Source organism: Pelobates fuscus, chromosome 10, assembly GCF_036172605.1.
Source record: "Pelobates fuscus isolate aPelFus1 chromosome 10, aPelFus1.pri, whole genome shotgun sequence".
Lineage (NCBI taxonomy): Eukaryota > Metazoa > Chordata > Amphibia > Anura > Pelobatidae > Pelobates > Pelobates fuscus.
The window spans coordinates 88,697,609-88,841,787 of NC_086326.1; the positions used below are offsets into that span (position 1 = coordinate 88,697,609).

At 41.1% G+C, this 144,179-nt stretch overlaps 1 protein-coding gene across 1 annotated transcript; it reads left to right on the top strand.

Annotated features, from left to right (window-relative positions):
* Positions 1 to 403: 403 nt before the first annotated feature.
* MCU (mitochondrial calcium uniporter) lies at positions 404 to 100,339 on the top strand. Its single transcript, XM_063435107.1, has 8 exons — positions 404 to 550; positions 90,639 to 90,711; positions 93,198 to 93,368; positions 93,858 to 93,962; positions 94,372 to 94,532; positions 95,039 to 95,242; positions 97,034 to 97,150; positions 97,891 to 100,339. Exons 1-8 carry the CDS (start codon positions 440 to 442, stop codon positions 97,966 to 97,968), a joined length of 1,020 nt encoding a protein of 339 aa, XP_063291177.1. The 5' UTR covers positions 404 to 439; the 3' UTR covers positions 97,969 to 100,339.
* The last annotated feature ends 43,840 nt before the right edge of the window (positions 100,340 to 144,179 follow it).

The following is a 144,179-nucleotide window of genomic DNA, read 5'->3' on the forward strand; positions in this document are numbered from 1 at the left end:
CACTTTTTAATATCAACAGAGGAAATTGTTTTTACTGTCAATTAAATAATAAAATGACAGGTATGAAGACTTGTTGAATAGTCTCTAAGCTAATGTATGTATTATGGGTACATTATACATTAGTGCCCTGATACTCCTCATTCACTGCTGAGCTCTGCAGAAATTCCACCTCCAATATAAATATAGAGACTGCTTGTAATGTCTAGTATCCTACCCCCTGTGGGCGGGACCCACGGATAACTGACAGCTGTCACTCTCCGCCCATTTCACTACAGTCCCGGAAACTTAGCACAAGAAGGCGGGGCCGGTCGCATATCGCCACGCCCACTTTCCATTCCTGCGCACTCACCATTGGTCTGGAGAGTTTTGAGCGGCGTGATTTAGTCCCGCCCAGCGAGCGCCGCTGCGCGCCCGGCTCCGGAGCGCTTCCAGTTGAGAGATGGCGGCCACTGCAGGTAGATCTCCGCTGCTGCTGCTCTCTAGGAGTGGCAGGGGGCTGACAGCGGGCTTCCCCGGACTGGGCGTCAGCAGGCACCGGCCCCACAGGACGGTGAGTGACCGGGGAGGTGTACAGCGTGGCCGCAGGGAGGGGAGTGGGAAGTGTCGTGGAGTGAGCTGGCCGGGGCGGGGTGTGTGCAGCAGGGAACTCCCGAATGCTACAAGCTGAGTGTTTCCCCAACATTCTACACTTAGAACGCTGGGCTGTCACAGGGAGACACTCACTCCCAGCATTCTACACTTAGAACGCTGGGCTGTCACAGGGAAGGAGACACTCACTCCCAGCATTCTACACTTAGAACGCTGGGCTGTCACAGGGAAGGAGACACTCACTCCCAACATACTATACTTGGATTGCTCGGCTGTCATTGAGAGACACTCACTCCCAACCTTCTACTCTTAGACTGCTGGGCTGTCACAGGGAGGGTGACACTTACTCTGCAGGACAGTCACTACTCCATATTCACAGAGCACTCCATTCATAGGGATCCTACAAACCTAGAGATCCTCATCCACCGAGCTCCCCATTCTCAAAGCTCCCCATTCTCAAAGCTACTTCAAACCCTGAAACCCTCATCCACAGAGCTTCCCGAACCCGGAGGTTCCCATCGCTGTGTGCCCCCCCCCCCCCCCCTTCCCCATACCCCATACCCCAAGCTCCCCATTCACAGATCTCTCCGAACCCCGAGTTCCCCATCCTTGAGTACCCCTCTATCCTGTGTGCCCCCTTTCCCAGAACTGGCTGGCTCCCTTTCTGCAGTGTACTTGGGCAGTGTGACTCCTTGAGTTGTGCAAAACCCGCAGTGTCTCTGAGCATTCCCCACTACTAGGAATTCCGCATACACACCACTTAACCTCCCATACACAGCCAGCAGGCAGGGTGGGATTACACCTCCAGCCCTGCTCAGGGTCACCCCTCTCTGGCCAGCACCGACATGTGTCAAACTTTGGTCATTCATAGCGAGGGATTGGTGCAGTGACTGTTGCAGAACATATTAACAATATTTCCACTAGTCCCCGGGTGCCCCCTCATTCCAGCAGAGAGTACTCACTTGGCTTTGAATATAGTGGTAGGAGGAGCACCATGACATGCATCTTTGGAAGAGGGAATACACCTTTTTTTTTTTTTTTTTTTTTTCTCCCCCCATTTTTCTCCATTCTTCCTTAAAAGGGATTTTCCTGCAGTCTCCCATAGCTTCTGCAACTGGTACCTGGAATGATACCTCATTCATGAAATTCAAAGCACCTAGTTCTGGAAATTAGACAGTGTGTTATTACATTTTTTTTATTGACCTCTGGCTTGAAATCTATGAGCTGATGAATATTGGCAAATGATTTAAAACATTTTTTTTTTTTTTTTTTTTTTGTAGAATAATTATAAAGTCTGAAAATACTTCTGAATGAATTTTGCAGTATTTTACCACAAGCTAATGCACAGGGGGAAAAAGTCAGATTCTGGTTCTGATATGGTCTTTTGTAGCACACTTATGATTTGTCATGTGCAAACACAAAATTCATCAGGATAATGCAACTCGATACATGCTATTTTGGCATCTAATGTTAGAGTAGTAGGATACATGTGTTCTATGTCAGGGTAATCTTCACACATAATATTTTGTTGCAAGAATGAGGAAGTGTTTGTATGGCTGAAGACAAGGTGTAATTTCTCTAGTCACATGGAAAAAAAAGTATTTGATAATCCCATTTATATATCTTCACGAGTCATTTTCAGTTGTCTTGAAACTATTGGCAAACTACCTTTTAAAAATTGAACAGGTGGTAAAAGTAATATTCCTGTTCGTGCTGTATGAAGAAAATTGTACAGGTACTAGAATTTTGTGCTTGCAATTTTTTCCTCCTTTGGCACTGAACTGTCTGTGCTCTGCCAGACTTGCTTTTCAGTGCTATTTTTGGTAGGACGTATCTCATTAATAAAATATCACCATGTTAATATGGAATATCTTTTTGCAAACCTATGTTGCTAAATGAGCAGAATCTCCGTACCTCTAACTGATGGCAGGCTTGGAAATACAATGAATTGGGCAGAAAATCAAGATAAAGCACAGATTAAAAAGACAAACAAAGCTGTTCTTACCACTGGTCTCCGTATCGTACATAAGCCTACATGCTTTTTGTCAAAAGCTGTATTGACCCTGCTAATTTATATACACTATATTTTATGGAAACTACCTTTCTTTCTCTCCTTTTTTTTTTATCTAGTATCATTGGTGTAAATAGAGAAACATTTAAATTCTACCACTTCTGGATAGCTAACTGCCTGCGGATTGCCTCCCATCTTTTATCATATGTTCATTTAACCAGTGCTAAACATGTTCTTTGCTCACTGTGTCAAGAGGGTTGTTGACTACACCTCACTGACGGGGCCCAAAGAAGGCCGAAATGATCCTCTGGGGTTACGGTATCTCTTGTGCACAGACAACTTGTCGGCATTTCGGTTATGGACTACCCTTATGGGTGGGATTTGTCTGCTATACTTTGGAACAGGATCTCTCTGTAATAGCACAAGTGAGCAAAAACTTAGAGACCTGAGGGGCAAGCGACTGAGTTTCTCTAAGCTTTTGTCTGTACTCGGAGTTCTCATATACTTTGTTTATGTTCATTAACTGGCCTAGAACAAAGGGGGAAACCAATATAATTCCTCATGGTAGGGGTCCTTTTAAAGGGACACTCCAGGCACCCAGACCACTTCTGCTCATTGGAGTGGTCTGGGTGCCAACTCCCACTACCCTTAACCCTGCAAGTGTAATTATTGCAGTTTTTCATAAACTGCAATAATTACATTGCAGGGTTAACTCCACCTCTAGTGGCTGTCTACTACACAGCCACTAGAGGTCACTTCGTAGTTTCTAGCACAGGTTTCCTGTGCTAGAGCGTCGCTGGACGTCCTCACGCTGTGTGAGGACCTCCAGCGTCGCTCAAAACCCCATAGGAAAGCATTGGAATGATTTTTCAATGCTTTCCTATAGGGAGACGTAATGCGCATGCGCTGCATTTCCGCGCATGCGCATTAGGTCTCCTCGGCCGGTGAGCGAGATTAGTCTCGCCCACCGGCCGACGTAATCACTAGGAGGAGCGTCGCGGAGGTGGAGACAGCGGCGAGGGACATCGCCTCTGTCCCAGGTTAGTGACTGAAGGGGTTTTCACCCCTTCAGTAACCGGGGATTGGGGGGTGGGAGGGAGAGGAACCCTCCAGTGCCAGAAAAACGGATCGTTTTTCTGGCACTGGAGTTCCCTTTAAAGAAAAAGATTCTCTACCATTTTGTTCCTCTTCATTACGTTCCTCTTCATTACTTTTCTTGCTAAGATTGCTATCATGCATTGGTGATATGTATCTAGGGCAGGGGTAGGCAACCTTCGGCACTCCAGATGTTGTGGACTACATCCCCCATAATGCTGACAAAGCATCATGGGAGGTGTAGTCCAAAACATCTGGAGTGCTGAAGGTTGCCTATGCCTGATTTTGGGCATGGCTCAACCAGAAAATAGACAAACAAAAAAATAAAACTATTGCCAGTGGTAAGAGAAAACTACTGATATAGTTTCCTTGGTGGAAAGGGTTAACCGTGAAGTTTCCATTCTAAATGGTAAACATAAACCATACGGTACTGCAATAATATAAATCCCCTCCCCATCTTCCACTACAGCATTAACACTCACCGATAATGACTTCCAGATGGCTGGTTTTAGGCCTCTTTTTTTTTTTTTTTTTAATATGCCCATACTGAGAGCACCTCAAACATGCTTAGTATGCCCCTATAGGTTACTTCTGAAGTTAATATTGAAATAAGTTCAGTAACGGAGTCAAAAATAAAGACGCATAGGTTCTTAGAGCACAAGTGTGGATAGGCATGTTCTCCACCTACTAACACTGTTAAATACAGCAATACCACATACCCAGTGAGAATATTCATCCAGACTCGAGAAGCAGAATAAAAGGCCTTATTTCATCTAATGGTAAAAGTGTCAGTTTGGCAGACTTACAGTAGCCAGGGAACAGAGGGTGGTACAGAGAAAACTCCTCCTCCTATGTATCTATCTTTGTGTATTGGCCATTTTTGTTATGATGTTGTGACAATTAGATGAAATAAAGCTTTGAGCATTTACTCACCTGCTCAAGACTGGAAATCTGTTACCATTGGACATCCAGTGTTCCTGTATTCAATGTGAGATTGAAGTTTCCCATTTAAGTATTGGGGTGTCTGTGCTGGATACCTTTATGTATAATGGTTTAAAAAGTCTTACTGTCTTAAAGGAACACCATAGTGTCAGGCATACAGGCAATGTATTCCTGACCCTATAGTTTTAAAAACACAATTTAAGTAGCTTTCCCTCGCCTCTCTCGCCTTGAAAACGATGAGAAACTCTCCTTATTTCCAGTGTGTCTCATTGCAACTGGCTCCGCCCTCTAGATTTGACAAACAAATTCTTTCCCATAGAAAAGCATTGGGAAGCTATTGCACCAATCAGCATCTCCTCGTAGAGATGCATTGAATCAATAAATCTCTGAGGAACGTTCAGCGCCGCTATGCAGAACGTGAACATGATGCACGCTGTGCAGTACTGACCCAGTAAGCACCTCTAATGGCCGCCTGAGTATTTAGGTGCTCAAACTTAACTCACAACAGAGCAACTTGTCTAATGAATTCCAAAGAGAAAGGAACAATACTATCCTATTGCCTCTTCTGGCTGAGTGTTTAGGCTCAATTTTGTCCAATATTTTCCCCCATACTTTATAAAACTGTGAGGATGAGTTACTCCTGATTTAAAAAAAAAAAAAAAAAAAAAAAAAATACATTTAAAAAAAATAATCTATTTTTCCCTGGTTTAAAAACTGAACTTCGACTTCTTACTAGGTCAGCACACTGCCCTCGCCCTCCCCCCACTAGTGTCTAGCAAAAACTGATTTGGAGGCGATTTTAAAATTAGGGTGATTACAACTCTGTCCTGTTTAGCTGTTACTATTTAATTTAAGTAAGAAAGTCTCTGGATAGAATTGCAAAATAGTCTTAAAGGACACCCAGACCACTTTTTAGCTCAACGAAGCGGTCTTGGTGCAGTGTCCCTGTCCCCTTAACCCGTCAATGGTAATTCTTGCAATTTCGGAGAAAAAGCAATACTTACCTTGCAGGGTTAATACAGCAGCCACTAGAGGCACTTCAGGGTGGTTAGGTGACGTTTGGTCGCCTAACTGATGGTGGACATCGTCGCGCTCTGCATGAGGACATCCAGCGTCTGTCAATGTCCTACAGGAAAGCATTATAGCAATGCTTTCCTATGGGGAGGGCCTAATGCACTTGTGGCATAGACCGTGCATGTGAGTGCGCATTAGCGTCTTTTATTGGGTGACATCGGAGGGGGTGGAGCATATAAATGGCTTAAGCACTCTGGCAGCGCCATTAGCCTGCCTGGACTTGTCTGTGTCTGTATGGAATAGAAAGATGAGTTTATAGGGTGTTTTTTTTTTTTTTTTTTTTTTTTTTTTTTTTTAAGCGGAGGTCAGCATACTAGCAATGGTTCGCAAATGGTTGATGTAACCCTTTAAGATGGCACCAACTGACACTGAATGAGTATTCCAATAAATTAGGATCCATAAACATACAAATAATTAATGCAATAAAGTGCCTGCATCTCTGGATTGCAGAACTGCTGACATGGATCTACAGAATGTGAACAATGCTGGAACAGTGATTCTTAAAGCTTGGGTCAGAACCAAACCTGGGTACACATGCAGTTTTTATTGTGTCCATATTTTTCTGCCCCAGTCATCTATGAAAAGTGAATTTTTATGTAACAGAACTGCATCTCACAGGGGTTCTGCTGAACGTTTTTCATATAAATAACAAACAATGTTCATGTCGCTGACCTAATTTTACAAGTGAACAATGGATGCCAAGTATTTAATTTAGTTCCCTGTAAAAAAAAAAAATAAAAAAAAATTATAAAACAAAATTGCAAAGTTAATTTGTGTCAATATTACTCGGTCCCAACTCTATTTCCTTTGGTTAAACTAGCCACGTAATCCAATAGTTTATTTGTACAATTACAGAGCTCTTAACTGCCTATATCAAAATTGCCATTTCTTTCAACCTTTTTGAATTTGAAATGAATACACAATGTCAATACCATTCTTGGTGCATGATCAGACAGATCAAACACCCAGTGTTCTGTTTGCATAATGAAATATTGGTAGAAAATATGTACATTCCATTTTAATAGGCTGTTGGCAATGGGTACATAGGGATGCAATTCCAAGTTGGCTACATAAACACTGAGATAGTTGTCCATCTACCCATTTGCTATCCATAAAGACATAGCAAAGAGCAAAAATTACTTTGCCGCATTAACATATCTGAGCACCGACTGATTAGTGATTTTTTTTTTTTTTTTTTTAACTTAATGCACCACAAGTTACTTTGTACGAATTATTCAGATTGATCATAATGGAGTCCAACCCCACCTCCCCCCTCCTTTCCCTACCTACTTATATTTCCCTCTGAAAGAAAAACTTGGCACTGAGATCCAATGTCGACAGACCCCTAGTTATGTAACTGATGAAATAATAGAGTGGAATTCCCTTTGCATACCCAGTGTGCATTGAATCATGTGACCCTTGTCTGCAGCTAAATAGAATTCAGTGTGTCTGATCTCACATACAGTAATCACAGCAAGGTCTTAAAATAGTGAAGGGTTTATTCGTTAAACACTGAATTGTGAATAAACTGGTACACAGCGAAGCTAGGACTATAGCAGAGTTGCAGAAATCTTCAAAGTTAACCAAACAAAGGCCTACATTTTGACACTTTGTATTTGTTCCAGTGGGTATACTCAGCGTCTCTTATGAATGGTTACCAATTCTAGTTTTTCTGATTTTATGTAGGGAATTCTGAATAAGAACACTGTATAATACACATTCCATGATGGAATTGAACAGTTCTTTAGTGGGGTGCTTGCAGGCCAGTATCAAATCAAAGGGACACTCCTAGCACCTTTAAAATTATGCTCCATGCTTAGGTTATTGTGCAAGGAGGTCCCCCGTCATCGTGTCCTAAACAGTGTTCTGTAAAACACAGATATCTTAAAAAAAAAAAAAATAAATAGCTGCAACTTTTAACTCGTCCCCTCACAAATTATGCTTCTCTCTGCCTGTCAAAGTACTGTACAGCTTCCTCTAAAATGTCTCCTCTACAGCAATGCATACAGACAGCCTAATTTATAGCTCCGTCCACAAAACCACGAACAGAGCATTCATTTGCAGCTGCTATTGGTATGTGTGTTATGGATAAAAATTATAATCCAAAGATATGTTTAGGGGAACCCAAATTGTTAGAGCGCTCGGAGAAAGCAAAATAAGACACACGGAGATTGTATATCAAAAGAATATTCTAGCTTTAATTGGGGGCAATTCGTTTTATACAGTGGGGGATACGTGCTTACATGCGAAACGTATTTACTATTTTTTTTAAACTGTCATAGGAAAGGAGTGTAAGAAGAGACATATTTCTAAATGTCACTAGCAGTCTACAAGAAGTACTCCGGTGGGGGCTAGTTTTTACAGGGCAGGACAAAGTTCATTAAAATATAAAGCAAATCATGATCCAAGTTGGCCAATTGTATTACAGGCTGAACCGGCACCTGTAGCTTGAGCCTCGGAATCAAAGTGCATTCCTTCCAATTCACCACAACTGATGTTTCATTACCTGCTTTAACACTAAAACTCCTTATTGTTACTGTTAAAAGGTGCAGCACCTGTTGAATTCACTTATATTGACCTTCTCCTATAGAGACAATTGAAAGTCTAAGTTCATGACCATCTCACACATTGTCCTGGCCAGATATTCCGATTAGTGGAGACAGTGACCAAGCCACTTAAAGAATTTCATGCGATTCTGTACATGCTTGACTATACTTGCGTACAAACCAATCCTCTCATATGTATCTATAGGAATGCACACTTCATTTTGTTCCTCATACACTGTCTCTTTTAATCAATGGTGGCTGAAATTCAAAGTTAATTTAGTGAAAAAAATAAATACAAAAATGCATTTAGCTGTGATGTTGAACATGAGTGCTTGATTTTGTGTTAAAAGTAGTTGGTACCAGGAATTGGATGAGATATTAGAAGAGGACCAGGAATTGACAGAAAATGTGAAGTTTCCCCCCCCTCTTTGTTAGGGGAAGAAGATCCACTGCCTTATACCGGTATGAACTATGTGCAAATGCATTTTGGAGTGTCACTTTAAACCTGCTCCTTAGTTAAACTGCATTTAATTAGTGCACTGTGATTGCCAATTTTAAATTTAAAAATCATTTATATTCTGTTCGGCTCGTCCCAATTGCTCCTATTTTATCTTTCCCTAAATCACAATTACAGTTTTCCCTTTAGAGTTGAAAGAATCCGATCCATTGTCATACCTAATCAGGCCTATGGTGTTCTCCTGGTTTGCAGCCTGTGCACAGCTAAATGGTATTCCTTTCACAAACCCGCTGTGATGTGTGGGTGCGTTTTGAACTGCTATAATAATCCTAGTTGGAGATGGATATTGTATATGAATGGAAAATCAGAGCAGCGCAATTATCCACTAGTGTATTGAGTTTTGTGTGTTCGTTTAAACACAGTTGACATAATAAGCAGATTGGAAAAGGTACATTTCAGATTAAAGTTCTCTAGTTTCTGTCATTTATGTTATCTCTTGGGTTAGATTTTTTTTTTTTACTCCTGCAATGGACCTGTATGATACAAAGGTTAGAGTACACTAATAATAAAACCTAGCTTACCCAGGGGATGTCTTCAGCTTTTATATCACTGTTTATTAATGGGTCAGTCGGTTAAGTGCATAGACTGGTGCAAAGATGCTTTCTGGCCGCTGTACAGTGGCGACTCTATGAACAGTACACATGGGGGGCCAAAAGATACCACAGTCAAAACTAGGAGGGGGGGGGGGGGGGGGCACTAATAATTTCCACCACTTAATCATAGTAGTGGTCGCAGGGGGGATAGAAGCGGTAGGGGGAGGGGAGGGATAGGGCTTGTAATGGGTACAAGGGAGGGAAAGAGACTGTGGAATGAGTAGGGGATGGATGGTGGCTGTAGTGAGTGCAAGGGTGGGATTATGTTGGCTGTAGCAGGTGCAAGGGAAGAATGATGGGGGCTCTTGCAGTTTCCGAGTGGGGGATGGGAGCGGACATTGCATGTAGGAGCTGTCATGGAGCATGTAGTAAGGAAATAATATAATACATTTAAACACAAATAAATATTTATTCTTCCCTCCCTGAGCCTTTCCCAGTGATGACTGCCTGGTTATAACAATCTACAGTGCGCCAATATGGAGATACCCATTTGAGGAATAAAGAATTGTGGACTGTTACATTTTACATAGCTACATAGTTTACATTTTCACACCATGCAAATATGTATCTTAAACGTATGGAGAAGTAAACATAAAATTAAATAAACATAAGAAACCATTCCCCTCTAAATTTAATTAATCAGTTAGGTCACCATAAGTGTCATTTTATTTATTAATAATTTTTTTTAAATGTAACTTACTTGGAACAGTGGATCAAGATTTCTTGTTTTTAAATCATGGGAGTAATGCGGTGTATAATGTTTTTTAAATAGGACATATAGAATACAGTTTAACATTTAAGTGTTCTAGTAATGCCACTTTCCTAAAACCTGTATTCCTAACCCAATTGTGCCCCTGTCTCTAGTAATATGCAGGCCGTGTGCGGTAAAAATGTATATTTATTTAAAAAAGCAAAACCTTTTTCCAGAGCCTATACAACCTTGGTACTGCTCGTCTGTCTCCCTCCCATGACGTCATCGAGGAGGCATAACCTCCTCCGGTGATGGTCCGGTCCAGTGCTCCTCGTAGAGGAGCAATGAGGACTTGATGAGCTGTGTTGCTCCATATTCATATGCTTACAGCCATTGTCTGCATGTGCTGTGGGCTTACAGCCCCAAATATATTTGTTTGGTGAGTGGTGGTTTTAAAATTAACGCTTCAACGTTCCCTGCCAGGAATGCAAGCAGCACGGTGTATGTAAACACGAGATCATGACACTGTTATGTCCTGCACTTTGTCACCATGTCGATAGCTCATCTAATGACAACCCCTCCCTCGGCTTTACAGAGCGGTTTCTCCTTGTCCTTTACAACTTTTGTTTCATTTCTCTTGTAAGTAATAAAAACATCTTGGCTAGGATAATAAGACTGTGAAGCTTTGGTCAAATACACAAGGGCAGCCATTGTGTAAGTTGTAAGGGGCTTGATATGCGGGTAAAAGATGTAGTAAACGCATGTTGAGTCAGGTTTTGACAGACTGGCAGTCAAGTACCAGGGCCTTGGGAATGTCCAAGCAGTATCTGTAGCTTGTCAACAGCTGGGGAACATGCAAACTGTTAAAAATCCCTTCATTGTTTAGGGAATGCAGGCAGAGATACTTGGATGTCGTTACAGGAATCATAACTTGCTTGTCCTGGAGTCGTGTAACATAAGACTTGACTCCTACCTCATGCTACAAATTGCTGCAGTGAGGTATCCACACAAATTATTACATACCCCTGAACTTGTTGGCTGGATTGATCATCTGGAGAAGACCCCAAACATGTTGCACCTTGCCTACCCCTCATACTTTTAAATCTCTAAATTGAATGCAGTAACTTCTTAAACGATTATAAAATTCCAGTTTATACATGTTGAGAGATATGTATATGTATATGTGTGTGTGTGTGTATATATGTGTTTTTTTTTTTTTTTTAAATATTTATTTATTACAGGGTGAACTTAAAGGACTTTAAAAACTTGGCAGTGTTTAATTTGCTATAGAAAAAATAACATCTGTGTTCAAAATAATCAACGTCTCATATATATTCTTAATAATGTAGTGGGTCTAAAACGCAGGGATTTTATTATGTTTTTGGAACAATATTTTAGCTCTGGCTGTGTCTGGCGCTGGGTCATGCATGGCTTGTCGCGTGGATATTGCGAGAATGAAAACTGTTATTTTCTGCTGATTAATGACTGTCCCGTATGAATGCTGCATTTTCCGCTTCTGATTACATAACCTGATGGGTGTTCTGTAATCCAGTCACTGGCTACAATTTTCCGTTCTCATTTGGATATAGGATTTAGAATTAAGTGATCTGCCTCCCTCACAGTTTTCATTCAGCCCAGTTACTGAACGTGGAAGTTATCAATTCCCCCAAAATGTTACCAGTAATGATTATCCCTAGTGGTCTTCAATGCATGGTGTGGGTACCATGGATGGCCAAATCACTGCTGACATTGCACTATTCCAGAGCAGTGACTGTTCCAGATCCATTTAAAGTTTTATCATTATCCCTGTATGAACAGAATATGAGAATATCTAAATCCAGTCCTGGTGGTGTGCCGTGGGGACTAATCTGAACCATTATTCTCAACTAACAATTTGTGTATTAACCTGATAAACAAGTATACTTGGGTAGGTATAAACTTGTGCTCACTAATTTTTATTAAGTATGTTTGCTCTTTGCGCAATGCTTTTACCCATGGCATTTATGATGCGCCACATTAAATTGATTGCAATGTTAGTTAAATGAAATGTTTTTTACTTCTTGTTTTTATTTATTTTTTGTCCCCATAAGCAGCATTGATTAAATCTAAACTGCAATAGTTCTGTTTATAGCTTAACTGCTTTCAGTTGCATTTGATTTATAGTACTTTTTTGATTGCTTTTTATTTCAGTACTTATTATTTTATATCCCCTTTGTATAATTGCATGGTAAAGTGCTGCGGAATATTTTTGGTGCTATATAAATACTAATAATAATTAGGCAGGTCATCTGAAGTGATTGCTATTGCTTGTTTGTTTAAAGCTCTGATATTATATTTGCTATTTTTCAACTTGTTACATTTTTGTTTTTTATTTACTTATTTTAAAAAGCCAATTAAAAAAAAATATATATTTTTTTAAATAAAGCGATCATGGCTTTCCAACGGTAACCTGACTCCAGCTTCCAGTCCTAATCATTTTGTACTTGGGTCGCACCTTTGAACTAGGCTAGAGATTAGATTCTCGTTTCGCTAAGAATATGCATGTCACATTTGAAGTTAATGCAGTTTAGATTAAAGGAACACTTTAGGGTCAGGAACACGATCCTGTATTCCTGACCCTATAGTGCAAAACCCACCATTAAGGTGGCTTGCTCCCCTCCCCCTAAAAACAATTATAGCTCACCTTATTTCCATCGCCATGCAGGTCTGCTGGAGCTGGCCCCGCCCCTTGGTGACATAATCAGAATTGGTGATTGTTAACCAATCGGATTGGATAAAATCGTCAAGGAAGCAGGATGGGGGCGGACCAAACGCTGTTTTGGCCAAACAGCACTAATTTATAGAGATGCATTGAATCAATGCATCTCTATGAGGAAAATTCAGTGTCCCTGGGCAGTGCTGGCTACTGTGCAGCACTACCCCAGGAAGCACCTCCAGTAACCATCTGAGGAGTGGCCACTTGGTGTCCCTATGGGGGAATGTAAACACTGCCATTTCTCTGAAAAGGCAGTGTTTGCATGAAAATGCCTGAAGGCAGTGATTATACTCACCTGAACAACTACATTAAGCTGTAGTTGTTCTGGTGACTTTAAGCACCTATGTTAGAACATTCACATACACTGCTGATTCACAGATTTCCTTTAGAATGAAATTGCATCCATATCAGCTGATGCCAAAATACACCATGAACAAACAGGCTTTTGTGCTGCATGAAACCCACATGGATATAACAACTTAGAGGTCATATTGAGAGAGCTCTTGTTTGTGCATGCATGTGCAGTAGGGTTTTTCCATAATTGTCTTCTGGGACACATTATATCTCTATGCTGGTAGGCAACACGTTAAAGCTACTACTAGATTAGTTTACAAGACCATTCTATTGGGTTTCCTCTTAGATTCTTTCCTGCATCTACACACTGCAGGGCTGCCCTTCTCATGTGCAACCAGTATACATGTAGAAATGATATGATACTAGCATGCAAGCGAAGTGGATCAAAGATCTCTTTAAAAAAAAAAAAAAAATATATATATATATATATATATATATATATATATATATATATTAAATTTACTTTCTCACATCTCCAGGTGGTATACCTTATTTATTTATTTTTTGTGTATTATTCAATTTCTGGTCCTGTACCAGAGGCCTGGGGATCTGCAGGTTCTGCATGGTACTGCACTCTTCTGGACAGTGATCTCGGATGTCCCACCTGGAATCTGCTGATGCCACTCCCCCCAACTTTGGGGTCACAGCCCCAAGTGCTCATATCACAACTGGGAATACTACTGCCTTCACTTTCCACATCCTTTCTAGCTGTTCTTTCAGTTCTTGGTATTTGTCCTTCTTCTCATGTTCCTTCTTCCTGATGTTATAGTCACTGGGTGTTGACACATCCACCACGACTGCAGTCTACCGTTCCTTATCTACCACCACAATGTCGAGTTGGTTGACCACTACTTGCTTTTTTTTTTTTTTTGGGTCTGGGTTTGAGAGTCCCACAGGATCATAGCCCAGTCATTATCCACTACCATTAGTGGTACAGTATCTCCCATCTGGAATTGGGCATGTCCAGATGATTTTTTGTGCAGATATTTCAGTACACAATCGCAGCACCTTGGTTGTTTCTCTCAGTGTATGTTGTCCCTGTTAACACCTTGGACCCGTCCATGTGCTGGATTATTTCAGAGGCCTCTTAGCACAGTCAGCTTGGGTCCTTTCCAGGTTGGTAGATAACTGCTTCAATTGATCTGGTGCATTGTTCCTTTAATTTATTATCCTAGAAAAATCAGTTGGAAAATAATTAAATACATATTGTGTTAGTTATAATTTTTTCCATTTTGCACTGTGTATGCAGTGCCATGTCTTGTCAGCCGTGAATTAAAAGTTGGCTGCAAACCAAAGAGCCAACCGCACGGATACATTAATGAACAGAGTATCGTTCGTGTTTTCAGAAATTTGGGTCACTTGCTGTTTTGCTATTTTTCCTTTTTTAAATTTGTATTTATTTTTATTTTAGCAGTGTACCCATTATATTTAAATTGAGGGTATTTTCTAGGTGTTCTAATTGTCTGTTTAGGGACAGAACTGCTAATTCAAGTCAAGTGTTTTTTAAGGTATTTAGGAGGAAGTCCCTTAACTTAGATCAGATACCATATTAGACCCCTGCACGTCTAGAATTCTATTGGACTCTGATGGCAGAGCAGTTGTCAATTACTAAGTGTTACCATGTGACTTGCTTAAGCTACCACAACATTGCAGCTTTTTATATTGGTAATTATAGTACCAAAATGTGGCTTTAACCCCTTAAGGACACATGACATGTGTGACATGTCATGATTCCCTTTTATTCCAGAAGTTTGGTCCTTAAGGGGTTAAGCACCCAAACTGTCGGTGACACGTTCACTTTGCATTACTTCAATCCTAGTTTTATTACGTGCATCAATAAAAACATATCAAAATAATGCCTTGCAGATCATGCTAAGAATTTAGTGGTTAGTATGTTGTGGTGTTCTGCGTTTGTTTGTTTTTTTTGTCTGTTTTTTTTCTCTCCTCCGTTTTATTTCTTGAATTTGAATTGGATGTCTATCTAAAGTGTTTCCCAGTGAGTGCAATAGTAACACAATAAAATAATGCAAATTGTATTGGTGCATTAATGCTTATGTTGTAGCTAAAGGGGAAATAAGGACCTGGTTACAGATTTTTCAACTAGCCTTTAAACGACACTCTTCTCATCTGGATTGGATTGTGCTTGTTTTACCGGTGACGTTGGATCAGGCTGTATGGTGCCACCTTGCTCCATTATTTTGGAGCAGTTTTTGAATGGTTTCATATAAATAATGGTCCCCTGGTCATCTTTCACACTTGGTTCCTTGCTGTCCATATCACCATTTCGGGAGTTACTCTTCCAAATGAGCCATTTAAATGCCATGCTGTTTCAGCTGGCATGCTCAGATAGTGCTACAATTGGATAAAATTGATATTGCGGTTAGCGATATGGACAGCAATGGACTGCGCTTGGGACCCTTTCTTTCTGTTAGACCTTTCGAAAACTGTTTGATACGTAACAGGGGAATGGGGTTAAGTGAATAGTGGCTCCATAACTCCTGAAACAGACTGTTGTGGTTATGGTGCTTAGTGTCACTTTAAGCAAATAGTTTCGACGAGCCATTTCACCCCTGATGGTTAACCTTGCTGTGGAAGTTTAGGAAATAATACATTTTACTATATGACCAGCCAGTCTGAAAGCTGACTGGACATCATGAGTGAGATAACTTAAGTCCTGTGTATCTGCAGTGTCCCTGCAAACCGTAACTGGTTAGAAGATGATCTGTGTTAATTATAATTGAAAGTAGAACTCTGGAATGGAACGCCACTGTTTGAGACGCCATAACTTGCGGTCATAGTCCTTATTAACTGAATATTTATGTTTTAGTTTATGTAATGCATGCTCTCAGCAATGAGTTCTCCATACAAAAAAATATTTAGCGGTTACTCTCTGATCTAGTCCTAGAGCGTTAACAGCGAAGTTAGAGCCTGCTGATTTACTCGTTTCTTGAATGTTAACTGAACACCACACATCTCAAGATTACATGAGATTCTGTAAATCAGAGCCTTTCTGCAATGCATATGAAAGCTACGGAGTTGCTCTGGGCAATCTATTTGAAGTTTGACATACTGCTATTGTTAAATATTATGTCGGTTGGATTCATGTTGAGGTCAAGGCAGCCTGATTGTGTCTTTTTATTTTTAAGATACTTATAAATTGTTTTGGGGGCGTACATCTAAAAATGTCAATGTCTGTAATTTTATTTGGATCTTGCTACAAAAGAAAAACACACTTTTGTAAAGGATTAAAAATCCTAGCTCAAGGTATTCAATACCTTTTTTAAGGGTAACTAAACTAGCCAATCTGTGGTTTTAGCTGACTTGGAGAATGTTTTTTTTTTTCTTTCTTTTTCCAGTTAAAGGGACCCTGTAGTCACTAAAACAACTTTAGCTTAATGAAGCATTTTTTGTGTATAGATCATACCTCTCAAGTGTAACTGCTCAATTGTAAGGGTTAATGGACCACTACAGTAACCCAGACCACTTCAGCTCAATGAAGTGGTATGGGTACCGGGTCCCCCTGGTTTAACCCTGCAGCTGTAAACATAGCAGTTTCAGATAAACTGCTATGTTTATATTGCAGGGTTAATCCTGCCTCTTGTGGTGGTCTTCCTGACAGCCGCTAGAGGCGCTTCCCCGACGCTCAAAGCAAAAATCGCATTGAGCATGCAGAATGTCCATAGGAAAGCACTCTGGAGCTGACATCTGAGGGGGAGGAGAGGTCACCAGCGCTGAGGGAGCCCGGTGCTGGATAAAGGTAAGTGGCTGAAGGGGGGGACGTAAGGATTATATAGTGTCAGGAAAACGAGTTTGTTTTCCTGACACTATAGTGATCCTTTAAAATCTGGGGTCCAGATCTGTGCTGTAAAAGGTGCAGACATTCTCTGATCATATTACCACTATAATAATCTATACTGGATAGTTTCACATGTTTACGAGCAGCGGGTGGGGGGGGTTGTCAAAGTTTACTCAATGATATGGAATAGGGCGCGGACAGAACATCGCATATGTTTGCCTGCCGCGGCTAACGCGAACAAGCGATGTTCGCCAGGAACTATTCGCCAGCGAACTGTTCGGGACATCTCTAGTGCTTAGTGCAAGAAATTGATTATAACCCTATACTGGTGCTGTGAGCTCTCTACAGCAAGAATGTTTTTGCATAAAAATTGCACATTAATTGTGTACTTTCAACATTTGTATTGTTTTTGTTTGCCCTAAACTATAGATTTTTGTTTGTAAGTGTGTTTGTTTTCATACTTTTCATTGATGTACTTTCTTTAGTTTGCTTCTCCATATTTTTCTCCTAGTTATTGTGAAGGTCCACTCGGTAGGTAAGCTACAACAAATCCTGGCAATTGTTTTATCCTTTCTCCTTGTCTGTCTGTAGCTGATGCCCCACATTCATGAAGGGTTGTATATCTACTCATTTATTTTTACAGGGGTGGCCGATCACTCCAGTCACTCAGTGTATGGTTAGTAAAAACAGAGACTAATTGTACCTCTATTCCCCTTCATTTTTCCATTTTAGCTGCTCCTTATTTTCTCCATTCCTCTCAATAGGGGCACGTTAATTTTTGGCACTGGGCTTTACAAAATTGAAAATTTTGCCATTACTTACCTTTATTGTCAGCTCCCCTGCCTCAATCTTACAGACGGACGTGGGGCTTACACTTCTGAAACACCAGCCTCCGGTCTGCCCACTCTTCTCCCACAGTCTTCACTGATTTACTCTACTTGAGAACACTTCCCTAAACTTCCATGACGCCAACACACTGGTGTCACTCCATTGCTATACTTCTTTGCCAAAGCTACTTGGAAGTTACCTTAGCCATCACATGACATGCTATCTGGTTGCTGTGGAAGGTCTCTTCTGCTTTCCCATGTCAATCAGTTCTTCGACAGTCTCTGCTAAAGAATTGATTGACATGTGAGAGAAAAACCTGTTTTCATGGGTTTTTCTCCAAATTTATACATTTGCTAGAAAACTTGTTAGCACAAAGTATATGTGATATTTCATACTCTTTCCAAAGAGTGAATGTGGGTGGATTGACCGGTCCCCTTTAATGTTACCAAATCATGATGCATTCTAACCCGGACTTCATTTGAGATTCTGGATTATTGTTCAATGCATTGTCTTCCTCTTTAACAGCTGGAAAAATGACCATTTGGTGTGGCAATCTCTTGAGAGGTGTGTGTGTGTGTGTGTGTGTGTGTGCATTCTTTATCTATAATCCACTCAAAAAATTGGTTTGTTAGTAATTTGCTGTGAATACATGAAGTTCAGATGAGAATATCAAGGACGGGTAAAACGTAAAAACCTTTTTTTCTATTGTATCGCCATGTCTCCTTTTGTAGTCACGAAGGTTTCAAGTGGCTAAGAAGTATAAGAAAGAGTGTCATGATTTTTTTTATTTGTAGTGATCTACACATAGGGTGTATATTGCAAAACCGCGATTATAGACTGACTGCTGGCATTTTTTTTTTTTTTCAAATTTTTATTTTATGTCTGAGTTTGTGATAAGAAGCAGGCTTCTAACAGGGACATAACCTATTCACTTTTATCTGCTTTGATAAGTTAGTTGTATATTAAATTGAAGAAAATCCACTTTTTTTTTTCTTATTATTCCCTGTTGGTTTGGCTACATTAAAATGGAAAAAAATGTTTATCAGGAAATAATGATCTTTTTGATATGCTATTATAGGAACACTCCAGACTTAAGTTGCTCACCCTTTTTAACCTCTTAAGGACCAAACTTCTGGAATAAAAGGGAATCATGACATGTCCCCTTAAGGGGTTAAAAATGTTTTTTTTTATTTTTTTTTCCCCCTTTCTTTCAATGAATACAGTAAGAAATAAAATAAAAATGTTACTTGCCTCTGATAAATGTACTTTTTTTAAGAACTGGCCAAGAGTTATCCAATATTCTATAAATGTTTTGTTTTGTTTTTTTCTCCTTTTTTGCAACATTTTACCTGGGTTTTTGCCTAATAGTGAAATTATTATAAGTATGCAAATTTAGGTGCTTATTATGCATGTTAGACAATGAATTGTTTACAATATGCCAGATGTGGTTACAAAAATAAAATACAATTGGACAAATATTCTATAACCTGAAGAGCAGTGTAGGTATTCAGAGTTTGAAAATAATATTTAGTTCCGAGCAATTAAATAATTCATATTGCTGAGACAGCCATAGACGTGTTCAACCATTCACATGAATAAGCTTCTAATCCCAATGTGTGGGAGATAGTACACTTTCTGTGTGTAAAGCTGTTGCAGTACCTCAAAAATGATAAGATTGGCAGTTTTACGTAAACTCCATCTAATATTACCAATCTGCCACTGGGAAAAAAAATCCATTGATTGCAATCCGATGCTTTGTTTACTACTGGATATAACCCAAAGAAGATTCTTACGTGGCTTGCAAAAAATGAACACCTGATATTTATTACTGTGTACGTCTGGCCTGGCTGTAAAATGCACCTGTTGTCCTGTCTTTGCGTAAGTCAGCTGTCTGCTCTTCAGGGCTAAGCAGGATCGGATGCTTAGAGACACGCTCTAATCCGCGCAGTATAACAGATATTTAAAGAACATGTTATTCAATCGTTCACATGTTGTACTCATTGGCAGGTGATGGTCATGTGTTAAGGCCTGCACAAATCCTGAAACCTAGGACCATGTGGTCTACTGCTCTGAGCACTAAATGTCCTATAAACCCCAGCAGGGCCAATGGCTACTATCTGTTTAATATTCACAGGCCAGTTTACAGTATTGTAAAACCACTGTGTGCAGTGATCTCCAGAACCACTAACTGGCCATGTGCTTGGCTCTGGCTTTATCTACGGGAGGTGAAATTCTGTCCCAGCCGTCATTGTGAGTAAATCAATAGATGTGAATGCACTAGCATCATGCAGAGAATTGCTGCTTCCAAAGTACACCCGGGTGCAAGGTGCATCTACACCCTAATGCAGTTTCTTCCAAATGAGTCCTCAAGGCACACCTGCCAGCCCAGGATTTACAGATTGCCCAGTTGTGTAGTTTTTTCCCCTAAATACACATTGGAAACAACTGGGTAATCCCTTTAACATATAATGTAATGCGTGTTTGAAAACTTAGTTGGATAAACATGTATGTAGACATAGTCGCTTTGTGACCACGGCAGACAGGTGTGCAGTGGCAATGTTGTAGGAACACAGCTGCAGTCCTCCCTTCTGACACTTTATTCCCTGAGTCTTGGCACCTATGAAATCGAGACCTTTTTCTTTGTTTAAGCTCCTGATTACAGAGCCCAGTCTCACACAGGGGTCATTAGCTCCAGCTATGATTGCAACCCTCTTATGGTCCGCAAAGAGACTGCTTAACGCTGTGTATGGGTTAACTGAACACGTGGGCAATAATAGATCATTCACTGAGGGCCTGAGGCTCTTGATTGTCCATAGCCCTCAAAAGTCGATTGAGTTTAGGGTCCTGGCAATCTGGCATCTTGTCTAGGTTACTGGGCAACCTTATTGGTGCTCTGACTGGTTAGTGTTTATTATGCCAAACACAGGTACCTGTTTTTTTTTTTTTTTTTTTTTTTTTTTTTATGTATTTTTTTGATCTTTCATATTTTAGATGTGTACATGTGTTCTCCAATTTACAAAGTATATGTGTTTTATGTGAACAGGATAATGGCACATTTCATGTGGGAGGAAATGTGTTATTTATTTGTGAAGCAGAATAGAATGGTTTTGTAATGTTAAAATATTGTATGTGTATAGAACAAGCGTGTAGTGCTTTATCCAGTGTTTGTGTGGGTAGTGGTGAAGAAAATCGCACTGATTAGAGGGCAATCCTATTATACCAATCTGAATTGATTTCCTGATACTTTTCTCTAGGAATACTATGATGCAATATTAAAGTACAATATTCACAAAGCAGTACAATGTATTAATCTCACCATTGTAAATGTTCAATATAATTTATTATACATAAGATAATTTTGCTTGTGATGTCAATATACAGAAAGTGCCCAGGATTTGCAAGTGCCAGGCCCCTCAGGTTTTAACCCTCCACATATAAACATAACAGTTTCAGAGAAACTATGTTTACATTTGGGGTTAATCCAGCCTCTAGTGGCTGTCTTCCGGACAGCCACTACAGGGCGCATCTGCGACGCTGGAGGCGAATTTCGCATCCATCGCGCAGAGCGTCCATAGGAAAGCATTGTGAAATGCTTTCCTATGAACACTTTGCCGCGCATGCGCATTCGGCTCCAGTGACGTCGGACAGGGAGGAGAGGTCACCAGCGCCCAGGGAGCCCGGCGCTGGATTAAGGTAAGTAGATGAAGGGGTTTTAACCCCTTCAGTGCCACAGGAGGGGGGACCTGAGGGTGGGGGCACCCTCAGGGCACTATAGTGTCAGGAAAAACGTTTTGTTTTCCTGACACTATAGTGATCCTTTAAAGGAACACTATAGTCACCTAAATTACTTTAGCTATATAAAGCAGTTTTAGTGTATAGATAATTCCCCTGCAATTTCACTGCTCAATTCACTGTCATTTAGGAGTTAAATTACTTTGTTTCTGTTTATGCAGCCCTAGGCACACCTCCCCTGGCTATGATTTACAGAGCCTGCATGAAAAAAAAACTGGTTTCACATTCCAACAGATGTAATTTACCTTAAATAATTGTATCTCAATCTCTAAATTGAACTTTAATCACATACAGGAGGCTCTTGCAGGGTCTAGCAAGCTATTAACATAGCAGGGGATAAGAAAATGTTAATTAAACAGAACTTGCAATAAAGAAAGCCTAAATAGGGCTCTCTTTACAGGAAGTGTTTATGGAAGGCTGTGCAAGTCACATGCAGGGAGGTGTGACTAGGGTTCATAAACAAAGGGATTTAACTCCTAAATGGCAGAGAATAGAGCAGTGAGGCTGCAGGGGCATGTTCTATACACCGAAACTGCTTCAATAAGCTAAAGTTGTTCAGGTGACTATAGTGTCCCTTTAAGTTGGAGTGAAATGAGCAGAAATCAGTTCACGTGAGTGAATAATTGTTAGTTTGTGAAATGATTTAGAACCACTAATTCTAAAAATATAAACCTATATTGTGTTAAGGTAAATTATAAGAATTTAAATATTGCTGGCTCATTTTATTCTTAATTGGTCCAGAAGATTTTACTGCTGAAAACATTTGACGTTGAAATGCTGGTACTGTTGGAGGATGGGAGAAGTACATCGGAGCCATTAATCATAAAAAAAAAAAAAAATAATTGTACAAAGTTTTCTTTTTGAAAGCTGGCTAATATTAGCTCATAGTAGACCAATGAAACCTCATGTGGTTGCACCAGCTTCCTCATTTGCTATAAAAGAGACAGTTTAAAAAGCGTATCAGAGATACATTTGAGATTGTAAAGGTAACCTTTAGGTTGGGTCACCTTTTATCGTATGTCTGTCTCGTCGGCAATGACCAGATTCTCATTAGTGCGCTCGCAGAGCGTAGCAGAGATGTGCGGCCGTAGAAACGTGTGTTCTGCAGGAGGCTTTATCATTTATTTATTTTTTTTCTCATTCTTTCTATTGAAACAGAGGTTGTTAGAACTTTTAAGGAAAGAAATCTTCAAGAAAATAGGAAAAGTTTTAATCCATCAAATATGTACTTCATGTAGCTTTTTTAATCTCATGTAAATAAGCTGAATACATTTTAAATATAATTGTTATAATTATATATGTAACGCAGAAGCTGAAAACCTTCATTACTATGTCTGACCATGAATCTCATGGCTGGAGTGATCTGCTGTCAAGAAGATTGCTCTTTCAAATAGAAATGCTAGTTTTATTGGGACATTGATAGAGGAGATCTCCTGTGAATTACAGTGTCTCGCTGTGTGAATGGAGTGTCACCAAGTAGGATCCAGACTTAAGCTAAAAGGACATTCAACTAAAGTAGAAAACCATTTTAAGGTATGTGACATATTTCACTCTCAACCTCTTCCCGGAGTTTGGTCGTTCGGTGCCATCCGAACAGTATTAAAACCCATTGTCTGGAGGACGGCATGGAACATCCTTCAGTTTTGGTGTGAGCAGGCTTAAATCCTTGCCTTTATTTAATTATTTATTTTCTTCAGAACTTGGACAATTTCCTGACGCCTTTAATCGGTTTCATTGGGGTATACCCAGTAGTAGCTGCATTGTGGACTTAGAAATTCTGTAATTTATTTATTTATTTATTTATTTGTATTTTATTAGTTATACACACGATATACATCTGTGACATTATAAATAAGGAATAAACAATTAAAGATTATGTTGAGGCTCGGCATGGTTCGACAAGCTTGGTCGTAGTAAAAAAGACAAAGGAGAAAGGGCAACGTGCATGGACAATAGTGGTACTTGTGCTCATCCATAAGTAATGTATAATGATCTGTCACATCGTCTAGTGGCAACTGCACACAGGATTCAAAAAGTTATAAAAATGAAAACAGTGAGGAAAACGGCATACTGTCAGTTCAATGGTAACATCTATGGCATGCCAGAACTGTCCCTGGTGTCAGGCAGGTGTCGCTTGGTCAGATTGCTCCGTTGGTTCACTCTCCCTATGGCCCTTGTCTCGTGTGGTGTGTCCGCCCGGTTTGCCTCTTCTGGTATGCCCAGCTTGTTAAAGAGTGTCTCTGGATTATCTGAGGAGGATAATCCAGAGACACTCTTTAACAAGCTGGGCATACCAGAAGAGGCAAACCGGGCGGACACACGAGACAAGGGCCATAGGTAGAGTGAACCAACGGAGCAATCTGACCAAGCGACACCTGCCTGACACCAGGGACAGTTCTGGCATGCCATAGATGTTACCATTGAACTGACAGTATGCCGCTTTCCTCACTATTTTCATTTTTATAACTTTTTGAGTCCTGTGTGCAGTTGTTTCTGCACCTTGTATGACGGCCAGGGAGCCCTCCGCATTCCAGCGGTATTTCACAGACCAGTCCTGTAGCTTCCTAGCCACTGGAGCCAGCTGTCTCCTCTCTGCCAGGACGGAGAATGGGAGGTCGCTGTAGATAGAGAGGTTATGGCCCTCAAAACGCACTTGACCCATAGTTCTGGATTTATTCATGGCAGCGGTCCTCACCGCAATGTCTCTGGTTGTCACAATGAAGTCTCTCGGTGCGTCGGCTGGTGCCGCTGCAGATTTGCGTACTTGGAAAGCGTCCAGGATACATGGGGTGTCTGTGGCGCTGTGATCGCCCATTGAGGCAAACAGCTTTTGGACATATTGCAGTGTGTCGTTCCCCCCCCCCCCCCCCCCCTCAACCTGTTCAGGTAGGCCTCTCAGGCGCACATTCCGATGCCTGTGCCTGGACTCCAGTGTGAGCACCATTTTGTGTAGTTGCTTAACTTGTGAGGTGAGACCCTCCACACTTTGCGTAGTGGCCTGGAACTTAGTGTCTCGGGCTTGTTCTCTGTTCTCTACCGTTGACACCCTCTGCTGCAGGGCCTTGATGTCCGCTTGTGTTTCCTGGAGGTCTGACTTCCACATTTTTCTCAGATCTACCAGTAGTTTTTTATGTCTCCCTTTGTGGAAGGGGATGAATCCTCATCTGAGTCGGCTCGTTGGTATACTCCAGCTTAGTATACTCCTATTCAGGGGAATCTCTTGCCCACTGTATTGCTCAGCTGCCGCCCTTGCGGGTGCTGGTGTAGGTGCCCTCCCAAAGGATAGCCTTATGTCCTGTGATGCAGGCCTCTCCGTCTGGAACTGCCTTTTATGCTTGCACCCCATATCGTCTGTGGGATGGTAATGGTACCGGGATCACCCTCTTTGGCCGGGGAAGAGGGGGAAGGTCTCTGGTGGGGTCTACAGTGGACGTTGAGTCTCCAAATAGAGGGAGCGGCCGTCTCCCGTCTGCCCGCGTGTGGTAGGCCGCGGCTCGTGCTGCTGCCACAAGTGTCAGAGTCAGCGCTTCTGTTGCCGCTATAGGTACTCCCCGGGTGACTCCCCAGCCTCAGGTGGGTTGACTGGTAGCAAAACAGCTTGGTCCGAGCGATATGTACCCCGTTATTGTCTCGGTTTAGCCGGAGCTCTGGTGAGGTGCGCCCGCTCGGCTCCGTTGTCAGGCTCCGGCCCCGAAATTCTGTAATTTTAAGTGGACATTCTTACTTATGGCTGCAATACACGCTCAAGTCTCGTGCGACTAGCCAGGCCTTAAAAGACAAACAAACCTGAAGGGTCCATGGCACATTAACCTGGGGTAAATTTCTACTTGCTAGTGGAGAGGGGATTTTTTGAACCCTGTACAAGTTATTTTACAGTCCGGGAAGAGAACATGATGGACTTATAGGCACAGCATATTATCGATTTGCAAATAGTTTTGTCCTCTCCCTTCAGTAGTTATTAATTTTATTATAATTTTTTTTATATATATTTTGACAAAAGAAATACACAAGCATGCACATACACCGTACACCACTATGCTGAAGTTGTTATGGTACTTGGAGTGTTCCATTTAAACATTTCTATCAAACAATTTTGATATTTTACTACAATGCCATCTTCTTCTCAAGTGGTTAATAAAATGAACGTTATTGGTGTGGCACTTTGTGCAAATTATTATGGAGGTTGCTGGCTGCTGTAGATAGATAAGCCTTTTCCATGAGAGAGTTGTCAAGTGAGATCTGTTCATTTTCCTCTTCAGCTGTTAAAGGCTGCTTTGTACCACTAGATTCTAGATTGTCCAATAGTTAATGAACTACAGAACACATTCGGCTATATGCTGCGGAATGGTTAGAGAAAAGACACGATTATAACAAAATAGCCAAGTGTCTCTGTTTTTGCCTAAGGCCTATGGTTATTAAATTCATATTTGACCTTTAGTCCAAAAATTGGACATTAGCAACAATGTAGGAAGTGACCAATTTATCATTTTAATCTGATTGTTCAATTAACTTTAATAGAAGCAATTTTTATCTGTGCTATAACTTTGTTTGTATTCATTTTCTTCCAGTATATTCAGTGTACTTGCGCCTGCCGTGAATTAGTGCTTCTGGCACCAACACACCATTTATGTGTGTTTTATATCTTCTGGCGTTTTATATCTTGTATGCTTTTTGTTTGTTTTGCACTATCACTGTGTTTTTGCAAATGCAGTATTCTGCCTTCAAACTTGAGTTCTATCGCATTGTTCTAAAACATGTTTTCTTGTTGGCTTCTGGACCAAAGTATGTGATGTCACAAGGAGTGTTTCTCTCATAACATTGTAGTTGGTATATGTCAACTGAAAGTGCAGTACATGTTTCTGTGAACAGTAGAGAACGGACTGCTTTCATAAGTAAAAAGCGGATACCTGACTGAGGCTGTGCACAAAGAACTGTGAAATCTGCTAGGCAGCCATAGTGCAAGTAAACAGGCAGTTTAATAGATGTGTGCAGTATTTTATATGTAAAATAGTGGGTCTTACTTTGATCTATGCAATGAGAGTTTGCCCTTTTGACTGCTGCAAAACTGGGTTAAATATATCCACAGTTCAACCTCCATGTACCAGAATAAAAGGCTCCTGACTGGTCAAGCTTCATTCTGGTGTGGGTGAAGATCAAGGCTGATGATCTATCTGTGTTGTATATTAGTGATCAAATTATGATATTTATTTATTTTAAATAAAAATTTGTATTGCATCTTGACTGGAGTGTCCTGATGTATCTTTAAATGCGTTGGTAGCAAATGGTATTGTAAAATAGTAAATGGTAATAGACTATTTTGATGGAATCGCTGTGGGCACATTCTCGTTAACTGCTTTCTATTTCCTACTGAATTGCTGATGATGTATTTCATTATATTACACACTGTATGATTTCACCATTATAGTACATTGAAGGGACCTTCTCCAATTTAAGGTTGAGCAACAGAGGTCCTGTAGAAAGTAAAGCTGCATTGCCTCGAATTGATATGGCGTGTTCTTGACTGGCTCCAGGACCACCATCTTGTCCCTGAGCATAAGGAAGCGCACCAGGACGTCCCGGGAGGCCCGAGCCGGAACCTTGGTGGATTTGGCTAGGCGCAAGCATCCATCAATTTGAGTTCATTGTAGCGGAGTGTTGGGGCATCAGAGAGGCCAAGAGGCGTCGCAGGGAGTGCGGCAATTCTTGTTCGTTGATAAAATCTGCTATACCCGTTTTGTTGAGATTTGTGCATCCTTGCACATTGTCCATAGTGTCAAGTCGGACTTGCATGTCACTTTGTGCTGCTTGGAGTTGGGCTATCTGCTCCGTGTTGCTCTCTTGGTGTTGGGCCATGGTGGAGACCTTCTCCACAGTCACCCTTACATCGGTAGTGACCTCATTGAGATCTTCCTGGATGATGTCTCGGTCAGCATTAAAGAATGCGTGTATGTTCAGCATTAGGCCTTTAATATCGCCCTTGCTGGCTGGGGCCGTTAGAGCTTCTGCCTGTGGTGCGACGGATAGGCCCTCCGTCTATGGTATTTTATCCGGAGCATTGAGGATTTCATCCTCGGAGGAGGTATAAGGAGTGTCTGGCGGTGCCGCCCTTTTCGGCCTAGGCTGGGACTGCAGAAAATCGCTGATTCTCTGTGAGCAGTCACCTGCAAGGGTCTTAAGCTTTTTAGCCCTTTTCCCCATATTGTGGTGAGTTTGCTGGTTCGGTGGCTGCCAAAATCAGGGTAAGTATTCGCCTTAGGGTCGGTAATTGGCGAGTTTATAGTGGGAGCTTTGCAGACCTGCGACTGCTCCCTTCCATGTCCAAACCACTCCCCCTGCTATGTAACCAGTCTAAGTGATTTTCTACTTTTTCTTTAAGTGCTTTAAGTATTATTACCTTTAGTGGCAGCCTGATTATTAAACAAAAAAGGCTGCCACGACAAACCAATCATATGCCACGACACAATATGCTTGTCAATGTCATTGTGGCATAACAAGCCTGTATGTTACTCTTTGCACTATGAAAATAATGGGGGGGAGGGGGGGGATTGGGAAACAACAAAAAAAAAAAACACTTTTGAACAAAGTGTTGGATGTGCAGTGAATTATGGGAAATATAGTCAAATAGCAGGAGGGCCATACCTGGCCAAACAAAAAGTTAGCATTTAGTAATTATAAAAAAACCCAGAGTGAGGAAGACAGAATGACCTATAAGATTAGGCAGAAAGAGGCTAAGCAAGTTATAAGAGCTTCCAAATCACACACAGAAGAGAAAATAGCACAGTCAGTAAAAAAGGGGACAAAACTTTTTTTAGATACATAAATGAGAAAAGAAAAGTAAAACAAGGATTAGTTAGATTAAAAACAAAAGAAGGAAGGTATGTAGATGAGGATAAAGGTCTAGCTGACTGACTCAATTAATATTTTTGTTCGGTATTTACAGCTGAAAATGAAGGAAAGGGACCTCTGTTAAAAAAAAGGATAAATGAGTCATTTATTACATGTGAGTTTACAGAGGAAGAGGTTCTATTTCAACTGTCAAAAGTAAAGACAAATAAGTCAATGGGACCTGATGGAATACACCCAAAGCTATTAAAAGAGCTTAGTGGTGTACTAGCAAAACCATTAACAGATTTATTTAACCAATCATTGTTAACAGGAGTAGTCCCAGAAGATTGGAAGTTAGCGAATGTTGTGCCCATTCACAAGAAAGGTAATAAGGAGGAGTCGGGCAACTATAGGCCAGTAAGCCTTACTTCAGTAGTGGGGAAAGTGATGGAAACCATGTTAAAGGATAGGATTGTTGAACATCTAAAAACACATGGATTTCAAGATCAGAGACAACATGGGTTTACTTCAGGGAGATCATGCCAAACTAATCTTATTGATTTTTTTGATTGGGTAACTAAAATTATAGATCAGGGTGGTGCAGTAGACATTGCTTACCTAGATTTCAGTAAGGCTTTTGACACTGTTGCACATAGAAGGCTTATCAATAAACTACAATCTTTGAGTTTGGATTCCAATATTGTTGAATGGGTAAGGCAGTGGCTGAGTGACAGGCAACAGAGGGTTGTAGTCAATGGAGTATATTCAAAGCTTGGGCTTGTCACCAGTGGGGTACCTCAGGGATCTTACTTGGACCCATTCTCTTTAATATTTTTATTAGTGATATTGCAGAAGGTCTTGATGGTAAGGTGTGTCTTTTTGCGGATGATACTAAGATATGTAACAGGGTTGATGTTCCAGGAGGGATAAGCCAAATGGCTAATGATTTAGGTAAACTAGAAACATGGTCAGAGTTGTGGCAACTGACATTTAATGTGGATAAGTGCAAGATAATGCATCTTGGACGTAAAAACCCAAGGGCAGAGTACAGAATATTTGATAGAGTCCTAACCTCAACATCTGAGGAAAGGGATTTAGGGGTGATTATTTCTGAGGACTTAAAGGTAGGCAGACAATGTAATAGAGCAGCAGGAAATGCTAGCAGAATGCTTGGTTGTATAGGGAGAGGTATTAGCAGTAGAAAGAGGGAAGTGCTCATGCCATTGTACAGAACACTGGTGAGACCTCACTTGGAGTACTGTACACAGTACTGGAGACCATATCTTCAGAAGGATATTGATACCTTAGAGAGAGTTCAAAGAAGGGCTACTAAACTGGTTCATGGATTGCAGGATAAAACTTACCAGGAAAGGTTAAAGGATCTTAACATGTATAGCTTGGAGGAAAGACGAGACAGGGGGGATATGATAGAAACATTTAAATACATAAAGGGAATCAACACAGTAAAGGAGGAGACTATATTTAAAAGAAGAAAAACTACCACAACAAGAGGACATACTCTTAAATTAGAGGGACAAAGGTTTAAAAATAATATCAGGAAGTATTACTTTACTGAGAGGGTAGTGGATGCATGGAATAGCCTTCCAGCTGAAGTGGTAGAGGTTAACACAGTAAAGGAGTTTAAGCATGCGTGGGATAGGCATAAGGCTATCCTAACTATAAGATAATGCCAGGGACTAATGAAAGTATTTAGAAAACTGGGCAGACTAGATGGGCCGAATGGTTCTTATCTGCCGTCACATTCTATGTTTCTATGGACATCCAAGTGTTCAAATAAATTTGATTATGCATGTTTACATTTTCTTTTGTTGATTTCCCTTTCAGTCTGTTTACTTAGATGACTTTGCAGTGAACTCTAAAGTGATGGGAGCCTAAGGCTGCTTTAACTGGATTACTTTGATTGGCTTGTGCAGATTTAAACCATTAATCTTGTTGCATATATATATTTATTTGAATACACGGAAAGAGAGATCCTGAAAGCATTTTACGCGTTCGTTGTACTTAGCTGGCCTTTGGCAACCCTAAAGAAAAAAGCTCCAAGATTTAATGTGGTTTCTACTTCTTTCTGCTGCTGGAAACATGCGCAAGTAGGAATATCCGTTTTTTGTAATCCTTATGAAATACAGGATTAAATCAAATCAGAAGTCTACAGAAGTCTACCTTTATCCCCCATGTAATACCAAGTTGTTTTTTTTTAATGGAACAAGATATTAATACTAGAGAATCAAAGAATGCATTAAATGTAAAATGTACATTCTATACATTGTGTAAATGTTTTAAAGGGATGCTATAGTCATATGCAGCCAAAGGCACACCTCACCTGGCTGTGACTCCGCCTGCATGGAAACAAAATGGTTTTACTTTCAATCAGATAGTAACTTGCTTCAATAGTTTTTATCTCCTGCATTCTAAATTATATTTAATCTCATACAGGAGGCTCCTGAAGGGGTCTAGCAAACAATAGGAGAATTTGCAATAAAGTGTAATGTAAACATTAGATGACTCTTTACAGGAAGTGTTTAGGAAGGCTGTGTAAGTCACATGCAGGGAGGTATGACTGCATAAACAAAGTGATTTAACTTCTAAATGGCAGATCATTGAGCTGTTAGACTGCAGGGGCATTGTCTAAACACCAAAACCACTTAATTAAGCTAAAGTGATTTTGGTGACTATAGAGTCCCTTTTTTTTAATGCTGGGAAAGTTATGAGTGAAATATTTTACTGGTAGCAAAATTTTTAATACCCCTTGCCATAAACATTTAATCAGCACTACACACTTTTATCACACTTCTGATCTATATTTAATGTTTTGTTTTTTTCTTCTTCTAAAATGCTTTTACTGAAATGTCTGGTGCATATAACCATATGTGTGTGCTTTCCTTGCTCAGTTTCTTTAGATTGCATTGTCTGTGTTCAAGGGACGGAAGAATGGTAATCTCACTGATAACAATGGTCACTAATTAAAGGGTTTGGTTGCAATGGAGACAGCCCTGTACCAATGCGTGTTGAACAATTTAAGGGAATGGTGGTGATAAGAATGTCCTACCTACCCACACTTTTCCAGATGCCTTGAAGTCTACTCTTTAGACCAAGAGCTTTCAAGTGAATATGGTGTCCAGTCCTCAAGGCCACTAACAGTTCTTCTATGGTGATACAGGCAAAACCCGGATCATTGTGTGTACCTTTTATCAATGGATTGGGAACCTCTGGCCTAGACTTCAAGTATTCTTATAATACACAGTGCATGTTGCATAGCATAGCAGAGAAACTGCTATGTTTGTGAATGGGTTAAGCCTTCCCCTATTTCCTCTAGTGGCTGTCTCACTGACAGCCGCTAGAGGCGCTTGCGTGATTCTCCCTGTGAAAATCACAGTGGGAGCATGCAAGCGTCCATAGGAAAGCATTATGAATGCTTTCCTATGTGACAGGCTGAATGCGCGCGCAGCCAGCCGACGGGGAGGAGAAGAGGAGGATCGGAGGAGGAGAGCTCTCCACCCACTGCTGGAAAAAGGTAAGTTTTTACCCCTTTCCCCTTTCCAGAGCCGGGCGGGAGTGGGACCCTGAGGGTGGGGGCACCCTCAGGGCACTCTAGTGCCAGGAAAACGAGTATGTTTTCCTGGCACTAGAGTGGTCCTTTAAGCATGACATTTGTTCATTGTTTTGTCACTGAGCCCCTCATGGTTCATGTTTGGATACTGTTCTGCTTCATTACATTTTGCTAAAAAAAAAAAAAAAAAAAAAAACACACACAAAAACAGCAATAACAGCCCAATAGTGTCAATGATTTGAATTTAAATACATGCATAGTACATGGAAAAATAAATGCACTCTTTCATATATTCAGCCGGTTTTCATTTTGGGGGAAAAAAAGCACTGCTGAATCTCAAAAGGATTGATAGGGTTTAAGGGGGAATAAAACGAAGTAAATGCAATAAGAGAACAAAATTAAAGTTAAATCAAGTATGACTAGAGCCTTTGAAAAGAGGACAAGGGCTATTGACTCTGAGCTTCATAAAGGTTTTAAACTGATTTATGATGAGCAAGATGGACTTTATGTACATTCCAGAAAAGGGAGTGGCTCTTCAGTCTGTCTAGCACATTACTGAGAATAGTTCTATTTTAGATATCTCCGGAATGTTGAAGGAACCCCTCTTTTACTCAAACTGGTTGTGCTTTTACTGCATATGTTCTTTGTCTGCAACTATGTTGCATACGTAACAGGCAATCACAACCGATTTTGCGCGGATCATGTTAAAGGAACACTATGGGGTCAGGAACAGAAACATGTATTCCTGACCCTATGGTGTTTTGCCTCCCTTGGTCCCCCTGTAAAAGTTTAAAACTTGCCATATTTCCAGCTTCACACAGGTCTGCTGGTGCTGGCTTCGCCCCCTTTGTGACATCTTCAAAATGGCCGATGTTTATGAAGAATATTTTGTCCGTTCACCCTATCCTATACAGCTTGCAAATCTGGTCACGAGAGCAGAATTAATCGTAAGGTGATATTAGACAAACACCCCGGAACCATAAATTGGCTCCATTCACCATTCCTATATAAAGCAGGAAGGGAGGACCCCAAACAAATAACTTCCGTAGGACCTCATGGCGTCTTAATCCTTTTCTGCTAGTCTCCATGTAATCTAAAAAGTTCAGAGGGGAGTGTGTGTGTATGTATACACACATGATGTGAATCACAGCATAAATTACCCACATTCATATAAAAATGTAAATGCAATAATATTGTTGTTTTTTTCTAAAGTTTTGAAGAGTCAGGCTAAATACCATAACCTACATGCCGATATAGTGGTATGGTGATATTGAGTGTACTGCTCGCGGATTATTAGCAGTATCAATTTCGTCCATATCTGGATGGCATTGATTGGTTCAGAGTTTCCGCTTAGCCAATCAATGCCATTCAGATGTGGATGAAAATGATACTGCTGATGTAGAAGTAGATTTTTCCACATTGGCAATTCCAGCGAGCGAGGCCTGGTCTGCAGTTGCATTGGGGGAAACTAGAAGAGTTACTGTACTTTTGGTTTTAGTGTGTGTTTTTTGTTTTCTTTGCAGATTTTGTTTAGTTTGACCCAGTGTTTTCAATATACACTAAAATGGTTATTTGTTGAGAATTGTGAAGAACTGACCACAGAATTGCTAATCTTAATCCACTCTAGCCAAATTGAACTCATTCTCCAACTTTCCCTCTTTACAGCTACTGTGTGCTTTAATAATGATTTTGGAATTGAGGTTGGATTAGAATTATTTATAATTTTATAATTCAAAAGGTCTTTGTAACCAACATATAACATAATTTCTGGTTGTGCTTTTCAGTATGCATAGCCGCACAGGCAATATATAAATCTATCACCGAAGATCTATGCCATTTATGCAGATACACTACTTTATTTTGTCAATCTCCGATGAAGGATGCATTTTATTTATTTCTGCAATAGCACTATTCAGCAGAATTCTCGCATAATTGGCAGTCATCTGATTTAGTAAAGGAAACTTTAATAGAGGCCATAAAAACATACAGATGAGACGTTATGTTATTTTAGCTGCTGAAATAGGTTTAACTGTCCAGAATGGTCTCCAAAAAGAATTGCTGGGAATATATAAAGCGGCATGTAAAAAAACCACTACGTCACTTACCATGACCATCAGAGGGATACCTTTTTGAGTGCAAAATTATAATTTTTTGTTCAATATTCGGATACTATTTTCACATAGAAAATTCATTGAAAATATCTCCTAGTGTGTTTATATATCTGCTAGATATATATATATATATTTTTTTTTATAAACCTGCAAATTAAAGCATAATCTTACCTGGAATCCAGCACCGATGAAGCTCCATGTGCTTGTTTCACAGCTCAAGAAAAAAGGTTAGGTTAGCGCTAATAATACAGTAGAGTAAAAAATGGGTCGCAAGAGAATACTGAGAACAGGCAGCAGCTGAAATAGCCAGCCCTTCGGTTGGTCCCCGCTCAGTTCTCAAGCTGTTTTTTGCTCATCTTGTGCCATTACAGAGAGAACTTCTCTGAAACATATCAGACTGGTCCCACCCATACGGGCAGTCCAGATCCGAAATGCCAGCAAGTTCTCTCTGCACGAGAGACACAGCAACCTCAGACGATCGTTTCAGCCTTGTTAGGCATCATCAGTGAGGCATAGCTGATATCTCCCTAGGCAACGATCGTCTGGGGTTGCTGTATCTCTCGTGCAGAGAGAGCCGGCCTGTATTTTGGATATGTTCTGCCCTGTTGGGTGGAATCAGTCTAAGATGCATGGTCTGGTTTTCTTTGTAATGGCACAAGATGAGCTAAAACCAGCTTGAGAAGTGAGCGGGGATCCACCGAAGGGCAGGCTAATTGAGCTGTTGTCTGTCCTCAGCACTCTCTTGCAACTTATTTTTTGCTCTAATACAGTAGATAGGCAGCGGCATAACAGAGGGTAACCCTCTATATGAGAAATGTACAACAAGAAGAGAGGCTGCGCCAAAAGGAAATATTATATAAAAAATAAATCAATATATAAAGAAAAATTTAAAAATAGAAAAAATAAGCTCCAATAAATATCAGAAGGTGAATAGGTATAGTCACTGATTCCACTGGTGGAGTATCTTCTCTGTTTATTGTAGTTTAAATCGTCTCGTGATATTTCCTTTTGGCGCAGCCTTTTTCTTTCTTCTTGCTTGTTTCACAGCTGCCTGCCTATGTTTTTTTTTTTTTCTTTACTATCCGTGCAGTTAGGCGAGGAGGCCAAATCATGGCTGCCACTTACAGGCTCCTCTGCAAGGTAGAAGCCCATTGCAACTTTAGCCTGCGCACTGATGGCAGAAGTAGTTTTTGAACAAGATTGTTGTTGGGCTGCCCGGAATTCTGTGTAAATACCCCTGGCACTAAACTACAGATTACTCTGTGCAGAGTTTCAAGTAGAAATGGTACACATACAGACTCCTGCAACCATGACCACTTCTGAAAGCAGAAGTGGCCATGGTGGTTGGAATTACTCTTTATAGAAGTTTCTCTGCTCAGTGATTGGTTGGTCGTCATGGTGCTGTAGACAGAAAGTGGCTAACCATTTCTTCCACACTGTAACAAAATTACAAGAGCTAACCTGGATTAGTATCCAATAACTATGACAATAACTACCAAACACGAGCAAAATATGAAATTAAATGCAACCGGAATGCCCAGTTTTCTTAAATGCACACCCTATAATGTTCCTTTGCCGCCCCCAAACACCCTTTAAAACACACTCCTTATTCTAGTGCCAAAGTCCCTTCGCACTGGCTCATATCCACCTACTTCGATGTCATTGCCGTTTATTTTTTTTAATGTATTTCTTAGCGTTTGCTCTTTACTAGATATTGTATAAATTTGATTATTGAAATGTTGCCTATCTGGTGCAGTAAGTTTAGTCTTTTGATTTATTTATCCCCTCCTCCCCCCACACACACATTTTAATACTCTTTAGTACCCTCTCATTTTTTGAGTGAACTCTAAATGTTTAAAAATTATTAGATATACCCATATACCTACAATTTAGAATATATTGGTGATTTGCTTAATGTTGGTCAAAATAGAAAGGGGTGATGATATAACAATTAATCTAAACAGAATTTTGTTAGAAAAGCTTTTTTTTTTATTTATAAATTGTAAGCATTATTTTTTAATTAACTGGCCTCCCTACTATTTTTAATGTAAAGCATGTATAATTGCAATCTGTGAAGTCTGAATGTGGTATAGTGAAGTATTCTTGGAATACGTGATGATGATGATCAAAGCAATGTTCAGGGCACTTTTTTAGCAGTATAGAATGCCTTGGCTGCATAGTTGACTTTGCTGCAGTGATAGAGATACAGGACAGTTCAATGGTAACTAAAAACAATAGCTTGGCTTGCTGCAGTAGTTATTCTTTTAATTGTGCCATTGGAACAGTTCTGCAGCTGTTCTTTTAAAGACTGTGCAGACTGTTATTAAATGCCATTGTTGCTTCAGTGACAATCATTTTGTTGGTAAAATATTGGAATGCACAGTGTATATACATTTTTTTTTTTTAATCCATTTAAAGGATGATCCTGGATCAGTACATGTTAGTCTTATTTGCTTTTTAAACCGTTCAGAACTTGTCGTAACTTATGTTCCTTTCATGGATGGGATTATTTCATGTTGGTGTGGAGATGCTATACAACTAATGTGTTAGAGACACTTTAAGCTTCATGAAGTAGTGTTGGTCTTTAGATTATTTCCCTGCTGTCTCATTGCGCAGTTCTCTGCCATTTAGGAATCAGTGGCCAGTAATTACAGATATCTAATGAGACTGTACAGAGGTCCAATGCTTAAACATCCCTTGATACAGTCTGTTTAGTTTTATAAAATCTCCTGAGAGAGAATCCTGTGTGTGAATAAAGGTAAATTAACCGAGCAGGACATAAACTTCTAAAGGAAATACACGGTGCTGAAAATGATCTTATTGAAACAATTTTTTTTTCATGCAGGCTGTGTCACTCAGAGGAGGTGTGGCTAGGGCTTCATAAACAAAAACAAAAGTGATTTATTTCCTATGGCAGAGAATTGAGCAGTGAGACTGCAGGGATATGATCTACACACTAAAGCTGTTCAATTAAGCTAAAGTTGTTTTGTTTAGATTATCGCTTTCATGTTTTTAGTAAAGATATTTTGATCAGTTTTGTACAGATCTGACAATGTATGTTTCTTCAGGAAATCTGTGTGCTTTATTTACATTATTTGCATTAGTTCTAGAGTTACTGCAGTCTGGTGACCACATGTGATGCAACAGATATAGTAAACTGATCTATGCGTCTTCATACTTGGCCTCACTTCAGTTAAAAATATATTTTACATATTTTTAAAGTGGTGCAAAGTATTACTGTAAATCAGTGATGATATGCTCTTTAAAACAACTCTGCATGGTATAGTTATACCCCACTTTTTTTTTTTTTTTATGAATTAAAGTTATGTAAAAAAATGCAAACAATTCCAGGCGTTGAAGTTCCTGTGTTTGCTGTAATTCCCAGGGGATTGCAGCACAGGTTTTAAAGATGTGTAGTCCAGTTTTATGTTCAGATTAGAACTCTTAATTATTTATTTACATGGATTATAGTTTAGCAGAGTGTATTATTTTGAGATTATCAATATTTTACACTCCTGATAGTTCATTTCCTTTCGACTATATTATTGACTTTTTTATTTTTGTTGTATTTGATTCTCGGGGATTTATAAAGCTTCTTTTTTTTACATTTTGGAAACTGACGGACTTCTTCCAAAAACTCATTTATGTAAAGTTTGCTGCATGTTCCAAAAATTTTGTTTTCATATTCTCAAAAGGCAAATGTGGTTAGGTCAATCAAGGTTGCATTTCCATTTGTCAAGTTGTCTGTTGAAATATAACTTGGGTGATTCAGCTGTTCTCAAACAGTTTAATTGCAACAGAATTTCCTTCTTTTGGATTTTCTAATTTAATTAAAAATGAAAAGGGATATTGTGCTTAAAACCCTCATCTCCCTATTAACAAGTCACCATACCGCTACCTCAAACCAACCCGTAACATTATACGTTTATTAAATATCTTCGAAACTGCAGGGAAATGCAGTTCTAATTCGACTGCAGTTCAGTTGAAATTCGGTTGGACTATTTTGAAATGAATCTCATTGCAACAATTCGATCCATTTCAAAATAGAAGAGATCCATCCAGCTCAGTTTGGTTCGCTTTCTCTTGTTGGTGAATACAAAGAACAGCAGAGGAATTCTAACAGCCGAATGCAGGACAAACAGTGGGTCGGGACGTGATGCGGGTCTGTCCAACCATACTCGGGAAAGACCATGCTCAGAGCATTTACAAAGCACTCTAGTATGGACTCAGTGCCGTGAAATGAGTGTTTCTACTGATGTGCTTGCACTCTGCTTTCTGTATAAATTTATTTGGTCTCCCCAGATGTGAAAGACTTTCCGCCTTGCTTGAAGGATCCAATCGTTTATTAACTGTATGCTGCTGTAAGGAGGAGGAGACCTCCTATCCGGCCTCTTTGGAATACAGATTGCTGCTATGTACTTGTATGACTCTTATTCCTATAGTCATATTTTCCTCAGGATTTTTAGGTTGTGGAATACCAGAGAGAGAAACAACGCTTTAAACTCCAGCCCTCCAGATGTTGCTGAACTACAACTCCCATGATTCTATGAATAAAATAGGCTGAGAATCATGGGAGTTGTATTTCAGCAACATCTGGAGGGTCGGAGTTTGGGGAAGCCTGCTTTAAACAGTAACTTCATAAAATGGCAAGTAACTGTGCAACAGCAGGCCATATCTGATATTTGACTTCTTTCTTTTTAAGAAAAATGCTCCGTGTTTTAATATTTTTTTTTTGGCTGGATTTCATAAACTGTGAGGAACTGGAGAGCTATCTGCTCTCATTTTCATGCTCATAGCTTTTACATACCTGATGGTTCTATACAATTACGTAGGAATCAGAGATGGTTTGTCTCTGGAGAGAGCGTTTCAACTTACCGAACCTTTTTCTTAGTATTATTCCTTTTTATTAGATTGCTTTGTTGATAGCGAGTAAGGGAATCTGAAATCTGCTCTCATTTATTTTAGTCATTTGAAGTAGGAATTCCTAGGTTTAGATGGCTAGGGGGATTTTCCTATTTATTTTGGGTATCTGCGTGTTTTAGTTCTCAATAGTAATTTTTGACATTTTGTTTATTCATTGTAGATTTCTTTGTAATAGATGATTGAATTCTGCAATTCTTAAGGATTATAATTTGCTAGTAATAAAAGAAACCATAGCGCTGTGTGTTCTGTTTCCTTCAACATTTTTACTTTTTCATCTGTATTTTAATTTTAATTTTTCCTTTCAGATTAGAGGCAGTGCTTACACCATAGGGATATCCAATCTGGAGGGAAAAACAGGCAGGCAAATCTCCAAACATTTTAACCCCTCCCCTAATTACCTCCTTTCCAATAAGAAGCAGCTCCTCCTGATCATCCCCAGTTCTTTGCCTGCCTTCGGCAGGGGAGGTTATGCAGGAAGGTTCTCCAGGAAGCAGGTGAGAAGGGCTGAGGCTCGGGAGGCTCTGCTTCCTTGATGTTCGGGTAAGTAGCGTTTAACACGCCGGACGGCGTGGTCCCTCAGAATTTATTCCGTCTCTTGCCGTGCCAGGTGCCGGTCTGACGAAGGACGCAGGCGTGCGTCGGCTGGGAGGTCCTGTCGGTGGAACGCACACACAGGTTGCGTTGCGTTCCACCAGGGAGTCGCAGAGCGCTATACACATGCGCAATGCGAACCTGGATTCAGGCGCCAAATTTGAACTTGGCGTTTTTTTGTTTGGTTACAGGACTTAAAAGGAGCATTACCAGCAGCAACCTCTGTTTGCCAGGAGCTCTCAGAACGGTTGCAAAGTGTGTTTCTCACCTGCCCTCCAACACACTCTCAGGCCATTTAAGGTAAGACTGATTAAGTTTTTATTTAAATGGTTCTAGCCTGAATCCTTAGGGAAAAATTGTTTATTTTCCCTTGTTTGTTTTCTGTTCCCAGTATATAATCCTGAAAAATTGGATAAAGTTGCTGAGAAGGGGAAATGTACATCTAGCCAAGCATTTATTGTGCTATGTGTGTGGCCATCTTTTGCCAGATGGTTGTAAAAAGGAAACTTTGCTCTGTGTGTTCAAAGAAGCTTCAGAGGAAGCACAAAGAACAGAAATGTCCACTTTATCAGCTGGTTGCAACAAAGTATGCAGCAAACAGTTGTGGATATGTGGTCAGCAGCATTACAGACAATCCAGGCTTCGGTTGCCCAGGATTCTCAGATTGTAATACATGCTAACAAAAGCCTAAGATCTTGGGAAGTTCCGATTCTAGTTTGGAACTAGTGGTTCCGAGTATGGCGATAATTCAGCAGTGTCTCATCAAATGAGGAATCTGCATTCCCAGTAGAATCCATTTGGGGAATTGATTAAAGAAGTGCAGTTGCATTTGAACTTGAGGAAACAGGGTAAAAGTCCAATAGGTTTCCTTTTCACCCACAGATTGGGGAGTTGATTTAAAAGAATGGAAAATTCCCAAGTCACATGCTGTTTATTGGCTAGACAGTTTTTAAATCTCTCTTTGCCATAGAAGCGGAACAAGACTGTAAGCTGGATACTGTCCCAGTAGTGGGCGTTCCTATTGCTCAAATAGGTAAGAAAACTACATTACCAATTGGAGATTCAAGCGGGCTCAAGGAGGTCTTGGATAAACGCATGGACTCCTCCTTAAAGATGTTGTTCATCTCTTCTGCAGCCCAAACTAAAGCTTTGATTACGGGGTCATCCGTTGCCAAGGCCCATAAACTTTGGTTGGAAGAACTAGAAAAGGTATATACGGGAGAAGCTAAGGAAGACCCGTTAAAGCTATTAAAAAATATCAGTATGGCATCTGATTTTTTAGTGGATGCCCCTGCAGAAAGCCTGAAATTATCGGCCAAGAATATAGGTATTTCAACAGTCGCCAGAAGAGCGCTTTGGCTTAGAAATTGGTCAGCAGATGCGGCATCTAATTATTCACTGTGTGAACTATCTTTTGAACCAGGAAGACTTTTCGATTTAAAACTGGATGAGTTGTTGAAACAGATGAAGGAAGGAAGGAAAGCTTTACCAGTATCATATAGGAAGCAGTTTAGAAGCCGTAACGCAGGGACACTTCCCTCATTTAGAAGTTCCTTTAGTAGAAACTATTTCAAGGGTCAACAGAAAAGAGCCTTTGATTATAGGAAGAAGGAAAGGTTTACTGCCAAGAGAAATAAAAGGATGACGCCAGGCCTGTAGGTGGAAGGTTGAGTCACTTCCTAGAGCACTGGAAAGAGACAACATCAGATCGCTGGGTCTTTACAGTGATGGAGCACGGATACGCTCTAGAATTATCACAAGCCCCAAAGAACATGTTTCTATGTTCCGAGGTTCATTCTCTAGATATGGAACTCTCTCTGATGCGGGAAGTATCGACGCTGTTACTAAAATGCGTGGTGGAAGAAGTTCCTCTACAGGAAAGACATCAGGGCACCTATTCAAGTTTTTTCTTGGTGCCAAAACCAGATGGTTCGTTCAGACCTATCCTAGACCTAAAGGCCGTAAACAAGCGGATTATCAAAAAGAAATTCCTCATGGAAACAGTAAAGTCAGCTGCGCTGTTTATTCACCCATAAAGTTGGTTTGCGTCCCTGGATTTGAAAGATGCCTATCTTCAGGTACCCATAGCAGAATCCAGCAAAAGTTTGCTACGGTTGCGGTGTGCTGCCAATCGGTAACCAAACATTACCAATTCAGAGCACTGCCTTTCGGCCTGTCATCAGCGCCCAGAGTATTCACAAAGCTTCTAGCAGTAGTTTCAGCTTTTCTAAGAGGTATGGGCATCGCTGTCATTCCATATTTGGACGACTGGCTGTTGATTGCAGAGTCCCAAGTTCAACTACAGTTAGACCTGGGGACAGCCATTAAATCGCTGGAAAAGCATGGCTGGCTAATAAATTTCAACAAATCGGAACTAGTGCTAGTTCAAAGGATCCAGTTCTTGGGTCTAATTTTGGATTCTATCGCGATGAAGTTATTCCTGCCAGAAGAGAAGATACTAAAGATCAAGCGGTTAATCCGGAATCTCAGAGAAAAAAGTATGTTTTCAATCAGAGAAGCCAGGTGCTTGCTGGGTCTGTTTACAGCCTCAATCCCGGCAGTCGGTTGGGCAAAAGCCAGAATGAGACCTCTACAAAGAAACATTCTGCAAGTCTGGTATCGACAGGAACTCGGCCTAGATGGGCTGATGAGGTTCAACGATCTTACTTTGAAAAGTCTGCAGTGGTGGACATTTTCTCGATTCCTCCACGAGGGTCTGTCATTCCGGATGAGGTCCTTCACTATCATAACAACAGACGCCTCTGCGCTGGGCTGGGGGGCCCATCTGGGAGACATAAAGAAGCAGGGGTCCTGGCATGAGAAGGATATGAGAAGTTCCTCGAACTTCGAGGAATTATAGGCCGTATGGATGGCACTCTTGGCGTTTCAGTTTCTCATCAAAGATCAACATATTTAAATTCGTTCAGACAATCGAACGACAGTGGCATATTTGAGCAAACAGGGAGTTCACATTTTAGGAAAGTGCAATGTGGTGGCAGATGCCCTGAGCAGGCATCATTTGAAACAAGCAGATTGGTCCCTGTCAGGCAGAACTTTCAAGTTCATCACAGACCGCTTCGGTGTTCCAGAGATATACCTGAGGGCATCCAGAGTGAACAGGAAGACAAGACGTTTTGCATCCCTTAATCCAGCAGACAGGCCGGATTTCATAGATGCCCTGTCAGTACCATGGAAGTTCAACCTGGCATATATCTTCCCGCCAGTAGTGCTTATTCCCAGAATACTTCAGAAAGTAAGGCTGGAAAATGTAAGTATTATCCCAATCCTTCCATGGTGGCCAAGAAGAAGTTGGTTCTCGGTTCTCCTGAACTTTCCGGGGGCCACCTTTTGGGAAGCTTCCTCTTTCAGGAGTAATTCTAGAGGACGCCATGGTGCATCTTCCGGCCCTTCGGAGATTCCGATTGACGGCCTGGTTTCTGAACTCCAGATTTTAGAGTGTAAAGGTCTGGATCCTGATGTTAGAAAAAGTTTTTGTTGGCATCTTACAGGGAATCTACTTCAAGGTTCTGCTTTAGGATTTGGAAGTTTTTTCAGCGGTGTTGTAGGTTTGAAGTCAACCCTGTTTCCGCGTCCATCCAGAAGGTTCTATGCTTCCTTCAGATGGGATTTGCAAAGGTCTTAAACCTGCTTCATTTAGATTACATGTTTCTGCTATCAGTTTCTTCTCCCTCAGATGTTTCACCTCGAATTTTCGGATTTCAAGGTTCTTCAGAGCTCTGACACGTTTGGTGCCCTTTGTTAGGGAAACCTGTCCTCCCTGGGATCTGAATTTGGTCCTTTCCGCGCTTTGAGTACCGCCTGTTGAACCATTGGAAGAAGTTTCCCTGAAGATGTTTTCATTGGATACCGTTTTCTTTTGGTGGCTATTCGTCAGCTAAAAGAGTATGTGAGATCCGAGCGCTTCGGGAGTGTTTTCCCTTTTTGGTTTTCATCAGGACCAGGAGGTTCTGAAGCTCGATCCTTCAGGTATCACTAAAGTTTTTTTCTGTTGCCAATGTCAACCGAGAAGTGGTTTTTCCGACCTTTTGTCGGAATCCGTCTAATGCCTTGGTAAGTAATTTTCACTGCCTAGACGTAAAGATATGTCTTTGGCAATATCTAAAAGCTACGGAATCCTTCCGGTAGGATATCGGTATGTTTGTCTTGTTCATAGGCATAATGAAAAGGTATGTTGGTTTCGAATAGTTCTCTGGCTAGATGGCTGAAGGATTGTATTCTGTTATCTTATTCTAAGAGTGGCACGGAATTTGCGGGCCCTATAAAGGCACAATCTACTAGAGCTGTTTCGCCGTCATGGGCTCTGCGTGCAGCTGCTTCTCCGTCTCGAATTTGTTCAGCTGCTAATCGTTCCTCTCTCCATACGTTCTCAAGACACGACAAGTGGGACATACTGCCTCGGAGTATGCAGCTTTTGGGCGCAGGGTGCTTCAAGCAGTAGTGAACTGAAACCCGCCCTCAGGATCTGCTTTATTATATCCCTATGGTGTAAGCACTGCCTCTAATCTGAAAGGAAAAACATAAATTTTACTTACCGAAAATTTCTTTTTCCTGAAGATTAGAGGCAGTGCTACAATTCCCGCCCCCTTTTTCTAATAAACTCAGTATTTTTGCAGCTATTTGGCTTATGTATTGTCTGGGGATGATCAGGAGGAGCTGCTACTTATTGGAAAGGAGGTAATTAGGGGAGGGGTTAAAATGTTTGGAGATTTGCCTGCCTGTTTTTCCCTCCAGATTGGATATCCCTATGGTGTAAGCACTGCCTCTAATCTTCAGGAAAAAGAAATTTTCGGTAAGTAAAATTTATGTTTTTTTTTTTTATTATAAACCCTTACATTTTAAAGGTCTTTTAAACACAAAAAATCCCCCATTTTCTGTTAACAGCAGACCTCAACAAATTATCCAACCTACCCTAGTGTGTTAATAATAAAAAAAAATACAAGAGTGTGTGCCCAATTTGCAGTATACATTTTGTACTGTAATCGGTTACATTTATCAAAATCGCTTTTTAATGTCCTGCACAGTTGGATAAAGACACATTAATGTATTGCAATAGATGAATTGAAAACACAAATTTCGCTTTTCCTTTTATCGTTGGTATAAAGGGGAGGGGGGGTTCTGTCCTTTTCATATTTTTTATGCACAGTATTTATATTAATGTAAATAATTGCATTAATGGGAAGCCAAAAAAACAAACTAATTTTAAAGCTACACTACAAGCACTATAACTACTACAGCCTGATGTGTTGCTTAGGATGCAATTATACGTAAACAAAACGTTTAAGAACTGCTACTTACCTGGGATCTGCAGGTATTGTCTCCTCTGCTAATGGAAGCCACTTTATTGTGCTAAGCCGGTGCTTTAGCTAATGGGCTTAGCTCGGTGACTGAGAGTGCTTCCCTAACACTCTCAGACAATGAGCTGGCCATTCACTTGCTGGAGCTTTCTGGTGCAGAGTAGGTGGTGGTTGGTCCACTACAGCAGATACGGTGCTCTGTGTTCCTTTAATGCAAAGTGTCTAAACTTGGATGAGTGTGAAATTATATCTCCTTGGGAGTCCACATGCCAATTTTCCCCTATATGTCTTACCAACCCAGTGTTTAGTACCATTTTCCTCAATTCACTCTTTTCTAAACTTGATTTTATTCTTCAGCAGTCCAACTCCTTAAAAAAAAAAACTATTGGTAAGATCACCAATTTCCTACTACCCCTGCTGTTTAGTTTTGCTGTGCATGAGCTGTGGAGCTACCTTCCAGTAAATTCACAAATCTCCATGTCCTTTTCCGATGTTACCAGTGTTTCCGGAGGAAAATGTGATTTACATATTTTTGTAAATTAAATGAATACTGGGAAAAACAATAACCATGACCAACCACTGTAGTGCTTACGGCTGGAGTCCTCTGATGCCAGCTCAGTGTAATTTTTACAAACCATTTTTATCAGTTTCACCCTTACCTTGGTTATCCAGGACCCCCACTTTGCCTTCGGTTTTCTGGAGCAGGTGAAGCCGGATGTTGATGTATTATGCTGGCTCGATTTCAGGACACTCCAGCACCATAAGTACTACAGAGGTTGTAGTGTTTATGGCATTTGACTAAATATTGCCACTAGTCATGGAGACTCTTTTAAAGAAATAGTTGAATGTGTGTCAGTGCAAATGTGGCTGATTCCAACATTTACATAATTGTGACTTATTTGTCTTTAAACCCATCTTCACCCCCCAAAAAATCTGCTACCTCTCCAGAATAAAGGACATTATGCTATCATTATATTGTGCAGATACAAGTGTTCTTGTCTGTGTTGATTTCCCAGATAAGCATGTCCTTATTTTGATACAGTCCTATTACAATCGCACCATATGGCGGGGTGGGAATTCCTAAAAAAAAGCTGCAGGAAATTTTGTCAATGCTTGTAAATTATTGAAGCCTTGTTATAATTAAATTGTATGTTTTAAAGCACCAGCTCTTCAATTATCGTAACAAGCAAGCCAACTGTATTAAAGAAAGTAAGTTGAAGCTACTGCTTTATAGCTTATACATTTTATAAAATAAAATGTTCCTCAGTGCTTGATTTATCTAGAAGGATATTGTTTCTGAAGCCCCTTTCACCCATGTTCCCTGTTTTGCTGTTACCCCATTTGTTCCAATATTAGATAAAAAAAAAAACACCGTAGGGGGGGCGGAGCCTGGTAACGAGACGGGCCAGACACCATTTCTGCAAGCTCCGATACTCACGGGCCCAATCTACCGAAAATCTGCCAACAACCTTGTAATCCAACCACGCAAATACCAGCATTGCACAGGGGAGATCCCCCGGAATCGACCGATGCCCTTCCGGTACACCCCGAAGCAGGCAAAGCCAAAACACAGAGCCTGGGCCTACCTCCCATCAGCCCACCACGGCCTGGATTATCTGCTAGGCGGGGACTTCCTGGAGGACGCGTGGGATACATCCCAGCACAGCTCCGACCACGGAACCTTAGGGATGGGGCACAGATCCCAGAAACCCCAACAAGGTACAGCACAGCCTGATATAGGCATAATGCTCCAGAAGCAAACACCCGCCAAAATGGCGGCTGCACAAGGCCCAGATTCCCCACAAGAGTCTAACTCAGTGGAGCAAAGCACTCAAGGGGTTACACAGCTAAAACTCACACCCCAGCAGGGTATCACTGAACCGGCCACCAAACAGGACCTGCAGCATATGCAAAACATGCTGCAAGAAATACAAAGCCTACTAGCTGCAGATCTACCTACTCTCAAAACCAGCATGCAACAAATTACCGAAAAGGTAGTACACACTGAGGGAGAAGTGAAAGGGATCCAAAGAGAAATCACCTCGCTGCAAGAATCCCTCTCCCAACTACAACACACTCAACAAAACTTAGAGGTTCAAATAGCAGCCCAAGAAGACCAACACAGACGCAACAACATTAAAATCCGAGGTATCCCTGTCTCAGTCTCCATGGAGGATCTACCTCACTACGTGAGACGTCTCATGCAATCAATACTTCCCCCCGTGGTGGCAAGGAAACTCACCTTTGCTGGAATATACCGACTACCCACTCCAACAAGGGCATCTACACTTCTCGCAGGAGATGTCATAGTCCGCTGCATCCTTCCCCAAGATAGGGGGCACATAATGTCGGCACTCAAGGCACTCAACTTTGAGGAGTCCCAATTGACTTTTTATCAGGACTTAACTAGAGCCACTCTCCAATGGAGAAAAACCCTCAGTGACTTCACCAGCCAGCTACGCTCAGTGGAAATACCATATCGGTGGGGAAACACACACCACCTCCTGGTTACACACCAAGGAAACACGTACAAAATCGCTACAGGATCCGATGCTGACGCGCTACTACCAAAACTGGGTCTGCCAACCAAGAACACCCAGAACGCCTCTCCCGCCTGGGACCCAGAGACGATCGAGCCGTTTACCCCGAGGTCACGGAGAATGGACACTCAAGCCACATGACGGGAATGGGGAGAGAAGTCTCCTACCCCAACCTGCTCACAGGCTAAAAATTGCAACTTGTCTTTTACTTACGGTTTTTCTCCTATTACTTTTTACCTTCTAATACTTAAGTTTTGTTGATGTCTCAATAGTTAAAAAAACATGACCCAAATGACGCCCTAAGAGCTTGCCAGGGATGGCACTGGCACGCTAGTGCACTAGAGGAATGTGTACTGCAACACAGAACACAACTTCCCCCCCCGACAGCCCCTAAGTTAGGGTTACTACCCCTCAAGAGTAGTTCAAACGGACCAAGGAAAAGGCTTCCCGACAAGCTACTCCCAAGGCTAACCGACCGTCACCACAGACCACTTGACATTACTACAGATCCATGAAGGGGACAATCCCTCCTTACAAAACCTCAACTCCCAGCTTAAAGCTGACTTAGCACAAAACCACCCACTATGGGTCACGCCTCCTTTACCACCCCATGACCTAGGGAACAACACTCATAAACCAACTGACGTAACCATACCCAATACTTCCTAGGTCTCATAACGTTTTTAAAATATAAAAATTGTGCCAAATTACAACATATGCGTTGACAATCAGATGCTGATATATATGATAATGTTCACTATTGCATGTGGTAACTATACCCTTTGTTAAACAGCACACAAAAATAAAGAATTATAAAAAAAACAAAAAACCCCACTGTAAATAAAGATGGTCTCTGAATGTAGTGTCCTTAAGGGAATAAAAATTGTCACACACTCAGTCTGATGCCTGAAACTAGTATACCTGTCTAATGCAACCCTTATGATGTCTATAAGCTTTATATTGGGGAGAATCGCGTGGACATGCTATATCGGGGCTGGGCGAAAGGTAGATCCCCCACATGTTGTAGAACTATACTTGCCATTATATTTTGCCAGTCTTTACAATGCAGTTTTACCAACATCTTGGGATCGAATATCTGTAGGTTAGCCTGTCAGACAAGTTCATTTGGCACCTGTCTACTTTGATTCATGGCACAATATTGTTAGTTTAAGCTTTGTCCTCTCACAACATAAACCTCTGAGCCTTGATGTCTTAAATACCAGTAACACTTTACAGATATCAGTCTTCATTTTAGTTTGATTTTTAGCAACGCCATTGTATTCAGGCATCTCCAAGCAATTATTCTCTCCTCCTGTATTCTCACTTCCTGTGGTTATGGCCGTGTGCGGTCAGTCCGAATTATTTTATTCCCTTCTGTTTCATATTGCTTTGCAGGACTTTGACACTGACTTGTGTTTATACTTGTGGAACACTGTGAAGGTGGTTATCACTGGCGGTCTGTCCCTGTGAGATGTGATTTAGGTCAAGAGTAGAATGTGAGAAATGGCACTGAATTCGTGTTGTAAGATTTGCATTTTTAAAGGCGTTGAATTCTTCATCTACATTCAGACAACCGTGGCAAATTGAGCAACCTTGATTTTCACAATAAAATATATGCTGCAGAGTCAACACACCTACTTCTTTCTGTAGGGTAACACGTTAAAGAAGTAGGTGTGTTTGTGTATACACACACAGTTTCTTACCCCTCCGGGTGGTATTTTTATGTAGTCCTCTGCACGAGCTCTGGGAACCTGAGGGTTCTTAGATGTTTCTAAAACTGCACTCTTCTGGACAGCGATCTCAGATGTCCCACCTGGAATCTGCTAAAGCTTCTTCCCTCCAACTTGGGAGTTAGAACTCAGTGATCCTATCACAACCGGGATTATTACCTTCACTTTCAACATCCTTTTCTTTTCTATTGCCACATCCAGCACCACACTGTCAGGTTGGTTGGCCAGTACTTGCTGGTCAGTCTGGATCTGAAAGTCTCACAGGATCTTAGCCCTGTCATTCTCAACTACCCCTTGTGGTATCTCCCATCAGCACTTGAGCTGGTCCACCCAATATTGTGTGCAGATATTCTAGTACACATTTCTAGAAACGTGGTTGTGCATCTTGGTGTATGCGGTCTCTGCTTGTTTATATTGTTTTCTAAAATTAGCACAATTATAGGCTTGCTTCAACATGGTCTCCTAATTGGTTTTTGTTTTTATTTGTAAAATTGTGAAGCATTGTGAAAAAGACTGGTTCTATATAAATGCTAAAAATAATTTGTAAAGTGAGAATATTCCCAGGGTGCTGTATGTTGCGAGTATGAGACCTACAAGTAAATTCAATGAGATAAGTTTGACATTCACAAAGAGGTGAGTCTGTCTTACAAAATAAGCATACATGAATTTAAAATAATGTAATTTAGTTGGGGGAACTAATCAAATCATACTGACAAATATTTTAACACTTTGTCCCTTATTTCAGTCCAACATGTTTAATAAGTGGACTGCATAGACGCATACATACAATTATTATCATAATAATCAAATGCATTTAAACATTTTGTTCTCATTAAGTTTTTTTTTTTTTTTTTTCGTTCTGCTTTTCTAAATGAAAGACCAACCCTGTACATGTTATCTCATGTTTTTGATTGCAATGTTTCGTTAATGCTGTAGTCTGACATATGGCTGGAACTGGTTAGTGAATTGCTTGTGTTGCTGTCGTTACCATAGTGATTCCTATTTAAAGACTAGTACTGGGTCGTACGTTCAGGTTAGACACGGCATTCAGGGATTGCTGTATTGCTGTCAGACTTGCCTAGATATGGTATTGTAGGTAATACGTTTAACCCTTCTGAGAAATGGCTATGCTTGATAGCTGTGATTCCTAGGAAGACCTGTACACGGGATTGACGTGTGCATACATGATTAATATTTTAACTGTTAATGTTGTGATAGTGCTCTGTGTGTGCTTGTTTTAGATTTTATACATCTATACATATACAATCTATACATAGACTAGCAAAATTGTCAGTAAAAGTCTTAGTAAACCTACATATAGCTTAATCTCTCTCAAAATGGCTGCCAAGGAGTGTGTGCCTACACATATCCTCACTCCGAAGTGCTTGGTGGAATACCACAGAATGCCTTGTGAGAGGGCATGCATGCCTGACTTACTATACTGAGCACGAGGAGCTGTCATTTTTCACCCCAGGTACCCTATCGATATGTTAATAGGCATAAGGCAGCACAAGTATAAAACAAAACAAACTAATGAAACGTGGACAAAAAAATACAAATGCTTCAAACATGTCCTTGATTTGCTCCTATTCTGCATATTTTGTGAGGAGCATGTTCAGAAGGATGCGAGGTACTGGAGTAAATTAAGTGAACCGTAATTATGATTTGCAGGACAAGCATTGGACTATAACCCCATTTCTTGATCAACTAAGAGGCATATCTTTATATAGATCTATAGATATATCAAGACATGTGGGTGATACGGCAACCTCAGCCGCATCTATCATTTTGATTCTGCTGCCTCCAGCTGACATCCTGTTATTCCAGCATTATTGGCAAGCCCCTGGGACATGATTAAACTGCAATTACAAGATGCGCCTTGGTTTATATCTGTCTATTTCCTCTGCAACAAGGCCTCCTGGGTTGTGCATCGTATTTGCAGCACTTCTTCCCACTGTGTTCTAGGTATGAAGTGCAGAGAGACTATCTTCACATTCTTTACTGTAGCATTTCACCTTCCTCTACGTATTCTAATTCTCAATGATTATGTGGGAGGGGGATATAGACGTTGCAGCTTATGCTTTGGTAGTGGCAAAATAGTTTACAAATGGGATATGTGTGGTTATACATATGACATGTAAATACCATATCTCACATAAGAGAAAAATCCCCACAAAGATAAAGAATGGTTTCCTTTCAAAAAATATTCTTCAGTTTCTTCAGGATAAGGGGTTTGGTAAATCCTACAATAGCATGACCGTCTAAAAATATATGAATACAATGGCCTTGTCCGATATAGAGGAAGGTGGGTGGGGTGAGGGGTGATAAAACTAAAATCCATTATGTTTTTTGTGGTTGGGGTTTGGCATTATAAATTAGATAACATCTAAAAAATGTAAAGGTATTTATTTGTCATTCTTACGTAGGAGACAGTGCTTAAAGAAGCAACATGATTTACATTTTTAATTCATTATCCATATTTGTTATAATTTGGTTAAATAATTGGTCCTTCCCTTGGGCCCAGAACTTTATAGGGTTTAAAATGTATCAAATATATAAATATTTAATATATTGTCACAAACTTGCTCACCCTCACTTTTACTCACCTGTCAATCTACTGTTCAAACCACTGTAGTGGTAATGAAGCTGTCCTTCAGGAAGTATTAAAGGACCACTCTAGGCACCCAGACCACTTCAGTTTAATGAAGTGGTCTGGGTGCCAGGTCCAGCTAGGGTTAACCCATTATTTTTATAAACATAGCAGTTTCAGAGAAACTGCTATGTTTATTAATGGGTTAAGCCTTCCCCCAAATTCTCTAGTGGCTGTCTCACTGACAGCCGCTAGAGGCGCTTGTGTGATTCTCACTGTGAAAATCACAGTGAGAGCACGCAAGCGTCCATAGGAAAGCATTATGAATGCTTTCCTATGTGACCGGCTGAATGCGCGCGCAGCTCTTGCCGCGCGTGCGCATTCAGCCGACGGGGCGGAGAGGAGGAGGAGGAGGAGAGCTCCCCGCCCAGCGCTGGAAAAAGGTAAGTTTTTACCCCTTTTCCCCTTACCAGAGCCGGACAGGAGGGGGACCCTGAGGGTGGGGGCACCCTCAGGGCACTCTAGTGCCAGGAAAACAAGTGTTTTCCTGGCACTAGAGTGGTCCTTTAAGTAGTCACACCATATGGTTTATAACTGATCTTTGTCCCTGTGCACACAATTTAAATTTTTGTATTTTTTTTTTTTATTTTATATTTTCTTTTTTTGAGTATGGGCTTCAGATTCTGTCACACTTTTCTCTTGTTTCCAAAAAAAATGAGAAGGAGTTTTGCTTGCAGAAAAATAACTGGCTTCATTTTTATACTGAATGAATCGATTACATAAACAATCCTGTGCCTAGAGCACAAATGGGTTGCCTGTTCCATTCAAATAAACAAAATATGACAATTATTAATGAATAGTAGTTCAGTTTAAATGTATTTCCGCAAGACTCACTGGTGTGTTACGCTATGCATGATTCTTGGTTGAAACATAGCCGTTCGGAGTGGGGATTTCCTCGGTCTGCATTGTGTGTTTTTTTATTTATTATTTTTTTATTTTTATTTATGGCTTTTCATTATAACTTTGGAACATTAACTCTTGCATTCAGCTGTGGAGGGAGGTACCAGTAGACAGATGGAAAGTGGTTCTGCAGCTGCTGATAAATGGGGAGAATGAATCAAACGTTGAATGATGAATGTTCGTTCCTGTGAATCGTGCCTATCCAGTACTTTCAAAATATCTAGAGGTTGGTTTAAACAAGCCTTCCAGGCTTGTGTTCTCTTAAGTGTTTTTTTTTTTTTTTTTAAATTTAATTTGTGTTTGGTTTTATCTGCTTTTAAACAAATTTTTTTTATTTATTTATAAAACATTTTACCATTTTACATTGAGATTTCTCTTGTTTTCAAGTATGTCCCGGGTCCACAAAACATAGCATTGATACAATAGGATACAAAAAAATACACAATATATACAAAATTTAACATAGAACAGGTAGGAAATATATAATCAACCATGACCGGTGCATTCTGTTTTAAAGTATGTATTTTAATAGCTGCTATGTCAAGCTTTCTAGTTTCTTATTTGAATTTAAGCTATTTTTCTTTTTATGTTCATCTTACAGATTTTTGCTATTTTCTTTTGATTATAAATTTGCTCGTAGAAATATGTAGAGCACCGTCCGAAAAAAAGGCAAAATAATATATAGCATAAAACAAGAGTACATTAATATATTTGATTATTTTTGTACACGTAATTACTGTTTCTAGAATATTGGGCAAGCATTTATTTGACACATGCGTGTGCACACACAATGACATGCAAATACACACACACACACTGGCATACATACAGAGATACACACGCATATGCATACTGACACACAGATACACACACCGAATCTGACATACATACACATACATGTTATAATTTTTATATTTGCAGCCACCCTCCTGTTAGCATGCCTTTTTTGTGTCCAGGAGTGTGGATTGCTTGGGGTCTTGGTGACGCTGATGGGAGTGTTCATGAGGGTCTGCTGCATCTTCTCCATGCTGCCTGTTGCGTCGGCTCTTCCCTCCTTTGCGGTGCTCTGTGTGAAGTTGGTTGGAAGTGATCGGCTGACACTTCTCCCAGCCGGCAGATACTACAGGGGTTGGGTCACACTCTTAAAGCTCTGCGACACCTGAATGCGCCCCTGTTTATTTGTGGGGCAGCTTTGGACCCTCCAGGAGTAAATGGGCCCGGGACAGCTGCTCCATTTGCCACACATTAAAGACAGCCCTGTTTGTGCATTAATTCTACTGAAAACTTTTCTATTCATCTTCCTGGAAGTTCATCTTCCTGGCCACATAGTCCTCCCAAACATCAACTCCCTGCCAGTCCTTAAGCTGGTTGCCTATAAAAGTTGGGATTCTATTTAAGAATCTGGTGCTTACCTGTAAAGCCCCAATTGCACAAATCATTACTAATGAGCCACCCTATTCTCTCCTTTCTGCCGAAGACTTGAATTTGCCCTCTACGCACATGCAGTTCTAACTCAAACGGTTACCTAAAATGTGCATAGATCTCCATAGATCTTATGGAATTCTCTTGCCTGCCCACCAATCAAAACAGAGAGAGGTTACCCTTTGGACTTGCAAGTGAGAAGGTACAGACAGTATCCTAGCACCAGAACTATTATAGGCTAAAGTGTCCACACAAAAAAGGAAGCTTTGTGCATTGCATCTTGTTTATAGTAACGTGTTTGAGCTTGTATTCTGGTAGCAGTTTTTTGTGATGACCTTAGTTCTCAATATTTATGCATCCCTGGATTGATACCAAAGAGCGAACTTCTTGGACAAGTTCCTTGTTAGTGTAATCATCACTGAATATTTTTGAACAGAACAGTGACTTGTAAAATGAGTGAAAAGTTTGCAGGAATGGCTTACAAAAAAAATGCATTTCAGTTACTTGGAAAGGATGCCAAATCTGTCCGACATTGCATTAATCTACTGAATGAGAAACTGTTATGTTTGCCAAGAATCCAGAGGTTTTGTTGGCTTGTCTTGGGCGAGATGTCTCCTCTTCGGTTTGAAAAGATGCGTCAATTTATTAAAAAAAAAAAAATTATGTGCTTTGACCAACCTTTAATTTCTGCTGTTGTACATTATTTCAAGATTTTTGTCTTTGAATTGTTTTATATAACTGCTTGAAAGCAACACATGTCACAGATGCACTGTGTTCATGGTCTCTGGTATGTCTAATCCCCTAATTTAAATGTAAACTATAGTGCCTGGCATTATAGCTCCCTATAGTACCCCCTGCGGGCCTTGGTGCAGAAGGGGTTAGAGTCCCTTCTGTCATTTGCCTAATTTCAGTGCTGATTTTCCTCTGTGCTCTTTCAATCTCAAACTCTGATCCGCCTTGCGTCAGCCAGTGGCGGGACCTAATGTGCATGCACGGCAATTGCATTAAGATTTTCCCTATAGGAAAGCATTGTATAATGGTTTCCTTTGCGGTTTTGTGTGATGCTGGATGTCCTCATGCGACCAGAAGTCCCTCTAGTGGCTATTTATTATCCATGCAGTTTTTAAGGGACCTGGGACACTGCACCCAGACCACTTCAATTATCTGAAGTTGTCTGAGTGCCTATAGTGTCTTTTTAATGTGGCGCTGTCACCCCAAACTTGCCTTTCTCCAGATGTTTCCTCTTCTCTTTCTCACTCCAAACCTAGAAGAGCCAGCTAGTGGTGAAACGCGCGTCAGGATGTTAGTGTGTGGGTGGCTTTGCTGACACGGGATGATGCTGCAGCATTATGACTATGGAGGTGCACCCATCACACTTATACTGATTTGTTATTTATTTCGTTTATTTTTTCATTTTTTTTTATTTGTTGCTGCATCCTTTATAACTTATTATTATATAAAAATTGAAGCTATGGTCTGTACTCCCGGACTTGATAAAACGTAACTTTTAATATCTACTTAAAAAATAATAATTTGATGTTTAACAGCTTCAACGTTTCAGTCCCCGTTCGGGACTGTCCTCAGGACAGCATTCTGGTTTTTTTTTTTTTGGTTTTTTTTTTTTGTATACAAGTCTGGCACCCTTCATTTATAACTACACTGCATACATCCTGCGTCCAGGGGCACTTTGGGGATATATATATATATATATATATATATACACACACACACACAGGCATGTTACTGATTTATTTGGATATATTTAATTATTATTGGTTTATATTTCTTGTGCTATTTTCTAATCTTTTTATGTATATATTTGTAAGTTTTTCACCTCTCAATACAATAAAAGTTAAGTTTTATGTATAGGTTATTTGTTTTTATAAAGGGTTTTCCTTGGTATTTTGATTTTTACATTAGGGGTTACCCCCAATTTTTTTGTAGAGTAACTTGGTACACTCTCCCTTAACATTTTATCTAAATGCCATTCTTATTTTCTTTCTTTCCAATCTTTCTTGTCAAATATTAGACAAAGTAACTACTACTTTGTCTTTTGAATTTTTTCTACGCTTGCCAAATCTTGAAAAAGATTGCCAATATCCCACAATACTCACCTGCCCGTCTCATCCATCCTCTAATCTTGCGATCCTGCCTTTTTTTTTTGTCCTTCACTAAATGTCGCCAGTAAGTTAATAAACCGTGAGCATGTCCAGTACCTCCAATAAAGGAAATAAGACAGTAGCATACATAATGAGAAAATAGCTTCCCCTAACATGGCGGCGGGTTGGAATAAGATCTAGGGCTGCAAACAATGTAGAATAAGTAGGTAAAGATGAGTTAAATGCAGGAAAACATATATGTGGGAGGGCCACAAATTCTAAAAAACTAAGTAGAATGGGCCCATTTCCCCTTTCTCTTACCAAATGCCAATACTAGTACCTCAATCTCATCTGGAAGAAAGGTGCTAAATATAAATCTGTTTAAAAAAAAAAAAAAAAAACTAAAGTTTCCATGTATGTATAAATCCTTTGTAAAATACCAAACCGATTTCTGCAGAATGTACATTTACCCATTCAAGTTCTTATGGCACAACTGGTTTCAGTGCTTTCTGCTGCTCTGGGAAGCAAAAACTTGGCATAAGTATAAAATCTTTAAACCCACTAACGTTACATCTGTTTAAGCCAAATCTTACTCGGGGCCTTCAATTTTGTGTTTGGGCTAGTTTATTTTCCTACACAATAATCATATGCAGATTGTTCTGAGGCGAATCCAGTCCCTGTTTAATTGGCAAGCAATCGTTAACATCTGTTAACGCGATCTTCATCTGCTGTTGTGCCCCTTGTACTTTAGAGACTAGTCGTAGGGAGAAGTAACTCACATTGGCTTGAACACTGATGGGTAATGGTAACCAGGTGCTCTAAAACTGCTACAAAAAACACACACATTTTGTATCTGAACATTTAGCTCTACATTCTGAAATAAGTGTAAGTGTAAATTATGTATTACTTTACAAAAGTTCAAGACTTACATTATGGTCCAGGAAAATATATGGGATAATAAAGAATATAAAACAATAAAAAGGGAAAAATTTACTTTGCTTTTAAAAAATGTCAGTAACTTTCCTTGGATTGCAATACTTTGCCAGATCTCACTCTAGTCATAAAGGTTTCCTCCCAAAGCGTTTCCGGTCATCAAAATGCCCTGCCACCTAATCCTTAAGTTTGGTTCAATCATGTGTCTCTGAATATACCTCATTTGCCCTCAAGCACAGGTCTGGTAAGCAAAATGATGATTTTTAAGTCAGCCCAGGTCCTCCCATATTTTGTAGGGTTAAGGGGACAGGGACACTGCACCTAGTGCCTATAGATTCCCTGTTAACCCCTTTCCGACCTGGTACGTCCAACAAAAATTGGTAGTTAAATAACGCGGATGTACCTGGTACCTCCGATCGCAAATATGCATTCACCTGATCGCTGGCAATCGCGATCTGGGGACTTGCCTGGCATCCCATACAGCCCCCCTGCTGCTGATTCACACCCCCTCCACTCCTTCCCCCTCCTTGCAATCTCATGGCCGGCTTGTGCAGTGCCTGTAGGGGAGTGCCTGAGCTATCAGGCTGTCCCCCTCATGACTGCAAAAAAGTTAAGCTGTAGTTGCTCTGGTGACTATAGTGTCCCTTTAACTGTTCTTGCTTAGTGCTGGTTTTGTTAGTCTGGTTTTGGTGACCTCTAAATGTGTTTATTTTATTTTTGTTATGGTGCCTCATTATTGATGATGGAGCGTTATAAATTGCAGTAAGTAATAGATTAGGGGTCTCATAGATTGTATTATGACAATGTAATATGCACACAACTTCACGTGTGTGTATGTATATGTGTGTATATAATATATATATATATATATATATATATATATGTGTGTGTGTGTATATAATTTCATGCATCTTTTATTTTTATTTAATTGAAGTTTATTCAGAGTAATAACATTTATAAATGCAAACCCGTAACGAAGACAGGCACATGTCTGACAAGTAATGTCTGACAATTTTTAGAGCTTCAATTAGCCTCGACTCTGCAGCGACCTAACCCACACCAACAATTATCACTTGGCAACAGTTATATAATATACTCAATAGGTTACTTCAACCAAAATTCAGTGCATCACATATAAGTATGCATCTTTGAGAAGCTTTTATGTACATGTGCTTTGAAAACACGGGCAAGCCTGCTTCAGGGAATATCTTTCTTGCCTAAATCACAGCGTTCAAATTTCAAGATGGGCTTTTTTTACATTTTGCAGACTCTGCATTTCTTTGGAATATATCAGCTCTGTTAGCATTCATTGCGGAATCCTTGCTTCGTCACATACTGGGATTCCTGAGACACGCGTGATTTTTTTAATTTATTTTTTGCTCTCCCCAGTCATTTGATCTTAAGTACGGTAATTTTTTATTTTTTTTTCTCTCTGATGTGCTCAGCATTTCAAGTGAGTTTCATTCTGCAGTGACTTCTCCCATTTCTGCATTGTGTATGTGTATCGAACGAACCGCAGAGAATACATGCATGTTCAGCGTGGCAATGCTTTTACACCGAACGTCGTGACCGCTCTCCGTTTACAAGGTCATTGACTGTGTAAAAGCGGCAACTTTCATAGCGTATCTGATTTCGAGAAAACCGTTTTGGCTACCTTCAAATACATTCTAGGATGTTGCATAAAATAAAACAGTCATTTGTGCATGTTAAAACTCTGTACGAGGCTGGTGACTGCACGGCATTGTGGCATTAAAGACCACATGTTCTTTTAATGTTCTGAAAAATTTACATGCTTTGACAATTATTAAAACATAATCCTTTTCTGAGAGATTTGTGAAATCCATTAGCGTGGGTGTAAATAATGGTGCCTAATGTACATACAATTTAACGCATCCAAAAATAGAGATTGCAACAAGCGTTCATTGTATATGCTCATTCATACTGAAGAATACTCGCACTTCGTAAACAAAAACATCTGGCGTTTGTCACCAGGAGTAGAGTGGTTTTAATTCTGAAGGAAAATTTCAGGTCAAAGAATGGTGAGTCTCTGGTCTGATGTGCATCTTAGTATTTTTTGTGTACGGTGTAATGATATTGTATATGTTTCTTTAATAATAGAGTATTAAGCTGTGCACTTTAAAAAAAAAAAAAAAAATTATAACTTTGTAATGCTAAATTCTATAGACACCTAGCGACTGCACTATTTTCTGACAAGGCAAATGGTCTAGGTCTTAGCGCAAGTATATAATTTGACCTTGTTGACGAGCTCTAGATCTAAATGACTGCTGCAGTACTGAATTTCCTTGTTAAAGCTGATCTAGCCCTTTACAGCCATTCTGCAGGTTTTGCAGTTTACCCAATCTGTTCCAGGAGCATATTTTTTACTTTCTTTTAAAGGTATTTTTTCCCGTAGAAAAGTAAGGAGACTGGATATTGCTATACTAAAGGCCACCTAGAGTACTTTGGGGATTTCATGGAGACAACTTTTTTTTGTGGTAATTTCTCAATTATTTAAATACCTCCATATTATATTTGCTCGAAGTATCAATTCTGTAGTTTCTTTTTTTTTATGTGCAATCTGCATTATTTAGTGAGTTCTCCAGTCAGTGTGCTTAGGAATCTGTGCTCTGGGTAAATTTTTCTCGCTCTCGCTCTCTCTCTACACCATGTGTTTGTAATAGTCTACTTGGGCCTTATAGTAAAAAGTCCCAAGGTCTGTATAAGTACGAATCAATCTCATTTCTATTGATTTGAAATTGGATTCTCAAGTCAGGAGGTCAGGTCACGGTTTTAATGCAGCCTGGATTGTGATTGATGCACCCGCTGTGTATAGATACGTTGCACAGCTTGTCAAGATTATAAAAAACGGAATTTAATTAAAATAAATAATTCTCTAGGTACTCGCTCATTGTAAACGGAAAACACTTTTGAACTTATAAACCTCGAAGAATTGGATGATTAGAACACTGAAAAAACATCGCCTTGTCTGACTCAATAGTAATGTTTTGACTTACAGATGTTTGGTATGGCATGTTATTTGTGAACCCATGGATGTATCTTTCTATGTGTCACGTGTACAAGTTGATGGCAATGATATGTGGGGAACACTTTATCAGGAGCCCTGTATCTTTTAAATTTTCTTGCAAAATCATATGAAAATAGTCTGTACGAAGTAAAATGTGTTTTTAATAAGGAGAGTAGTGGTGGTTTTAAAATTGTAGGATAAGAATATATATTTTTCTCAATTATTGCTTTTGAAAAGCTGTGATTTGCAAAATCTGCAGAAAGTATCAAATTATTGCGAGATTAACCATATATAATTTTACAAAAGGAACACTCCACTGCCCCCCCCCCCCCAAAACGTTTTACGTTGCAATTTAGTACATGTTCCCTCAACGAAAAAATGTATGCATTTAATTGTGCATTTTATTTTCTATTGGGGGTATATGAAAAGCAGCAGATATTTTTTCTCTTGCATTTTGCAAGCCCTCCTCCTCTTACTCCGCCCAGACTTTCTGTGACTGTCCAATCACAGAATTCCCAATGCAGCTCAGTGAGAAGAATTTGCAAAGCAGATGCTGTGGGAGCAACATTTAATTTAGAAAAGTGTTTGACTCGGTTTTTCACAAAAAAAAAGCACCTCTAGTGGTCATCAGGAAGCCATGGAAATATTGTAGGTTAAAACTATAGTGCCACTGCGCCCATTGCAATTAATTGAGATGAAATAGTTTGGGTACCTTTTTAGTGGTCCTTTAATGCCAGAAAGTCCACTAGTTTACAGAAGCTTACTGATGGTGACATTTTTCCTTCTGCTATAAATGACACCACAGAAAACAAGAGTGCAAGAGGGGCCATGTGAAGAGGCACTCGGATGTCCAGTGTTCTGTGATGCTATTTTCCTATACGTTGTAAAACAAATTTGTAAATTTAAAAAAATAAAAATAAATCCATTGTGCTTCCAATTTCTAAAACTAGAAATGTCCGAGGGGAGAGATCATGAGTAAATATTCAGATGCTAGGCAATTAATTGTACCTTCATAGAATTGTGAGGATTGATTGAAACATAATTTTATATCTTTTTATTTTTATATATTGCATATTAATCCTCATGTATATTTTTAAGTGTAGATGATCATTTATATAACCTTTCTTCAATACAAGGCGTATAAATCTAATGTAGAATTTTCTGTTTATATGTGCAGATATGCTTTCACACGAACAGTCTTGTCTACATGGCCTGCAATTAAATTTATTGCATATTCAAAAGACATTTGAGCCCAGTCTCTTTGAATACCTAGTGGCATTATTGGTGCAAAAAAAGTGCATATCTTTAAAAAAAAAAGTGTGTGTGTGTGTGTGTGTGTGTGAAAAGTCCGACTTTCTCCCTTTTCTCTCTGCAATCTATCCTTTCTTACATGTCGTATTACATCTGTATTATGGGCATCTCTAATTATTGGTTATTTAGTAGATTGATGGAAACTTTGCACATACTTATTTAGCCTGTTAAAAAGAATAAAACTCCTATATTGCTTTCCTGTCCATCCCTTGACTCTGCTCTCTTGCCTACCACTTCTCACTCCCCTCTGCTCTTTTTTTTTTTGGGGGGGGGGGGGGCTTTTCTCAAGTTCATCTTGATTTGGAATACATCCCAGACCAGCAGAAATTGAGAATCCACTATTCAAAGCCTCCTTTTGTACCTCATTTCTTGATTCTTGTCAGCCTCAGGGATTATGGTAATTTCAGGCACGTTACTAATATTTAACTGAAGTGTGAAAGCGTTTCATTTTCTATAGTGTGAGTCTGCCAGAATAATGTTCTAAAAAATGATAATAAAGCTTCCAGTACGAATAACTTGTGCCAGTCTATTTTCTTATTTTTTTTCCTTTTTGTATTGGTGCCAGTTTTAAAAAGTGCCGAGTTGCAGTTTCTGAAATGACACACATACCTGTGACTTATTGTGGTGTATCAGATGTATGTTTTTCTGCAATCGGTATCCAATCTGCAAACTTGCTATGTTTGGAATGCTTTTCTGGATACCTTTTGAGTACTTGAACAAGGAGTGAGCACTGTAACGAAAGTATTTCTGTTGTGTGTCTTAAAGGAAATACTTTGAGGCCGACATGCCTTGGCTAGTGTGTTTTCTGTATGTCAGTAAAGGAGCAGTAAATGTTTATACATCAGACGATCGGTGCTATAAAAGCTCGCCTTGAATGTGTTCCAAGTTTATAAATCCTCGATAGGTTCCCTCTCTTTTATGTTATTATCCTGTTTACAGGCTTCTTGGCAAAAATTGATACAAAGGTAGAGAACAACTTGGGTTATTTTTACTTTCTTATATTGCTTCATCTAAAACCTCCCTGACATGGCACAGGGCATGTTTGAAGGACATTATGGAGGACGAAATAGAGAAGACTCTTAAAGAGCTTAAAGGGACTCTCCAGTGCCAGGAAAACAAATAGTTTTCCTGGCACTGCAGGTCCCCTTTCCCTCCCACCCACTAATCCCAAGTTGTTGAATGGGTTAAAACCCCTTCAGTCACTTACCTCTATCCAGCGCTGATGTCCCTCGGCGCTGGTTCAGGGTCCGCCCACGCTCCTCCCCCGCCGACGTCATCCGGCGGGGGAGACCTTGTTGCGCAGCCGCCGACGGGGAAGACCTATTGCGCATGCGCGGCAATGGCACACACGCGCATTAGACCTCCCCATAGGAAAGCATTGCAAAATGCTTTCAATTCTTTTCTATGGGTATTTCAGCGACGCTGGAGATCCTCACATAGCTATAAACCCACTAGAGCAGGAGTTAACCCTGCAAGGGAAATATTGCAGTTTATGAAAACTGCCATAATTACACTGGCAGGGTTATGGGTAGTGGGAGTTGGCACCCAGACCACTCCAATGGGCAGAAGTGGTCTGGGTGCCTGGAGTGTCCCTTTAAGTGAGGGTTGAATGAATTTACAAACACCTTAGTCTTTTTCAGCATATCCAGCTTTATTCAGTTTTTATAACCATTTTGTAACAAAGTGAGTCCTATTCCAAGCAGAGTCCATCTTCTTTGATGTGTACACTGCTTAGGAAATAACTGTGAGATGTACGCTTTGCTTTGAACTTGCGTTGTCAAATATAGAGACGAACCTCCTTAAATGTGGTCTGGCTGCACCAGAATCAATTGTTTAATTTTGTGAAAACTTCAACATAAGGATGCTATGATTTTCATCTGGTGAAGTTAATCTAGGGACTTGTCTACAGATGGCAGATTAGGCCCTGCTCTGATTTTTATACAGTGTGAATGCACATTCTAAAAAGTGTCCATAGAATCTTCTTTAATGTGCATGTGAGCAAATACATTAGGTCCTCTCCATAGGAAAGCATTGCTTCGATGCAGAGCGTGAGGGCGTCCAGCATCATGCAACCAAAAATCCATTTGGATCCAGGAAGTGCCTCTAGTGGCTGCCTGGCAGCCACTAGAGGCAGTCTTGGTCCTGCAATTTAATTATTGCAGTTTCTGAAAAACTAAGTGGGACTGGAATACTGTACCCAGACCACTTCAATGAGATGAAGTGATCTGGGTGACTCTAGTGTCCCATTAAATTCAAACTTAATGTAACAAAGTATGCCAATTTAGAAGTAATTTGTAAGAATGTTAAAATTTATTTCTACTGCTGCTTAATGTTTATGTATATGAGAAAAACATAATTTAGAGCACAATAGCCTCTAGATAATTGTTGTTTGTTTAACATGTGGGTTTGATGATTTCACTTCCTAGTGCCTTTCATTGTTGATTCAAATTAAATTGGAACACCGCCTATGTCAATGTTGATATTAGTCACAGGTCAACACCCTTAACCACATTTAAATGCCATTGATTTCTCTTAATCTGGGACAGATCAATAGATACCAAATGCTAATTTCATGGCAGAGTACTTAAATCCATTTCTTTTAAACAGTTTATTTCTTCCAACAAAATGCTTACTCCTTAAACCTCTCATTTGAAGAAAGCAGAGTATCCCAGAAGCTCCCCTAGTAACCATCTGAGGAGTGGCCAGTGGAGGTATCCCTAGGCTGTAATGTAATGTAAACACTGCCTTTTCTATTTTTACTGTAAAACACCTGAAATGAATGATTATTCTAACAAAAACAATAAGCTATAGTTGTTCTCGTGACTATGGTGTCCCTTTACGATTAATACTTTACTGCCGTGTGTAACCAGTAAGTAAAAAAACAAAACAAAAAGCACCATATAAAGATTTCTGGCTTTCTGGTTATATCCATGTAAGGAAAGTCCCTAACGTGGCTTCTCTTTTTTTAACGTTTTGATGTTCAGTGAAATATCAATTCTTCTCACAGCTTCATCCAGATTAACCTTGCCTAGTGTGTACTTGGCAAGCTAGTTCTAGAACGCCTGACAAAGATTGTTTGAGTATGTGACTGCCTACGAAATGGTCTGTAGAAAAATAAAATATTACCAGATTCAATTTTATTTAACTCAGCATAACCATGAAGCAAGGATTACAAGGTTAGGTCTGTATTTTGGGATATATTTATTTTATTCTAACCCTTTTTTTTTTTTCATTGGGTTAACTAAATAAAGTTTTGTGAATACCCTTTCCCTTCCAAAACAAATAAAAAATCGGGGGTGCATAAATCAATATTTAAATTACGTAGTAGGTCTGTCTATATATGGTGTAATTCTGGAGAAAGAATATGTCCTGAATTGGTTTCAAATGCTGCAGTATATCCAAAATGGTTCCATCGCCACCTGTTTGATTACCTTAATCAATGACTATAAAACACAAAATAAAGTGACAAAGCACTCATGTTGCAATATGTTGTATTCTTTCATGGTACCCTTCCCATCCTCTAGTAATGTGTGCATGCTCCATACCAACACAACTGCGCATTGCAGGTTTCTATAAGCCTCATTGGAGATAGATTGTAATGGCGAATATATCTCAGGACAACCATTATTTTGCTACGGCTTTTTCATTAGCATATTGAGTTCCATTGATTGGTGGCTGGAATTCATTAAAATAATTTTAAAGTAATTAAATGAAGTATTGTTTCCATTACAATTAAATTGCCATGCCCAACATTCTAAATACAATCTTATAGAGAATTAAACAAAGACCTTTCATGCTCGACTGCAGATGTTTAATCTTAAAGGACCACTAATGTCACCTAGACCATTTCATCTCAATGCAGTAGCCCTGTCCTTTTAACCCAGCAGGGTTAAACACCCCTCTAATGGCCATCATTTCAATGACTGGGTAAAACTTTGGCCAAGTGCGGCTCATAGATGGCTAACCTCATAGAGAGCAGGAGACTCCGAGGTGTTTAATAATAGGTATGCATTGCAAAAAAAAAAATACACAGGCTGTAAAACATGCAAACTCGTAGTTTAAATAATAAAATGATGGCATTTTGTCAATTTTCCATTTGATGGTTGATGCTAACAAAAAGATTTTGCAAGTTGTAGAAGGCTCTAAGACTAACAAGCATGTTTTATGTTGAACATAGGTGTGTTCCTGCAGCTGAGGCACAGTAAGAGTCCAGGCCGTAAGGGTTAGGAAATGCAACTGTCTGTAACGAACTATGTCATAGCCTATGTATCATTAGCCAGTATCTACCATATTGTTCTCCTGCCTAACACGCACCATAAGCGTTTGACATCCCTAAACCCACTCGTATATACGAGTTTAACTAATAAATGCACACTGGGTTAACGTAACCAACTCACCTTGCTTAGATAAACGTAGTTAGCTCTTATGTTCTGCCGCGTATTAACGTTATAATCTCTCTGTGTACCCAATACTGCTGAAACTTACATGCTGTATACACTAGATAGTCTTACCAAGTCTGAATATGTTTAAATATTGTTTAAAAAAGAAAATTGTGCTTTCACCTCAACGCCACATATGTTTGAACCTGTGATTTACTGTGATTGCGCCTGCTGTTGTGGCAGCGTATATCTTTCTGTCAAATCAAGCACGACAAAAATAAAGAATTCAAAAAAAAAAAAAAAGATTTTGTTGGTTCAAGTATAACCGTGGCACTCTTTAAGTACAACTTTAACACTGCCTAAATTTTAGACACCTTAGATATCAATATGCAAGTATTTTTTATTTTTATTTTATGATTCCATACACAATGTGTGTTTCCAGCCATTAACGTTAAAACGTGGCATTTAGAATTTACCGTATATACTCGAGTATAAGCCGACCCGAATATAAGCCGAGGCCCCTAATTTTACCCCCCAAAAATGGGAAAACTTATTGACTCGAGTATAAGACTAGGGTGGGAAATGCAGCAGCTACTGGTAAATCTCTAAATAAAATTAGATCCTAAAAAAATTATATTAATTGAATATTTATTTACAGTGTGTGTGTATGAGTGAATGCAGTGTGTGTATGAGTGCAGCGTGTGTGTGTATGAGTGCAGCGTGTGTGTGTATGAGTGCAGCGTGTGTGTGTATGAGTGCAGCGTGTGTGTGTATGAGTGCAGCGTGTGTGTGTATGAGTGCAGTGCGTGTGTGTGTATGAGTGCAGTGTGTGTGTGTATGAGAGCAGTGTGTGTGTGTATGAGTGCAGTGTGTGTGTGTGTGTGTGAGTGCAGTGTGTGTGTGTGTGTGTATGAGTGCAGTGTGTGTGTGTGTGTGTATGAGTGCAGTGTGTGTGTGTGTGTGTGTATGAGTGCAGTGTGTGTGTGTATGAGTGCAGTGTGTGTGTGTGTGTGTGTGTGTGTGTATGAGTGCTGTGTGTGTGTGTAGTGTTTGCAGAGGCTTGGTGGGGGTGGGCATTTTTATTATTTTTTATTATTTTAATACTAATTGTTTTTTTGTTATATTAACTTTTTTTTAATTATTATTTTTTTAAATATTTTTTTAATATTTTGTCATTATTATTATTAATACTTTTATTATTTTTTATTATTAATATTTGTATTATTATTTTCGTCCCCCCTCCCTGCTTGCTAGATGGCCAGGGAGGGGGGCTCTTACTCCCTGGTGGTCCAGCATTGGCAGTTCAGTGGGGGGGAGAGGGGGGCTGTCAGAGCTGTAACTTACCTCTCCTGCAGCTCCTGTCAGCTCCCTCCTCCTCCGCGCCGTCCGGTCAGCTCTTCTGTCAGCTGACCGAGGTGCTGAACGGACGGCGCGGAGGAGGAGGAAGCTGACAGGAGCTGCAGGAGAGGTAAGTTACAGCTCTGCCAGCACCCCTCTCCCCCCAGTCTGTATTATGGCAATGCAAATTGCCATAATACAGACTATTGACTCGAGTATAAGCCGAGTTCCGGTTTTTCAGCACAAAAAATGTGCTGAAAAACTCGGCTTATACTCGAGTATATACGGTATATAAATTGGTTTCTATTGTTTGCAGTGTTATGAGCACATACAGGAAATCACAGAGATAAATGAAATGGAATGTTGTATTCATTCTGCTATTCCGGCTTATTGCTGCAAATTAGAACATTGCTTTTCCTGTAGAGGGTACAAAATTAGAATATTGCTTTGTTTTCTAAATTGGAGTCTCCATTTATCGAACTCTTATTTCAGATATGAGACATGGTATGCATCAGTTCAACATTCTTATATTAATATGAATACCACAACCTCTTGGCTTGGTTCACAAGCATTTTCTGCGCCCTAAAGACCCATAGACCAGTGATTCGAAACACCTGGGTTGAGTCACACAACTATGTACCCTTGCTTTTTGTAATAGGTCCCCTATGATTAGATAAAGCAGTTGGCATTAGAATCCAGGAAGCTTCCCACATTAGACTATGATGGCAATGCTTGTACAGTAACAAAGTGGAAAATAGATCAGTATATTGGGAAGGATGACCCATATAATGAGGATGTTTTGCATAATAAACACTCTGTGCAACATTATTTTTTGAGGAAATCTTTTACTTTACAGATGCCATGTACATGACTTAAGTTTCTGTTAAAACTTATCCATAGAAAACCATTTTTATATATCTATATATTGTCAGAGGCTAAAAAAAGCCAACATTTTTCTTGAAGCCGATCTCTTCATCCATTAATGTGTTTGCCATTGATTTTAAAGAAAAACAGAAATGATAGTGTGTTCCAACTTTGACAAACAAAAAAAATGGGGAAACAAATCTCTCTTTCTCCCATCCCAATCTGGAGTCTGATTTCTCTTGGAATAAACAAGCTGTTGCAATACATATTAAGAATTCTTTAATATTGTTTCACAAAAAAAAAAAAGCTCCCAACATCATATGATAATGCAACCTATTATGGAGAAAATTCGAAATTTTTATGGTTTTCTGTAGGCATTCTTTAAGTCTAAATCAATGACTTTGTCCTCTATACAGTCTTATTAATGAACAGGATTCCAACAAGCCTTTTCTACTAGCCTCTATATGTATATATATCCGATCTATCATTTATAAGCAGACCTTTTAATTTTTTCTAGCCTTCATAACTAAAATCCTTCATTCAGTTTATTAGTTTTGTAGCCCACTTTTTTTTCTACTTCCTTTAATATGTTTTTACTGTCCTTTTCAACTGCTGACATTGCAATGCAAGTTCGCAATGACAAGTGAAAAGGACTTGAGAATAGTTCCGTAGTTTGTTGCCTGTAACCATTCCAAAGTCCTTTTCACTTGTCATTGCGAACTTATAACCTTTAGAGCATTCTTCATTCCAAAATGCATAACTTTGCATTTATCAACATTAAATCTCAGCTACCACTTGGCTGCACATTTCCCTAATTTATCCAAATCCTTGTGCAGCAAAGTAAATTCCGTGACACACAACCTTCAGTAGCCATTGCAAGATAGTTATTAAAGATATTTAGACACGCTTTCTGGCATAATAAAATGCTGAAAACGGTTGTGGATGCTCACTAACCTAAAGTTAACATGTATAGATGAAACCTTAAGGGACCAGAAAACAGGGAGGACAAAACCCTACCCTATTACCGTCTCTTAGGTAAGGGATGGTCACCTAGACTGGGTAGAAAGGGGGTAACCCTAGGGTAATGAAACAAAACAAAGAAAATAAATCCAAAGGTGGTCTAACTAAGAGACAACCATGAGGACAATTACCCAGTCCAATTCCAATAGTAAATGTTAACAGGAAAGAAAATAATAAATAACTTTATTAAGGTATATAATACAATGTATACATAAATACCAATCTAAATAGATAGTCAGTTAAGAGGAATAACCCACCATCAAAAATAGAGATAGGTGGCTAAATAGTAGCCTACTGTATATAATCCTTCTAAAAAGAAAAGAAAAATAATAATGACTCAATGATGCTTGGGCTAAGGGTATAGAAACACTCATATGGGTGGAGAGGCTAGGTGGAGAGTAGTGGGTAATGGAATGTGTGGATCATAATCTCACATTCATATAGCCCCACATATAGTAAACTCCTCCACAAGTAGTCACCCTTAGTGTTCCAACCCTATACTCCTGGGAAACACCTTCAAGGGTGTTCCAATCCAGACTTATCTATAATAGAAAAATACACCAAACTTAAAATAAAATAAAAACTAATGGTAACCAGTCTAAATAGAGAGAGACAGAGAGGAAAGAGGAGAGGCCAGGCACGAAATAGAAGTGGCTAATTAATAGCCTACTAAGAGAGCTACCTTTCTAAAATAGAAAGGAGATTAACTAAATAGTGCTCTGGCTAAGGGTGTACAAGCAATAAGAGAGGAGGGGAGAAATAAAGGAGAGGTAAATGCATAAGCATATATAAACATTTTAGGTAAGGTATCAAAAAACCAACCATATAATATAAACCTCTCCCCCCACTTATAGACTCCCAGCAAACAAACCCTCTCTATGCTAAACCCTATGCTCCTAAAGAAACACCTTCGAGGGTGTTCTAAACTCAGCTCAAACTAACATTAGAAAAGGTTCCAAGAGTTTGAATAAGTGTCAAATCATCTGTGCAGAGTGCTCACTTAAAATAAAATAAAAACTAATGGTAACCAGTCTAAATAGAGAGAGACAGAGAGGAAAGAGGAGAGGCCAGGCACGAAATGGAAGTGGCTAATTAATAGCCTACTAAAAAAGCTACCTTTCTAAAATAGAAAGGAGATTAACTAAATAGTGCTCTGGCTAAGGGTGTACAAGCAATAAGAGAGGAGGGGAGAAATAAAGGAGAGAGGTAAATGCATAAGCATATATAAACGTTTAGGTAAGGTATCAAAAAACCAACCATATAATATAAACCTCTCCCCCCACTTGTAGACTCCCAGCAAACAAACACTCTCTATGCTAAACCCTATACTCCTAAGGAAACACCTTTGAGGGTGTTCTAATCTCAGCTCAAACTAACATTAGAAAAGTTTCCAAGAGTTTAAATAAGTGACAAATCATCTGTGCAGAGTGCTCAAATCGTGAGTGAGAAAGTGGCTAAAACCCGACGTGCGTTTCAGCGTGTTCCACACGCCGTCATCAGGGGTAACGCTCTCTATTTAGACTGGTTACCATTAGTTTTTATTTTATTTTAAGTGAGCACTCTGCACAGATGATTTGACACTTATTCAAACTCTTGGAAACTTTTCTAATGTTAGTTTGAGCTGAGTTTAGAACACCCTCGAAGGTGTTTCTTTAGGAGTATAGGGTTTAGCATAGAGAGGGTTTTTTTGCTGGGAGTCTATAAGTGGGGGGAGAGGTTTATATTATATGGTTGGTTTTTTGATACCTTACCTAAAACGTTTATATATGCTTATGCATTTACCTCTCTCCTTTATTTCTCCCCTCCTCTCTTATTGCGTGTACACCCTTAGCCAGAGCACTATTTAGTTAATCTCCTTTCTATTTTAGAAAGGTAGTATAGCGGTACTTACCTTATCCGGGGGCCGGACGCGGTCCTCTCTTAAAGCCGCGCGCGGTCCTGCGGCTGCACGAGCCGCGCGCGGCTCGTCCGACTGTTCAGACAGGAAGGCGGGCAGTGACCGCGAGAAGCGGTCACGTGTCCCGCCTGCAGCTAAGAGCGCGCCGCGAATCTCGGGCGCGCTCTTAAAGAGACAGTGGGAGCCTAAATTGCAAAAAGGCTCCCATTGGCTCCTGTCATGCCAATCACCCCATACACTTACCTGTTGGGGGAGTGGAAGTGACAGGAGCCAATCACATTAGTTTGAAGGCTACTTATACTTACCCTTTTCCCTTAGTTCCTTGCCCTATCGTGGTTTCTGCTACAGTTCCCTTTAGTGCTTGTTGTGTTCAGTTGTGTTTCTCCGTATTTGACCTTGGCTTTGTATTCTGACTTCGTTTTCGCTTTATCCTATTCTGTACTGTTTGCCGGCTTGCTGATTCCTGTGTACCAGTCCCCGGCTAGTTTTCGTTTACGCTGTCTCTTTGTGCCCTTGACCTCGGATCGTTCCTGACTCTGTCTTATCCTATTACGTCGAGTCCGGCCACTCTAAGGTCCGGTAGACTTATCTCTCCTCTGTACTGTCTTCTGTTAGGCTGGATCCTGCGTGTAGGGGTATATACTCGTTACATTACGATAGGGCCATGGACCCCGCAGATTTAGCTCAACAGATGGCGACCCATGAGGCTAGATTTGTAGAGCAGGATCACCGTATGGATCAAATAGCTCAGGCTCTCCAGACGCTCTTAGCTAGAACCATTCCAGCAACCGCACCTAACCCTCCTGCACCCCTGCTTCCTGAAGTATCGACTATGCCTAACGCTACAGCACATTTAACGCCTCCTCCTAGGTATGGAGGGGATTCTAAGACATGCAGAGGGTTCATTAACCAAATAGAGTTTCATTTTGAAATGTATCCACGTTCATTTCCCACAGAGAGGTCTAAAGTTGGGTTCTTTATGCACCAACTTACCGACAAAGCACTTGAATGGGCAAACCCTATTTGGGAGGCTAATGGACCTATGGTGCATAACTTTCACAGTTTCCTAACAGCTTTTCGCAGAACTTTTGATACTATGAAAAGGTCTAAGAATGCCACTAGAGCATTAATGAGGGTTAAACAGGGTTCTAGGTCTGTGGCTGATTACGCTATACAGTTTCGTACCCTTGCCTCACAGGTCGATTGGACCAATAATGGGTTAACTACGGCCTTCATAGAAGGTTTATCAGACTCTATATTGGATGAGGTAGCAGCTAAGGAGCTTCCTATTGCCTTAGAGGACCTTATTGACTACCTCATCGATATAGATAATAGGATTCGTGACAGGCTCTATACTAAGAACAGGAATAGACGTTTTGTTACACCTATTCAACCCAGAGTTAATATACCGGAGAGTGTTAAAGTATCTGAAGAGGAACCTATGCAATTAGGGGTTGCCAAACTCTCAGATACTGAGAAATTACATAGGAGAAGGGAGGGACTCTGCCTATATTGTGGTAAGAGAGACCATATGGTAAAGGAGTGTCCTCTGCTCCCGGAAAACTCTCGCACCTAAGACCTTATAGGGGACTGGCCTTGGGTGTGATTTCTAAGTCTCCTACATTGCCTCCTAACCGACTGCTTCTCCCTGTTTCTTTACATATGGGAGAGAGTTGTATAGTTGAAAACATAGACGCCCTGGTTGATTCTGGGGCAGCCGAGAACTTTATAGACTCTGGTTTTGTAAAGAGAAACAATATTCCCATCAGAGAGAAGGAGATACCCTTGGCCGTTGAGGCCATAGATGGTAGACCATTGATATCTCCTGTTGTTACTCACGAGACTGCACCGCTACACATGTACACAGGGGTTCTACACTATGAAACCATTCGGTTCCAGGTCATCACCTCTCCCTCTTCACAGTTGGTGTTAGGGTATCCATGGTTACGTGCCCACAATCCCATTTTTGACTGGGAGACAGGGCAGATAAAATCATGGAGTGAAGCCTGCCATGAGTCATGTACTATTGAAGTCACGCCTGTGAATTCTATTAACGTTCCTACTGTTCCTCCTTTATCTACGACAATACCCTCTCAGTATTTAACTTTAAAGACTGTCTTTGATAAAAGAGAGGCTGACAAATTACCGCCTCACAGACCCTACGATTGTGCTATTGATTTGTTGCCTGGTACTATACCTCCTAAGGGCAGGGTGTACCCCCTATCGGTTCAAGAAAACCGTGTCATGGAGGAGTACATTAAAGAGTCATTAGACAAGGGATTTATTAGAAGATCCTCTTCTCCGGCTGGAGCGGGGTTCTTCTTTGTATCAAAGAAAGAAGGTGATTTAAGACCTTGCATTGATTATAGAGGTCTTAACAAGATCACCATCAAAAATGCATACCCTATACCTCTAATAACAGAATTGTTTGACAGGCTCAAACATGCTACGGTATTCACCAAATTAGATCTTAGAGGAGCATACAATTTGATACGTATTAAAAAGGACCACGAATGGAAGACAGCCTTTAACACTCGATCAGGTCATTATGAGTATACCGTCATGCCATTTGGGCTTTGCAATGCCCCAGCAGTGTTCCAAGAATTTATTAATGATGTCTTAAGGGACTTTATTCACTCATTTGTTATTGTGTACTTGGATGACATTTTAATATATTCTACTGACATTCACGCTCATCACAGACATGTTACAACAGTTCTGAAGACCCTTCTTGCTAATGGTCTTTATTGCAAATTAGAAAAATGTCTATTCGACCAGTCCGAGGTCCAGTTTTTAGGGTATTTGATTTCCGCCGAGGGTTTTCGGATGGATCCCCAGAAGCTCGCTGCAGTCATAGAATGGCCTCTGCCGCAAGGTCTGAAAGCCATCCAGCGTTTTCTGGGTTTCTCTAATTATTATAGACGTTTTATCAAAGGTTTTTCGTCTATAGTAGCGCCTATTACTCGTATGACTAAAAAGGATGGCAATACACGTGTCTGGTCTACTGAGGCACTTCAGGCTTTTGACTTTCTTAAAACTACGTTCGCCTCTGCCCCTATTTTACAGCATCCTGTCCCCTCATTGCCATATATACTTGAGGTTGATGCTTCCGATATAGGGGTAGGTGCTGTCTTATCCCAAAGAGAGTCTCCTGACAAGCCATTGCATCCTTGTGGCTTCTTTTCTAAACAAATGTCCAAGGCAGAGAGGAATTATGATGTGGGTAATCGCGAACTCCTTGCTATCATTTTAGCACTCAAAGAATGGAGACATTTGCTAGAAGGAACTAAGGATCCTATTCTCATATTTACAGATCATAAGAACCTATCCTACCTTAGCGAAGCTAAAAGATTGTCTTCAAGGCAGGCTAGGTGGTCACTGTTCTTGTCTCATTTTAATTATATAATCACCTATAGGCCAGGTGACCGGAACACCAAAGCGGACGCTCTGTCCAGACAATTCGAGACTATTGACAAACAGGAGATTGATGTCACTCCTGTCATTCCCCCAGACAGGATAATAGCAACTACTATATTGTCTATTTCCTCGTCCCTCTTGCAGGCCATACAAGCGAAACAAGGCATGGCACCCAGCGAGAGGCCTAATGATAAATTGTTCGTTGACATTCCCGAGAGACGGGATATTCTGTCACTTTATCACGATACTAAGACTGCTGGACATCCTGGTATTTCCAAAACAGTGTCAGCCGTTTCTCGGTATTTCTGGTGGGATACCTTACGTAAGGATGTTACTGACTATATAAGTGCTTGTACTACTTGTGCATGTATGAAAACCTCTCGTAGAGTTCCTTGTGGGCTGTTGCATCCGTTGCCCGTTCCCGAGAGACCTTGGTCTAATCTATCAATGGATTTTATTGTTGAATTACCCCCTTCGAATGGTAACACAGTCATCCTAATGATAGTAGATCGGTTTTCCAAAATGGCTCACTTTGTGTCTCTTCGCAAGTTGCCCACTTCCAAGGAATTGGCTCTTATCTTCGCTAGAGAAGTGTTTCGATTACATGGTATTCCCTTATCTATTGTATCCGATAGGGGTAGCCAATTTATTTCCAGGTTCTGGAAAGCCTTTTGTTCGGAGGTGGGTATTTCCCTCTCATTTTCTTCCGCTTACCATCCCCAGTCTAATGGAGCTGCTGAACGTGCCAACCAGTCTCTTGAGCAGTACCTCCGTTGTTTTGTGTCTCACCATCAGGACAATTGGTCTGACCTGCTTCCTTGGGCTGAATTTGCTCGGAATAATGCCACTCATGATTCTTCCGGCAAAAGCCCTTTTTACGTTGTCTATGGCCAGCATCCCGTTGTTCTTCCGGCTGCATTCTCCTCTCAGGGCATGCCAGTTCTGGATGAGCATTTGGCTGGTTTGCGTAATACTTGGGAGCAGGTTCAGCGTTCTTTGGTGGACTCTGCTGCCCGCCAGAAGGCTCAGGCTGACAAGCATCGCAGAGCGGCTCCTTCCTATGTTGTGGGGGACAGGGTTTTGCTTTCCACACGGAATATTCGCCTCCGGGTGCCTTCTATGAAATTGGCTCCCCGCTTCATTGGTCCTTATCGCATTATACATAAGGTTAATCCCGTTTCTTATGCCTTGGGTCTGCCTAAGAATCTGCGTATACCCAATGTATTTCACACCTCTTTGTTGAAGCCTTACGTACGCAACCGCTATACCTGGCATACTCCCCCTCCCCCTCCCCCTCCTGTCTCTGTGGAGGGTCATGAGGAGTTCGAAGTATCTGCTGTTATTGACTCTCGTTTTCTTAGGGGTCGGCTTCAGTACTTGGTACATTGGAAGGGTTATGGGCCTGAGGAGCGCAGTTGGATTTCTGCGGATGCTGTTCATGCTCCCCGCCTTGTACGTTCTTTCCATTCGCGTTTTCCTGCCAGGCCTGGTCCTGCCCGCCCGGAGGGCGTGTCCTCAGGGGGGGGTACTGTAGCGGTACTTACCTTATCCGGGGGCCGGACGCGGTCCTCTCTTCAAGCCGCGCGCGGCTCGTCCGACTGTTCAGACAGGAAGGCGGGCAGTGACCGCGAGAAGCGGTCACGTGTCCCGCCTGCAGCTAAGAGCGCGCCGCGAATCTCGGGCGCGCTCTTAAAGAGACAGTGGGAGCCTAAATTGCAAAAAGGCTCCCATTGGCTCCTGTCATGCCAATCACCCTATACACTTACCTGTTGGGGGAGTGGAAGTGACAGGAGCCAATCACATTAGTTTGAAGGCTACTTATACTTACCCTTTTCCCTTAGTTCCTTGCCCTATCGTGGTTTCTGCTACAGTTCCCTTTAGTGCTTGTTGTGTTCAGTTGTGTTTCTCCGTATTTGACCTTGGCTTTGTATTCTGACTTCGTTTTCGCTTTATCCTATTCTGTACTGTTTGCCGGCTTGCTGATTCCTGTGTACCAGTCCCCGGCTAGTTTTCGTTTACGCTGTCTCTTTGTGCCCTTGACCTCGGATCGTTCCTGACTCTGTCTTATCCTATTACGTCGAGTCCGGCCACTCTAAGGTCCGGTAGACGTATCTCTCCTCTGTACTGTCTTCTGTTAGGCTGGATCCTGCGTGTAGGGGTATATACTCGTTACAGGTAGCTCTCTTAGTAGGCTATTAATTAGCCACTTCCATTTTGTGCCTGGCTTCTCCTCTTTCCTCTCTCTCTCTCTATTTAGACTGGTTACCATTAGTTTTTATTTTATTTTAAGTTTGGTGTATTTTTCTATTATAGATAAGTCTGGATTGGAACACCCTTGAAGGTGTTTCCCAGGAGTATAGGGTTGGAACACTAAGGGTGACTACTTGTGGAGGAGTTTACTATATGTGGGGCTATATGAATGTGAGATTATGATCCACACATTCCATTACCCACTACTCTCCACCTAGCCTCTCCACCCATATGAGTGTTTCTATACCCTTAGCCCAAGCATCATTGAGTCATTATTATTTTTCTTTTCTTTTTAGAAGGATTATATACAGTAGGCTACTATTTAGCCACCTATCTCTATTTTTGATGGTGGGTTATTCCTCTTAACTGACTATCTATTTAGATTGGTATTTATGTATAAATTGTATTATATACCTTAATAAAGTTATTTATTATTTTCTTTCCTGTTAACATTTACTATTGGAATTGGACTGGGTAATTGTCCTCATGGTTGTCTCTTAGTTAGACCACCTTTGGATTTATTTTCTTTCTAAAGTTAACATGATCTAAAGATAACTTCACATGCAAATTTTTTTATTATTTACTATGTGTTCACAAATTTTATGTTCATTTTTTTTACACTTATTTAAAGAAATAATACAAGGTTGGTAAGAACACTAAAGTAAAAAAGGAAAAAAGGCAATGTAGGTAGAATGAGGATTAATTTATATACCTATATATAAATATACACGATTTAAATACAAAAAATTGAAGTAGATGAATCAAAGACATAAATTATTTGTTAAACACTCCATAAGTGTTTATTTTATTTATTTTATTTATTTTATTTTTATATTTTTTATTTATATATATATATATATATATATATATATATATATATATTTATATATATATATATATATATATTTATTTTTTTCCCCCCTCCTCCTCTGCCCCTCACCTACCATATACAAATACATACTCCCAACTGAGCCTTCGGATGCTTGACCTTAATCCCCTCTTTCTGTGATGTATTCACAGATATCTCTTAATCTTCTAAGTTGGAAGATCAATTGAACCCATGGCCATCATCCTTTGGATCTAAATTGTTAAATGTTGTTGAAACGTCGATGTTTCATCAGAGGTTTTTATGTTGTGGTTTGTGTTATTTGTATTGTTGCACTAATTGGGCTATGGTCAGTATAATGAATAATATTATTTTTGTGTTTCAAACCATTTGGTACTATCGAGCTAGTATTTATCAAATCCCTGAAAGCTAATGTTGAAAATTATGTCTATAAACGTACAAGGTCTAAATACAAGGTGGAAAAAGCAAATGCTTTACGATTCCTTGGTGTCTAACCAAATACAAATAGCCTTCCTCCAAGAAACGCACTGGTTGCGATCTGAGTCGCTAAAATGGGGGGGGGGGGGGCATAAATATAACCATATATATCATGCATCTCTCCTAAATAATAAAAAATCTGGAGTGGCAATCATATTTGATTCTAAAATTAATAGATAGCGACCCCTGTGGCAGATTTCTCATAATTATCTGCAAAATAGAAACCATAACTTACACATTGGTTAACATATATCTACCAAATATTAATCCAATCGCCCTGTTTTCAAAAATTATGAATGGATAAGAAAATAAAACAATAGGCACTTTGCTGATAGCAGCTGATTTTAACTGTGTTCTCGATCCAAAAATGGACAAAAAAACACATATTCAGTTAAAGTCTGACAGCCAGTTATATAAACAATCTAAAATACTGTCTAACTTATGTGCCATGCATGGCGGGTAACACATTCAGATTTACGGGACTTTACGCATCTGTCTAAAGTCCATAACTCATATTCACGAATAGATTTATGTTTAGTAAAAGCCAACACATTGAAAGAAATTAATACAATTCAAATTAAAGATAACACTTGGTCTGACCACAGTTTTGTAATATTAGAAATGGGTAGGGTCTTGCAGAGATCTGTGGACTCCTGGAGAATGGACGACTCTCTCTTCAAATCTAAAATAAATCAAGATTCCCTTATTAAACTCTCAAGGTTTTTTTGGCTTGAAAATTCCACTCCTGATATTTTAGACTCCACCTTATGGTCTAAATATAAAGCGGTTATTAGAGGCTACCTTATTAAAATAGGAAAAACAAACTAAAACTATGATAAATAGAGACCTAACAGATTTAAACATTCAATAATTTAATGTGTCCAAAATGAATAAAGATTTCCCAACAATTCAATAAGAATTTTAGAATTACAAAAACAAATTAATTTAAAGATAGAAGAAAAGATTAGAAGAACAATTAATACATTGAGACTAAATACTTACCATCATAGTAATAAAGCAAATAAGAACTTAACTAAGAGATTAAAAAAGCAAAACTCAAATAATAGGGTTAATAAATTGGTTGAGGATCAAATTATATATTCCTCCCCGGAAAAAATTGGACAATTATTCAATGAATTTTATAGTAAATTTATACAATCTGGATACATCTTCAGATAGCCAAGATGTTAAAAAATATTTGGATAATACCGATATTCCAAAAATCAACAAACAAGATTTAGCTCAACTCAATTATGAGTTTACGGTGAATGAGGTGGAAAGAGAGATCGATAGACTTGAACTAAATAAGACCCCCGGACCGGACGGATTTAGCAATTTCTTCTATAAAGTAATGAAAAAAGAAATAACTGCCCATTTAACGGCTCTTTTTTTTTTCTTTTTTCAATTCTTTATTTTTCTGTGCAAGTGCTTGACAGACATATTTAACGTGCCACAACAGCACACATACGCTTATCATAGACAGTATCATGGCACATGTACATTGCACATTTTTTTTATATGAGACATAACTGAGTAGAATACGGCATGAGATATGGAAAACATAAATGGTTGATACATCATACTTATCCAACTAACAATATACGTGGTAGGTTTAAGAGTTATCAGATTATGCAGGCTTAATCTAAGGATTTATGACATTAGTAATTGTATGATTTGATACAGAAGTAGTTGAGAACACAGGCAGACCCCATACAGTGTGATTGCTGGCCATGCAAGGATATAACAATAGAACAAGGTAGGTATATCTCAAACGTTGGTACATTTTAAGCAGTAACTAACTATCTTGTGACATGCTGGCTAGACATTGCTTAGGTAGGGCTACTGGAGCTGGGCATATCGCTGTCGGCTGACATAAGTCTGTGGGTGCAGTAGGTAGAACAGACAATACCGTTACGGTGCAGAGCAAGGGGTACTAGGTCTTAGGCGGCAAGGATTGAACTTAAGGCTGCAGTCTCTTGAGATGTGAAAGGTAGGCTGTGACTCAAAGTCAATGTACCGTGACAGGGATCTGCAGGCTTTTGCAGGCATCTCGGGTACTCATCTGAGTGGCGGTTGAGCTTCTCCTCAATGGCTGGGGCCTACGTCAGGTGCAGTGCTTGTTAGCTTGATGTAGCATGGGGAGAGTGCCTGATGAAGGCTCCGTGCGGTATACGCTCATGGCTCCCCCAGTCGCGGACCGAGGATTCAGGAGCTTTTCCAGCCCCCGGCTGTGGTAAGAGGTGGCATTGTCCCTGTATTTGCCCTGTGCCAGCCCGTCGTGCTCCTCCGCTATCAGGTCTGTCCTGGCGGCAGGTCGCGCACATGGCTTGCATGCGGCGGCCATCTTGAGGGGTGCTGCTTGGTTAGCGATCCGCTGCAGGGTGGTTGTTGTAGGCCCATAATGATGTTAGTGGCCGCCCGTGTAGACCGGGATGACCCCCCCCGGTCCAGAGGGGGGGGGCGGAAGCCAGACGCCGGCCGGAGACCCGGGAGAGCGGCCGTCTCGTCCCGGCTCAAGCCCCTACACGCTCCGGGTCCTTGTCAGGCCACTGTCAGTTCCAGGCAAGGTCTCAAAAGGCATCTTCGCATACCGCGGCAGTTGGGGATCAAATTGGTCACCGTCGTGATTTGTAGGTTAGATTTGGCCTGCAGTTAGCGCCGATTTTCCGCCCCTGGAGCGGGTGCTCAGACGAGGCACGTCTGATCCCTTCGGCGGTCAGGCTCCGCCCACTTAACGGCTCTTTTTAACCCCTTAAGGACCAAACTTCTGGAATAAAAGGGGATCGTGACGTGTCACACATGTCATGTGTCCTTAAGGGGTTAATGAAATGGCCAAAAAAGCTAAAACGCCAAAGGAGTTGCTACAAGCCAATATCCTTCCAATACTAAAACCAAATAAAGAACCAACAGACGTTAAGAACTATAGACCAATCTCTTTAATACAGATATGAAAATATACGCAGCAATATTAACATGTAGATTAAAATCATTTGTGGAGAGAGTCGTTCATTCTGATCAGGTCGTTTTTTTGCCAGGTAGATCTTCTGATACCTGCACCAGAAGAATAGTGGACATTTTGGATGGTGCACTCCGTCAGGGGATTCCATTGCTGACCCTGTCATTAGATGCTGAAAAGGCTTTTGACAGGGTCAGTTGGGGCTTCCTCGACTAAGTATTGACTTCCTTTGGGTTCATAGGTTGGATTCATGATGCCATTATGGCACTTTACTCTGAACCAATAGCTAGAACTGTAGGAGTAAATATTCAATCAAGCTGGTTTAATCTACATAATGGCACACGGCAGGGATGTCCCCTATCCCCCCTTCTCTATATCTTAACTTTAGAACCCTTAGCAATTAACATTAGGGCTAATTTGAATATCAGGGGTTTTCTAACTAACAACTCAGAAGCAAAAATATCACTTTATGCCGATGATATATTATTAACACTTCTCCAGAATCCTCCCTCCCCCAAGTCTTATCTGCTATAAAAAGTTACTCTAATGTATCTAATTACAAACTTAACATATCCAAATCAATGGCTGTAACCACTGTCGACATCCACAGTTTAAAAGACCTGCGAGATAACTACGATTTTGTATGGTCTAACAATGTTTTTAATTACCTGGGCGTGATAATTTCAACTCAAGTTAACGATATTATGGAAATAAATGTATTGAATCTCCTGAAATATACAAATATAAAATTAAAAGAATGGCGATTGACCGAATCCTCTTGGATCGGCAGGATCAACCTAATTAACGCTTACATTAAGCCCAAATGGTTGTATTTATTCAGGATGATTCCCCTTCAAGTTTTCAGAAATTAATCTGGAAAATGACAAGACCCAGAATAAGTTCTAAAGTCCTTTCTAGGAAACCCCAAAATGGAGGTTTAACCCCTTAAGGACCAAACTTCTCGAATAAAAGGGAATCATGACATGTCACACATGTCATGTGTCCTTAACCCCTTAAGGACACATGACATGTGTGACATGTCATGATTCCCTTTTATTCCAGAAGTTTGGTCCTTAAGGGGTTAAGGGGTTAAACTACCCAAATATCAGAAATTGTTATTATGCTAACATCATTGGTCACATATATTAACTTCAGGTTGAATCGTTTAAAACAGGCACATGGTACCAAATTGAATCCGAGGCAGATGGAAAAGATAGACTAGAAATGTATTTATGGCTTAAAAACGACAATTTCTATGTAGTAAATCATTAATCCTGTCACAAATTATTAGTGCTTGGGAGATGATAAAAAAAACAACAAATAATCTCCAATAAAATAATTAAGACATGCCATCTGATTGTTTTGGAAGATAGTATCGAGGATATTTCTTTAAATAACTGGTCCAAATTTCAATGGACGATTGGGGACATCCTCCAGGATGACCAAATTTTACCTTTTGCTGATATTCAAGCCAAACTCCTTCTCCCTAACAAAGAACTCTTTTCTTATTTAAGAATTAAAAAATTCTTGAATAAGTTCTTACTAAATACGTCGCCAAAAATTGATATTCTTATTCAAACCATCTTTAGATATACTAAGGTTAATAAAATTCTCTCAAAAGCTACTAACTTGTTATCCATCCTTGATCAACAACCCTTAAAGATACTTGATAAATGGAAAAATATACTAAATATTGACATAACTGAGAAGGAATGGTGTTTGTCTCTTAAAGACACCCGTAAATATATTCATTGTCAGAACTTAGTTGAATGTCAATGTAAGATTATGTATAAATGGTACCGGACTCCCTATAAATTATGTAAGATGTATCCAGGTCAAATTCCTCATTGCTGGCGTTGTGGTTATTTAGAGGGAACACGCGTTCATATATGGTGGCATTGTAGTTCAGCTAAAAGTCTTTGGGAGTGGACCTTTGAAATACTTAAATGTTTATTTAATATTACAATTAAAAAGGCACCGGATACAGCACTGCTACATTTAAATTGGAAACTTTCTTCCACTTCTTCTAAGTGCCTTGTAAACCAATGCTTTTTGGCGGTAAAGATATTAATAGCAAGACAATGGAAGTCGCATCTTCCTTTCCCGAGGAGTCAGCTTGTTAATCAAATTTTATTCCAACTCCGAATGGAAAAATATTTACCGGTCTCCTCCATACATCTTATAAATAAACAAGACCAATACATTAATTGGATTCGAATTTTGGAACATCAATGAATTATTTCTTTTTATTTCTCTCTCTTTAGATTTCGATAGAAAATTACATTATAGTGATATTTCTCTTTCTATGATGTTTAGACTGACCATAGCCCATACTTATTCTGACAGCAGTTCTACAAGAAAGAATTAATCTTTTTATTAAGATATCCTCAGCTGTTTAGTTGGGGAATTATCTTATACTTTAGACTAGACCAGTTGTAATAAATGTAAAATTATGTTATTGTCACACTTGTTTTTGTCTTGTATGTAAACTGCACTATTTTGTCATATGTACGATAAAATGAGAACTTTTTCAATAAAAAAAGATGAAAAGAAAATTTCAGTTAATGCTTTCATCCAACTTTGTTCAAAGTTTGTATTAACTATTCTTAGGCAATTTTGAAATCCAAGAACCAGATTTTTTTGGCAGGGGTCTTTGATATCTCCGGTGCCTATAAGAAATCCAGCTCACTGCAGGGATTTTTAGCATTGGAAAAAACAGATTTACTAAAAATATTAAATGCATTTCTAATGATAAACCTACCATAGATGGACAAATTGTTAGTAAAAATGTCTCAGGTGCACATAGTTAGCAAGTGTCTCTCAATCTTGTTCGCATTCTCTAAGCAGAATCCAGTGGGTTCTAAAAGAACATAGCTTTATTACGTTATACTTATTATTTTATATGTAGTTTTATACATACATTTCTTCAAAATGGAAAACTTTGTGTCAGATTGTGCCATCAGTACGAAAAGGCAAATATATTGCTGAGCTGTTCCTTAGCAGGTCAACAGAGCATGGTTGAAGAGCGTTCCTTCTAGAACGTAAATGACTATGTTGTAAAATGGACCACATACTTAAGTATGACATGTTCACTTCTAAGAATATATTTTTATTTCCTTATTCTAATGACAAATCTTACAGGCTAAATTATGTTTTATATGGCAGAACAGTACAATGTATATCTTTATTGGGGTGTAAGCCAGCTCCAGTGCTCGCAGCCCTTGATTGATGGCCTAATTTATACAGATAATGTGGAAGTGAGATTTCCATATTGTCTCGGTAACAGAAGCAGTAATTCTTTGAGTGCTGAGATGGATCGGAAGAACTGCACCTATTGACTTTTTGCACTATAGCCGTTACAATAGGCCGTAGTACTTATGGTGCGCACTGTATCGCTTTAACATGCATAGTTCCAGCAAAGTATAGATTCTGTGTGAGGTGCGTGTATACACAAGAAGACAAAACCTTTAAACAAGGTATGCAGAGATAATGTCAAATCATTTGTACCTAGGTAGTAGTAATGTTGTTGCTATATACAAGAATACGCAGCAACAGCATCTTAAACTCTTGTATACTTTATGATAGGTACCGATTATATTGTTGCCCTTTGGTCTCCATTAAAATGTGAAAACAAAGGTGCCTTCTTTGTCTAGAATCTTGCTACTTCACAGCAGTGTCTCTTTTCCAATCTCAGCTAGCGTTACCTGGTTTTGTTTACTGCATTAATTGTGTTCTGTGCACGGATAGGAATAGGTAGCCATGATAGAATTTCATGTGTGTTTGATTATTTCATAGTCTCTGGTTTGCTGTGTAATGCCCCACACAGTAAATGTGAATGTACTGTTTTTCCAGTTTAGTCTTATTTAGGAAGTCATTTCATATTTGCTGTCAAACCGATTGGAGAAGAAACAGATTGCATTTTCAACCCAGTTTTTCATAGTTTTGGTTTTGTATACTTTTGGATTCTCTAAGGAAATGTCTGGTTTCCTGGAAACCATACTAATAGTTTTGTGGGGTTTTTTTTTTGGGGGGGGGGGTTTGTGTAAATCTTTTAAATGTGCAAAGTATCTCCGTATTCTTGGTTTAATTTTGTATTGATGCGATTTTTAGTTTATGGCGTATAATTGAAAATGATTTAAAAACCCTGTGAAATGATTTTAACACAGACCTAATGCAACTATGCTCTTATGGTTTCTTAACGAAATTTCGGAAGACTATTTTTACTTTTTCATTGAGACAGTCCGTTTTATAACTACGTGCACCTCACTACCTTTTCGTTTTATTCACTTAATTTTTTTTCCCATCAAAGTTATATTTTCAGTCATTTTGAATTATACCAAGTCAACGCATTAAAATGCTGGACTGCCTTCGCAAGCCCACCTTCAAATTCCTCAAAAAAAAAAAAAAAAGCTATGTCAGTCAGGCAGTATAGAACTGCAAATGCCGTAGATTTATGCATGGGGATTTTAGGGACCAGATTGTGACATGAAATATCGTTGGTTTGTAAGGGTTTACTCTCCAAGCACCATAGACAATTCAGTTTGCCGAAGCCAAGGATCCAGTCTGTGCAGTGTTTAGTATGAATCTCTGCCAATCATTGAGGTATTTACTTTTTTTTTGCCAGTGTGTAGGTCCACCTCCATCTTCTTTCATTTGGCCAGATTAAAGTTTTATTTCCTGCCTGGCTATATCGGTTTCATACAAGCTTTGTAATCATGCCAAATGCATAACTGTGGGCTAAGATCTCTCCTGCCAGGAGAATGAACCAAGCTATATAATTCACATGTATAGACCAAAAGATTACAGTAGCCCAAATTACTAGTCTGGAATTAGGCTATGTGTAAACTGCAGTATTGCTCTCCATGCTGTACAGAGGTTTATGGTATAAGAGGTTCTTCCAGGTGTGGGAGAGTTCCATGTGCAGCCAGGTAGATCCACGAAACCGCGCATGCACAGATGGAAACTTTAATGCAAAAACATGAATTAAAAACAACAAAGATAATATATCATATCTCAACATTTATTAAAGGTCAAAACCATGCCTGTATTCACACTATGTTTTGGTTTGTGTAAAACATGCTTGGTATCGCTATGTATAGGGAACAGTTTTATAAGGGGAAGTTCTCTGACAGTATTTTATTTCCCTGTCGAGCACGACTTTTATTTCCCCCAGCCTTTCTATTTACGAGTCTCTCGAGGCCAAGGATAGAAAATCATATGTTTATATGTTAACATCTTTATAGCTAGAACTTTTTATACATAAGGAGTTATGTTTGGAATCGCCCGCATGTCTGATGGATTACTTAATGCCATAAGATTAATAATAAACTTGAGCCTGCAGGTATTTAACTGAACCCTTACGTTAGACTCTGTGTTTGTGTAAAAAAAAATATATATATATATATATTTTTTTTTTTTAAATATTGCTTTGTAAAGTTTACCTTTATAACTTTACTTGACACTGGCATCATGAATTCTCCATGGGCATCAAAAGGTTTCAGTTAAGGTGGAACATTCAAATAAGGTTCAGTGTCACCTGCCTCTGTCTCTTTTCTCACTGTGTTTTCTTCTTTTCAAGCCATTTAACTGCTCCTTATTCATTATGTTGAAATACAAACTCTGGATATAAAAAGCGCCTCACATTCCAAAGGTATGCATAGTCTGGCTCAGGGAAGATTTATGATATTGTTTTACACGTAACCATTGGCTATGTGCATTTTATTGCCTTTAATCTCTGTAGGTGACACACATCACAATATTATTCCTATCTGATTTGCTTTATAGTCTATCATCTGTGATCCCTTGGGTCTCTCCAACTGTGAGCAGCTGTCTGCCAATAATTCAGAGTAAACATGAAGATTACAGTAATGATTAGCATAAACGTGGGAAATATGATCCATTTTTAAGCTACAGAAATTTGCATCAGCATCAGATTTCTACAAATTTTATATAAAATAGTTTTTAACCCTTTCAACTCCAATGTAACTGTGCACGCCAAAGAATTCTGTTTCTCAATCCATGGTCCATAAGAGTGCTGCTTTAACAGAGAAGCATTTAACTTGTCACCTGATAGGGAGATATACTTGCTTTAAGCTGTCGTCCTGTTTGCCTTCATCTTCTTGCCGTCCTATTGCTTCAGGAGAAAAAAAAAAAGTGATTTTGTTTACCTTTATTGCACCCGCATGACAATTTGTGTGACAATTCTGATGATCTCAGCCAATCCAGTGCTTCTCCGTGGGGTAACATTGGGAGACTAGTGCTCATGTGCGGTAAATCGCCGATTTGCAACTATCAACATCGCCTCATAGAGATGCAGAGTTAATGCATCTCTATGGGGAGCATTCAGCCTCTTCATTCAGAGAATGGAGACGCTGAATGTTGGTCCTGCAATCTTTGCAGGACCAAACTCAGGAAGACCCTCTAGTGACTATCTGAGTGACAACCACAAGAGGAGGTCATAGGCAGCAGTGTAAACATTGCCTTTTAGGTAGGGGTTCTGGTGCTTATAGCATCCCTATAATAGGAGTATGAGTATGCATGATGCAGTGAGAAAACTGCTCCATAAGCTCACCATTGATGTGCATTATGCTATAATGAAGGCCATTATGGTGTTGAGAACCATCTGTGTCCATGTTTAAATCTGGCACTGTCACGCTATTATGTGCATGTTGGTATTTGGCTGTATCTCACATGTATGCTGAAGCTCCACTGAAATCTTTGTGCTTCCTCAAAAACTGCAAAACTAGTTTAGATGTTATTTCCTATGTTTCTTTTGCAAGAGGAACCTGGATGAGGACTTCTTTCATGGTTTTGAATAAGTGTGAGATAAAATGTTATGAGCTATACATTTGTTAGAATTATTCATAGAAAAATATGTTCTGAACAAAGCAAACCTTTTTGTAACACAATATACGTGCAATAGCCCCATAGCAGGTAATTTTTGGATTGACCCTAAAAGTCACACCACTTTCTTGAAATTAAGGGGAGTAGGAATGAGAGATGCTAATACATTTTAAGTATATTGTGAGATTTTCCAAGAGGATGTTTACTACTAACAAGAAATACATTCTCCTTTGTTTCTGTGTGAGGAAAAGACATTTTATTTTAACCCATTTAGGAGGTTAGTCCAATCATGTTGTTCCATGATGTCTTTGAGAATCCTTCCCTGAAGGCTAAATATGTGAGTACAATTCTTTATTTTTTTTTTTTAACATTCTTTAAAGGGACACTCCATGCACCCAGACAACTTCTGCCCATTAGAGTGCTCTGGGTGCCAACTCCCATCACCCTTAACCCTGCAAGTGTAATGATTGCAGTTAAAACCTTGCAGGGTTAAGTCCTCTTCTAGTGACGGTCTATCAGACAGCCACTAGAGGGTCTTCTGGGTTTTTAAAACCCAGAAAAGTGTTTTAAAAGACGCTGTACGTCCTCACGCTATGCATGAGGACTTCCAGCGTCACCGGAATCCGCATTCGGTCTCCCCCCACCGACGTCAGGAGTGTTTGTGGAGCCTGACCCAGCGCCGAGGGACATCTGCGCTGGATTCGGGTAAGTCACTGAAGGGGTTTTAATATGGGATAGAGGGTTGGAGGGGGGCACTGCAGGATCCTGCAGTGCCAGGAAAATGTGGACACTGGAGAGTCCCTGAAAATGTTTTACATTTTTCTTTTTATGACATTACAAAATTATTTTCTTTATTTTCTCTCTCTCGCTCAAAAAAAAAAAAAGTTTGACAGTTCTTTCTCACCTCAGAAAAGTTTTTCTTTTTGTTTGAGAGGGTTGAAAAGGCTCCACGCCACCATCCAACACCATGTCTGCACTTGCGTGGTCCAATAAAATGTTTTTAACTGAGAAGCATTTGACTGGACAATTTTATTGACTCAGGCCGCAGTGCTGTTGTGGAAGGAGCTTGCAGTGCCAGTGGAACCATCCTCACAAGTTGTTGCAGCATGAAAGGGATGGTAAAATTAGTTGCGTACTGGGTGTTGAATTGGACTTAATGGACTTGCTGCCACTATCCTGAGAATAAATACTACTAATGGTTTTGGCTGCCGTGTCAGAGGCATCAGCAGTCTTCACTGTAGAGGTGTTGCAGCTCTCAGAAGCTATGGCCCAAGCTTCCCTCGATTTTAGTTTGGGGTTAATACGTAATATTGATGATGATGGGTTTATTTTTTTTATTACAATAACTTGGGTAAAGAATGTGAATGGGTTGTGTAAAGTAACTTTATAGAGCAAAAATAGGTTTGATGTTTGTGTTGTGAAATGGGTTGTTGCTTGGTGGAGTTGCTGTTGTAAAGTTATTGTGTTCGACATTAAACACTGCACAGTGCTCACACATTTGCACCACCCACCTTGTACTGAACACAAATATAAAAAATAGTATTTTCTTTCTCCAAATGGTTAACAAAAACAAAAACAAAAAAAACTTTTAGTATCTGACAGCTTGTCTCACACTAGGATCAATGAGCCAGGCTAAGCAAATTGTGTTTTGTTTTTTTTCTCTCTGACACTACAGTCCTCAAAAGAGGCATTTATTTTCTTCCAAACAGTTAACAAATCTTTTTTTTTTTTTTTTTTTTAAATAGTCTCACTAATATCAATGACAAAATGCCTGCCAATCTCCCACTCATTTGCTTCTAGTGCTCCTGGCAATACAGCATAAAGCTAAACCTAGTCTCTCTCATTATCATCAATGACACAGACATCTCCTACTCCAACATAGCCACAGCAAAAATAAACACACAGGATCATTGCTTGTCTGTCTCTCATCAATAGCTAAAGTCAGTGTCTAGAAGAATCCTACTTGGAAGTATAGTTGTTCTATAGCTACTCCCTTTTCCCTTCTGTTGGCTACTTCACTTGATCTGTGAATAAAAAAAAAAAATTTTTTAGATGTGTTTTTTTTTTTAAAGTGGCTGGCCACTAACCATTAATTGTAATTGTGATTTAATTACAATTATTTATTTGGTACCTCTTGGTTAGACATCAGATCTAGCCCTAGTGAATGGTTAGACCTCTATCATGAGAAACAAAGTGAAATGCCCCCTGAATCACGAATGAAAACAGCATGTTTGGACCTGCACAAGACTGCATACATTCCAAAATGAATCTCCAAGTCTAGATCTTATTAAAATGTAAAGTCTGAATTCAAACATACATTCTATAAAGAAGTATTAACGAACCTCCCTTAGGCACTGTGATAAGGGACGCCTCTAGAAATGTTCGTGATCAATGTATCTATATAGACTATTTTTTTTGGGGGGGGGGGTGGGGGGGGGTTGTAAGTTGTTACCACATTGCTCAAAGAATCGCCATTGGCACCCTTGGGCAGTTTTGTATTGATTTATTTCGGATGTTGCAAGATCACGAACAGTGCTTTGCATGTTTGTGTGGCATTAAGTAATTTTACAGTGAAAGCAATGTTTTTTTTATTTATATTTTTATTTTTTTATTGTAATTATAGATTTATTTTTTCCCAAAACTATACCTATTGCTATTTGAAGCAGACAGCTGTTAATGAATTATATGGTAACAAATAAGACAAGGTTTCAGGAAGACAGAGAAATTGTTCAAATGATTCCGCACGACTTTTTTAAAGGTTGATGCTTTGTTGTAAGGTAATGAGTCCCAGTGTGATTGATGTTTGATATATTTCCATGTTTTAGGTGCACCAGAGACTTCCTGCATGGCTCAGCCAAAGAGTAGTGTTTTGTAGCAGTACAGCATCGCCCTCTAATGGTAAGTAGAATTATTGTTAACCTTAAATCATTTTGTAGTAGGCTAATTGAAATATTTGGGAAATACACTGTCAGAGACACTAGTAAAATAAATGTATTTTAATTTTTCCCCCCGCATTTCATAAACTAGTATATGGACTGAACAGCGAGTCTTTATGCTTTAGTGTGGTTTTCAATTCTGTCAACTAGCTGTTATTCCCCTGTGGATATTTGACTGGCAGAGTGTTTGGTCCATAAATTATTATAGAGACAGACATGCGCGCACACACACTCAAATTTACATATTTTATTTTAATCCACCCAGCCTCCCTTTGGGAGAGCTGAGTGGACATTCCATGGGGTCTAGTGGGGCAGCTCTCTCTGTCTGTGAGAGGGAGCAGTAATCTACCTGCAACTCCTCTGCTTCCTGTGATGCCGGGGCCCAGATGATGTCATATTCCGGCTCCCGGCATCATTAAACCGTGCAAGGGAGCATAGAGAAGCTGCAGGAAGATCACTGCTCCCTCGTGCGCATCAGCTGACCCCCTTGATGCTCCCCTGAGCCGTCCGCCTCCAAAAAGCTCAGAGCGGCCGGCTACAATGCTTACTGAGCCGGCTGGCTACAACAAGTTACCATGGTGACCTGGCACCTGGGATTTGTCTAACCTTGCATTAAAGCCTAGGAACAACTCCAGTGGACACTCCTCAGATGGCTACTACAGGTGCTTCCTGGAGCAGTGCTGCACGTTCAGTGTCTCCACGCTCTACATGGACGCTGAACTTTCCTGTTGAGATGCATTGATTCAATGTATCTCTGAGGAGATGCTGATTGGCCAGGCTGCCGTTTGACCTTGTCTGGTTGGCGATCTCAGCCAATCCAATGATTTCCCTAAGGAAAAGCATAGGTTTGGCTGAGATCAATTCTGATGTCAAGGAGTTGGAACGGGGGCAGCGCCAATGCACCTGCGCAGTGCTGTAAATAAGGTAAGTTTTAACCCTTTCTAAGAATGGCTAAGGGGGGCTAGCAAACTAAATGGTGGTTTTAACAATATAGGGTCAGGATTACGTGTTTGTGTTCCTGATCCTATAGTGTTCCTTTAAATGCAGCATTTAAAGAGAAACCAAACTTTTCTTTGATTTCATGCTTGATGTGCTTCCTGACATATGTTAGATTTTCTTGTCCGGTTTGAAATAGCCAGTTAAGTGCCCTTAATGAAATAATATTTCCCAGCATGCCTCTACTAGGATGCTGATCATTTCATCTGATCTTTTTCTCATACACTTTGCTTACCAAATATTATCAGCTAGCATACACAGAACCCTGCAAGTGATGTTCTAAAAATGTCTTAACTTTTTTATTTCCTGTTTGTGGCGGTCATGTGGATATCTTGCATCATTGTTATAAACCAGACCAGCTTACCAAATTGCTTGAATCTTTGGATGCTCATATAATTGCCAACCTCAACTGTCAATTTTAGAATTTTGTGTTGTTTCATCTCTTGGTCTAACTGGGCAGACTAGATGGGCCGAATGGTTCTTATCTGCCGTCACATTCTATGTTTCTATGTAACAGAATGGGCTAACATCATCACAAATTTAGTCTCTTCTGCTTCTCCTCTTTGCTGCTTCTGCCACGCCTGTGACAAAGTTTGTTTATTCAGCATTATTTCCAAATCTTTTCTGTTAGAGTAACCACAATTTGATCCATTTTATTTGTATTTTCTCGATTCTTGCTGTCCCCACCCATCTGGCTATTGATGCATTAAAGGGACACTCTAAGAAACCAGACAGTTGAGTATAGTGGTTATGTTGCCAATAGTCTCTCCATGCCATCTCCTGGATTTTTAAAACATTTTCCTAGGAAAGCTTTGAGGAAAAAAACTGGCTCTACTGTGCTCCCAGAGATTGTCCCCTCTAAGGCCTAATGTGGCATTAATATTTGTGTATTGTCCATTTTCTCTTGTCCAACACCTGTGATTGTTATGTGATTGGTGGGAAGTCTAGTGCTAATAATCTGGAGGTTGGCTCCCACAGTCTTTTGGTCATAGAGCCACTTCACTGAGTTGTAATGGTAATGTTGCTTTGAACATCCCTTTAAGTAGTTAATCTCATCCTTTGTTGCTGTAAAAAAAAATCCCTGAAACGCAAGTCTTTTCACACCCAAACTCCCATTCCTATATCCATTCGATGGGGGATATAGCTCAGATTACCCTCTATGCCTCCATGCATGATGAGAGAATAAGAGTTGGCCACATGGCCAGCCCTTCCTCTTTCATAGGTGCCTGCTTTCTTCCCTTATTACTTCCCCCTTTACCACTCATGCAGATCATTTGAGAAGTGTTTTTGCAATTGCTTTGTTTCAAGCATCCTCTAAAAAAAATTTTAAATTTTGTTTTTGTTTTGTTTGTATGTTTTTTGTGTAACAATATTTCTGTCATGTGTATTCGTAGTATATTAATGTATAAATTACATCATCCTTATCTTTCTTCTCTTATCTTTTCTTTTTAGATGTAACTGTGATTTACCAAAACGGGTTACCTGTGATCTCTGTTAGCCTTCCTTCCCGACGGGAAAGGTGCCGATTCACCCTCAAGCCCATCTCTGACTCAGTTGGAGTATTTTTGCAGCAGCTCCAGGAAGAGGATCGAGGGATAGACAGAGTTGCGATCTATTCAACAGGTACTTAGGGTTAAATTAATGTGAGGGACAATTCTTGACTACAAAAAGTAAACTGGGCGAGCCACAATTGAAATCTAAAAGTACAGATGCGAGTCAGTGTTGTAAAGCACTTTAACTGGTAGCAACCTAATCAGACATTGTCAGGGTTCCACAGATACCATTTTGTAATGATGGAAAATACTTAAAATATAAAGTATGGCTAGTATTCCATATTTTTTAATGATGCAGGTGTTTTGTTAGTGCAGCCACAATACAAAAATCATGTATCAGTTCGATAGTCAATTTTTTTTATCTCTTTCAAAAATGATATGAAAATATGTTTAGCAGGGTAATGAGTTACCGGTATATTTTAAAGTGTGTCCAACGTTGTTCCCTTGCTCTTGTCAGACTTTAGTTCTGAGAACTGTAGCCATACCATGTCTCTCCACTTGTTAGATAGCTTGATGTAAAAACCTTGGCAGATCTTACATGCATAATCTTTTTTTCCAGATGGGGCCCGTGTGGCTGCTTCCACAGGAATTGAAGTTCTTCTTTTGGATGACTTCACACTGTCCATAAATGATAACACTTACCTTGTGCGACCACCAAAAAGAGGTACAGCGTTGCTGCTTTAGTATTAAATAGACAATTTATTTAGGATTACTATATTCACATGATTACATTAGATACCCAGGTTGTGATATGCACCCTAAAAATGTTTTACCAAGTGAATAAGAAAAAGCAGAATATTTTTAATGTTTAACAAAGTAAAATAGGGTTATTTTTATTTATTTCTTTATTCAATGGGTGCTGTGGCCCTTATGATTTAATTGACACAAATATCACATTCCATGCCCAGAATAAAGGGCTACTGGTAGACTAGTAGGTGTTCTCTCGTTGTCTCTGGATAAGCTGTTCTGGTTTTCAGAAATATTGGTGGATTCATGGACTAGCCAAACCATATGGCCAGCTCACATGAGTATTTGAGGAGGATAAATAAGGAAGAACCTTTATTTGTGTCCAGAACTTTTAAGCCATGAAGACGCAACGACACTGAATGACCTGAAAACCCTAGTGCAGCAACTGTACAGTACACTTCGGATTGAAGAACACCAACTCAATAAGGAGCGGGAGCTGAATGGGCGGTTAGAGGACCTTCGAGGGCAGCTAGAACCTCTTGAAAAGGTAAATAAATGTTAGTTACCAGAACTAAAGACCAGTTAAGTTTCAGTTAATTGTATTGATGTTTTCACTAGAATACCTAATAAGGTTTCAGATTATTTCCATACTTATTGAAACCTTGATGTTTACGATAGAGGAGAGAAATTAAGGTTACACAATGCTGTAGCAGTGGTGGAACCCAATGTAATCATTTTTTTTGGGATCATAAGAGTAGAGTACTATAGAGTAGTAATGGCCAAAATGTAGATCCTCTAATCCATATACCTCCATCCATTCAATCCTTCCTGTCTCTCTCCATATTATGTTATATTCCTTCCACCTGTCTTTCCAGCACTCCACCATCTCTATTTTTATTTCCACTGGAAACTGTACTGTAGCTTGCCAAGTGGAATGCGCTGGGCAGCATTGATTTGTGCCAGGTTGGCTTTCAGTTGATTTAACAGTGCACTTACTAACCATTGAATGCTTATTAAACAATACATCATTAAACAATTATTATTGTATAACAGGTTCGTCTTGAGATCAGCCGAAAAGCAGAGAAGCGAACTACATGGGTGTTGTGGGGGGGCATGGCGTATATGGCTACTCAGTTCGGAATTCTCGCCCGTCTGACGTGGTGGGAATACTCCTGGGATATTATGGAACCGGTCACTTATTTTATCACGTACGGCAGTGCCATGGCCATGTATGCCTACTTTGTGCTAACACGGCAGGTAAGTTGTATATAAAATTTATTTTGAAATCTAGAACATATCGGGCAGTGGTAGTTATAATGGTTGATCTAGACAGGTCTAGAAGTAGAGAAGGAGGTATGGCTGACACATATGTAATTGTTCTTGGTTGAGATAAGTCGAATGGTTACAAAGGAGTGAAAATGAATGAACTGGGTTTATATGTGAAGGTGGTGGTGGTGTTGTTTAATTGTAAAGACAAGGATTAAAAATTTAATAATTAAGTATTGAGTATATCAAAACCAGTGAGGAGATCGATACAGTGGAATAAAAGGCAAGATAGATGAGACCGTCAGTAGGGTAACGACATTAACTGCTGGAGAGAAGGCGCAGCTCAAAATCGGACTAAATGTGTTACAAATTATTTCTATGCAACTTTCAAGTCAGGGTTGCTGTCATCATTGATACAGTTTCACAGTAAGGGGGGTGCATTTGGGAGTAGTATTAGTGTTTTGTTTTCAGTAGCTCAAGCTTTAAGTAATCAGAATATTAAAATTGAAGTAATCTATGTAGGACTAATAATACGATGACCTATGAGTGGAATTTATGTTCTGGGTTAATGGCCCAAGACAATACCAGTAAATGTTAGCACTCAAGGCTGTAACTGGGTGCAGGTTTTGAGGTTACCCACCTAATAACCTCAAGGCAAAATCTACAAAAAACTAAATATTGATACCACACTCCAAATGTAATGCTGAGAAAAACTATTTAATTTATTTACTATGCAAGTTAATTAATTAGTGCATCACTTCAATCAAAAAAAGAGAATTTATATGTACAAATCTATTTACATAACGATTGCTGGCTGCATTCTGTACACTGATTATATATAAAAGATATAGCCAATGTTTGTAAATCAGATGAAAAAAAAATTCATTAAGTTAAATCGTATAAATTCATTCCAAAATTACATATATAGTGCATACAGAAATTAATGCAAGTGGATAATTCATGTCCTGTATGTCAACTGCCTGCATAAAAAACGGTTTAGTAAATATGTTTGAGACTAAACCCCAAAGTCCACACTGTAATTGTGTATGATGCACTGCAGTGCCAGTCAATAGTAGAGTTATGGGAATTGGGGGGGAAAAAGAAGGAAGAAAAAAAAGTCTCATATATAAAAACTTCCTTTTTGAGTACTTAAAGGTCTGTATAAAATAAAATAAAAAACTAAGAAGAAAATATAGATGCTGGTTGGATCTCACCAGACTAGAAGGGTACTGTGAAGACTTGGATCCAATACAGGTGGAGGCGGGGCGATGTCGGGCTTCTGTTGCCACTATCCCTGTTACGGTCGCCTTGCGAATTTGTGTTCGTGATCTGTCCAAAAGGTAGCTGGTTGGAGGGATCGTGGGCAGTGCTGCTTGGAATAAACGCTGGATTCTCTTGCAGGGTACAGATGCAGGATACAGTTCACCGGGGGCTGCGCGCTCGGGATTGATATCCCTTCAAAGGCCCTCTGATGATGGCCCAAGAGAAGGAAATGTGTAAAGCTTTAAGGGGAATATAAACCAGCAGCAATTTTCTTATTTCTGGAAGATCCAAGACCTGAATCTATGTTGACAGCAATATGCATATAATATTTTTTTTTTTTTTTTTTTTTTAAATGTATGTAAAGAAATCTTGGTTTTATTTAACAGTTGGATTACTTGTCTTGATAACTTATGGTGTAAGTGTTGAGTGTATTGTCAGATCTGGTATGGATTCTAATTTTATATAACCTACTGGTTTGGCTTTCTCTCCTTTTATTTAAACCCTTTTTCCTTTTTACAGGAATATATATACCCAGATGCCAGAGACAGGCAGTACTTAAATTTTTTCCATAAAGGAGCCAAAAACACATCTTTTGACATAGAAGAATATAATCGACTCAAGAATGCTATTGCTCAGGTACAATGTTAAATGTAATCCTATAGCGCTTGTAACATTTATAGTTCTGTAGTGTTGTGTATAAAGTGGCGCTGTCCCTATATTTCATTTAATAGGTCCACTGAGAACGATATCTCCAGCAAATAAGTATTATTACCCAAGCTGTTTAAGTTTCTCTTCTATTAACAGCAATGATCTAGCAGTATTCAACAAAAGTGGTCATTTTCGAATTCCGTCGGTTTTCATTGTTTGTTAATGTTTAAATAAAAGAATATTTGATTTAATTTGCCTATTGCTATGTAGAACAGTGGTGCCCAAAAGGTAGATCCCCAGATGTTTTAAAACTACACCTTCTAAAGGCATGCACAGGATCATGGGAGTTGTATTTCTATATAACATCTGGGGATCTACCTTTTTAACACACCCATGTAGAATATGCTCGGTAGTACTCTGCTTTTACCTGTGAGAGAAAGATGCTTCACACCTTGGCAAAAAAAGTAAATGTTGGTTAGGAATCTCTTGATGTAATTGGAAAAAGCTACAGATCAGATTTAAAATGGTCAGCATAAGCTATAGGCACTTTTAACTGTGCATCACTCTTTTATTTGACAGCAGAGGCAGTTTGATGCGGCAAGTACGACAAATGTGAAAACTATTTTAAAATCTTCCCAGCATTGCATCAGATAAAAATGTAAAAAAATAATATATATAATTTTTTTTTTTAAATAAATATAAATAACATGCATCTTTTCTTCTTGCAGGCTGAGCTGGACCTTAAAAGACTGCGTGACCCCCTCCAGGTGCAACTTCCAATCCAACAAATTAATGAGAAGGATTGATAGTCTTATTACTCTTAATCCCCAGCAGAACCTGTGGATAACTCTTGCCTTTGAATTAAAAGCATTACAGGTGGTAGCTGGGACGTGATATTGAGATGGATGTTCTTTTCCTTTTTTTCTTTTTCTTTTTTTTTCCTTTTATTTGTTACCATTTTTAGCTAATGTTAAAGAAGAGAGGATTAAAAATGGAATCTAATCAAAGCATGGGGCCTTGACATTGTTAAAAGCCTCTCTGTAAGGGCTTGGGGAAAATAGTCTTATATAAAACATATCTATCTTTTTATTTTTCTGTCGATGGGAAAAAAAAATGCATTACGAAATACATGGTCGAGGGTTCTGAACCAGTTGCAATGTTTCTTTTACTTTGTTTACTTTCATTTTCATGTTTTTATGGTCAGTTAAGAATGTGGCAGAGGTGCCTACAAAACATATCAGAATCATGGTCTGCCAAAACCGTGGGGACAAACAAGTAATATAGCGCACAATTTATGCCATTGGAGGAGTGTTGGACCAGAAGTAACCTCAGCATTACGTTTACCTCTAATTTTGCGAGGTGAATTGTTGCAATGACGTTGAGGCACTATTGCCTTCCTGTCCTTTGATAAACTCCGGGTTTGTGCACATTGCCTTTCCATGTATAGATTAAACACTGTTCAATTTTAATTCAAGTTCCAGACACAATGAAAACCTTCTGCTATGCATTTTAAGAAATCGCACGTGATTTTCTCGTAATCACTTTCAAAATGTCCCTCCCCCTCGTCTCTCCCACTGCCCTGGCTGTATACCCCAGTGGCTCAATGCATGATAGGTTTTAAGTCTGTTCTTTTTGGGAGGGAGGCTTCCCCTGTCCCTCACAACTTGGTAGGTGGTTCACTTGGGTAGTGACTAAAGATTGCATGAATGTACGAAGGGTTACCATCTTCTGGTGCGTTAACCCGACCATTAAATATCTTTACAAAGGTTATCTTCTGGCTCGTCCCTCAAGGGATCTGTCCACCTGAAAGACTTGGGTTTTTACAGACTTTCGGATTTGTCCATGTTCTGTTTTAACTGCATATCGCCGAAGAACCGAAGAGTGGCAAGACCTGAGATATCGCCTCTATCTTTATTCCAAAGATTTCAAGGGGATTTATTTTCCTTTTCTTTCCTTTTGGAATAAGCTGCTCTTCCACAGACTTTCTATATCAAAATGGTGCAGTTTCTCTCTTCGGTGTTGGCATGAATGGTACTGAGAGAGATTGGGGCTGCAAAGATTAACTTTACAGAGAAACTTTTTTTTTTTTTTTTTTTTTTTTTTTTTTATAAAAAGCACTCCCCACTGTGAAAGGCTCCTACTTCAGGAATAGAATTATAGAACTAAAGAAGTGAAGCCAGATTTCTGGTGCCTTGAATATGCTGAAAAGAGTGAAGAGCGGAGATTAAATAATTATCTCTTTATTTGACACGGCAAAGCAAGTAATCCTCATACGGCAGACATCAGGCCATCTTCCTAGACCAACTTCCTTAACCAACCACATGGATCACAGCTGGCTTATCCTGCCAAAATTTTACTTTGTATAATTGAGTAATGTAGAGCTCTCCTTGCAAATGATATTTAATTTTCTCATTTTATTCCATTATGCTTTTCCCAAATTTTTTTTTTTCTTTCTTTTAACTTTTGAAAAAGTGCAGTTCTCTGCAAAACCAATGTGAACCAAGAAAGAGATCTATTTCATAGGCTTGGATTAGATGGTGTAGGTTATTTGGTACTGCGGTGCATTACACTGCGTATTATGTCAGCGTTTCTGCTAAACTGTGTCCTTGCTATTCAGAATCCCCACTTTGCATGCAAGTGAATGCACCTGAAGTGTCTGCAATAGAGCGAGCGAGACTGACAATCATCCCTGTCAAATTACCCCCAGGTGTTAAAAATAGTCTTTTGACGGTCTTTGAAGAAGAGCTTTTGAAATATTCCTCATGTAGGGGTCACCGTTAATCCCTTTTAACTATGATACTGCTTGGATCACTGTGGTTGTTATGAGAGTTGCTCTTTTAACACTAACTCAGCCTGAGTTTTTCTTTTACCGTTTGCACTCTTTATTGCTAATGAAGCGGGGAATAGATGCACTTTGTAGCCCTCAAAGTAATAGATGTATTCTGTGCATACAAGGGATATCAAAAAAGGACCATGTAAAAACAGCACTTGTGTTGTAAAGGTCCACGTGTGTCAGTGTGTGTAGGGAGGTTTGGAGCATGGAGGAATGTCCTATCAATAAACAAAATATTAAAAAAAAAAAAAGTGTAAAATCCTGTATCATTTATGAAATATGTATAAAAGATTTAAAAAAAGTAATTCTGCAACAATAAACATTTATTCAGTTTTTGAAGTAAAGACTTGAGTGTTTAATTTAGTCTCCCTTTTTCAGTGATGTAAAAGAAGCACATTTCAGACTTTGATATGTATGACAGTGTTGATTAAGAAAAATCCCTTTTGAAAATGTAATCTGCATTCAGCTAACTCTGACAATAGTTATGAATATATCTGCGGATGCAATTTGGAGGTTAATAAGAAGTGTTCAGTATCTATCCGCATACAGCCATTGGGAAAAGAAAGTACACCCACTTTGAATCCTTTGGTTTTGCATATCAGGACATAATAATCATCTGTTCCTTAGCATGTCTTAAAATTGGTTAAATACAACCTCTGATAAAAAAAAAAACACCACGTGTGTAGGAAATTGGCATTCCGTGAAATCTTTGTTTGTCACATATCAGTTTTCTTAACAATCGAATCAAGTATCTTGCAGTTTAACTTATGTTTATTCAAACATAACAATCCATCTGGTAATAACAAATGTCTTTAACAGTCTTTGTCCAATACAGAGAGCAATTTTCCAGTTGTTATCCATTTTTGATGTTAAAGGTATTGGCCACGAATTCTAAACTACAATTAGTTTTATGGGTTTAAAATTCAGTTACAGAGGGGAGTATACATAAGATTGCCTTACTTTAAAATAAGTGGCTATCTTAGAAAAAGGGGAGTTACTTAGCATCATTTGAAATCTATGATTAAAGTCATACGTTATATTTGGCGGCAAGATATGTGAGACAAAGAACTTCTATATACATGATGTAATGAATAATTGCCTGTAGAAATGTGAGTCTTCAAAGGAATTCAGGCTTTCAAGGCTATGTCAAAGGTTACTATAAACAAGCCCTTCAACATCACTCTTAAAGTGAACCAGATGTGGTCTCCATTCCTATACAATGAAAGTCTGTAATACTCTATAGGCCGAGGTATGGCTTCTCAATTTCAGTGTTCTGGAAGCAATCTGAATTAAACTTATAATATTTATATCAACACGTTAAATACATTTAAAGTACATAAAAAATATTTTTCAACGTGACGTATTACACAGTGTCATGATTTATTTAACAAAAATTAAACAGCCATCTGTGGAAAACCTAGGAAGGGTAATCGGGCAATTCCCATACAATTTAAAGTTCATCATTTTTCAGTGAGTTCAAAAATGGGAAAGCTTTTTTTAGACTCTTGCCAATCTTCCCAAGAGTGGACATCCCAGCAAATACACTCCAAGGTCAGACCATGCAATGCTCAGAGAAATCGCAAAAAAGACAAGTTACATCACAGACTCTGCAGGTCTCAGCATGTTAATTTTCGTGACCGTACAAATAGAAAAAGACGGAACAAGTATGCATTGTTTGGAAGGGCTTACAGGAGAAAGCACGGTTTATGTTTGCAAGGTTGCATCTGAACAAAACACAAGACATCTGGAACAATGACCTTGGGGTAAATGAGGCCAAAGTGGAGGTGTGATGATTTAAGCTTGTTTTGCAGCCACAGGATCTGGGAACCTTGCAGTCCTTGTATCGACCATGAAATCCTCTGTGTACCAAAGTTTTCTTGAGTCAAATGTGTCATCTGTGGGACAGATGAAGCTTGGTCGAAATTGGGTCAGGCAACAGGACAACGATCCCAAACACATCAGCAAATCTACAACTTAATGGCTGAAAAAGAAACGGCGTTGCAATGGCTCCGTCAAATTACAAACCTCAACTTGATGCTGTGAATTGCTGTGGCAGGACCTTAAGAGAGTTGTGCAGAATTGCCAGCAAACTTCAAGGAACTAAAGCACCGTTGCAAATAAGAGTGTCGAAATTCCTCCACAACGATGTGAGAGACTGATCGTTATACAGAAAACAATTACTTCAAGTTATTGCTGCTAAAGATGGTTCTACACTATATTGAATCATAAGATGTACTTAGTTTTTCACACATGGTTTCTCAATTTTGTTTTTATTTTTGTAAAAAATATCATGACACAGTGTAATGTCAAACGTTGTTGTTCATCTGAGGTTGTATTTACCTAATTTTAAGGCCTGCTTGTTATGTCCTGATCTGTGAAACCATATAATTCAAAGAGGGTATTCTTTCATGATGCTTTCACAACCTATATCACTGTACCTGAGCCCTGTGGCTTGCAATTCATAAAAGGAATTCCTTGATAACTGCAGAGCTGTCTGTTGGTTATTACCACTCTATAATGTTGAGATCCCTACGAGATGGATAAGATTTTATTTTTCATTGAGCAGTGTATGGATAATCTTATGGGAAGCCTGTCTGTTCAGTGTTTACAAAACAGAAAAGTTTAGTAGTGCACCTAAATTATAGAGGTTGCTGTATCAATAAGTTTGCTGGAAAGGGCAGCTTTATGCATTCGGATTCTTTTTTTCATTGAGCTAATATAAAAGATTCAACTTAATCACATTTTCTGTTTGGCTGAATTCAAAGTTTGCAACCAGTTTCTATATTAATCAGGCTTAGAGAAGTGACAATTATATGATCAACTTAGTGCACATTGTGCAAGCTTTTATTACGTCCTCTTGACTTGGCTGCTTACATACCAGAAATTAATTGCCTAATATTTATAGAAACATAGAATGTGACGGCAGATAAGAACCATTCGGCCCATCTAGTCTGCCCAATTTTCTAAATACTTTCATTAGTCCCTGGCCTTATCTTATAGTTAGGATGGCCTTATGCCTATCCCACGCATGCTTAAACTCCTTTACTGTGTTAACCTCTACCACTTCAGCTGGAAGGCTATTCCATGTGTCCACTGCCCTCTCAGTAAAGTAATACTTCCTGATATTGTTTTTAAACCTTTGTCCCTCTAATTTAAGACTATGTCCTCTTGTTGTGGTAGTTTTTCTTCTTTTAAATATAGTCTCCTCCTTTACTGTGTTGATTCCCTTTATGTATTTAAATGTTTCTATCATATCCCCCCTGTCTCGTCTTTCCTCCAAGCTATACATGTTAAGATCCTTTAACCTTTCCTGGTAAGTTTTATCCTGCAATCCATGAACTAGTTTAGTAGCCCTTCTCTGAACTCTCTCTAAAGTATCAATATCCTTCAGAAGATATGGTCTCCAGTACTGCGTACAATACTCCAAGTGAGGTCTCACCAGTGTTCTGTACAATGGCATGAGCACTTCCCTCTTTCTACTGCTAATACCTCTCCCTATACAACCTAGCATTTCCTGCTGCTCTGTTACATTGTCTGCCTACCTTTAAGTCATCAGAAATAATCACCTCTAAATCTCTTTCCTCAGATGTTGAGGTTAGGACTCTATCAAATATTCTGTACTCTGCCCTTGGGTTTTTACGTCCAAGATGCATTATCTTGCACTTATCCACATTAAATGTCAGTTGCCATTTTGAGGATACAAATCCCTACCACTAGCCTATCATTAAAGGACCACTATAGTGCCAGGAAAACATACTCGTTTTCCTGGCACTATAGTGCCCTGAGGGTGCCCCCACCCTCAGGGTCCCACTCCCGCCAGGCTGGATGCTATGTTTACAGCAGAAAGGGTTACCTGGCACCCAGACCACTTTATTAAGCCTATAGTGGTCATTTAAAGGCAAAACGTTAATTTGAACTAAATATACTACAAAGTGAAAATGCGCATTTAAATATTGGCAACTCTATATACTTCTAACAAAATATTCCAACAAGAAATGAAATCTATTTTGGTGTCAAATTTTGTATTTTGTCTTTTAACCCCTAAAGGACCAAACTTCTGGAATAAAAGGCAATCCTGACATGTCACACGTGTCATGTGTCCTTAAGGGATTAAACGCACACCAATGTCTTCACAGCAAAGACCTCTGCCTCATGCTTGGCTGCTATTTGGCAACATTCTCAATGCTTTTCTCTTTCTACAGGTGTGCCTTCCCTCTTGTGCAATTTCTTTTATAGCTTGCGCAACAGCAAAAATCATATTCACTATGGACCTCTTATAGAGAGTGAAAGTAACCCTGTGTACATAAAATGAGGTGTATGCAGAGTGGAAATATTATAAGTAATTGAAACACAGTGGTTGTGGTAAAACAAAGCACAACCTGTAGGTATATTTGCAAACATGGAAATCACTCTGACACCTATTAAGGAGACAAAAACAGAAAGAGAGCACCTAGTGCAGCATAGTAATTTACTTATAAATATATAGAATAAAGCAAACAGAGGTGCCCTTTAGGTGTTACACTCACAAGATTGGAGTAGTAAAAGCAGCACTCGTTGCTATAGCACTCAGGGAGGATCAGCCCCTAGAGTGCGTGGGATCTATGGAAAAGAAGCTTGCAATCCGGATCTCAGGCAAGTATACTTTATAAATAGCCATTTAAAAACAGCAAAACTTGTTGTGGAGGTAGTAAGTCCGCTCACCAGCCTCAGGAAACCGCAAAGAAAGTTCCATATACTCATGCAATGTAAAAAATCTTCCGGCTGCTGTTGCCGACTGTCTCCAAATCACTTCCTGGTTCCGGGTCCGTAATGCATTTCACCCCACCCACAGGGCTTTGTCAAATGGCTGAGAAATGTTTGGTTGCGCAGAACCGTGAGTCTGTACTAACCCTGCATGGCCTTCAATACGTTTCTTGTATTTACTTCAGGCAGTCTATCTTCATTACTATTGCTTTCCATTAGAACATTTGGCGACGTTCGGCCAAATACGCATATTCGTTTCTTGCTACTTACAATCGGTCCATGCCCAACCGCTCATGCTTTACTCTGCACAGTACAGCCTTGTAGGCATTCAGCAACAGGATTTACCACTGGACAACTTAGTCTAGCTCAGATATCGTTATTACAATTTACTGTCACTCACATAGTCGATGTATTCGCTCCCCATTTTCAACATGTTCAGGAAAAAAAATGGTGGATTGCATGTTACTGTTGTTCCTATTGCTATGATCATCTTAGCCTTGTACATTGCTTTTAACCCTATTTGTTCATTATCATTGTATATGCATAATTATTCACCTCCTAACCAGTCTACAAATACTATCTCAAATCTTGTGTTTTACAATTCTGTCCTCTCTGGTAATACTGTACAGACATTACTGCCTCAGGTCCTAGAGGTCCAAGCGTTGCTTTTATTATGTATTCTGTCTATATACCCTCCGCTGATGTTGCTCTATAGGTATGTATGGTATAAATTGTTTGGTATATTGTGTGGTATAAAATGTTTCATACGGTCACTATTCTGTTCACCATTTCAGAATCTAGACATTTGTTCATAGCACCTCAGGCTACTCTATGGTCTCATTACTATCTAATATCATTCGATCACTACTGCTCCACAACACTACGACCACTTTCTGATCTACGTCCTTCCAATTACACCCCTCTTATTTCCAACACCTCATCGAGTGGCCGCCATATGAGAATTTTCAGGGCCAATACAAACTGTTTTGTGGAAATCTATTTGTAAATAGGTCTATACATAGCACATTAGATTGCTCATTTACACTGGGGGAAAAAAAGGGTTATTTACAGTAAAACCAAATATGTGTACCGGTAATTCTCTGCCAGAAGAGGTGGTTTTATCAGAGTACAGATTTTTTTTTTTAATTCTTTATTTTTGTAGTGCAGATAAACACAGTATTTCAAACAAGCGCCACAACAGCGTAATTCAAGTTTCTTTCAAGGTAGATAGTGGCATGATAATTTGCACACATTTTATATTAAACAGATTAACTAAACAGTTGATTCTTCCAAGTAAGATAAAATTAAGTAATGATGCTGGTCGCTCAGCTAGGTCGCCTATGCTACATGTACACCATGTTATGTTTTTACTACATATTAAGCATTTACATAGCAATAGTTAACAGCACGAGTTTTAGCAATATCAGAGTAGGTTCAATATAGTGAAACAATCTTTATAAGGGTGTCGGAAGTGTAAAAATCAGGAATATTTTCTAAAGAGCTTACATGGACTGAAAGTGGTATGGACAAGAGAGGTTAGCCTAGGTACAGCAGGAGTATAGGCAGGCTATGCATGTTACCCAGAACAATCTAGCCTGGGACCGGATATCTATAGGGGATCACATTCGGCTAAGTAAGGCATGCTTAATAAAATAGAAGAAAATAAAAGGAAAGCAAGTGCTTAAGAATTAATGTAAAACCTAAGTAAAGTCACATGAGTAGGCAGGTGCGGTGCTCCTTGTTCACTATGCAGTGGTAGGCATGTTAAGCTCGTATCATCTGCTGGCCACCCGGTGTTAGGCAGTCCCCTTATCATGGTGTCTTCACCCAATGCCCTGGCTGGGCTCCGCTCGGTGATAGCCGCTTATTCTCACCATCTGGGCCGTGCTGATGTCTAAGGGGTTGCTTTCTGGGTTCCACTCAGGGCCTCCTCCATGTTGCAGCCTTTCTCCCCGTAGATGAGGGTCAGGGTGGTGTGTCATGTATATTTTCTTTCTGGGGCTTGACGTTGCCACCAAAGAAACCCCTTCTGCTGTGTTTAGTTTGGATGGCTTGCCTGAAGCTTGCGTGTGAGTGACTCTGCTGCACGTGAGGCTTACTCGCCTTCCGTGGTGTTGCACGAGTGTCCTGGTGCAGGGCCACCGGCCGCCTGTTCGGCTGCGGGTTCTGTGTGAACGGGTCAGTGCTGCGTGGCGGGGCAGGTTGGCGTAGCCTGCGCTCCAGCTGCTTCCAGAACCGTTCAAAGTGTCTGTTGATCCTTGCTAGGACGTCAGATACAGCGTCTGTGGGGCTCTCAGCGCCTGCAGTGTCCTCCATCTTGGGCAAAGCTCTGCACTCGCCTTTCGCTTGCGAGGTCTGGTTTGATTTGTCTCCGCTGGGTGGACCGGGATCTCCCCCGCCGGTCCAGAGGGGGGGGGGGTAACGGGGCTTGCTCATCCTGTCGTCTGAGTGTTTCTGGGTCGGGAGAGCGGCCGTCTCTCCCGCCCGTTGTTTGCTAGGCCGCACTGTCAGTTGTCGTGTCGGCGGGTCTCGAGTGGGTCTCTCACCCTCACCCTGCATGCCCTCAGTTGCAGGGAGCATGTGGGTATATTTTGTCGTCGTTTTTGCCTTGAGACACTGCCTTAGGTCGCTTGTTAGGGTTTCGTTGAGCGGGAGCTCCTGAGAGACACGTCTTGCCGCCATGACGGTTAGGCCCCGCCCCCAGAGTACAGATTTTTAAGCAGTGACTGGATGAATTCTTGCAAAAGCATAATATTTAGGGATATAATTTTTAATATATGAGTTAACTGTCTCCTCATCTAAGGATACGTCAGACTTCCATTCTGAAAATTGGAGAGTGCTTCAAACAATTTTTTTCTTTTCCCTTCAATTGGATCAACTGCAGAAACAGCTGTGAGGCTGCACTTGATGGGTGAAAGTATTTTTTTTTCAGCCTACGTAACTATTTATGTACCATTAAGTGGGGTTGAGATAGGGATAACTTAAAATGAAAGGACTTACGATCAATTTTAACGTAACAAAAAAAATGAGGCAACCGTGTGCAGTGCCAGTCTGCCATTTCAAAGGCTAGTTAGGTACCGTAAATGATGATTACATGCAGATGCACCTACTTTGCATTCAATTATTAACTATCTATAACCAAAGTGGACTATTGGAGAAATGTTTTCCTTTACAGAATAACCAAATAAAGGTATTATAAACATGGACTACGTGGCCCTAATTCAATTAATAGAATGGTTTTGGACAATAATGGTGGAAAGGAGAATTTTAAGCCGGGGAGAGGAGGACTGCTGTTATGGAAAAAATAAGGTTGTGCACACACAAATAGGGTTATCTACTCAAGTAAGAAGTGTTGGGAATTCACAGTACATTTTACATTTTAACAGCATAGCTCAGTGGTCCTCAACCCAGTCCTCGTGAACCACCAACAGTCCAGGTTTTTGTCAGACTCTCAATTTGAATTAAAAAAAAAAAAAAAAAAAGGGGAAATACATAAATCCCAGACTGCTGGTGGTCCATGAGTGCTAAATTGGAAACCACTGGCTCATAGCTGACTTAGATATATATTCCAATATTGCTATTTTGGCTTTAAATTTAAAATTCACTTTGGATTCCTGACACTAATCACTTTAGTAAATAACCCTAAACATTTTTTAATGTCCATCCAGATATTACAACTCTGCAAACAGATATGCCTTTAATAGGCAGTGCTCAATAATCCCAGGGAACAATAGTGATCAGATGCTTAAAACTGTGCATCCCCCCTCTAGCCATTCTGTATACACACTAAAAGGTAAGTAGAGGAACAGGTGCACACAGGATTGGGAAGGATGAGTTTATTGCTAGATACAATCTAAGCTTCATATGCTTACACTGGATTTCTACCAATTCTGGGGCCACCTAGGTCCTAGGACATGCATTTATTATACTCACTAAGCGTTGTAGTTTTAAAAATGTAAAGATGGAGTGCATATTTAGGGCACAGAAGAAACTTCAAAAATTATTGGGGGAAAAAATAATTAGTGAGCAGATTCCCAGATTTCTCTCCTCTGTACAGCATATCTACTGGTTGTTGAGTTCTACATGAGTTGTGTTCTAGAAAAGCGTATCGCATGCTGACAAATGTTTATGTATTTTTTTTTTACCCATCGTAATATTTGTAAACATTATTTTAACTGTCGCTCTTGTGTCAAGACTAATCTGTAGCACTATCCCAATCTGCCGGTATTCTTTCGTGCAATTTTGTGAAATTGTAGGTTTGTAAAATGCTTTTGCTACATTACATTGTTTTATTCAGTAGATCTGGAAAACATAATATATCACAAAAACATTAGGTCACTAAATTTTCAGTGTAAGTTATTCTAAAAATAAAATTTGTTGTGTGAATGAACGTTAGTTTCGCAGTGAGGTTTATTTTCGGTCAAACTAATTACCGTGAAAACTGACAGTGCAACTGAAATTTTAAAAAGTCTTTCAGTATTCAGCCATTTTTTTTAAACCACCCTGCTCCTCCATATAATTTTTTGAGTTGTTTACCAGAATAACAAAATAAAATTTGAAAGGAGGTGATACATACAGATTGAAATTGGACAGATGTATGCAAGTATATTTCTTACACTGAACAAAACATATGCAAAAGGTATACAAGCAAAAATTGCGCTTACAAAGAAGTAAAATGATACAAGTGATAAAACAATGTGACAATGTGTAGATATAAAAAGGTAAAGAAAGCTGCACCTTTGGGTGAAATTGCTCAAAAAACACCAAAGTGGCACATAAACAAGAAAAAAAAAAGTGCACTATACATTTAAAACATATATTGCAGGGGGCGGGGCCTGACAGCCAAGATGGCCGGACGTGCTCTGTGGGAGCTCGTGCACCTGAGGGTTCAAAAATGAGAATCCTGCAGAATTTACCCAAGCCAATAGCCCACGGTGCCAAGAGTACGATACTGGACCACACCAGGATCAAAACGGTACCAAACACGCACCGCCACGACACACGAGCACACGATCCGGCCACGCGGCCTACACTGAGGCGGAACCTGAAGCCTGGGGGAGGCGGACGATCACCCGGCACAGGACCCGCTTATATGCAAGAAATGTACGGAGCCCTGCTATCCCCCCCTGTGGACCGGCGGGGATATCCCGGTCCTCGTGGGGGCCGAATACCCCCAAAGCAAGTCATGATCAGGCAATATCACCGACGGGAAAACGAGGCTATCAAGGCCCACACAAGAAGGCGCCACAAGCACAACCCGCGACTAAACGCCTCCTGGTTAAACCACTCAACTGCACAATGGAGTTCTACGACCGGCTCTGCACCGGCCTGTGGACCAAGCTCCACACTAGGAGATGGCTCTACAAACAGGCGATAAAAGAAGTGGCGGCGTGGATTCGCCCAGCCACCCGGCGCCAATTGAGCAGAGACCCGCCCCGAGCCCCTAGACGGAGGAGAGATGAAAGACCAGGATGGCAAGAGACGAAGACATACATGCTGGGCACTAATACTAGCCCTCCTACTCGTCAGCACGGGACTCTAAAGTACGACGACTCACTCACAGATCAGCAGCACTCAAAGCTCTCAGCCAACGGAGTACACCCCCACATCTAGAGACCCACGCCAACAGCAAAGAAAACAATCGGCAGTTAGAGCAGGTACACACAGAGATCCGAACCGGGCGGAGAGCCTACCTGAGAGATGGAACCCCACCCTGCCACCGTACCAAACCCACATGCCAAATCCTTTGAGCCGGCATCGGCTGACTGAGGTGGACTGACCCAGTGGTAGACAGTGCCCCTACAGGACTAAACGTAGTGACATTGCAAGAATCCACCTCACAGTCTATGCCGAAGTGCGGTAAACGGTAGCACCTGGGACTGCAGCTATAAGGACTCTCTTTGCCCCAGTTGCGTTTAACACATAAGAACAGCATTGTAATTCCCTGGTGCTCTGTCTTGACTAACAGCTATCCTATGTCAGCAGTCTTTTATATGCATTGACAGTTGTTTAGAGAGGGAAATGCACTTTAGTATCATTACTAACTCAAAATGCATGTGTATTAGCCCGCTCATCCACAACCCATTTATTTAATGTCCTATCTTAAATGCATCCATCTTTGCTCTCCCTCCCTGAATCTTGATAACTAGCTTGTGCAGCGCCGACTAGGCAACAGCTCAGATAGCCTTGAACTAGCTAATCTCATAACGACATACCTGATACGGTAGAATTAACCCAACAGAATATGTCAACCTATACTACCTACTGGAGTTAAATTAAAGCGCCTGAACTAAGCTTGCAATTCTCCATCTATAAAAACATAAGCGCAATGTTTTAGATACTATAGTTATGTTAATATGTGAATTTAATCTGCTCACACCAGCTGTTATGGCGGTGCAGATTCGCATGTCCACTACGAGCACGAAAAATAAAGAATTTAAAAAAGTTAAGCAGACATAGCTAGGAGATAATCTCTTGTATTCTACTACTTAATCCCATATCTAGAGGACCATCCATACATTGACTGTTGTTGCCATAATCTCGATCTAGAGAGATTTAAAAAAAAGCATGTTTATAATCCTGTTATACCTACTTAAAAAAAAATTGTGCATCTTAAACGTAATGCCTTCTTGCATTTAAACTATGTATCCTAACTCTCTTGTCAATTGCTATTGGGGCATGACTAGCTGTATGTTCTTATCTGCACTTCAAAAATAAAGAATTACAAAAAAACATATAGTGCATACATAAAATGCACACAATGCAAGTGACAGTACACTAGTAAAGTGCTATATTCTGTATGTAGTAAATACAATAAAGTACATGTAAATTCCAAGTGCAAAAAGTGACAATGCATAATAAAAGCTTACTATGAAAATTAAATTAGGGACTTCATAATTATCACCCAGGAATACATTAAGACAGAATAGATGAAAACAAAAAAGGAGAAAATATAGTGTAATATTGTAACAGCACAGAAGGTAATGTAAGCAAATGAAATAAACTCACACGAAAGTCCGCTCTAACTTTGCTGGCATTGGTCCTTTTATTTAGGACTGAGATCGTTGATGACCAGGACGGCAACATGATATAAAAAAAAAAATCCTTACTTTATTGAAAACAAGGTTAAAAAAAAAATCACATTAAGTGATTAAACTCAAATGAAGTCTTTATCCCTCAGTATGCAATCTTTTCAAAACTCGCGACTAGCACTAGCGGTTTTCAAAGCTGCAGCAACAAGGGAATACGAGCGTCGTACGGTCACATGATGACGTACATATTCGTGCGTGATGGCACGTTTCGCCTGGGCGGCTTCCTCGGATCACTCCATAACCCTGCCGTCCTGTTCCATTTAAGTCCACTTGAGTACGCGTGGTATTAGAAAAGTCGTGTGCCGATTGGTGCTTCCAGAAAACTAAAGGTTGAGTGGCTATTCTGCAAATGAAATTATGCCACAGGTGAAATAGCAAGTCCAATGAATAAAACATGACAATGAAGACAACAGGGGAAGATAATGAATATTTGATTAGAACGCAGCAGCAAACACTATCATCCTTATGATTCCTCTGTCAAAGTATCCTTTCTGGAAAGTGAAACTACCCTAAAAATGTGCGCTACTTCAATGCTTAACAAATGTTTATTATTGTGCGGTTCTAAAATGACACCATGTATTTTGGCCTAAATGTTGAAATCCTTGTTGAATTCCTGACAACCAACATTTTAGTGTGCAACAATGACAGCTGTAAATGCTGTTCAAATCTCATGCGGTTTCTGTTGGTTTGCGTATCCTCTGACAAAATGAAATATCCCCCCTTTTTTTTTTTCTTCTGAGATTGTAAAAAATGGCATGACGTGCCAGCTGGGACATTTTATTGTGACTGCGTAGATGCAACTTTACTGAATATGGCGATTACTAAAACCATACATAATTATACAGAATATCCCCATCCCACCCTTTACACAATATAAATGTAAGGGGGGTGGGGGGAGTTTCCAAAATAGCATGATTTGCAGTTGATGAGTGCTGACGAATCAGCAGTAAGTAATATAAAGACGCGAACATTACCTAGGGTGCATCTTATCTGTCTAGCAAACATAATAGAATAGATATCATCATTCTAAGCATGGGAACGGTTTAACCTTAACCCCTTCAGTGTCACATAAGCAATGTCCTACTCTTAAACAATCAGCCCTGGTGTGGTGTTAAGGGGTACCTGCAGCACCAAAAATAAGTTATTTTGGAACTAAATGTTCCCTTCTGTCTACCCCCTTTGCAGTAATATTGCTTGCTTAATTTCCAGTGCCGGGACTCGTCTTCTTAAAAAAAAAAAACAACAACAAAAAAAACCTGTATTGCAGGGTTAAAACTAAAAGATCACTGATCCCAGGCTACTTCATTAAGATGAAGTGGTCTGGGTGACTACATTCTTCCTTTAATTTATTAAATTCATCTACTAGACTGCAACATGGTACGAGTGGACTTTCATTAAAACTAAATAAAAAAAAGATCAATCACTTTTTTTTTTAAAATTTTGTATTTTATTGGAGTTTGAATACTCGAAATACAGCATTGCCGCAATATGCAGTTAGGAATAATTTGTCGTCAACATGAAACATAAATAATAAGTAACTTTAAAGAGTTGCCAAGGTGGGTATATGTCAGATAGTGGTGTATATAGACTATGTGTAGAAAGCAGTTTATACAATCTACAGGAACTGTCTATATATGTGCATCAACATTGCGGAGCCAGGGAAGTTGGAAATTATAGTGGGTGGTCTGGGTCCGGTTTTCATCGCAGGTGCTTGACGTCTGGGCCTCCCGCAGACGTCAAGCACCTGCAATGGATTGTTTTAGCTTTGTGGTATAGTCTAAGAGTGTCTCTTTGGTAAAGTTGGCACGTGTTAGCCCTTCTTCGGCCTTTGGTTGCTTTTGGTTTGACGCTGTGTGTGATTCCCTTCGTCTCTGGGTTCCTCTGTGTCGTTTTCCTGCAGGTTCAGCCGCCGGAGAAATAGCGTTTGCCCATCTGCGGAGGACAGTGTAAGTGTCTGGTCTCCCTGTGATACCGCCAGGGATCCATCTGCACCCCACCGGTATCTGATTCCCGCGTCCCTTAGATGTTTGGCTATTGGTGCCAGCTGGCATCATTCCACAAGTGCTGTGAATGGGATATTCCCATATAGGGCTACTGCGCTGCTGCCAGCCGCTGTTGGAGGTTCCCCACCTCTTTCTGAGTGCTCAGTAGGTCAGCCTTTCACACTTCCCTCATTTCCGCTAAGAGGTCTCGTAAATCCCGCTTAGTTGCTGGGGATGAGTCCTCCTCCGATTCAGAGTCCTGGTAACGGGCCTCTGTGTCTGCTGGGGACGAGGTACGGCTCTCCCTATCCTCATGGGAGTCCTCCTCTTCACTAGGTGCCTTGGGCGCCATTTTGGCGGGAGCCGGTGGATTAGGCCTCGCAAATGAGAGCCGAATATCCAACATTCTGGGTGTCTCAGGTGGGTGGAATTTTTTATTTTTGCGCCCCATTGCCTTCTGTGTGTGTGGCGTGAGTGTGGCCACAGTTGGGCGCCATTTGACGTGCTTTTTATTCTCTTTTCTCTGTCACTCGTACGGAGCTCCTCAGACACGCGTCCGTCTCTCTCAGCAGTTGGCCACGCCACCTCAATCACTAACTTTTTTATGTTGTATCCCTTCTATTCAAAATCTGATCTCCCTCACATCCTTGACAATTGTATTTGTAATGGGAAACATTTGTTGTTGTTCTTGTTATTATTTATATAGCGCCAACAAGTTCCATAGCACTGTACAATAGCTGGACTAACAGACACGTGTATATGTAACCAGACAAGTTTTATGCACAGGAACAGAGGGATTGAGGGCCCTGCTCAATGAGCTTACATGCTAGAGGGAGTTGGGTATAGTGGCACAAAAGGTAAGGGCATGGTAGAAAAGTAGGTTGCTAGGATAGTATTCATTAAGGGCTTAGTGTTTTGTTTTGATGACAGTTTCAGTGGAGGAATATGTGCGGGGAGGGAAAGCTGTTCACAGTTTAATTGATGTGCTTTCCTAAAGAAGTAAGTTTTCAAAGATTTGTTGAAGGAGCAAAGACTGGGTGAGAGTCTAACAGAGAGGGGAAGGGCGTTCCATAGGAACGGTGCAGCCCTAGAGAAGTCTTAAAGGTGAGCATCAGAGGAAGGAGTACGTACAGAAGTTAGACATAGGTCTCCGGCAGAGCGTAGGGGCCTAGATGGGACTTACTGGTGTATTAGTGAGGATAGGTAGGTTGGAGCAGCATTGTGTAGAGATTTGTAAGCAATGGCAGGATCTTAAAATGAGTCCTATATCTTACGGGAAACCAATGGAGGGACTGACAAAGTGGGGAGACGTGGGAGGTGCGGGCGGACAGGAAGATGAGCCTAGCTGCCGCATTCATTATAGACTGTAACAGGGCAAGTTGGGAACACGTAAGACCACTGAGAAGCGGATTACAATAGTCAAGGTGAGAGAGGACAGCAGCATGGACAAGCACCGTTGCCGTATCAGGCGTTAAATAGGGTCGTGGCAGGAGGGCATTCCCTCCAATGGCAGCTGGAGTAATTAAATAACCTCCATTTGTTTAAATATATATATGGATTTGGGAGAGAGTGCAGGTAACTTTTTTCTTTGCTTTTTTCTGTATGTATTGGGGCTGATGTGAACTGGCCGTTGCTGCTGCCCAACAGTAGTGGGAGTTTGAGCGCAGGACATGTTTTTTTGTCGGTAAATAGGGTTGGATGCACTCAATGTTTTTGAGATGGAAGCGTCAGGATTTGGCGTTTGATTGGACATGAGGGGTGAAGGAAAGGTTGGAGTCAAAGAGAACATCTAGACAGCGAGCCTTAGAGGTAGAGCGTATGGTAGCGCCATTGACTTATAGGGACACAGACAAGGGAGTAGCAACACTTGAGGGAGGGAAGACCAGAGGTTTTGTTTTGGACAGGTTCAGTTTAAGGAAGTGAGCAGCCATCCAGGTGGAAATAGCAGAGAGGCAGTCAGAGACACGGGTCAAGAGGGGTGGTGAGAAATCACAGAAGGATAGATAAATTTGCATGTCTTCCACATAGAAATGATACTGGAAGCCGAAGGAGCTGATTAGTTTACCAAGGGAGGCAGTGTAGATTGAGAACAATAGGGGACCAAGGACCGACCATTGGTGAACACCAACAGAGAGGGTTTGGGAAGAAGAGGCAGAGCCAGAGAAAGAAACGCTAAAGAGCACTAGGAGAGAGCGGTATCTCGTAGACTGAGATTACGGAGGATGAGAAGAAGCTGTTGATGATCAACAGTGTCAAGAGCAGCAGAAAGGTCGGGGATAATTAGGATAGAGTAGTGGCCATGGGTTTTAGCAGTGATAAGATCATTGCATACTTTGGTCACAGCTGTTTCAACAGAGTGACAAGTGCAGAATTCAGATTGAAGCAGGTCAAGCAGAGAGTTGGATTCGAGGAAGTCTGTCAATCTCTCATACACAACTCACTGAAGGATCTTGGAGACAAACGGCAGTAGCGAGTTAAGGCGATAGTTGGACGGGGAATTAGGGTCAAGGTTGGGCTTTTTCAGAATCGGTGTTATGGTTGCATGTTTGAAGGGTAGAGAAAATGTGCCAGAGGAGAGGGAGAGGTTGAAAATTTTAGTGAGAGCCAAAGCAAGAGAAGGAGACAAAGTGCGTAAAAGATACAAGGGAATAGGATCAACAGGTGGTGGGGTGGGAGGAATGGAGCAGAGCAGAAACCTCTTCTGCGGTAGCGGGTGAAAATGAGCGTAGTACAGTTGAGGGAGTGTGGTTAGGGAAAAAATTTGTAGTGGATGGAGAAAGATATGAGATCTCTTCCCTGACTGTAGAAATCTTCTCAGTGAAGTGAGTTGCAAAGTTTGTGGGGGTCAAGTTGGTAGGAGGAGGAGGCACGACAGGGCGAAGAAGAGAGTTAAATGCATTAAACAGTTGTTTGGGCTCGCGGGAGAGTGTGGTTATGAGTGTATTGAAGTAGCTTTCTTATGAAGAGGAAAGAGCCAGACTGTAGGAGCGCAGCATAAATTTATAGTGGAGGAAGTCAGAGTGAGACTTTCTCCAGCAGCATTCAGCAGTTCTGGAACATTTTTGGAGGTATCGGGTAAACTTGGTGTGCCAGGGTTGTAATTGGGAGTGTTTAGTGCGTTTAAGTGTAGGAGGTGCCATGATGTCTAATAGAGAGGAGAGAGTGGAGTTGTAGAGGGAGGTTGCAGTGTTAGGGCAGGTAAGATTGGTGAAACGATACTTTGGAGGTTGGTGGAGAATTGCTGTAGGTCAAGACAATGGAGGTTTCTGCAAGACTGATGTGGTGAGGTACTTTGGGTACGGGGTATGTGGATGTCAATGGACAGCAGATGGTGGTCAGATAGAGGAAATGGAACATTAGAGAGATTAGAGGTGGTACAGAGATTGGAGATGAGGTCAAGAGTATTTCCTTCTCTATTAGTTGATGAATTGGACCACTGTGTCCAACGGAGGAGGTTATAGAGAGCAGACGAGAGGCATCAGGGCAGTTAGGGTTGTTGATTGGGATAATAAAGTCCCCAAGAATGAGAGAAGGAGTGCAAGAGGAAAGGAAATGGGGTAACCAGGAAGAAACTTTTTCAATAAATAGCCTAGAATGACCGGGGGGCGGTAAATGATGGCAATTCTTAGAGGAGTGGGTTTAAATAGACGGACAGTGTGAACTTCAAAGGAAGTAAGGAAAGGGCAGGGAGGATAGGTTGAAAGGCACATTGAGGGGAAGGATGCCTACACCACCTCCATTACAGTTGTTTGGTTTGGGAGTGTGGGAGAATTATAGACCACCATAACATAAGGAAGTAGCAGTATCAGAGGGGGACAGCCAGGTCTCAGTGAGTGCAAGAAGTGTGAAAGAATTTGCAATGAAGAGGTTGTGTATGGCTGTTGATTTTATATTGCTGCAGATGGAGCCAGCGTTCCAGAGTGCACACCAAATATACGGCATGTTATTGGGATGGGGTTTGTGTGGTTTCTGGTTGACTTAGTGTGAGTAGAGCAGATGACGGGCCCTGGGTTGTGAGACACATCACCAGCTGCTAGAAGCAGGAGGAGAGATAAAGAGTTAAAACGGAACTTGGAGACATTTTGTAACGTTTGAACATTTGTTTTTATGTTTTTTAATAGATTCAATAGTATTATTGGGCTGAATAAAAATATAGAGAAAGCAGTCTTCTACATATCTGAAATGAGCAGACTGATTATAAATTGCTCTTTACAAACACTATATCAGATGACCCCATCAAAGTAATTGTAGATTAATTCTGTATCTTTTATTACCATTTTGCCTGGTCGACAGTCCAAGCCTGTCTGTTGGAGGTACTCTGTTGCAGGGACTATAGGTGTTCAGTTCTACATTCCACTTTGTTTTTCACATACTATATATGATGAGAAATATGTGTGCATGTGAGCTGTTTCCAAGGGTGAATCATTCTATTAGGCATAGTGTGGAGCTATCAGTTGGGGAGAAACAACATATTGTTGGTGTGACTGAGTGTATAACAGAGCTCCAGAGCAATAATGCTCAAAGTAACGTGTCATTAAACTGGAACAATTGTATTTAGAAATCAGTATGTGTAAATAAACTACATTTAAGGGACCTTATAGTCACAAAAAAACTTTAGCTAAATTAAGACGTTTTGATTTATAGCTCATTCCTCTAAAGTTGCACTGCTCAATTCTCTGCCATTTAGGAGTTTAATAACTTTGCTTATGCAGTCCTCTTCACACCTCCCTGCACGTGACTTGCATAGTCTTCCTAAACACTACCTGCAAAGTGAGATCTAATGTTTAAACTTCATTTTTTGTACAGTCAGTTTAATTTAGCATTTCTTATCATCTGCGATGTTAATAGCTTGCTACACCCTACATGAGTCTCCTGTCTGTGATTAAAGTTCAATTTACAGAGCAGGAGATAAAAACGTCTAAAGTAAATTAACATCAGATTGAAAATGAAATAAATTTTCTTATACAGGCTGTGTCTTGTGTCAGTCACAGCTAAAGGGTATGTTGCTAGAGCTGCATAAATAGAAATAATAGTGATTTAACTCCTAAATGGCAGAAAATTGAGCAGCAAGACTTCAGATGCATGATCTATACACCATAACTGCTTCATATAGCAAATGTTTTGGTGACTATAGTGTCTCTTTAAGTTGTATAAACTGTAATTATTAAGTCATATAAAATTTCTTAGATCCGGCTCTGGCCACACCTCCACTCACACTCCTAAATGAAAAGTGTCTCTCTTTATCCATTTTAACTTATGGGAGGTATGAGTAGTTACAGCTCATTAACCTGAGTTTTGCCATTCAGATTTCAGTTTACTCCATTTTAGAGTTTAGTGGATACATAGCAGACAGAATATCTGATCAGGTTTATTTATTAAAGTGAGAACAAAAAGTGAATTGCAAATGTAATGTCAAAATAGCCGAACAATAAAATTCACATCATCTGACCTTGAATTTGAAATTCACTTTGAATTTAGGCATCTGGTTTTAATGTAGTGGTTGATCAGTGTCAGGGCCGGACTGGGAAAAAAATTAGGCCCGGGCATTTTTTAATCAGAGCGGCCCCCTAAGAAGGGGGCAGGGCCAGAGAGGGTGTGTTTTGTCATCACTAATGACAAGCACGCCCCCTCTCAAAGTGAGCATGTTAGTTCAATGCGCAGAGCCCGCTGAAGAGCTCTGGCATTAGAAAAAGGCCCTGAATTTGTTCTGCGCAGCGCAAGCAAATTTAATTTAAAACATGCTTGCGCTGTGTTTGCTTTTAAATTGTCTCTGGTTTCTCCACAAGTGGGATACCAGAGGACAAAAGGGCCAATAAAGTGCATGGTGCATATGTTTGGAGCCTGCTTGAGGGATTGCGTGTGTGTAGAGTGTGGTGTGGTATTGTGTAAATAGGTCAATTTCATTTGTGTTTGTGGTGTAGTATGTGTGGCTAGGGGGCATAGTGTTATAGGGGATGTAGTGAGTGTGTGCATACAGGCTGTAGTGTGTGTGTATAGGTGACATAGTGTGTGTAGGGGTTGTAGAGAGGGTGTGTTTAGAGAATGTTGTATGTGTTTGCTGACAAGGAATGTAGTGTGTGTATAGGAGATTGTGTGTGTGTGTGTAGAGGATTAAGAGTGCATATAGAGTAAGGGATCTAGCGTTTATCTGGAGCGTAATGTATGTAGTGGTGCAGTGTGAGGGGTGCTGTAGTGTGTGTGTGTGTATATATATGTGTATATATTTATATTTGGACGTATTGTATGTGTGAGGGGCGCAGTGTGTGTGTGTATGTATGTAAGAGAGGAGCAGTGTGTGAGGGTGTTTTTTTCTGCCGTCACATTCTAGGTTTCTAATTTTCTTCGTTAACTCACTGAGGGTTATTTTATATATTATATAAATATATATATATATATATATATTATATATATATATATAAAAAAATATATATATATGTGTGTGTGTGCGCTGTGTATGTGTGGGAGTGTGCTGCGAGGATGCTGTCTGTCTGAGGGTGCTGTGCGTGTCTGAAGGTGCTGTTTGCTGTGTGTCTGAGTGCTGTGTGTGTCTGGGGGTGCGCTGTGTGTGTCTGGGGGTGCGGTGTGTGTGTCTGGGGGTGCGGTGTGTGTGTCTGGGGGTGCTGTGTGTGTCTGGGGGTGCTGTGTGTGTCTGGGAGTGCTGTGTGTGTCTGGGTGCTGTGTGTTTCTGGGGGTGCGGTGTGTGTCTGGGAGTGCTGTGTGTGTCTGGGTGTCTGGGTGCTGTGTGTTTCTGGGTGCTGTGTGTTTCTGGGTGCTGTGTGTTTCTGGGTGCTGTGTGTTTCTGGGTGCTGTGTGTTTCTGGGTGCTGTGTGTGTCTGGGGGTGCGGTGTGTGTCTGGGGGTGCGGTGTGTGTCTGGGAGTGCGGTGTGTGTCTGGGAGTGCGGTGTGTGTCTGGGTGCTGTGGTGTGTGTGTCTGGGGGTGCTGTGTGTGTCTGGGGGGGGCTGTGTGTGTCTGGGGGGCTGTTAGTGTGAGTGTATTTTGTATTTAAATTTTAATATTTTTTTTATTAATAATAATAAAAAAAGTTATATTAATTACCCTCTTCCCCCCCCCCCCCCCACGCCCGTCTTACCTTTAGGGGGTGGGAAGCCGAGTTTCCATGGGGGGGTGCCTGATCCCTGGTGGTCCTAGTGGAGGTGGGGCAGATTGCTTAATATCCCCCCTCCCTTCTTACATCAGGCCTGGGAGGGGGGATCCTTACTGCAGCTTCTTTCCCTGGTGGTCCTAGTGGTGAGAGTGAACTCTAGCCAGAGTTCACTCTCGCGAGATCTGAGCGTTGCCGCGGTAACCGCGGCAACGCTCAGACCTCGCGAGAGGACCCAGCGGAGCTGCTGGCTAGAGCTCCGCCGGTGTTCTCTCCTGCCTCCCTCCCTCCCTCTCCTGCTGGCGGCCGCATCTCAGTGTCTCTGGGCCGGTGAGGGAGATCTTTGATCTCCCTACCGGCCCATGGAGAGACACAGCGGGGCCGGCGCTCGGGTAGCGCTGGCCCTGCAGGGGCTGGCAGGGGAGATCCTGTGATCTCCCCTGCCGGCCTCGGCCCCACGGCCATCGCGGCCCACCGGGCATTTGCCCGGTATGCCCGATGGCCAGTCCGGGCCTGATCAGTGTACACACACTGGTTAATGTGAGTCTCTCACATCCTTTCTCTGGAGAGTGCCTGGGACACAACCATGCTCATGAATGATTGGCAGCCCAGAAAATTGTCTCTCACACACAAAAAATTACCATAAGGGCGATAAGAGTTGCAATGCAAAACATGACCTACATAATCCGCTGACTTGTGTAACAACAAATGGCCTTGACTTCCCCTACTTCCCACTAAAAAGGGGGGTACAACAGGGCTGCTCACTTTCCCCGCTATTATTCAATTTAGCAATTGATCCTTTACTGCGAGCCATAGAAACCCTTCACCTTGAAAGTCTCAGCCTTTGCTGATGACCTCTTGCTCTTCACCACTGATCCGCAGAACTCTCTGCCTCCCTTAGTTGACCTGCTGGACTCATTCCATAACAGGTCTCAAAATGAACTGGAACAAATCTTATGGTCTTCATCTGGGAAGCGGCTGACCTCTGCCTTTGCCGGGTGGAATCCTCTTGAAATGGGAATCACAGGCACCCAAATACCTAGGAATCAAAATTTTCTCAGAGCTTGAACATTGGCATCACTTACACTTCTCCTACATAGGAAGGGCAAATCTATACAAATAAATTAGCTTCCCCAAACTACTATATCCCCTTGCTACTCTCAAAACAGGATTAAACTCTGCTAAATAAGAAGCTTAGATGATTTTTATGGCAGGGACGCAAACCACACCTTAGCCTTACAAATCTATACAAATACACCGCTCAAAGGGGACTTAACTTGCCAAATGCTAAGGAATATAGCCTTGCTGCGCAACCTAGACATGCACTGGATTGAATCCAATCCCAGCATAGGTTTTTGGAGTTGCTGTTGGAGTCCTTCCTGGCGGAGTCGGACTCACTGCCTGCTCTCCTTCACAGGCCACGCTACCTCCTCCCAAATAAAATCATCACGAACCCGCTTATACACACCCCAATCAGGGCCTTGGAACAAGCTCAATCTAAGATGGGAGCTCACCCTTTAAAATCACTGCACATGCCTCTTACTCGCAACTCTAACTTTGCCCCGGGTACCGACTATCCCTTCCCATTGTGGACAGACTGGTGTCACGGCTCTCTGCTCCTTAGTAGACCACAGGTTTTTTACACTGGCGGAAATACGGGAGCGATTCCCGGGCCTTCCAAACCCATGGTTTGCATACCTCCAGGTGCGGCACTACTACCACTCTGTCATTCAAACTTTCACAGAAGCAGATTGGGAGAACCCATTAGACACCATGCTGCGCTCCTCGACACGAACCATTTATTCCACATCTAAACTCTACATGTTCATACGATACACTCCAGACTGGACTGGTCTTAAAACAGGCATGGGGATGTTGGAATTATGAGTGCATGATGTGTTTTTGGGGTGTTTCTAGAAAAGTATAAAAATTGTGATTTTTCTGTTCGGAGATAATTGAGTTGATACAGTAATTAACTCAATTATCTCCTGAGCAGAGGGGAGGGATTGTGTGTAATGTATGGGAGTGACTTATTATCCGACTTTGTGTTTATTGGTTGCTGTATATTTTTACTGGTGCCCCACAAGGTCCACCTGGGTGGTAACCTTTGAGGCAAAACCTGCATAAAAGGCGTGGCCATTAAAGATTTAGTTCTGCTCCTAAGACTGAGTGTCGTCCAGTTATTGGGAAGGGTGATGAGATATTCGTGGATTATCTTGTACTTATGCCTGCTGTCTTGAAGTTCCCTGTTTGTTCCTGAGTAGCTGTTGGAGTAACCAGCAGAGAAGAAGCCCTGCTACCTCTGCTCTCCGCTACACCCACACTACCATTGACCCTGGAGTTCTTGCTTTTGGGACCTATCCCGGGTCAACCCCTAACCAATAAACGATTCCTCCTCAAAATAGCAGCTATTGGACGCAAGGCCATTTTGCAGTTCTGGAATCAGCTGAACGCTCTAACGCTACAATTATTTTTATCTAAACTCAAATTTATTTTCAAAGTGGATTGGTTGGCAACACTAACCAACAAAGAAATCCTTGCCAGGAAAATTATCCTGACCTGGAGATCGTATCTCCTTACTTTGGATGACTTCTTTAAAATCAAAGTGAGGAATGCCTTAGAGTAGAAGTGGTGGCCGGTCGAGACTTTACAAATAACATCTCGTTAAACAAGGTAGCTGAAAATAGAAGCATACAATGTTGAATTAGGAGGTTGGGGGTTGGGGGGACCGAACCGGCACACAGTTCTGTTATTTCGGTTGTTATTTTTATTTTTAAGATATATGTCCAGTCCACCACTTCCCAAAAGTGAAACGGACGACATATAAAGTTAAAACTTTACCATATTGAAGGCCACTCTGTCTAACCTATTCACACATTACTAACCAATGACCCCTAACCAGGCAGAACTACTTAATATACTGTCTGATGTGACACATTGTTGCAGACCGCGATGAGGCAACAATGCCTATATCAACTGAACATTAACTAACCAAGGGAACTGGGTGTAATTGTTGCCTCCGCTTAGTTGTATTGTTTTTGGTTCTGATTTCTTCTTCTTTTTTTTCTTTTTTTTTCTGTTTTGTTACTTATGCAAACAGAAAAAGAAAAAAAAACTGCGGATGTACAGTTTAGCATATCTAACTTTTAGCGTGTAACTTCAATGAAAGTCCTATTATCAACAACTTTTTTGGAATTAAGTGGCACATGTACTAAGTCATGAATTTCATATAACATGGTATTCCCACATAAAATTAGCTTACACTTCCTGCTTAATTGCTGCCACACAGTTAGTCAAGACTTCTTCACTCGCAACTTTATTTTAACTAATTTCTTTACTAACACGCAAAAATGGGCTGCTGTTCTATATGCCATGGTGTGTTACCTGTTAATACTACACTTGATATCGCTGCTGTGGCATACTTAGAATATCTTTAATTCAAAAAAATTGTGCAGTTTCTCTAAATGTGATGACCATATTTAATACAGTTTGTTATTGCTGTGCTCGTTACTGCTGTTGTGGCTACACAAGCTCTCTTTGTAATCATTTGCACAACAAAAATAAAGAATATAGAAGAGTAAGGGGAGAAAAAGCAAAGAAAGAAAAGACAAGAGAAAGGCCTGTGCCACCCCTCTAGAAAAAGCTCTTAATACAAAGTAATACCCAGTAATATAGACTTTGTCTATACCGCTAATTTTGTGGGATAATGAACAAGCGACCAGACAACCTATAAAGTTAATTCAACAAGCTATAAGTCTTGCTTTATTTCAAGTGTCAGGTTAAACCTACATTGATTTTGTAATATAGCTAAGCTGGGTCTATCCAAAGTCTATGGGCCGCATCGCAATACTAAGTGCCCAACGCATTTCCCAACACAAGGAAATTTAACTCGCCTAGTCATGATATTCCCAATGTACTCCTTCTAATCATAGTGTCTGGCACTTAAAATTCTCTGTTAAAATGTTGTCTATTTTTTTTGCCAACGATGGAAACATGCTTTTTTTATTTTATTTTTTTGTCTTTGTTTTTTGAGATCCTACTGACCTTTGATACAACTATACTGTCTGAAAATTATCCATGGCCATGTTATACTTGACAAACGTGTGTTTTGTTTTACTTATGTTGTACTGTTAAATGCAAAAAAGGGAAAGTGAATGCTTCATTTACACTCTTGACTCTGTATCTGTTCCATGACACACTTCCTGTAGCTGAAACTATGCTTGACATATGTGTTGTATTCAACATTCACAATAAAAAAGTGTTTTAAAAAAAACAAAACAAAACAAAACATGACCTACGTTAAAATTACATAACATTAATTATACACATTATCAAAAGTCATGGGATGTGTTATCCTGTGTAGTAAGTGTTGTATATGAACACTTTATTTTCATTATTAGTTAGGAAATTGTTTTCAGTTTCTTTGTGAGATGTTGAAGTCACTCTTTTTTTATTGTACTGCTACAGTGTTCCCAACTCACCTTTTGCAATTATTGTTATTGCTGAAATTTGAATGTTTTGCATCGCCATCATTAATGATATATTACTAACTGTTATCATGTTTCAGTCACAGGTTAAATATGCAATATTAATTTCCCTTTCAGTATTTTTTTTATTTTTTTTTATTAAGAGATTTACAGTCACTGCATATTACTCAGCCGATCCTTTGAGTTGAAGCTGACATTTTGTCTGTGTGCACAGTTTCAAAGACAGATGTGTGACAATGCAGTTGCACCTGTGGGAGAATCCAGACGCCATGTTGGCTAGCGGTAGTCTTGATATATGTCACACACACAGTACATAACAGCTACACTGATAATCAAAATCTAACCAATGTTTTTAGACTCCTCAACCCCAGGCTTATGAAGCCCTTAATCCAGCACTGACAAAACATTGCACAAAACTGTGAAAGGTGCTGTGAATAGGCCAATAGCAGCCATGGTATGACTGTTGTGAGCAGTTCCACTCATCAGATCTGATAAGTGGAATTGGGAGACTGAATTACATATCCCACAAACACTTGCTAGATGTGAATAAAGGGGCTACTGTAGTTTCTGATAACCTTTTACAATTGTATCACCATTTTAAGTGCTAGACTTTGAGAATGGGATGATGGTGGAAAACAGAGAAAGAAAGCAAGATAATTGTAATTTAATTGTAATTGTAAAACACCTACTTGATCTCATGCCAGCTCTCTCTACTTCATTTGTACAATTATATTTCTAATTGACAATTAAATTCCTTTTTTATTGTTGGCTGATGAATCTTTACTTGCAAACATGACTAGATATACCCCTTGGGAATTGTTATTTCAGACTGGGAAGCTCTATACTCTTAACAACAGAGAGAAAATCTGAGTGCATTTATAGAAGAAATTTAGAAGAAAAATATCCAAAAGAATCACAATCATATTCTTACATTCTTATACAAATGGTAAAACAGCAATATCCTATATGTTTAATTTAAATTCAGGGTTTGGTTAGAAATATGACCTACAAAAAAAAAAAAAAATTATAGTGTGAAGACTCATGACACATGATAGATTGTTGAGAATTTCATCATATAACTATAACCTTGAGCAGCTGGTTGTTAGGGTGATATCCAATGCACAGAGACACACACTGGCCTAGACTACTATTGGCTACTGGCTACTATTTCTCCACAATGCTGGGATAACATGCAAAGACATTAAAGGGATACTATAGGCACCAAAACAACTTTCGCTTAATGACGGTTTGGGTTTTAGATCATGCTCCTGCAGTCTAATTACCTATAGTATCCCTTTGATAATAAACAAAAAGGGAAGTAAGGAGGAATAGAATGGGTTTACCACTTAATTATAATGATATACCCCTATTTATATTGAGTGTTTAGTCTATTAACCCCTTAAGGATACAGCTACAGAAGCTTGTCTTACCCTTAAAGGGACACTCCAGGCACCCATACCACTTCTGCCCATTGGAGTGGTCTGGGTGCCAACTCCCACTACTCTTAACCCTGCAAGTGTAATTATTGCAGTTTTTTTATAAACTGCAATAATTACATTGCAGGGTTAACTCCACCTCTAGTGGCTGTCTACTAGACAGCCACTAGAGGTCACTTCCTGACTCATAGCTCAGAAAACCTGTGCTAGAGCGTCGCTGGACGTCCTCACGCTCTGTGAGGACCTCCAGCGTCGCTCAATTCCTCATAGGAAAGCATTGAACATCTTTTTCAATGCTTTACTATGGGGAGACCTAATGCGCATGCGCGGCATTGCCGCGCATGTGCATTAGGTCTCCTTGGCCGGTGGGCGGGATCAGTCTCGCCCACCGGCCGACGGAGTCAGTTAGGAGGAGCGGCGCGGAGGAGGAGGCAGCGACGAGGGACATCGTCGCTGCCTCAGGTAAGTGACTGAAGAGGTTTTCACCCCTTCAGCAACTGGGGATTGGGGGGTGGGAAGGAGAGGGAACCTGCAGTGCCATGAAAACGGTTCAATTTTTGCATTTTTGCTCTTTGTGTTAAACTGCAATTTGCATCTCTCTCATTTATTGTACCAAAACATATTATATACCATTTTTAAGAGGACAAAAATGGCTTTAATGTGATGTAACATATACATATATAAATTCTCATTTATTAAAAAAAAAAAAAAAAGTTAAATAGCGGGAAAAAAAACTAAAAAAATAATTTTTCCAAGTTTTGGCAATAATAATATGTGCATAATATGTCCAGCTTAGGAAAAATATTTGAAAATCAATGTATTTGTGTGTCTTGATTTACAGAGTAAATAATATGTGTAGGATTTCAGTTTAATTTGAAAGTTACAGGTCACAAACTACAAGGACTAAAATAAAATTTCAATGTGAAACAATTTTAGTAGTTGGTATGTTTGTCTTGGAAGTTTAATACCCATTACAGGAAACAAAATTGCCACACAAAAGTACATATATAAAGTATACATCACAGGCTATTTACCACAGGCTTTTTATGTAGCCATTTCACTGCCAATCTCTGCTAAATATTGGAGTAAAATAGTTTTTTACATATAACAAGTTTTTTTTTTTAATGTGTATTTCGTAAAGCTGGTGTGTGCTATTCCTGTACAGAAACACATTTTGTGTTCAGCTACATCTGCTGAGTACAACGATACCCCCATTGAATGCCTTATAGGAGACCATGCTATTTCCCATAGTTAGAATTTTCAAACATGGTCCTATGTCTGATTTTGTGGCATTATAGCAGTTTGACTGTTCGAATAACCCCACAGAGGCCTTCCATTTGAGAAAGCAGACATATATTATACCTTAACTTGCCACCATTTTTTCGCCAATTTATTTCAAATTTTGTAGTGAGAAATGTTTTAATTTTTTTACATAAATGTTGCATTTATTTCATACATTTGATAAGTGCTACTGTCATAAATTCCCCATATGTATGCTCAGTTACCTCTTCTGAGTAGAACAATATGCCCAATGTATGACCTAGACCAGGGGTAGGCAACCTTTTAGCAGCACTGTGCCGATATAGGATTGTGATGTCCCGTAGCGCGCGATCTTATTTCTTTTTTTTTTTAAATTGAGGTGTGTATGTTGCCGTATTCAGCTTGTGTTATTTTTACTGTAATTGCTCTGTATCGTTGTATATGTGCATATATGCAGGGCCGTCTTTAATATTGACTGAACCCTGGGAAAAGCATTTGCTTGAGGCCCCCTGGACCCTGTCCCCCCTCCCAGGTGTGCAATCACGTCCTCCACCCCAACGCTGACACACACAGACACGCTGACACACGCTGACACTCACACACACAGACACGCTGACACTCACACACACAGGTATGCTGACACTCACACACAGATATGCTGACACACACACAGGTATGCTGACACTCACACACAGATATGCTGACACACACACTGACAGACATACTGACACAAACAGAATGACACACACACACACACAAGCATACTGACACACACACACACACAAGCATACTAACACACACAGAATTTACACTTTTAAACCCACCCTCCAGTTTCCTACCTTTCCTGCTGGTGGCTGAAGGTGTTGGGAGTTGGGGTCTGGCTCTCTCGGCCAGCCCCCCTCCACTCTGCCTACTCTTCTTTCCTGCGCGCTCCTCTCTTTGTGGGAGGAAGTGATGCACGGCCGTCCCTTCCTCCCAGCCTGCTGCCGAAAATCAAGGGGCCCACTCGCGCTGTTAAAGCGCCTCAGCGCGCAACCAGACCTCTGCTGACAGAAGCCCACCGGGTGGCCCTTTGTGCATGGGCCAGCCGGTGGGCCTCCTTAGTGTGCGGATTAGCGGCTGGGGGGTGAGAAATAGTTGAGGCCAGCAGGGCTCATGGTGCAGCTGCCCCGTTTGCCCCGTGTTAAAGACGGCCCTTTCGTATATGAGCTATTATATTGTATATGTTCATGAGTAATTTATGGTATTGTGTATGATACATATGAATGTAAGCTGTGTATGGGGGCTGCTTGTGGAATTGTGTGTGTGGATGGATATGTCACATTGTGTGTTTGGTAGTGTGTGGGGGCTGTTTGGGGTATTGCATGTGGGGTTGTGTGCATGTATGTGGATTGTTAGTGGTGTTGCGTTTGTGTGTATGTTTGTGTGTGGGCTGTCTGTATTATTTGTATGGTGGGAAGGGTTATTCTGCATTTCTGTGTATATCTAGCAGTGTGGGTGACTTCCTTGGGTTCCAGTGGGGACCAGGCCGGCCAGGTACATGTCAAAGACAGGAGCTGCAACTGCGTGCTGCTCTACTACTGTGTGGTTTCCCATTCACTAGTGCTGGGACGAAGTGATCTGAGATCACTTCTTCTACGTGCTGCAATGCATAAATTTTTTTTTTTTGTAAATCTGTTTATTGAAATGGTATAATCAACATAGGTGGCTCGCAGGCCAGACAAAAACGTAAAATTTCCAAATCAAGATAGAGCCAGCATAGAATAGTTTAGTTTCAGAGCAGTCTGAGTAAAACAATATAAGTTCAGTTAAACATCACAAAATCAGGTAGACAAAGTATTGACCTCGGTTGACAAATTCCGTGGTTATTTCCCTCTATTTGTGGAAGCATGGGGCAGGGACCAGTATTAAGTGCCGTCATGTAGCATTCGTGTGTACATGAGTATTTACCCATGGCCCGATGTACTTCTGGCTAGACATGGGTCACATGTGACGCTAGGCTGTGGTGGACAGGGGATGGGTATGTCACATATGTAGTTATTACCTCAGATAGTCGAGGTTAGTTCAGGGTGTAATACAGTGTCAGGGCAGGGAGATCAGTGAGTCTCGAGTTTAGTGCCATGCAGGGTCGGGACCGCAAAGGCCGAAAGATAGCGTATGGGCAATGAGACCAGCGAGCCTTCCACATATGTGGGATCATTGGTGATAGAGTCCCAGGTACACTCCGGGACACCTCTGGGGGGAGGTATAATCTGATCGGTGATGTTGAAGTACCTCCTGTTGGGTAAGGTATGCGAGAGACCTATCTCATTGAATCTCCATGACCCAGTACCCCCATCCTAAATGGCCAATACTCAAATTAAAAGGTAGAAAACTAAGATGCGAGTGCTGATCCCTCCCACACAATACCCGTCCTAAGCGGAGCCCAAAACATGCTCACCGAGCACCTCTGCCTCAATAGCGCAGAGTCACCGGATGGTTCAAAGGGTCCCTGATCCCTCCCGTCATGGGCGGTGTTCATTGGTGCGTGTGCACGTCTAGGATCCCTGTCGGTCCTTATGTCAGAATGCTAGGGAATTAAGTCGTAGCGTAGTCAAGTTCCGGAATATCCAGCACAATAAACGTCTCTGAGGTCGATGTCTGCCCCCAGAGTCTTCCGTCCAACGTCAAGTCCCAACTTGTAGGTTACTAGTCAATGGTTTCCTATTCCGTCCGTTGTCATGAGGCATTACCTATCTGCATAATATAGTCTGTCCAGTGTCTATCTCAGGTCCCTTGTGACCCTGTGATCAGAAGGAGGAGAAAGAAGGAAAGGGAATTAGGGGGGGGGGGGCATTGGCGCCCGTGTCGCGCGACTCTGATTGTCTCCATCACGTCGATACTGAGCTACATAGTAAAACCAGGGCATCCACATGTCGGTGTGTCTGGCTCTCCGACCAGTGATGGTGGCGTGTGCCTCCTCCGCCCCCTGAATATCTTCGACCCGGTGAATCCATTCGTGTTTAGTCGGCACCGTAGTTGTTTTCCAATGTGCTGGAATGTTGGCCTTAGCGGCGTTGAGCAAGTGCCGCAGTAGCGACTTTTTATATACTGGTATGGGCTGTGTAGAGGCGTGTAGCAGGGCCAGTTCCGCCGTCCATTCGGGTATGTCCCTCAGGATGAGCGTCACCTCGTCCCTGACCATGGTCCAATATGGGGTAATGAATTTGCATTCCCACCAGATATGTAGTACAGTGCCGCGTTCCACCTGGCATCTCCAGCACACTGGTGGGATTGATGGAAAGATTCGGTGAAGTAGTGCCGGTGTTCGGTACCACAGGGATATCAGCTTGTAATTCATTTCTTGGTAATAGGAACTCATCGAGCTCTTATGTTGCCAGAGCAACGCGGATTCCCAATGTTGGGTGGTAAGTTCCTTCCCCAGTTGTCCTTCCCATTGCCTCTTAAACGCCAACGGTGCGGGGGTGCCTCCCACTAATAGGTTTTGATATAGTGTCGAGATTGCGTGGGCCAGATCTAGTCCTTGGTTGCAGAGTCTTTCGAACCATGTGAGGTCCCTGTGCAACCGTGCGTTGTGTGGTATGGAGGCAATGAAGTGTTTCAGTTGCATGTAACGGAACTGGGAGAGAAGGGTCCAGGGTCTGTCTCCAAGCAGCGATGGGAGATCCCGAAGTTTCCCATCAGCGAGGATTGTATGTATGGGTATATACGTTCGTTCGCTCTCGATGGGCCATGCTCTCGCTGGGAGTCCACCTCCTATCTCTACATTATGTGTGATCGGTAGCATTGGGCTAGGCGTAGGTGAGATGTGTTCCAGTTTTCTCAGTGTTCGCCAACCAATCAAGGTCTGGGAGACCGGACCCTCAGTGCGCGTCGGGGTGATGAGTCTTCCGGGGTTCCCCCACACCTGAGCTTCCAGCGTCGAGCCTATGAGTCCCCTATCCAGTGTGACCCATTGTTTGGGTGCCGAGGTTACATGCCAGTCTAAGACACGTTGCAGTACCGCAGCCTGATAATATTTTTTAAAATCAGGGAGCGCTAGACCACCGTGTGCCCTGGGTCGGCACAGGATATCATGCCGAAGTCGAGATCGACCGCCTCGCCAGACATATTTAAGCACTCCCGATTTTAGGGTCGAGAAGAAAGACTCCGGGATGGCAACAGGCGTTGTTTGCAAGAGATAGAGGATCCTCGGTAGAACATTCATTTTAAGTACGGCAACTCTGCCGTGCCACGTAATATGCGGGTAGGACCAGTTGGAGAGGTCCATCAGGACTTTCCTGAGGAGGGGTGTGAAGTTGCAGTCATATATATCCTCCGGGTCTGTAGTCACCCAGACGCCTAGGTACTTCATTTTAGTGGAGCACCAGCGGAACTCAAATTGCGATTCCAGGGAACGGGCCTCCTCTGTGGGGAGTGAGATGTTTAGTGCCTCACATTTAGGGATGTTGAGTTTAAATCCAGATAGGCGTCCGAATCTGTCAAGTTCTGTGAGGAGACAAGGTAATGTCGTTCGGGGGTTGCGGACAAAAAAGAGGAGGTCATCGGCGTAAGCTGCCACCTTATGGTGTACTCCTTCCCACTCATAGCCCTTGATGTCCGGGCTCTGCCTGATAGCCTGTAAGAGGGGTTCCAGGTATAGTGCGAACAACAGTGGGGAGAGCGGACATCCCTGCCTGGTTCCATTACGGATCGCGAAGTCTGTCGTCGTGGCTCCATTGATTCTCACAGTTGCTCGAGGGTCCAGATATAGTGCAGAGATCCAGGAGAGGAGCCTTTCATCGCATCCCTGCCATCTCAGCATCTCCATAAGGTATGACCAGTTGACCCGATCAAACGCCTTCTCCGCGTCCGTGGAGAGAAGCATTAAACGGGTCCCATGTCTCTTAGCATGACGCTGGATGGCGAATACTCTCATGGTGCTGTCTCTGGCTTCCCTACCCGGAATGAACCCTGTTTGGTCCTCGTGGATCAGCTCGGGTAGGAGGCATTTGAGACGAGTAGCCAGAACTTTTGTGAACAGTTTGGAATCCACATTAAGTAATGAGATTGGGCGGTAACTGCCGCAGTGTAACGGGTCCTTCCCAGGCTTCAGGAGTACGGAGATGGTGGCAGCTACGGATTCCCTCCCCAAATGTCCCCCCTCCCCAACTGCGTTGAGGGCATCAGTGAGTCGTGGCAAAAGTATGTCGGAGAAATTTTTATAGTACCCCACAGAGAAGCCGTCTGGTCCTGGTGCCTTACCGGTCTTAGATGATTTCAAGGCCGCAGCTATTTCTGCAACATCAATTGGGGCTCCCAGGAGTGCCGCAGAGTCCTGCTCCAATCTGTGAATGCCCATTTCAGACAGGTATTCCTGAACCATCGAGCGGTGCATCTCAGTCTCAGCTACCCCTTTAGGTGGATATAGATTATATAGTTTTTCATAAAACCGCCTGAATTCCTCCGCAATCTTTTCCGGGAAGGGAGATATCTCCCCGGAGGTCAAGCGGATCTGTCGGATTTGTCTAAAGGGCATGGGGCCTTTTAATAGTCGTGCAAGGTACTTGCCACCTTTGTTGGCGTGGGCATAGTAGAAGCCCTTAGAGCGTTGTACAGACTTGAGGTGTCTCTTCAAGAGGAGAGCTTTAAGTTTTCGACGATGTTCCATTAGCTCTCCATAGACCGCATTCAATTGGGATCTTTTATGACTGCGCTCCAGTGTCGAGATGTTGCGGTGTAGCTCAGTCAGCTCGGACATGAAAGCCTTCCGTTTTTGCGAGGCAATACGTATGAAGGTCCCGCGGATCACGCTCTTATGTGCCTCCCAGAGCGAGATCGGGGAGACATCCGCCGTGTCATTTTCCCGAAAATACTGCTCTAGTGCCTGATGAAGTCGGTCCTTCGTGTCCATGTCCAGTAAGAGGGCCTCATTGAGTCTCCAAGTCCATCTTGTTGGTTTGTAGAGTGGGGAGGCCAATTCCATGGCAACAGATCCATGGTCCGACCAGGTGGCAGGAGTGATGTCAGTTCCGAGCAAGCAGGATAATCCCTCTTGAGTAAGGAAAAGATAATCGATACGTGAGTATCGATTATGGAGCGCCGAGAAGTAGGTGTAATCCTTCACCGTGGGGTGCAACGTCCTCCAGCAGTCCACCAATCTAAGAGCCTCTAGTGATTGTCTAATGGACCTAATATGGCGCTGCGATATGCAACTGTGACCCGTGGAAGAATCCAACGTCGGGTCCAGCGGGGCATTAAAATCGCCTCCTACTATTAGGATTCCATCGGAGAAATCCTCCAGCTGTTGGAGAGCGTTGCGGAGGAAGGGAGCTTGCCTCTTATTAGGCACATAAATGGAGGCTATGGTGTAGATTTTGTTCGCGATAACCCCTTTAAGGAAGAGGTACCTCCCCATTGAGTCCTGTACACGGTCAAGTTCCTCGAATCCCAGGTTGGTAGCCAGTAGGATGGCTACACCGGTCTTATGCGATGCGGGATGATTGCAAAAATAGTTGGTAGCATAGTGTCGATTGCGCAATCTGGGTTGTGACCCTTCCTTAAAATGTGTTTCTTGTAACAGGGCGATTGACACCCGCTTTCGGTGTAGTTCCCTCAGCAGGTGCGTCCTGCGTTCAGGTATGTTCAGTCCCCTACAGTTCTGCGTGATAACCTTCAGGGGTGCTTCGTGGTAGGCCATAGTGCCCGGTATCGACGGGGATGTGGATCAGTGGGAACAACCGGTCTACACGCCAGGGAAGCCAATGCAGGGGGGGAGGAGGGAGAGGGAAGAGGAGAGAGAAGAGGGAGAAAAAAGAGAGAAGGGGGTGGTATGAGGGACAGATAGGAAGAAGAGAGAGGATCGGAGACAGGTAAAGTAATTGTAGGAGCGGGTTCGTACGAGGGCCTGAGATGCAGGTACAGTCGTCTGTAAGTAGGTTAAAAGGAGGTAAGTATCCCTGTTGTCGATACCCTCACAGAGTTTGGGATCTATCCCAAATCTAAACCCCCCACCAAGGTGGAGGAGGGTAGTCTCGTGCAGCAACCGACGTCAATGGGTCTTCACTCCGGTACCAGCCCAGGAGATGAAAGTACCCGTTGCGTGGCCGCACCACCTGTAGCACGAGTGTATTTACGTGGAAGCACGGTTCAGGCTCCGCTCAAAGGGGGACCCACGAGAGGATAGTCAGCACCCGCCTCAACCTATCCCCCGTATGGAGAGTTAGTGGGCAGTGTAAATGGTCAATTGGGCGAATGATGAAAGAGCCTATGGACAATAACCGTTAACCAGGTGAGGCAGAGAATATAATAGTCCAGGCTAAACAGTAAATTCCAAAGCTATCCCGTATCCCCAGGTACAACCCCAGCATAGAGCGCCTTCTTCTAGTCCCCCCACCAACCCCATCGGTCCGCCCCTTGCGGGACTGCTAACGATCAGATTGTGGATTGATGAACAATTTACATATGTCAGATCAACGGGTTCGGAAGGGGGGGGGAGTGAGTCCATGGAAGGCAACCCCCAAAAAAATAACCACGTGTTCTCGTTATGGTCCATGCAACACTTAATACTGCAGAACAATTCTAACAAACCCTAACACAGAATTAACATTTTTAAGTACGTTTTCTCCCTCACGGTTCCCCTCCTCCAGCTCGCCCCGCTCCAGAGAGGGAGGGGGGGCAAGCAGGGGGGTGGGAATGCATACGTGCGAGAATGGGCGCTCCCAGGTAGGGGCTAACAGACAGATATGCCCCTGGGTGGGCAAATGGGTCCAACAAACCTGCAATACCATGTGTGTGTTCGGGCGGGGGAGGGGGGAAGGAGGGAGGGGGGGGGAGGGGGGGGGAGGGGGGGAGGGGGGGAAGGGGGGGGGGAGGGGGGGGAAGGGGGGGGAGGGGGGGGGGAAGGGGGGGGGAGGGGGGGGGAAGGGGGGGTGTATGTCTCAGGAGTAGGGTGCGAGTGTGTAACAGGCCATCCAGTTCGGAACTTGTACATACTAAACCTTGCAATAATATACAGTTAATTACGACAACAGGCGACCCTCTATGGAAAACGGCAAACGGTGCAGAAAACACATCCCATGGGGCAGGAGCCGTAAGCTGGTCACCCACAAATTAGTTATGGGTATGCGTGACCCGGGAGTGGGGTGTGGGTGCGTAACAGGGCAACCAGTTTGGTACTCGTACATATTAAATCTAGCAATAATATAGAGGTAATTACAACAACAGTCGACCCTCTATGGGAAACGGCAAACGGTGCAGAAGACACATCCCACGGGGCAGGGGCCGCAAGCCGGTCTCCCACAAATTAATTATGGGTATGTGTGACCCGGGAGTGGGGTGTGGGAGCGTAACAGGGCAGCCATATTGGCATTTGTACATACTAAACCTAGCAATAATATACAGTTAATTACAACAACAGTCGACCCGCTGTGGGAAACGGCAAACGGTGCATAGAATACATCCCACAACCCCCCACCCCAAATCCACACCCACCCCAGAGACCAGGTAAGAATCAGTGTCCCATAAGTCCATAGTCCCGTGTTGATCATAGAGGAAATTCAGGGGGGATAGTCCGCATCACCCCCCTCCCCCCAATCCCCCCACCCAAAGGTTCGGCACCCATGTAAGCAGGTAGTGGCACAAGTCTTGGGGCCAGAGATGCCATAGCGTAAGGCAAGGAATTACGGGGATCACAGCGGTAGGGGACCCCGGCAAGAACCCCTATGGTCCAATAACCCCCCTCCCAAGGTGTCAGGGAAAAAGAGGGGGACCCACAGTACCTTAAATCCGGCGCGTGGAATTCACTCATCCAGCAGCAGGGTTCCAACACTTAGAGTAATCGGTGTAGTACCATGTGAGGTTCACGGGAGCATGATTATTCCTCCGGGGACGTAGGGTCTCTATGTCTGTCAGTCCGGGGGGCGTAGGAAGCTCCAGCAGATCGCTGCCTGGGTTGTCTGGGTTCTCTCTGCGGTCTCGGTGGCGGGCCCAGCGGGCCCAATATCCAGTTGGTGACTGACTGAGGCGGAAGGCCCAGTTCCCCCAGAAAGCGCGGAACTTCTTCAGGCCATCTCAAAGTGACCCACCGGTTCTGATGTCGTGCCATCAGGGCGAAGGGGAAACCCCATTTGTAAGTCACGTTATGTTCCCGCAGCGTCGTTGTAATAGGTCGGAGTGCTCGCCTGGCCTCCAGGGTGATAGGAGACAGGTCGTTGAAGAGCGCTACTTGGGCTCCTCTGAAGGGCCAAAAAGCTCGTTCCCGGGCTTTAAGCATGATGGCGTTCTTCACCGGGAAAGAACTCACACAGCAAATGAGGTCCCTCGGGCCGTCCTCTGCGTTCCTGGGGCGCAGCGCCCTGTGCGCTCTTTCAAAGAGGATTGGCGGCGGTGGGGTGACTTGCATGATGGAGTGGAAGAGTTCCCTAAGAGTGTCCGCAGCCTCTTCCGTCCCCTCCGCTTCTGGTACACCGCGTACGCGGATGTTACATCGCCTACCTCGGTTATCTACATCTTCGAGGTGGCGGCGCATGGACAGGATCATCTCGCCTTGCCTAGTGAGCGCTGTGTCCGTGGATGATATACGGGCCATCATAGCCACATCTGCTTCCTCCAGCGCGGTAATGCGGCCTGCATGCGTCGCGAGTTCGGTGCGGAGCCCAGCCACCTCCGTCCGCAAGGCTTCCTGCAGGTTAGTGGCCACTGCTTGGAGGTCGGTTTTAGTGACCATAGCAGCAGTCAGGTCCCGGAGGGTATTTTCAATCCTCTCCAGGGCCGCGTGCGTTGGGCCTTGTGCTGGGGCCGACGCCATCTTGGGTGTTGCGGGGTCGCCGCTCGCCCCGGGCTGTGGCTGTAAGAAACCGTCCAGGGGGCCTTGCTGGGGGTTCCCTGGGGTCTGGGGATGCTCAGGGCGTTTAGTGCGCCCCATGAAAGCTGAATTGCCGCTATAAATCGCTAAATCGGGGGTGTAGGTGAGCGGAGCTCTTCACTCACGCGGCCATCTTAGACGGAGCCGAAACCACGCCCCTGCAATGCATAAATTGAGGATTGTCCTTCACCACCTTTTTGGATTAGCCGATATCTGAAGTTTTACCTGATAGGCCAGAGCCTGTTTGGCTCTAGCAGCCTTGAGTGCCGTGCAAAGACACCTCGAGTGCCGTGTATGGCACTAGTGCCGTAGGTTGCCTACCCCTGACCTAGACACTATTTTGTGAAGTTACAGTGTTGCAAAAGAGACCTTTCAATTTCAGATTTTTAATTGTGAATTTTCATAGATGGTTTTGATGGGTCCGTGTTCTAATTTGAAATATTTTAGCAGGCTGCTTATGCCAACTACCCCAATAAGGCACACCATTTCTAAAAGAAGACACTCAAAGGTATTTCAAAAGGCATATTTTGAACGTTAGCGTGAAATCATTTTTCCGCTAGCTTGTACCAAATATAGTGGTAATAAGCATTTTTTCTGCTTTTTTACACAGACAATGAGTTTGTAATATATATATTTTGCAAACCTTATGTGTGCTACGGCTTTATAATACTTCATATGTTGCTCAGCACTGTTATCTGAGTACAGAAATACCCCCATATGGGGCGGAGCCAAGCTGCAGAGCAGAAAAGTCGCATGACACTGTAGCTCCTGCAATCTCAAGCCAAAAACACCCAATCTAAGCGGTAAAAACGACCAAAACAGCCACAAATCACAAGCAATAACAGGGGAATTGACATGGGCCGGAAAAATAAAAAGCCAAGGCTCGAAGAGCCCAGACTTGGCCTCGATATCGGAGCCATGTGGCGCCAGGCCCACGGAGCAGCTAGGCCCAAGATGGCCGAATACCCGGAGACTTACTCCGACCTGTCGGACGACTTCTCCCAAGGGGAAGACACGCATCCCTCTCCCAGTCCACCGGCAACCAAAGCCACACCACCAGACCCTGATAATGCACCAGTCACGACAGCGGTGCTCAAGGCATTACTGGCGGGCCTGCAGACCACGATCCAGGCAGAAATGGCAGGCCTCCGCACGGACCTCCAGGGAATGACCGGGAGACTGAGTACCCTGGAGAATACCTCCGCCACCACTGCTACCCATATTGCCGCCATGCAACTAGAGATTAGGGGTTTGCAGACTAAAACAGAGGCTTTTGAGCGGCGGTTCGCCGCGCTCGAAGTCACACGAAGAGCAACCAACATAAAGGTACGGGGAGTATCAGACGACTTGCCGGCGGAAGAACTCCCGCGTTTTGCGCGGAGGCTCCTGGGAGCGCTATTGCCCGCGCGGCAGGCCAAGGCTCTAAGCCTGGATGGGGTCCACAGAATTCCCAAATCGACCAAAGCCCCACCAGCGGCTACAAAGGACATCATACTCCGCTTCCAGCGCAAGGAAGACAGAGCCACAACCATGGCGGCGGTCACAGTACTCCTTTCGAAACCATGTTCCTCTCCTTCTTCATGGACTTGTCCGGCAGTACCTTGGCCTGGAGACGGTCGCTCAAACCACTTACGACGCTACTCCAGCAAAAAGGCATAACGTTGGCGCTTTAACCGCTCCCTGCTGGTGACACATTGCGGGAACACCCACGAGATTCACGACCTCCAGGGAGCGCAGGACTTGCTACCCACGCTTGGACTACCTCTAGATGCCCTACGGCCCACGACAACCTCCGAGACCACCAAACCACGGCATGGATGGAACCCAGAAAGGGTGAAAACTTTCGTTCCGAGACGGTCCGGAAATAGCTCCCATGATGACAACCCGACATGAAATACCCAAGAGTTGTGCAAATCGTAACAAGATAATTGCCGGGACTGTACGATCTCGCTACCATGGAACTAACCCATTGCGATTCTCCTCACAATTTAGTTGCTTTGCCCACCTGATGACTTAGACTTTTCTTTATATTGATAATCTTTGTGTTTATTATTCTAATTTACCAGTAAATGTTACTAGTTAGCTACCTGTCAGACACACACAAGATCGCTTCCCATCAGGTTATGTCCCTCACTTCCTCCCCCATTTCTGCCCTAAGCGGACACAAGGCAGTACATGGCCACACACGGCAGACAGGTGGGGTTACAACACACCCAGGACCCAGATACCTACCGAGCTATATTACTACCTAACGATAAGAGTGGAGGGTACACCTCAGAACGATCAGAGGCGTAGCGTGGGGGGTGCAGGGGGGGCCGGCCGCACCGGGCGCAACATCTGGGGGGGCGCGCTCGCACTCTCAGCTCTCTGCCCCTGCCTGGCTCACTCACTCTCTCTGCAGTGCTGGCTGTGCGAATCCGATCCGAGCCGCTGGGTCGCCGCCCACTGTGGAGGGGGGGGGTACCAGGCGTGCGGTGCGGTGGGTGCGAAGAGAGAGCGAGGGACTACCTGGGGGAGGGACAGTGCAGCGGCCGCCCAGCGCAGCGCTGAGCGCGGGAGAGAACCACACCAGACCAGCCCGGGCAGCAGCAAGAAGCTGGCAGCGGCGGCAGGTGACACAGGCCAGAGAGGAGAGAGGGAGCCAGTGGTGACAGACGCTGCAGGAGGAAAACCTAGGAGGACCTGGAGGAGAAAACCTAGCCTGCTGACTGCTGTGATCGGGTCCGGGACAGCCGGTGAAAAAAAAGGTAGGAGTCACGTCAGGACTGACTGGAGTAGTACTGGGCTCAGTGGGCTGGCTGTGTAGTGCTAGCAAAGCATCTCCCAAACTGAAGTTTCTTTGGGATGTTCCCGGTCTGCAGGTCAAGACTGGCATGTTGAGCTGACCAGATGGATTTAAGTTTGGTTGGTTCAACAGTGACGAGACAGATTTCGATCCATATGTAGCTGCTCCAGCTCAACATAAGTTGATGTAAGGTCTAGCAACCTTTAATTTATTTATTTATTTTTGCTGAAAGAGTAAGGCAATAGGCATGAAGGTGAATAAACATTATGTTAAGAGTAAAGAAATGGTTATACAATGAAGGGGTGCTAAAAGTGCAGCAAGGCAAGAAAGTGATTTTCTTTTTTTTTAGAATTTTAGCAGAATACTACTATGTCATGCCATACAAAAAAGAATCTGGTGCACAAGGCAGGAAAAGGAGAAAGATAGAGACAGAGCAACAAGCTAAGTTAGCTGGAAGCCTTCACCGGTTTTTGGTGAGTACTGCTGAAATTACAGCAGGACCATCAGCAGCACCACAGGAGACTCGTAATCCTGATCCTGGATCGGTAGGCATTCCTGTTCCTGCATTAGAAGCAGAGACAGTTTCATCTAAGGATGTTTATACTCAGCCAAATCTGCCAGAAAATATTGACCAAAAAGTTTATACTGATATTGGCTATTGGCCTGAAACCATGGATGAAACCTTGAAACCTGAATATATTATATACAGATTGATATCTTGCACTTCTATTAAAGAATTACAATTATAGGTACAGGATTGAGGAAGTTGGCTCCATCTAGCCCAGTCTTGGATCATCTCCAGGGTATGGTTCCATTTTGATGTTTAGTTTTTGTTCTTGATATTTTTTGTCGTTTACGATGGTTGTGAGACGACATATAATAGCATGCCCCATGCTAGGTTACTACATTTGTATATTTGTATTCATAGACCTGCTGAAAATGTGGAGAATGTGTAATGCATGTTCGCACTCAATAAAGTGTTGGAAAATAAACTTGTATTTAGATGCATTTTACTTTAATTACATAAGTATTTTCATAACAAACAATACATGTGCTTGCGGGGGTAAGGGTTTCTTTAACTAATCTAGTGGAAGAGACTCGAGTGCTAAAATCCACGGGTTAGGGGGCGCAAATTACTTGCCTTGCCCCGGGTGCTGACAACCCATGCTACGCCACTGAGAACGATACACTACATTCCTTGACCCAACACCTCCTGGAACTGCTCATTCAAGCATAGGAGGATTAACACCCCAGCTTGACAAGTATCAGGTGTCATAAGGCCCCTCCACAGCCACTGGCAGGAGCGTATTTTTAGTACACATTGGTCACTCTACGGCTATTATGCTTACTCAGCTACAACGAGTGTACTTATTTTATGTAGATAACTTTGCGATTGTTAGCCTATTTTACTCCACAAAAATTAAATGTGCATCACGTATCTGCTTAAATGCCAACTGAACTTACACAGGACTTGCCACACAACCACGTATCGCATGTACACTCACACACTTCAAAACAAGGAGATACATTCTTAGTTTACAAGCATTAACTCACATGCACACCTCACTCTCCCATCGAACACGCTCATGTGTACTGATCTACAAACCTGCTCATGTAGACATCGATTTTATGTTTATATTGTTTTATGTGTTTATTTTTTCTCTGAATGCATGCATTTTTATTATTAAATACTGCGCTATGATGGGGCAACCCAGGGGCTACTTTCACGAGATATACTACGTGGCACACCTAGCTAGGTCGCGGTATGTTTAAATTCTAGCAAAGCACAGCACATATGATGTTCTACTATGGCCTGCTCTCAAAGTTACCCAATTGTGTTACTCGTTATTAGTTTATATCCAGCAAGGGTTAACTTGCATAACTTCTTGGTTTTCTCCATTCACTCAACAGGTATACTATACCCTATTATGCATACTAGGATAATATTGTCTATATCTCGTAAAAACAAAAAATTGTGCATGTACTCAGGCCACTGATTAACCTGTATACAACATGTACGCTGTTGTGGCGTTTGATCTTGAGATGTACTTACCTGCACAACAAAAAAAAAAAAAAAAGAAAAAAATATACCCCCTTATGTATTTTTGCCAGGTATATGTGGACATTGAAGGGGCACATTTGAGACACAGCCATTTAAGTTTGAATTTTAATGCTGGGTCTATGCCCCACTTTGGATTTTTTTTAGCAGGTTGTTTTTTCCAATTACTTCACAAAGGCATACCATTTCCTAAAGAAGACACCTTAGGGTGTTTAGAAAACTATATTTTGAACCTTAGCGTGGGATCATTTTTTCGCTAGCCTGTACCAAGTGTAGAGGTAATACACATTGTTTCCCCTTTTAAGCCATTTTTAAAATACTTTTTAAAGTTTTTTTTTAACTTTTAACAACTTTTTTAGCTTTTAACAACTTTTTTTAGTATTTTAAAACTTTTTTGTTTGTTTTTTAAAAAGGTGGTTATAGGGTCCCTCAATTGGGACTCAAGCCCCCCTTATCGACGCTCCTGATTATGTCTGAACAAATCCTTGTTCTTGATGTTTCAGATAAATGATGAGTAGCTGACATTATTTTGTGTTCTAAAGCCTGTTTGTTCTGGTCTCTATATAACAGATTTTTAGAATTTTGGAAATATCTTTTTATCTCTGATACCTTTACCCACCTCTGATTAAAGACAATAAAAAAAAAAAAAAAAAACTGAAATCCAGCACCAGAAGTCTTAATTGCTTGTGTACTTGGTAAGCAGAACTGCCCTTTAGTCAAAAACGTCTTACAAGTTAACATTACCTAATAAATTATAGGATTACATAAACTGAAAACACTTTTAAATGATATAGACCACTACCATTTTTGCCTTTTTGACATTTCTTAGATAGGAAGGCATAGAACTTCAGGAAACAAACTTCCTCTGCCAAACAAGTTTTTTAAAAAGCCATTACTTCCTTTCTTGCCCTCAAAATATTTTCATCAGTTACGTAGTTTACAGTAAGTCTCGTTATTTCCTCACAACTGATATGGATTATTTTCAAAGTTCTGTACATGTTCCAAAGTCAAGTTCTTACAAAGAATGCTTTGCGTTCTTTTCATACTGCTATTTCTATAAACACATAGATCACTGGTGGACTAGTTAATGTGACTGTCGGATACATCATCTGGATTCATGTGAGGAAATCCTGATTGCTATTAAACAATTATCTGATATATTCTTGTCTGTCTGTCTGTATAGTCATGGGAACAAGAAACTTGTAGGTACGTAGTGGGGAATTACGATGAAGCATAAACATAATTAACCCCATTCAACCTCCCCCCAATAACGACAGACAACGTGGTATGGATGAACAGGCCACAGCATTTTTTATAACATAAATAAATTACTGTATAACACACCCATAACTCCATATATTAAACTCTTCTTTCTGTAACGAAATTGTTAGCAA

Excerpts from the sequence above, each read along its gene's own strand:
- MCU (XM_063435107.1), top strand. The coding sequence starts at position 440 with ATGGCGGCCACTGCAGGTAGATCTCCGCTGCTGCTGCTCTCTAGGAGT. Across the intron at positions 93,963-94,371 it reads TGTGCGACCACCAAAAAGAG|AACTTTTAAGCCATGAAGAC; the intron begins GTACAGCGTTGC and ends ATTTGTGTCCAG. Across the intron at positions 95,243-97,033 it reads ACTTTGTGCTAACACGGCAG|GAATATATATACCCAGATGC; the intron begins GTAAGTTGTATA and ends TCCTTTTTACAG.